The 110,000-nt window shown below is 30.5% G+C and overlaps 1 protein-coding gene across 1 annotated transcript; it reads right to left on the reverse strand.

The window, feature by feature from the left end:
• Positions 1–7,845: 7,845 nt before the first annotated feature.
• Positions 7,846–92,611, reverse strand: LOC148311325 (uncharacterized; the record flags this gene model as incomplete). The annotated part of the gene is made up of 3 exons (XM_088256795.1): positions 91,716–92,611; positions 70,077–70,112; positions 7,846–8,055 (listed from the first exon to the last, which is right to left on the reverse strand). Coding segments are annotated over exons 1-3 (1,105 nt in total), but the record flags the coding sequence as incomplete, so codon positions are not given.
• Between the last annotated feature and the right edge of the window lie 17,389 nt (positions 92,612–110,000).

Consider the following 110,000-nt stretch of genomic DNA (forward strand, 5'->3'; position numbering starts at 1 on the left):
TTAGAACACATTTAAAATGAACTCGGCAATTAAACGCCATCAAGAAATTGTAAAGCTTTTAGCGAGAGTGACTTTAAACTTTTCTTCATTATACTTTTACGGAAATTATATGACGGGGAGACAAAATCATACGGAACTCTTCAAAATAATTACTTTGACACACTTAGCGGAAAGATGGAGAAGGGAAGAAGTTTGGAGGACTTGAGAACGCGGACTGTCATGCGATGGAACGCTTAGATACTCGTACTAACATAGGCATAGCTGAGAAATTTCCTTTATTGATATATTTACGTTTTTTCGTTAAATTGAGATTTTTAAGGTACGTCATTTTAACGTGCTTACGTTTTTGGGTCAATATGACTTTTACCAGGGCAAGAACATGCTTATCGATCAAAATTCTTGACCTTTTATGTTTTTATAAAGTATTTTGAGGATTCTCAATTTTGTATACAAAAATGTTGAATTTTACCCCATAAAAACGCTGTTGTTATTAACAGAGCTGTGACATATCTTTTATTAGTTAAAATAATTATTCACTCTATAAAAAGTAGCATTAACCATTCTATCTTTGTTTGTGTACCAATATTCTCAAATTTCATACGTTAGTTATATTCGCGGTATAGTGATTTAAGACGTTAATTTTTTACTTTACTTTTAAGATAAAGAATATTACATTTTTAAATACACAAATACAAACACACTTTTCAGAATCTTAAGTTTGTATCAAAACATATATTTTCTACAATTTATTATTTATTGTTGTTAAGATAAAGTCAATGTCTCGTTGTGCAAATAATTATGAAATTATAATTTGGACATAATCACCATTTAACAAAGAAACTTAATTAATTATTAATTAAAGTAAAGTTTAATGAATTTTATTACGAATGTTGACAAATATGTTTTACTGTAATGTTTCTACACTGTTATTGACGTAAGAAAAACACATTTATTTTTAATTTGTTTTAAGCTGTATATTAAACCCACAATTAGGACAGGTTATTTTCATTAGGTTATAAAAAAGTAAACAAAAGAAATTATACAAGGAACAATGAGAAAAAAGTTATTTCATAGTTTTTTTTATATCGTAAAATAAAAATAAAATAAACTGAGGCTTAGAATACCATTTTGTTAGAATCTTCATTTAACATGTTAAATCATGTATATATAATATTATATATTTAAGAAAACAAACATTTATATTAAACTTTTTCGAAAATAAAAAACAAATCGCTCATTTTTTTAGAATACCTTTCGGTCCATTTCCTTGTAGTGTGAAGGAAGAAATCGGAAAAATACTTAAAGTTGTGCTGATTGAACAAAAGGAATATTTAAACATTAATTAAAAGATCAAAGAGTTTGCCGAAATGAGAAATCTGAATTTGCATAAAAGGTCATTGGATAATATTTCTTCGTCGAAGTTTTCCTTGAATTTATTAATTATAATTACAATCAAGACGGCTTGAATTAAGGTTGATAAAGCCTTAGTATCTTATTTCAATGACGTCAAAAATTTTACCACGAATACCGATAACTGATCGCTGAAATTTCCAAATCATCTAAAAAACAAAATATTTCATTTTTATTTGTATTATTATACCGTTTATATAAACTTAGACGTTTACAGTCTGTTAACAGTTATTTTCCATCTAGTTTTTTTAAAATGATTTATTTGCAAGCATAAATAATTTTCATTCAAACCCTTATCCGCACCCGATGGTGCATAGGGCACTGCATCATATAAACGCAGTGTTATCTTGATCCTTAACACATGAAGCAAAGGTGATCAGCCCTCCGCTTGAGGTACCAGTCCAGGATAATATTGAATAAATATTACAGTGAAAAAATCACTTATATTTATTTGGCCCCACTAGGAATCGAACCCGAGAACCCCAGTGTGGTAGCCGAGCGTGAATAATAATAAATAATAATTATAAAAAAAACTAGACGTAAAATAACTGTGAACAGACTGTAGTTGAAATATTTAATACATAGGTTCACATACTCGTATATATAAATGTGTACAAATATTTATAATTTTCCAAATAAATGTCTTCAAACATTTATTTGATAAAACACTTATTTTACCCTTATCCGCACACGTCGCATAGGGCATTGCGTTGTTTTAAAAAGTGTTATCTGAATCGTTAAATAAATTATGAAAAAGTGATTATCCCCGCGTTTCAGGTACCAGTCTGCGGTAATATTTAATAAATATTTTAATGAAATATCACTAATATTTATTTGGACCAACGTTGAAATTGAATCCGTGACCTCTAGGATGGAAGCCTAACGCGCTAAAAACTATACTTTATTAATACAAAATATTGTTAAAGAAGTAAAATAATACTCACATATTTATAATCCCATCCCTTAAATATTAGTTTAAGGTGCTACGCTTTAATACAGCCTATGTTTTCATTGTCAATAGTTTAAAGAAAATAAACAACATTTTTACATTAATACGAGAAAATAAGGTGTGTCAAAGAAAAATATATATGTCGTACACGTAAACGTATTGTATAAGTACATTATACATTCTTCAAAGGCAAAAATAAAGACTAATGTTATATATTCTATTTCATCACATAGGGGGTAAAAGTGATTATGTGACAGAGGAAAAAATATTGTGACAATAGAATACTGTCATGCTTTGAGACTCACATTCAAAACTTTCTTTGAATATGAAAAACTAGAGCAACGAGGCAAATATTTTTAGAGTGTGATTTTTAGAGCGTATTTATTTCCTTACCCTAAGTAAAAAAAAAAAACATAAAAAATATCCACTGCCTTTTTTTTCACTACTATTTGTCAAATGACTAAAAAACAAAGTTGGTTAATAAAGCTATTAATCACAATATTTTGGGTTTCTCCATAGAGGAGTTATTTTTAAATTTGGACATCTCAACATTGATGAACAAGAATAAAGATATCTGGGATTACCACATGTCATAGGCTGTTTTAAAGGATTACTTTATACATTCACCATTGTACTCATGGTTGACAACTATACTACTCGAATAAGGGATCTAAAAACTTGAGTAGGGCGATTGACAATCATATGTAGAATGGTGAGTGTTACACTTGTATAAAGTTATCATTTAAACTATGAGAGATCTCAAACCCTGTACATACCCAAATTTTTATATCCTTCTTTGTCTATTTTGAGACATCAAACTATAAATACTGAGCACTTAACAATATTTTATTGTGGATATATCGAGATCTAACTATTTTTCAATAAAAAAATGAGGTTAATACGAGTATATTCACAAAATTAGAGATTTTTTCTTTGTTCTTTTTTTCAAAGTACTCGAACAATAAATTGTGATGAAAAATGGCTAAAATAATAAAGCTGTTTTACTGATCTTATCTAAACAAATACGTAATAAATATTAATCATCCAGCTGTAGTCTCAGTAAAATTACCTTGAAACAGAAGGATTAGTACCTTGAAGCAGATGGCGAGGGATGTTGAATAAGTTTTGAAGGGTTCTCGAGGGCCTTCTTGGTGGAGCAGTAGCCCACTTCACATCGCCACTGCACCAAGTTGACCCGGGAAAGCTCAACAGACTTTCAAAGTGTAATTAAAAGCTCAGGAATAATTCTGCGAAGCTGATTATAAACTGGGGATGGTAATTTACGGATTAAAGGGCATTTCCAGTTTGCATCTTCAGAAAAAATACCATTATATTTCTGAAAATTATAATGGCAACCATTTCTCTAATCACTTTATTTCGACATCTCGTAATGAATAAAAACAATAATTTTTTAAGAAAAAATTGAGTTTATAAAAATGTTAAATTTGTTAGTGATATTGAAAAAAAAACAGTTAAAATCAATTAATAAAACTATTATGCATAATATTTAGAGTGTGTACGATTTTTTTTTCACAAATTTGGGTCTCTCTTTAATTTAGACATCTCAACATAGATGTATTAGAATGTTAAACTGATCATTTAAACAGTGTACGACAGGTCATGTCCATACTATTCTTCATTTTTGTTGAGACGCCAAAAATGTAACAAAAAAATACACTTGTCATAATGTTGTATATTCAACATATGACGGTAAAACGTTTTATTTTTATTTTTAAATACATATTTCACATATAAAATCATTAAATATTTTAATTCAACGTTGTGTCATTGTTGATTTTGGAGCTGGCAGCTGACAGAAAAACCTGGAGACAGTTTGTGGACTCTATATATGTCCACTTCGGGAGCGGATATGGTCTAATTTAATTTGATAATTGTGTTAAAATTTTAAAGTAATCATTGAATTTCCTTAGGACATTAAAGGTTTTAAACATATGGACATTTTTAATAATATCAATATACATGTATTTTGTATGTTTTCAGGATTTTTTTTTTTAAATATCAAACAGCATTTAAAATATTGGTATTATGTTTGTATATTTTTGTAAATGAATGTACCTAGTATCTCGATTGAATATTTAGTCATATCGTTAGTTTCGCATATTGAAGGTCAAACTACTTAATTATCTAAAACCGAACGTGAACATACTTAAATGAAGTTTGGTAAATTATTTTCCGAGAGGAGGTTGAATAATCTTTTTGAACTTTCACAATGCCTTCATTTCTAGAATCCTCTTAACGATTCACTCCATGTCTATTTGACATGGAACATTTTAATTGGACAATCGTAGTTTTAGGAGAAGTTGCGATTAACGAAATTGAATTTTCAGTATTTTCTTTGGAAACTTCGTTAATCTTGAGTGTAGGTCTTCAGTGACTTCTTGTTTGTGAGAGAGAATTACACGCTTCACAGAAATCTGTGTTCTTAACCCATAATTCGTAGACATATTATATTGAAACGAAATAAAAGCCAAAAATCATTTATTATTTATATTAGGTTATTAAAAAAACCATGAAATAAATTTATTTTAATTGCTTAAATACATGAAATTACCTTTATGAAATATAAGGAAGTGAATCATGGAGTTGGCGAATGCAGAATGAATTTAGATTAAATGCAGTCGAAATTGGATCTCTTTGATGAATGTGCCGCAAAACTATGCATAGCAGATGTGCGAATGGTAGTCTAATAAAAAATTAAAGGCACGAGATTAAGGTTAAGATAAACTTAGAAAAGGTGTGTTGATATGGTTTGAGTGTGAATCGAACGAGTGAAGAAAGGAAAAAAAATATGTGATGAATGAAGTTAGGAATAGAAGTAGAGGAATGTATAAAAAAAATAACTTGGCGTAATCAAGTATTTCAAATAATTGAATGTAGTCAGCTTAAGGGGCGGAATAATTGGCGGATATCTATGAGTAGATGCATAAAAGTGGAAGAACCGGAGAATGTTTGCAAATATAGATTGGTGTAGTGTTTTATTCTCTCTGCCTACCCTTGCGAGGAAGCGACGCGATGTAATGTTAGTTAGTTTAACTTTTGAAATATTTGTACTCTTATTTTGATGTTCATTATTATTTTCTGATACCAAAATGATTAAATAAAGTATCCTATTCCTAGTGAATTGGTATCCACTTAAATACTGGACCTTTTAAATTGAACAAATAATAATACAAAACAAACAAAAAAATCGTTCAACGTTAGATAAATGGTGTGGTAATTATTATAGCTGCAGTGCATGGTATTTACCGTAAATATCATGGGGCGCTGTGGCATTAGTATCGGTTCCCATATTTAATGCATGGAAAACGTTTTAGCCAAATGACATTGCGTGTAGAAGAATGAAAACTTTTCGTTGCGCTACTATCGATTTGTTATAATTAATATAAATTAAATATTCAAAAAAGGAAATGGATTGTTTTGTTTGTTGTAAAGCATTTTTTTCATTTTAAAATATTAATTTGTGATAGAATGAAAAAAAATTGAATCGTTGTTAAATTGTGTTATACGATGAGAAAAATACTGGTACTGGTGTATATTAGGAAAAAAATCTTTTCTTGATTTGGCATTTCATATATAGAACTCCATTTTTGTGTTTTCAATATTAGAAACAAAAACTGATTTCAGTTTACTAAATTGTTAATAAAAACATTATGAAAAAAATTCTCGTGACAATTGTTTCGCCATGTTAGGGTATTTTCAAACTCTCAAATCAATGATTAGGCTCAAATCAGTGTTTGATGCAATTATTTACTTTCGTCGGCAACAAATTAAAATGTTTGGAATAATATATTGAAGTATTCTACTCCCACATTCATTGTAAATTCTTGGAACTTTAAACCTTCCTTGTGGGTAAATCGTGTATCATGGTTATGTAGGATCAAATTCAATATTTTTTCTAGTTTGTTTTTCAACGATGATACTCATCCACAATATTACACGTACCGGAAGTTACTTTATATGTTTGTGTATAAAATTTGGATTATCGCTTTGATTGTATATGTGACTTGGTACATTTTTTTAAATTATTGAATTTTGCATATTTTTGATAATTTTCAAATGTGTCTTTGTCGAATGGCACCAATACTTAATTCTATATTTTAATATGAATTCTTCCAACGAACAGTAAATAATTTTTGAGGTCGGTTTAGGCAGGATAAAGGACAACTTATAAAAAGTACTCCGTAGAACACGCAGATGATCACAGAGTTTTACAATATGGGGATTAAATTAAAATAAGTATTCAATATTCAATATCTCTCCTCTTGATGACAACATATGTTGTTCTTGAGACTTGCAAACTGTGCACTAACTTCTGGTACAGTCTTGCACATGAATATTGTTAATTTATGAATTAATCATTTTATTTACGATATTCAAAGACTGGGTTTTGTCCACTTAAGAGTTGTTTATATTGATATCTCGGCCACGAGACCACAACCCAATTTATAAAAATATTTAATTTGTTAAAGTTTTTCACGAATACTGGAGATATTTAAACCAGGTTATAACCGAAATATAAGATGGTTAAAACAAGATTATTCGTTTTATTGATTGCGATATAAATTTACAGGTGTTCGTTCTAAGACAACTTCGTGTGTCTGTAAGTTGATAGAAAACAGTATTTTGTTCGAACACAGAACATGTTTACTGGACACGACAAGTTATTTAGTTCCGGGCGATATAAACCAATCTGAATTAAACTCCTTAACTCTTTGAAACATGCAATATCCGCATTGAATCAGTTGCAATTTGAACCTATGCAGGTATTGTGGTTTAACGTAGCATCTCAAGATATATGGTACACTTATGTTAATTTTGCTAAAAATACTATCTACGTTTTAGATTTACGGGTTTATCTAAATGTTGCGAGGGTAGGGTATTAATTGGAACAAGCATATTTTATTATTAATTTTGTATGAATTATCATGCCACTTAACTAACTCAATGCTTTTTTTTACATTGAAATTGCTAATTAAAACCCGAATGTTGTATATAATATCTTCCTTGTTCATTTATTGAACTTATTTATAAATGGCGCATAAAGTTGACATAAGAAGGATGAAATAGTCAAAATGCAGTAGAATGTGCAGAAAAATGATGTATGAAACCTTGTGTTACACAATATTATTATACAACACAAGGTACCATGTATTATATTTCATTTTACCACAAATAAAATAAATAAACCCTGATTTTTTACGGAGTGTGTGGAAGTTTTTGGCAAGGGAATGCAATAAATTATGGGTATTTTAATGTTTTGAATGTTTTAGAATTTAATAAACCCTGATGATGACAAGGTTCTTGTCGAAACCGGTAGTGTGGGTACTAAAAATAAAAAAGTGATTAAAACAAAGTTGTTTAATTTTATATAGTTTATAAAATGTGCCACAAATCTGTATCTGCGAAAAACATTCAAGAACTTAATAAATTACTCAAAATTATTATTATTGATGAATGATACTCACTGCATTCGCCTTCGTGCTGTTTCCTTATATTGAGCCTCCGTTCGCAGCTTTCTTTGCTAAGTTCGCATTGATTCTGGTACGTCCTCCCGTCTGTGGAGCATACGGGCTCTCGCTTAGTGGGACATCGGGCAGGACATTGACAGTGGGCGCGCATATCGGAGCCCACTACGCATGTTGCCCCGAAGCGGCAGAAAGTCTTCTCACATGGTTCTGGAAACATGAAACATGAAACATTGAAAAAAAATTATAAAAACTTACGTAACTTAAAATAAAAAAAAAGATCTAAATACAATAAAAGCTACACTATATTATTTATTGATCCGGCATTAAATTTGTGGAACGTTGATTATTAAAAAAAATAAATTTCATTAATTGATTCGGCAGTTTCTTTGTGGTAAAATCTATCCATTTAAAATTTATGTTTTACTTAGTAAATACATACTACTATTTCTTAAAATCTACTGTGACACGTGTTTCTAGGCATTCCGCATCAATGCAGTGTTTGATAAATTAAACACTTTTCCAATACCGTTTATTGGGTTTTATTTCATTACACACGACTAGTTTCAAAAACTATAGTTGATTTCGAAAGTAATCGCGTGTAATGAATTACAACTCAATAAGTAGTACATACTATGCAAGTGTTGAATTTAAAAAAAAATTAAAGCTAATCTAAGCATTCATTATTTAAAAATGCCTTAATGTTATTATTCTTTCCGTTAATATTAGCACAAGGAAATATTAAATCATTGTTTTTGTTGGATATTATGTCAAATCTGTTGAAATAAATTGGAACATTTTGGATGTCAGCAAATCGTTGTTTCCAAATCTTGGTTTATTCACTTAGGAATTATTTTAACATTTTGATACCTCAACATAGATGAAGAAGAATATGGAAGTTTGGTTTACTGGGTTTACGAGCTATCATAGGTTGGCAAACCAGTCTTTGACAGGTTATAAGCCATTTTTTACTCAGGTAAATGGTCTTACATAATAATAAATGAATAAAAATGTTTAGATTAAGATTCAACTTTTGAAAAATTTTGACTTAACAAACTACTATCAAAACTAACTAACTACTAACTAACCATCACGCCGCTTCCCCGCAGGGGTAGGCAGAGAGAATAGAGCGCCACACCACTCTGTCCTTGCAAACATTCTTCGCCTCTTCCACGTTTATGCATCTCCTCATACATACCCGCCGATTGTTACGACTCCTAACCTGACCACTTTCAAGTATTTGGCATACCTGATCGTGCCATGTTTTTCTCGGTCTTCCTCTGTGTTGACTTTACGCAAGGTATTTAAGTTGAATACAAACTTAAATTTAAAATAAAAGTTTTTAATTTTTCTTTTACATTTTAAAAGCATTATTAACTTTGTAGTACGATATTATAACACTCTATAGTCTATGGTTGACATGACAATAATGGTTACTCTGAAATCGGCAGTCTCAAGAAGAGTTTGTAATTAGTATTAAATAAATTGAACGATGAATTATAAGGATTCGTTATTAGTACTAGGTATTTTATTTTTCCATTTAGGTGAATCAATGTTTCTCTTCCGAAAGAATTTATATCTTATTACCAAGATTAACGACGGCAACTTCCGGGGTATAATTTAGAATTTCTCCCACTTTTCCGAAAATACTTAGCAGAACAAAAAATCCTTTCATTCTTGGCACGTTCCTATACCTTGTTGTGCTTAAGTGAGGGGATACGGTTATGTTGGCAATTCCCTCTGTTAAAATCTCTCAAATGGCAAAATACAATGAAACGAATGGCGCGAATTCGCCATCTTTGCGGCAAAAGCTCTGTATATACCATAATACATATTCAAATGGTAGGCACGACCATTATTCAAACGTGTAGCACAAACTCATTGTGGAGCTTTCGGATTCTACCTCTAACCCCTGCCATAAAGCTGACATTCAGTACGTCAATTGGTCGGGGTGTTGAAGAAAGTAATACCGTAAGCTTCATTTTACACAACTTTAGATATTTTACACAACTATTTTTCTACATAAAAATGCAAATATATTTCATATAACTTTTGTTTGTAAATTAACAAACGTTTTTCATAAGTATTGTATTATTTGAATATGTGAAGACCTTCCTCGGCATCTATTTTAGTAAAATATTTATTACTGGTTGTACTCGGGCATGCGTTGTTGTAGCTTAGTCTGTTTAAAATAAGGAAATAGGACACGTTTGTAATATGTTTCAATCCACAAATATGTAAAAAAATAATAAATTGAAAATCAAAATGTAAAAAATAGATAAAACAATACTAAACCAACCATCACACCGCTTATCGGCAGGAGTAGGCAGAGAGAATAGTACACCACACAACTCTGTCTTTGCAAAACAATATTTGCCTCTTCCACGTTCACGCAACTCCTCATACATATCCGCCGATCATTCAGACTCCAGACCTGACTATTTTCAAGTATTTGACAAACTTGATTATGCCAAGTTTTTTCAGGTCTTTAGCCCCATAAACTAGTTTTACCGTTTTTGTCCACCTCCGTACTGTAGTAGTCAGCGCGTTTGGCTACCATTCTGGAGGTCCCGGGTTCGATTCCCAAGGGGGTCAAAATAAATATGGGTGATTTCATCACTCTCATATTTATTTATTTTCACCCTGGACTGGTACAAGAAGCGCAGGGCTGATCACCTTGCCTTCATGCAATTAACAATTAAGATAACACTGCGTCGCTTCGATACAGTGCTCTATACACCAATGGGTGTAGACAAGGGTAAGAAGAAGATTTTATATTTTTGCTTGAATGTATATTGTAAATTGATAGAATGAGTGTAAATTTAAAGCGGTATAGGTGATTTTTATAAAGTAGGTAGTTGTTTAATCAGGTCGATGGAAATTACATAACGTACGTTTAATCAACGTAAGAGCTGCCGACGTGTTACCGATATAAGCTTACAAATGTATTTATTACTTTAGACGATCCATGTTTTATTCCTGGTCACAAGCTGGACTGGTAATTTATTTAAAGAAATCCCAGACCAGGACTATTAAGAAAGCCCTTAGCCCTTCTAAAATGCCGAAGGGTAGCGGTACTAATGTCTGTTGTTTCCACAACAAAGTAAAACAGATCGATGGGATGTGACTTTTGGGTTAATGTGACATTTTGTGGCGACCAAAAATCGTGTTTGCTTATAGTTGGCGAAATCTAATCGAAGTTTACAGTTATGGTGTCTATTCAAAGTATATGACGCTTGAAAGTAAGGCCATTCACTTTGATGGTAATGTCCGCGTTGTTTTGCCGGCAAAAGTGAAACCTAGATGTTAAATTAATTTGGGTGAGCGTTCTTGAGAATTAATGGACTGATTTCAAACCGTAGGCGTATTTTTTGACATTTTTATTGGAGTCAGAGGACATAATTCTTATTTTTTTATATATTTAAACCTTTATGTTTCTCTGAGTAAAACAGACAAATTCTAATAAAGTGATGCTTCGCATAACGCACTTAATTTGTTCCAGGAGCAAAATCTTTATGTGAAACGCGTTTTCCCATAAAACATACTTTAAAAAAATAATTCGTTGTGTAGCATAAAACATGTTACTGTTACCATTAAAAAGGTGCTCAGGTTTTTATTTTTAAGTTTAATTTTTCTACGCAATTTTTCGCTATTTTTTTTCTCTCTCTAACCCTTATTCGCATTCAATGGTGCATAGGGCACTGTTTCATATGTAAACAATATAATCATGATTAAATAAACAAAGAAAAGGTGAAGAGCCCTGCCATACATGTCCAGAAATAAGTTTTAAAAAAATAGGTTGAAAAAACACTTATATATGTATGTGCGGATAAGGATTAAAAATAAAATAAAAACATGGTATCCAAACTGTATAGGCATTCTGTAAGCAAATCGAAGTTACATGTGTCTCAAACGATACATAATCCGGTTATAGAAAAACCTTTGTTTGTAGTTTTTTTTTTACAATTCGTATCACTGTTTATTACTAACGCTTGTAATTTTCGACAAGTAGAAGAAATATAATTTTATTAATTGATTCAGCAATGACTTAACAGTAATATTTATCCATTTTTAATAAAAAAAATACATGGTAAAAAAATACCACTATTTCTTAAAATCTATTGTGACACATGTTTCGATGTATTCCAGATCATTTGCATCCGCATCATACGGTGTTTGAAAATAACATAGAATGCATCGAAACATGTTTCATAATACATTTTAAGAATAAGTGACATTAACCAAATAAAACTGGAATTAAAAATAGAAGAAATATCATTTTGCAATTTTTGTCACAACAAATTTGAAAGAAACAATGAATAAGAATATAAATTTTATGTTACATTTGCTAAATAACTTTTGAAATGGCAACAATAAATACTGTAATAGAATAAATTGTATAATTTTTTTGGGCCCAAAGCACTTTTGAAATTGCCAGCCCTCCAGTAAAACTCTACCCTTTTGATTGAAAGTGTTCGTGTGAACTGAAAATAACCCTTTCTTGCGTACACTGAACTAATATTGTGTGGACGAAGGATTTTACGCATACCTCTATATTCTTAAGGTTGGTTTCTCGAGAAAAGCGTCTGTAGCGCCAGTGAAGCGGCGGCAGTATGATGTACGATAAATATGGTCAAATGCATACGTAAGGTGATACTAACGTTTTATTTAAGCGTTAATTTTGAGATTGCGCTTTAATTTTTTGAGGTATTTTTAAGTTATTTTATAAAAATTGTTAAATTCAAATTTTTATGAAAATTTGAAAAAATTAGTTTGCAGCACCGTACATGTGATACAAGTAAAACTTCTTATGAAAAGTGTGCGAGACAGCGAGAAAGAGGATTTCGAAAGAAATACAATGATAAAAAATGTGTCTAAAACTATTCTGTTCGTTTATGCAATTTATGTAAAAAACGTAAATAATCACAAAACACAATGATATATGTTACTTAGGCAAAGCGTGATACCTCACTGTTCATACATAGCGTCTAATGTGTGTATTTACATCGCATGTATGCGCGGTACTATCTTACTGTATTGTTGTGTATATGTCGCTCTCTTTTGTTCTAATCCCGTGGACCTGAAATGTACTGTCTTTCTCCTTCTCTCTACGTTATAAACCTTTAATCTCATTAAGCAAAATGTGCCTAATAAACGTGACGCGTCCTTGAAATTTCACTATCCATTATCTTTCGATATGGAATCACCGCCTTAAAGGCGAAGAATTTACTAAAGAAGTTTTAATTACTACAAAAAATATTTCCATTTCGAATTTGGGATATCGGGTCAATCGGGGTTTCTTTCTAAACACAAGTAACATATTATAACACTGATCCAGTTGCGGCTGCAGCATTTACTCTACAGACGCAGCGTCAGCGTCAATCTTTAAGGAAGCGTACCTTCAGGGAGGATATTTTGAATTCAAGACATGTAGCGAGCAACTTAAGGGCGACTAGCGATTTGTATAAAAAGGCGAAATTCGTGAAACCGGTTAAAGTCAAGTCTTCGAATGTTAATATAAGAGCATAAACTTTTAACGCAAAATGGGAAAATAACTATTCTCTTATGAAAAAAGTTAAAAGTGAGAATAATTAAGCAAATTACAAACGAGTATAGATTATAGATTATATAATATTTTTAGAAGAATCTTGTGTTTTTTAACGCCGACATATTTTTTTTAAACTGTAGCTTGTTGTGAAAGTCAAAAAAATATGTTCATTTGAAAACATGCTTAAATTTTAATAATTAATTTTATTTTCATTGAAATCGATAGGTTTCGTTATTTAGATAAAAATATTTACTAAGTAACAAGAGATATTTAATTACAATGAAGCAAAAGAAACGATAGTGTCTACAACAGAAAATTTTTAGAGGATGATATTTGAAGAATGGGTAGCTAGTTAATTAAAGTGATTTTGTGAAAATATGTTTTAAAGAATTTAATAAAACTTTTTTACGTATTATTTAGTTCGTCTAGTAAAATACTTATCGAAAAATACATTGTATTTCTTCATTTTAAAAATACAGATGGCGTTTTTTTCTTGATTTCTTTCAGAGATTAATTTTTATATGATGAAACTTGAAGAATGGAGAACTGGTTAATTAAAGTGATTTTTCAAATATTTTTAAAGAAATTGATATAAACATTTTTTTTATGTTTAATTTGGTTTTCTTATTAAATTTTCGAGGAATGTATTATTATTTTCTTCATTTTTAAACTACAGAGGGCGATTTTATTTTTTATTTTTCGAGGTTTCTTTTACAAAAGATGTTTAAAAAGATAAATCATTTTTCAGGGAGATATTTTTGACAAATAAATCATAAGGTTTATAATGTCATCTTAGTTAAGATGTTGCGTACACACATAAGCTTTTAGGTAATAAGAAAAATGTCTCAAAAACCCTTTTTACAGCGGTAATGCATCATCCAATTACGGAAATGTCGGCAATAAATGTTAGGCAAGATAGAAAGTAATCGACACCCTTTCAGGAATTCGGCTCGTCTCCAAGTCCACAAGTACGAGTGTGCCGGGAGAATCGAGAAAGAAATAATTTCATATCTGGCAACATCATACATTCGCGGCGTCGCAGCTTCGTAGCTGAGGCCGGTCACGATCGGAGGCAGCAAGGTACCGCCATCTGTCAGGGGCGTTGTCAAATATTTTCCTGTCACGTTCGTACATATCCATAGATGGCGTATCATATAAGCATACAGGAGAAGGAGGAACCCGTACGCGAGAGCCGCGGTACAAGTCGTGTTTTGTAATATTACCCTGCACGCTTTTCCTGAAATATTATGTTGCTACATTTTTCAGCCGACATTAGTGATATTATTTGATGGCAAACATTTCATAGTGGGCCAGTTCCGGGGTTGATATTAATACTTGAGGTTTAAAATACTCAATTTTAAGCAGACAATACAATTTCCCATTCAACAATTTTCCAATCAACCCATTCAAAACCCAGTTATTCTACAATTGTTCACAAGCTTCATTTGTTCCCTAAAATCAAAATATAACCTTTAAACTCTTTTTAATTTCACAGATGCTTTTCAATTTTTATTCCTTAATCACTCAACTTATAAATACGTTAAAAATATTCATCTGCGTCAAAAAATAGAAATACATACATATATACCGTGTAAAAAAACCGCAGCCTTAAAAGTTAGAATACAGAATTTTATATTCTTATTTTACATTACAAGCAATCATTATTATTTTGGGGTATTTTTTTGTTTAGAATCCCGTTTTTGTTTTTAAGTATGATTTACTAAATTATATTTGTAAGTCTAATTGTATTTGCATATTGATTAAAAAAATTATTTATTCTTAAACATTTGGTTTTCATTATCCACAAAATATTTCGAATGGGTAAGAATAATATTGTTCTAAATCAGCGATGTCCCGTTAATGGGCAAATAAATTTAATTTTGGATTCTCAAAAAAATATCTCTCCAGTGGGCACTGGAGAGATATTCTACGGGATACTACCAGCTCTAGGACAGAATGAAGGACTGGGAATTGGCCAACATATTTGTATTCATCCCCTCTAGATGTAAAATAATATTCTGGCAAAATCGTTTCCTAAATCGACGATTATTTTGGCAGGTGGCGCTTGACTTAAACAGTTTTAGAACTTGTGCCCTAAATGGTCAAATAAGAAAAAAAAGTGTACAAAATTGTAATTTACAAAGTTTAAAAAAAGCAATAAAGTATAACCGTGTGTGTGTGTGTGTAGTGTAATACTAGTATTAACCTACACACAGGACTATGTAATATAGAAAATTGCGGATTTCCGATTAAGGATAGTAAATAGGATGAAATAAGATAAGAATAAAGTGATTTGATTTTTTTACGTGTTTGCTGACTAACTTTATATGTCCGGTACAGTTGTCATTGATTCCAATCTCAACTTTATTTCCCAGCTCAAGGAAGGGTTCAATTAGTTTGAAACGTGACTTTGGATGGAGTGTACCGAGTCAATTACTGAAATATGGTCCAATCGTCTGATTCCAGGGGATATCGAGACCGTTCTAGTGTAGCGGGAATCGGGAATCGGGAACGTGGGGGAGCTAAGGACTATTTTCAATCTTAATTCGGGAGACGGTGAATGAACATGGGAAGCGAAACCGCAATCAGTAAAATGCCGATCGAGCGGAATAGCATCGATTTTTGTTTCCATTCCTTTACGAGATTCGCATGAAATTGGAAGGAATATGTGGCACTACTCGAAAACACAGTTACATGCTACTGCTGGACTTCATTCAGCCATTTTTTGTATAAAAATTATGTAAAAGATATCTTTAAACAATTAGTGTAGAGTCTGTAAATTATCGTAAAATTAAGGTACATAAGTATGAGAAAATGTCAACTGAATGAATTGTATTCATCCATAAATATTGAAAATTAAAAATATCATAGTTGTGCAAAAATCTCAAAGCACGAAACTAAAAAGAAACATTTGAAACAAAATCAATAAACAACACATTTAATCTTTAGTAGTTTGTAGAGTAAAATAAAATCTTTATCTTTCTTCCATATTACGATGTACCTCGAGGCAACTTCTACAAGTACGAATTGCAGTTCTAAATCAGGGGTGTCTTTTCACTTCTAAAAACCACATATGTTTCTCTGCTTCAACGTAAGTCTGTGTTTTTTTTAATTTTCATTTCAATCCATCCTCTCTTTTCAAGTTTCGCGAATACAAAAATCCTATAGCTGAATTTTTACTTTACATTTAAAACTATTAAATTTATTGTTTAAAAAAATGTAATAAGTCAAAAGAGCTACCAAAGTAGAATTTGGAATAGAATACCCGTACTCGAAACAGTGAAATTTAGAAACTACTCTTAGTAATTTAATTTCATCAAATTCCTTAAAAAAAATGGAGTTCAACTTTATTTTAGTTATTTATTAATTAAACTTCTTGTACATAATAAATGTATATTCGTGGGCTTATTATAAACAAACAATATCATCTAACCAACCAAAAATAGACTAGTAATACATCAAAGTTTGAACTTTATACAGCATTTGAAATAAGAGGACGGATGAGTGAGAGTTTTTATACGTATATATATATATATATATATATATATATATATATATATATATATATATATATATATATATATATATATATATATATATATAATGACAAAAAGTACAATTCACCATTTTCGTTTTATTTATAAAAAATAATCATTGTTTAATAAGGCTTTTAAAATATCAAATGATGTTTTCTGAATTCGTTATTCGATATTTTAATCCAAGGCAAAATTATTTCTGAAAGAAAGAGAGCACGTTCAATATAAATTATTTAATTTACAACTCCGTTATTTTCTACATAATCTTCAAGAAAACACAAAAAAAGTTAATGCGATATTGAAATAACTTCGTAAAAAAATTACCCTCACACAAATCGAGTTCAGTTTCTTCCAGCATTAATTTGAAATTTAATGATATTACTCGAAAGTGGGCCGAGAAGTTATTCAAATAAATCGACAATTTTGTTTGCCAACACGTGTTTACTTCAAATAAAAAAGATTTATTTTCATTTTGATGTCGCCATTTTCACATTTCACCTGAAGATTTATAGAATGGCTGGAGAAGTACTAGTATTCCCAAAGGTTTGAATCGTTCAAATTATATTTATTTTTATATTTAAACAAAATTATTCTTTCCTCATATTTCAACTTATAGTCTGGTAGACTGATATTGGATAGAATGGTAGACTGATATTGGATAATGATAAAAATATTAAGGATGTGACAAAAAAAAGTGAGACTGGAAAATAAAGGTCTTCTAGAATTTATACGGCTTCAAAGACATACCCCTATCCCATGAAATTACCTCATTTCTTAAAGACATCTGAAATATTTTTTTTATTTTATGCATTCTTCTTCCTGACTCCATCCCAACTTATCATCATTGTAGACTTATCATCTTTGTAGACTCGGTCAGTTCTTCTCGTCCTCAGGTTTTAGGTCCTTCTAGGTCATGCCTTCAAATCATGTTATGTTTCTGAAGCATCCATGAATCTTATGTTCTCCCTCTACATGTATGTCTTTCGAAGAAGATCCATGGCGATTGCCTGGCTTAAAATAATTAAAGTTCTTTGCGTCTTATGTGGCTATACCATCCCAATTGTTTTTCCTATACCGATTGATGTCTGTTATACCCAGGCTTCCACGAGTGCATGAACTCTTTGTTTTGTCTCTAATTATTTTATATATTCACAAAAATTGTAAAATGAAACATATCACGAATGTGTGGTTTCTATTTCCTGTCTTTTCCATTTAACCAGACTGAGCTACATCGATGCATGGGTAGCTACAGCTTGTCCTACAAAAAGTTACTATCGAGTTCTAAATATCACATATGCAAAAAAGAGACTGGTCAATTTCCAAAATATTTTGGAACCATTGTTTCTGAATCTAAAATATCTCGTAGGAAGTAACGTGATGTTCCTGTATATTTTTATTGGCAGTGCAAACAGAGCTAAGTCAAGAAAACTTCGAGCAGTATATTTCCGTAGTGCAAGAGGCAATGCGAATATTTACCATTTTGAATCTGAAGTTAGTAAATAGCGTTGCAATCTTACTGCTAACATTTTTGCAAAGAATTGTCTTTTTATTTCGTATATTTAAATTAAAAATAATAAATAAGGCAAATTTTAGTTGCACCGTTTTCGTGAGAAATCTCCTCAAGGGCTCTTTACAATTTACGTATTTCAAATTTTTAAAGTTTTTCATTCTTAAAATTTTATATTCACATACAAATAGGTTCTTAATGCAATCAAATCAGGGTGATTTTTTTGAAATGCTATGAAAACTCCTTCTTTATCTTCATCTTGGTGTAAGCCTTGTGGACCGTTTTCAAGAGCGATAAGCCTCATGCGATGTCAATTTGAGCTGTCAATCCTTCTCTTTGGTGGTCTACCTATTGGCCGTACAATGCAATTGGACTACCACTCAGTCTGAAAGGTCAAACTTAACTTTTTTTATAAATCTAATTATGAAACAATTGATAAATAAATAGATACAAAAAATAAACCACCGATAGTCAGGGAACGAGTCATCAAATTGCGCTTGGTTTGTCGATTAAACTGCCTCAATTAAAGAACTTTTCAATTTTTATTATTTTACTTAAAACTCCACTAAAATTTTCGAAAAATATACCTATCCGAGATCGTTTACCTATGTGAATGCTAAACTTATAAATTTAAAGGACGAAATTTAGTTTAAAACATTACGAAATTATTTAGAAAAAAAACACTTTTTACCACTTGACTAAAAAAACAACTACTTCAAGATGTTTTACCACAAAGTAAATGCCGAAACAATAAATTGAATGTTTTATTATTTTTTTCTTGAATGTTTTCCGCAGATACTTTGGGGCGCATTTTATAAACTTTATAAAATTAAATATCTTAGTTTTAACCACTTTTTTATTAATACAATTTAACCTACCGGTTTCGAGAAGAACCTTGTCATCATCAGTGTTAATTTTAATTAAAAAAAGTGTGTGGAAGTTTTTGGTGAGAGTATTTTAATGTTTTTGAATTAAAATAAACCCTGATGATAATAAGGTTGTTGTCGAAACCGGTAGGTTAAATTGTAGTAATAAAAAAGTGGTTAAAACTAAGTTATATAATTTTATAAAGTTTAATAAGTTCAATAAATTATAATGAAAATAATATATAATAGTATTGTAGTTCAACCGACAATTGAACTTAATACCACATGTCACTGCCAATACCTCACGTTACCATGCGTAACCGCAGTGTAACGCAGGACGACCTTATAACAAACTTTTAGTTCATACTTAAATATCACATTCAGCGACCGAAACACCAAATAACAATTCCCAATAACAGTTTCCATAATATACGGAAAGGCCAATGTGGTAAACTACAATACTAAAGTTGCCTTTTATACAAGGTATTACGGGAAGATGTGGGTTCTTGACCGAGGCCCATTTCCAATACCCCGTTGGAGAAGGGGAAGTTTTTGTAAATATTTCCCTCAAGAGTTATTTACGCGGTTTGGATCATTTAATCTAAATATAACGAAAACATCCTTTTACTTTTAAGTAAAAGAAGAAAAAGAAGGATTAATTTAGATTGGGGGTAGTCGAAATACAATTTTCCAGATAAATATGCCATAAAAAATGTATGATATCGCTCACTCCTTTCAAGAACGTCATAAATCAAAAAACTTGATTTTTCAGTAGAACGTTTTTAAAGTTTAACAATATAATACAATGTATTAAAAATAAATATCAAGCCACTTGTTGAACTTTTTACTGTGTAACAGATCTTTTTAGGTAAAACTTGAATGTTTTTTCTCCATTTGAAAAATATCTAGTATATTTTTAAAAATACTTAAACGATACCTATTCTTCAAAATGCAAAAACAACACTTTCTGCCCTGTAGCGGGTAAATATTAAGTTAAAAATATGCCGCTTTTGCTGTAATATAGTACACTTTCTGGGCATTCCGAAAACATGCACAACTGAAAATTGACGATTTTTGATTTATGACGTTCTTGAAAGGAGTGAGCGATATATGTATGTTCGAAGAAATAAGGAAAGGTGCGTTAAGATGATTTAGGAATGTTTTCTTACCCTTATATATATCCAATGGTATATAAGACACTGAATCATATTTTGATACGCAATTATATGAAGGCAAAAGGTGATCAGTCCTGCTGCTGCTTCAGGTACGACTGCTGGAATCATTAATAGTAAAATCACTTATTTTGACTCCCCTAGGAATCAAAGCTGGGTATAGTAGTCAAACGCGATAGTCACTAAATTATGAAGGCGCAAAAGGTTTAGGACTCTAATAGTAAAAAAAAACACCATTTTCCACCAGTTCATTTATAATTGAAATCTGTAAAAAATGTGCTCTAGAGAAGACATAGTATTTATTACCCTCCGGTATCTAATATATTACTAACTTTCCGATATAAATAACTAAGTCAATAGTAAATCAAAAGGAAGAACACCTATTCCCTTTCAATCGGGATTTATGTTCAGTTCTTGTTGCGAAATACTTGTGAAATAAATTTTGAGAAAGGCGCTGTTTAAAACAATAGAGGTTCGTGTTATTAAGCCGCTAATGTTCACCCGAACACTGAACATACCCAGTCTCTCATTTATTTATGATTATACTTTCCACGAACAGAGCGAGTTCGCTATTATACATCTTATACAGCATGTTATACATTCTAAATTCGGTGTCGCCAGACGTAAACACATGCTTTGACTCGCAAACTTGAACATTGTGTTGTGCTTTGAGTAGAAAAGCGAATAGGTGTGTAAGAAAGCTTGTTATAATTTATAGAGGTAAACTTTGCCTTAATAAGCGAATACTTCACCCCGCTGAATGGTGCCATGTTTATAATTAACTTGTTATGAGCAAAGTTACTTTATAAGCATCGACAAATTTGTGCACTAATATAATTGCCTCGATAAAATTTGTAAAGAAAAGAATTGACTCATATTTAAACAAAAACTCACAGAGCAAATTTACGAAATCATTGATGGCTAAAATGCTTTTCTTTTTATTTATGTATTTAAACTCCATGTACATAAAATAAATACGTATATTGGTGAGCTTATTGCTACAAAGAAATATCTTCCCACCAACAAAAAATTATCTATTGGTCGGTTCAATTTGGCATCACTTTCATCTTCTTCTCCTGACCCTTATCTGCTCACAATGGTGCATAGGGCTTGTATCAAATTGATGCAAGCCTTATTTTATGGTTAATCATATAAAGGTTATATGAATAGTCCTAGAATTCAGGACATCACATCTCTAGCACATGCTCGAAATTTCAGTTTAGTAGATTTAACATTTTAAGAAGAGTTAAATTTATATAAAAATATATTTCGTTAAACATACTTTTTCCTTGAATTTTATTTGAAAACAATTATAAAAATATGTTGATAAGATTTATTCAAAACCTTAATACAAAAATAATACTTGAATGAAATAAGCATAATGGATGAAAATAAACTGAGTATAAATGTTTTAGACATGGAGAAAGAATTAGAAAAATAAATTTACCAGGTGAATATGATTGAAAGAAAAATATGAAGAAGACTCGGTATGATAAAATAAATTGAGTATTTTGATAAAAAGACGGGTAAGAAGGCGGAGTAATCGGCAAAAATGTACAAGAAGATTTATAAATTTGTCGATAGAATATTATCCCAAAATGAAATACCCAAGAACTATCTAACAATTAATGTGACGTGTATATGAAAAGTGGGCAAAAATCAATGTGAATAAAAAATTGACTTACAATCGAAAGAAATTAATAACTCTTCCATTATATATTCTCTCTACCCGACAATATACCCTAACTGACTGCTTTTATTTTAACTAAGTGAAATATTGATTGATTATCTGGGTTTTTCTTTTACATTACTCCTTCCCTCTCTCCATTGCTACAACCGAGAAGATTGGTTATTTTCTAAAAAACAAGATGAATTGATTATTTTTCTCTCTGAAAACGAGTTTTCTTTCTTTCTGATATTATTTCCAGATCCATATTATCAATTTGAGGAGAGTTTGTCTTAAAAACAAGTAACGAACGCATTTTTCATGAGTTCAGAAAGTCAAACGGAAAAAAGGTTAATGATCTTTACAACACGCGTTACTAAGCTAAACTGAAAACCTCATTAACAAATCTTCTTGCCACTAAAGAATCATTAACAAAAAGGTTTTTTTTGGAAGAAATTTTTTTCGAGAGTATTTAAAGCGCGAGATACAGTCAAACTATTTGAAAGTATTTAAGAAAGTCTAATCTTTCTTCGTTTGAAATATTTGAATGGAGATATGGAAAAATAGCACTTAGGTCGTTAGCGAAAGGGTTTGGGGCTATTTTCGCATGGCTAAGTAGTAACTCTCTCAGTATTAGGGATAATCGGTTTGGCATTAGGTCCTTAACAAGTTAAACGGAGTTTCACATTTTATTTGATCCTCGATCGCTCCTCGCGACACTTAGTATACTGCCGGATATGAAGATGGAGTATGGGATCGCTTAGGGTTGATTTATCTAGATGTTGAAAAGCGTTTTGAACAATTAAGTAGCGCAAATTGTTGACTTTATGAAAAATAAATATTTCAAAAATCTATTTAAATAATAAAAGAAAAAAAGTTAATATCTTGAAATAAATAAGTCTCTTCTTTTCACCTTTTTTTAAACCCTTATCTGCACCATATTTCGCATAGAGCACTGCATTGCACTGACGCAGTTTGAAATAGATAGTTTTTTACATGCATCCAAGGCAATCATTTATGCGTTTTAAGTAACAGGCCAGGGTAATTTATAATATTATGAAAAATATTACAGTAAAAAATCAATTATATTTATTTATTCTTCCCTGGGAATTGAACACAGGACCCTCAGCATAGTAGCACAGTATCCATATTCTTCTTCATATCATCATCTGCACTCGATTGTGCATAAGGCACAGCATCATATAAACGCAGTGTTATCTTGATCGTTAACCCATGAAGGAAAGGTGATCAGACCTCCGTTTCAGGTACCAGTCCAGAATTATATTGAATAAATAAAAGAGTGAAAAAATCACTTACATTTATTTGATTCCCCCCCTCGGTATTGAACTTGGGACCTCCAGTACGGTAGCCGAGGGTGCTGACGATTACACAACGAAGGCGGACAAAATCAACAAGCCAAAGTGTACCAAATATTAATATATAAACAGATTTTTTAAATGTTTGAAATACGTAAGAAGAAATTTGGTTAGTTATCTCGTGTTATAAAACGGCGATCTAAAGTTCGGGGAGTAAATTAGGCCTTCACCATCTCTACTCTTATTTATTACATTGTAAAGAATAATTTAGGAGCCGTTATACTGCCGCACTGAAGGATTTATTGCACTTTTATTCCAATACGGTTAACTTGGGCCGAATTAGATTACGTACAACTTCCAACAAAAAGAAACTTCAAAGATTACACTTTGAACTTTCTGTTGAGAGCATTAAACGTTTGTCTTTAGAGTAAGAATATATTATAAAATACAAACTAACTTTATTTGATAGGGTAAAAGAATAAACTTTATATTTTGCGTATTAAAAAAAAGTGGTATTACACAAAGTAAACAATGAATGATGAGGAGAGTGTTGAATATATTTTATTATTGACAAAACTTTTTTGTTATGTCAATCATCCAACTAGTTAAAAACTATGTTCATATGAAGGTTATTTTGCCGACCGGAAAGGACCGTTTCTTTGTTCATTTGATGTGCTTTAAAAAGTTTGCCAAAAGTTCAAACGAAATCGTACCCCTATATCATTGCCGGTTCATGAAAGGGTTGTTAATGTCACACAGTTTCCCACCCCTGACAGAATGGAATGACCCCAGATTAATAAGGGAGCATTACGCCTAGTTCCCGTAATGCTTTAATTCACAAAGCTCAGGGCTTCGGGGGAACAAAAAGTCCCATTGCCCATTTTGTAAAAAAGTCTACTAATGCCACCATAAACTTGCTGCTGTGAAATATTCAACCTTTACGGTCTCCACAAACAAACGTACGAAATGAAATTATCATTTCTACTTCTCTTTTGTGTTCTATAAAGTTAACGTTCCCATTTTCTCATTTGTAACTAACAAAGCGCAGAAAGGTTGTCTGAATATTAAAATACCTGGCTGGCGAACGATGCCAGATATTGAAAATTTTCCACAGTACATTATGCGTAAAATAAGAGTTATTTTGTTATTAATGTAGGTACATATATTTTAAAGATTGTTTGAATATAAATTTTTGTATCATATTTAAAAAAAAATGCGAAATCTTTTGAAATTCGTTTTAGTCCTTAACATGACACGAATACATATTCACATCATTTTGAGTGTGTCAAAATACTTGTTTATAAATTGTGAACAAGTATTTGAACACACTGAAAACGTTGTGGATAAAAATAACTAGTCAAATTATAAGCTACAAAAAATAATATCATGTTTCCAAGGTATTTTCCAGTTAATAAAATAATTTTGGTTTGGATCTTGCTAAAAAATAAAAAGGTCTCTGCTAAATTAAAGCTTTTTTCAATCCAACAAAGATAACTGTTGTGAGCTCATGTACTGTGTAATGAGATTGATCAATAAATCTAGGAGTTCCGAAAACATGAGTGGCGTTTGTAGTTGTCAATCATGGGTAGAATGGTGAATGTTGCACGTACAAAGTGATCACTTAACCAGCTTATCATAGGTCATAGGCTCTGTTAATACCCAGAATTCCATATTCTTTTCATCTATATTGTGACGTCAAAATGATTAAATACACAGTTAATGCACGATAGTGTATTGTTTATAGTAGTAAATATATAACAAAACCATAATTAACTACAATTTTTTTAACTAAACATGCAATTCTTAAAAAAAAATGTTTTTCGTATTTAATAATATGTATTGAATATTTCGTAAGCTTTTATATAACTGTTTCTACAAGGTTTTGAGTGTGTCCAAATAATTGTTCACAAAATCTGTATTATCACCAATTACAAGAGGTATTTTCATGTTCTTTTTTGATATCTCATCAAAGATAAAGAATAATATGGAAGTCAGGTCATTTGCCCCGTAAATGCTTAGACTTCCATATTCTTATTCATTTTTAATAACTGTTTTTAACACTGGAAATCTTTTCTATGGTAATTTGGTATTAATAAGTACAAACAACTATAAATGCTGAATAAAATTAACATTTTAATCATTCCCGTTTGTGTATATGTCGAAATATTAAAGGTAATTTTTTTTGTATTCACATGTAACGCATAAAACCCTTTTCAAAATTAATAAATAAATATATAAAGATTACTAAGGAATAAGTCCGGCATTAATATGTATTATGAAAGCAGTCCCAAATTGTCTTTTGACCAGCTTAAAAGTCTTGGACAGCACTATTCCTTCGGGGGTCGGTGAAGGATGAGACAGGGTGTTCAAACCGAGTGTCCTATTTGTATTGTCTAGGGGCAGTCGGTTATAGGCCACTAACTTAATGGTCTACGACATAAAATATTGTTTCCTGCTTATGTAAGATGTACACTTTTTCTCCTTTACCGCCCTTATTTCTTATAACACGTCTTAATAAAAGCATTCTATTTGTAGCGGAAAACTTTGTTCGTATTATTTCCAAGTCTGGTTCATTTCGGGGATTTTTTCCCTCTAGAAGGACTTGTTGCGTTAGTATTTTTTTCTTGGGATTATTTTCAGACTATAAATAATGGTGATCTGGGTGAACAATTTAGAGATCATTATTCATTTTCAATTTGATTTCGTTATTTGGCACATTAAAAGAACAAATGGCCAATATTCTCTAGAAAATGGGTAAAAAATATCAAACAAAAACCATTTTTTACAATATTTTGAGTATGGAAAATTTGTTCACAAATTCTGGGGTTGTATCTGTTTAGGAGTTATTCATATTGATAATCAAAAACTTCTTAAATACATTTCATAAAGAATCATGGGTAGAATGGTATATATCACGAGTGTGTAAAGTGATCTCTTAAACCAGTTTATGACAGGTCATAATTCCTGTAAATACCAAGACATCCATATTACTCTTCATTTATGTTGAGATAACAATAATAAAATGTTTGATTTAATTAAATAGTGTACTTCTATTTTATGTTTCACTTGGTTGTTACCACTTAAAATCTATTGTGAGACGTGCTTCGATGCATTCCGCATCATTTTCGAACGCTGTGAATACGTTGTAAAATGCATCGAAACACGTATCACAATAAATTTTAAGATACAGTGGTATTTATAAAATAAAACACTTGGTATTTAAAAATATTTAAAATATATAGATATTACCACAATGTGACTGCAAAATCAATTAAGGTAAACAGTATATTTATGTTTTTATTTATCATATGGAATTCATTTAGTGTTACTAATCATCTATTATTTTTCTCAAGGAAACTAATTCTAAATAAAATAAATGTAACGTCCCAAGATGCAGGCAAAAGGTTTGAATATCAATCGTGCATTTTATCCTCGTTCTGAAAGCGCATTAGACTGTTGCAGCTTTGTGCTTGGAAAATGTCCTGGAAAATGTATAAAATGAGGATAATGTCTCCTTACTCCGCGTATTCGAAAATATGTTCTCCAACGAGCTGAAAACAATTATTTCAATGATAAGATTAAGAAATAATCTGAGAGAAAGGGGGAAAAACGTCCTTCTGTCTTTTATATCCTACATTTTGAACAGAATTAAGTTTTTTTTATTAATATTTTGACTTGCATATGTTGTAAGGTGATATAAGTAAAGAAAAACTAATTTTGTACAAATAATTGTTTTGAGTACGACTACGAATATTTGTAAGAGATTGTTTATTTATTTGGTGAAAAATTCTGAAAATAGAATTCAAAAAAATATATTTAGATATTTTTATAACAATTTATAGTTATATAACTTACATATAAACATTATTTAAAAATTATTTTATTTGGAAAGGGCCCTAAAAGTGATATATAAATTACAAAAATGACGTTGTATGAATTGGTCACATTAAATAAATAATTTAAAAAAATTGGTAAAAAAAAAAAAAATATTAAGTTAAATTTGAATAAATAAATAATTTTATTTATGAAAAAAAAAGTCGAATATTTAAATGCATTTGCATTAATATTAAATTTCAGTACTTGAAATATTCTTCACAGAAAATTTTTCTTCACCTTTTATTGCTTTCCCGCAGATATACATTTTATATAAAAAAAAACTTTTATGGCACATAAAATAAAAGTATTTATCTATCTTATTTAATTTTTGAGCAGAATTAAATCTATTACCTTCGCGAGATATCCGAATTAAGGATATTTTGAAGAATGATAAGAATCCCATCGACGTCATTATAAAACAATGTTGAGTGTCAGGTAGCGAATTTCAGATCATATAAAATTATTGAAGGGCAGCATGTCTGCTCCCATGATAATGGTGAATAATATAAACTAAACATACCTTAGATGGATTGTCACAGCATCATAAAATAATTAAGCTATAATCAATATTTGAAGCACTAACTTTGTAATTATCCATTTTATAATTAAAATGTAACTGTTTTAAAATCACTATAAATATTCAATTATAATTTAATTATTATGTCTCCCGGTTTCAAAGCTAACCGCTTCTTTATCAAGACTGATAAATTCTAAAACACTATCTACTAAACAAAATTCAAAATATTTTGACGGTTATGCAAAGGAACTTGAGTAGAACTCAATTGGCTATATTTTTTGTTTATTGGCAGTCACAGTCAAAATCAGGGCTGATGAGTGATTGGAAACATATTTAATAACGGACTTTTAGAAAAAATCATTTACTTGTGTGTTTATAAGTTGTAAATTATTATTAATTGCCTTTTTAATTTCTAATATTTCTAAGTAATCTAATTTAAGTCCTCTATTGCATATGTGTAATATATTTAGACCTTTAAAAGATAAGCATCGCAGAAAGCAACTAGCCGAACTACAAATTTTTTGTTACACATTAAAAAAATGGGAATTGAAGAGATGTTCCGGTCAGCGTAAATCAGAAAAAGTCTTTGCCATAGTGATTGCCAATGTCTGAAAAACTAGGCAAGGGGACTTGAAAAAGAAGTAGAAACGTTGTTTCCCTTAATGCTCATAAAAGTTCAAACAACAAGATTAGGAAATATAGTTTGTTGTCTCATTCTTGCGCTAGGCCAGCAATAAAACATCATGTCGAGCTTTTAGCGTAAGTGACGTCTGAAAATGTGATACATTTTTTGATTAAATATGAACGCCTCAGCTGCAGGCAGAAGCTCGCGAAAATTACCTGCACTGGCCTTAGGCGGTGCTCGCCGTGTGTTTATATATGCAGGATGCAAATTACGTTGTCGGTCGCTGCGGTGCGGTGGCGGCGTATTACGTGTACTCGGGGGACACTTCCACCCTCACTAAAGTATTCTAAATAAATACCTACTTGGGAAACTGTGTCGGCAAAATATCTCCCCGAAAATAGTAAAAAAGCATTCTCAGAAGACACATATTTTATCAAATTTACCATCTTTTGTACAGTGGTGTAGTTTTTTTTCTCAATAGTAACATTTAAAACACATACAAATATTATGTTAAATTACAGTATCTGTAAGTGTTCCAGTTACTTCATAGGTGTTCTATATACAAGTATATTGAACTCTCTTAAATATGTATAACTAATGGTAAATAATCGTTTATTTAAGTTAACCTTTAGCAATAATTGGATTCAAATACATGTTTCATACTCAAATATTTAATATGTTTGTAAAAGCAAAGGCGTATAATTTAAGTTTTACTTGTACAAAGTAATTAAATACCACTTTTTCTTAAAATCTATTGTGACGCGTGTTTTTGCATTCTGCACCATTTTCAAACACCGTATGTGAAGCTAAGTGTAAATTTTATAGTTGTTTCCTTAGGACGTTGAAGGATGGAGATAAGGTAGGAGTTGTTTCTTATTTTTTATAAGTTATATTACTTACAGCTGACTCCCGAATCAATTAGTGAAAAAAATATAATAGTGTTTTCTTTAATCATTTTAATCATTAAAAAAATATAAATTAAAACATTTGGAAACTATAATGCTTTGATTTTTGAGGGAGGGAAAAATGCAAAAATCTGCATTTTTGTCAGGAAATCGGCAGAAAAAAACGATTTATAGGAAATATTGGCTGTTTGTTAAAGTATTCTGAATAGAAATTACAAGAGATTGTGAATTGAAATATTTACATGATATATTTTACGAAGAATTATTAAGAAAAATGCGAAACACGTGATTTATTAATGCAGACTTGATTAATAATACCTAATTATATAACCAGTTACGCTATTTTTCCCTTATAAAGTTAACACGTTACTCAATAAAACTTTGTCTAAAACGAAGGTGCGGGCTTTGCAATTGCTAATACGTTGTTGGCGTGAGTAAATCCAAAAATTTGTCTTCACTAAAGACCTCCTGACGAACTCGGGGGCGGATCGCCCTTCACATTTCTCCCCGTTTGTGTAATTAACTGCGTCAAACATCTGAGGCTGCTTTCAATAGAGCCCTTTGAAAGCTTCGAGGAAACAAACATACCACTCGTGGAAATACAGTAGCTTTCACCGACCATTTCTTGCGAGTTTTTCATGCATTGTGAAAAGAATATATGGAATGATGAAAAGTTTTTCGATTGATTGATTACGTCGAGGCATGCACGCAGGAAGAAAGCGCGCGTTGATAAGGCGCACCGCATACTGAGCGTATTGTACAGAACTTTCTAAAGCTTTTTGAAAAAGGCAAACATTGCAATAAAAAAAAACATAATCAACCACGTAAACATACGTGTTTTATATTTATTTCCAAATATTTGTATTATTACAAATATCATAATTGAGCGAAAAAACTTAACATTTCTTAATATCTTAAATGTTTTTCGCAGATACTTTGTGGCACATTTTATAAACTTTATAAAATCAAACAACTTTGTTCTACGAGTATTTTAATGTTTTTGAGTATTTTATTGTTTAAGAATTTATTTAACCCTGATGATGACAAGGTTCTTGTCGAAACCGGATGGTTAAAGTGTACTAATAATAAAAAAGTGGTTAAAACAAAGTAATCTTAATACATTTTATAAAAACATTTTACAAAATAATCCTAAAATTCGCATGTTTCATTCAATTTTAATGTTTAATTAATATAATAACGAATAAAATATATTACGCGGCAATGTACGACAAACGTTACAAAAGCTACCCAAAAAAAATTAAAACATTGATTTTAACGTATCGTCTTTAGATTGAAGTTTTGGATCGACATTCCTTGGTGAAATTGCATTTTATATAATAAATAACAGCAGTACAGTTTATTAACTTTTATTGTATTTGACTAGTGACCGAGTTTTGTAGATACCGACACCATCAGACTGGTGTGATGATGTCAGTAACGACGAATCTTGGTCACTGGTCAAGTTAAATAAAAATATAATGGACTATACAGTTGTTATACGAATACAAAGCACCCTTGAGGTAGTATTTTACGATTTACGAAAATGGGGCTATTTAAATTATCCAAATTTATTATTATTATGATTGTTTTTTATGCCTTTCGTCATTTTTTAATGTTTACAACAAATTAAAAAATTATTGCCAAAATTGAATTACAAAAAAAAACATCACGATGACTGTGGTTTTAATTACTAAAAAGACTACCCTTGCTAAGGGCAAGCGTGAGGTATCTATGATACATGGTTTCAATTCTTTCTTACTTCCCGGTTGTACTATATATCAGAAACTGGTAAGTAAGTAAGTAAGAGGCGAGCCGTGTATAGGGACGAGATAATAAAAAGTTTTAACGTTACGTACATTCAAAAAAGTTTCGGTAATAAAAGACGAGCGAGGCCTTGTTAACTAAAAAATACAGCCTTCGCGAGACCGTTTTAATATATAGAGCATTAAAATCGTCTCATTTAATATGTTTTTCAGAACGGCGAGAATTTAATGTATTAAAGGAAGAGAAGGATTGTAAGGTCAGTAACTAGTTTTCATCGAGGTATATTTTGTAGAATTTATTGCTTTCATAGCAAGTATCATGCATATATACATAAAAAATAAATTATAAAAAAACTGTACAACTAACCATCATACCGCTTTTCATAGGGGTAGGCAGAGAAAATAGAAATCGTTACGCCAATCGGTCTTTAAAAACAACATTCGCCTCTTCAACATTCCTGCATCTTTTCAAATATACCGGCCAATTATTCCGACTCTTACCTAACCATTTTCAAGTATTTGAAATATGTACTTGATCATGCCAACTTTCCCTCAGTCTTCCTTTGCCTCTATTTTTAACTTCATTCACCCCATATTTTCTATTCTTTCTTCACCCATTCAATCCACATGCCCATACCATCTCAACACATCTTTCTTAACATGATTTGAACATCTATCATACAACATTTTGCCTCCCATTTGTTTAAAATATCGCATTTTGACTGCATTCAGTCTGGTTTTATCCTTTTTTTGCCAAACTCATGCTTTATTTTCTTCACGGTTGGAAACCGGGACAATCGTCTTCGGTCAATGCCTCGTCTTTTTTTCCTTTTTTGCACTGAAAATCAATTTAAGTGCTTAGTTTTTCTCTGTAATTATTGCACAACCAAGATATTTTTTCATTTTGGTGTAATCAGCAATTGTTTACCAAAGCCAATTTCTGGAAATCAAGAGTGATTATTTTCATATTATTTTTTGACATCTCATCAAAGATGAAGAAGAATATGGAAGTCTGGGCGTTAACGGGGCTGACGACCGTCATAGGCTGGTTTAAGTGATCACTTTACACACGTGTAACATTCACCAACTCTACCCATTATTGACAACCACACTACTCAAATTCTTGTAAGTTCTATATATTAAATATTAACCAATTTAGAAACGTTGTTTTTGAATCATTAGAACTTCACTTTTAATATTATAAGTGATTATTTATTGAAGCCAATGTTTGGACAGTAAAAGTTATATTCCTAACCACAGAATTTGAATTTTTCTTTTAAAAATATAATTTTAAATGCTTCGAGACAATTTTGTGCGTTAATTTTAATAAAAAATTGAATTAATATACCTTTACTTATAAGCGTACAGCGGTTTTATGAAATGAAGATTACATTTTCAGATCTCGTCGCAAGTACTCAGCGGTGATATTTCACAGCAAAGCACTTCTGGGAGTTGATGTTTCAGTAACTACTAACTGGAGGTTTACTTATACATACAAGGTGTTACAAAAAATACTAACATATTTTCAAAAGATTAATTAAATTATGATGTAATATAAGTATGAACTGTCGATTTTTTTTCAGTACCTACATACTATAATTTTATCGATGTATAGTGTTAGATCAACAAATAAATAAACTATTTTTTTCATACCTTAAAATACATATCTTCCACTATTCCAAATCCGCAACCAATAGTTAAAAGCAGTATGGCAAATTGATGCGATGTTGATTTGATCGTTTATTTTTATTAATGCAAGGTGATAAATCTTCGGGGACTGATAGCACTTCGGGGACTAGTCCGGGGTAAATAAAATAAAACAATTTTGTAGTTTTTTATTCAACACTTATCAAATTGTTTATATCAGGGACCATGAAATCCGGTCAATGTGAAAGAAAAATCAAATTAGAAAAACCAACATAGTTTTGCAGTTCTACCACGAAATGTCAGTACAAAACTTAAATCTTTTAAATAAATATTAGAGTGAAAAAACACTTTTATTAATTTTGATCCTTCTGGGAATAAAACCCGGGACTTCTAGTATGGTATCCAAATTTGTGTGAAATGTAGAAAATGGACATATAAAAATTATTAAAATACAGTAATGTAAGGAAGAATTAAGTGAAATTATATGTGCAGTAAATAAAAAAATACGAATTTCTATTTTTTTATGAATCCAAAAATGTATGTTAGCAAATAGAGTTCATATAGTAAATAATTGCACGAAACGACATATTACGTCGATAAAAGAATATTATCCAATGCTTAAAATATTTGTTGACATGTAGGTATGTATGGTACATAATTAAAATAAAATATTTCAATATTTTTTCTCTTCACCATTCACAGGCAAAAAATCAGAAATACGTTGTTTTATCTCCAAAATATTGAATTTTCAATACAATTTAGCTTTTTATCACGATAATACAATAATTATATGAAAGTAAGAAAATGAGTGCAAGGCAATTTCACATGATATAATACTAAAATAAAATATACCAACCTACCGGAAATCGATCATAAGATCTTAAATATTTAAACAAAAGTTTAATATTTAGTATTAAATTTGCATTTATGAATACATTTTTGCAAATATTTAAAAGCGATTTATCCTATACCTATGATGGTATGGAAGACGAAGTGTAAAAGTACACCCTATCCCTAGTTAGATACTCTTAGTGGTATGTACGGAGACATATCGCAGACTTGAAATAGTCTTCCACTTTCATGACTCAGGGCTCCAATAAAATAATCTCCTGGCAAAAAATACTACAATAATGTACAGTGTTTATAGACGGATGTGTGTTTAAGTTTTGAGGCATCGCAAATTCAACATATTTTTATGAAAAAATATAATATCCGGTAAAAACTTTTATAACAATTATGTAAGTTTACGAGTTTAGAAACATTGGATAATAAAAAGGGCACGAGCGCTTATTTAGATAATTGAATAGGGATGATCCGTTTTTAAAACATTATCGGTTTTTGGAGCAATAAATTTTATTAGATACACATATCGCTCACTCCTTTCAAGAACGTCATGAATCAAAAATCGTCAATTTTCAGTTGTGCGTGTTTTCGAAATGCTCAGAAAATGTACTATATCCCAGAAAAAGAGGCATATTTTAATTTAATATTTACCAGCTACAGGGCAGAAAATGTTGTTTTTGCATTTTGAAGAAAAGGTATTGTTTAATTATTTTGTTGAATATATTGAATATTTTTCAAATGGAGAAAAAACCTTCAGGTTTTACCTAAAAAGATCTGTTGCACAGTAAAAAGTTCAATAAGTGGCTTGATGTTTATTTTTAATACATTTTGTTATATTTTTAAACATTAAAAACGTTCTCCTGAAAAATCGAGTTTTTTGATTTATGACGTTCTTGAAAGGAGTGAGCGATATGTGTTTTTGTTTTTTGTCCGCCTCCGTAGTGTAATGGTCAGCACGCTCGGCTACCGTTCTGGAGGTCCCGGGTTTGATTTGCAGAGGGGTCTAATAAATAGGAGTGATAATTTTCAATCTTATATTTATTAAATATTACCCTGGATTGTTACCTGAAGAGGAAGGCTGATCACCTTTACTTCACGTGTCAACGATTGAATCCATTTATATGATATAGTGCTCTATGCATAAGAAGAATGAAGATATATATTATATATGTATATATACATGTTTCTTAAAGTCATTTTATTTATTGTATCGACTTACACTTTGTGGTAAGACATGTTGAAATTATTAAAGAAAACATTTATATATATATGTATATATATATGTATATATATATATATATATATATATATATATATATATATATATATATATATATATATATATATATATATATATATATATATATATATATATATATGTATATATATATATGTATATCTATAAATATATATATATATATATATATATATATATACATATATATATATATATATATATATATATATATATATATACATATATATATACATATATATATAAATGTTTTCTTTAATAATTTCAACATGTCTTACCACAAAGTGTAAGTCGATACAATAAATAAAATGACTTTAAGAAACATGTATCGTTTATTACGCAACTTATTATTCAAGTTACGTTCACCCTTTGGCGTACCAACCCTGGCGCACCGATAGAAATGGATTCGCGTGGTTGAAGACAGTGCACAATCCGGTCTCAGCGTAACGTGGTACGTGAATTTCCACTCCAACATTATCGCGAGTTTTCTTTAAATTGAAATAGTGTTGGGAAGAGCTGATGTGTTTAAGTGCCTCGCGGATTGGCACAAGCGTACTCCAGTTTAAGAATTACGTCCCGACTTGCATTAAACTACCTCTGCAGTTTATTTAACGAATTTAACCCATTCAGTACTTTGTTTTTACAATTCAACAGTATAAACTTTATAAAGCTTACAAAAAACCTTAAACTTTAAGCTTAAGCTTAAGCTTTAAAAAAAAAACTTAAAGTTAAGTTTTAAAATAACGATCAGCAAGTATGTTAAAAAAAAGAAGAGGGCGATTATATGGTGCCATTACGGTTAAAAATAATGTTAATTTCTTAAACATATTTTTTGTTGGTGTATAACAGAAATACATGCAAAAGCATATTTTTTGTAGGATAGATAAAAAAATATTTTATGTAGTACGAAAAAAAGCGTTAAATGAATAAGAATCATATTTTATTTTTTATTATTATTTAGAGATGCTCTATAAAGATTCATCATTTTATTTTTTAATGAATTTCGAAAGAATGTTAGTGCTTTAAATTTATTCTTAAAAAATATTTCAATGATTTTTTCACTGCTTTTAACGCTTATTTTAGGGTTTGTTTTTATAATTTGCTAAAAATTTAATTAACATGTTTGATGATATATGAAGGGTGTATTCCAACAGAAATCAAAAATATACAAATAAGAACCTTATTTCATTAGAGAGAGTGATAATAATTCGTAATACGAATAAAGATCTTATTCGGGAAGCATCAAATAGCGGTTTGGCCGTAATACAAGTTGAAATTCAATCACGGCACTCGGATTACGCCCTACTACACATAGACAATAAGGCTTAATTTTCCGCACACGGATTTCACTCTCATCTTACCCCGGAGGACAACCTAATCACTGTACTAACCGTCCAGACTAATGAACTAGAGTTTTGTAAATATTTTGCGGTGAATTGCGTTCTTCATAGCGAAGGGAGCTTCACGAATATTACTCGTTATTGCTAATTACGCTGGAATGCTTATTGAGGAAGGAATTCAGGTTAGTAAATCCAATTTTATCTTCGGTAAACGGCTGCTTAAAAGGTTTAATGATGCGTTTTATATTATTTGAAATACAGATCTTTAAATGTTATGGTGAGATTATTTAAATGTACACTAAAAAGATAGAGTTTTTAGTACATTTAAATTGAACGAAATTCTTTTTGTATTTATTGTATTGAATAAAGTTTTAAATAAAGATTTGTTATGATATATAATTAAACCAGCTAAATATACCCAGCCTCAGCCACGCGTTGCTTTGTCTCAGTCTGAATAAATGGAAAAGAAAAGAAAGATAATGCACATTGATAAATTTGCAATACTTGTAGGTACACAATATTTAAGCAGCTACCAAAAACCACGCTTTTTGCAACGAGCAACAATAAATCTTACGTGGATGCAAAATAGGCGAAGTTTGTTTGCAAAGACAGAATGGTTTGGTGTTATATGTTTTCCGTGTACCTCTGCGAGAAAGCGCGTTATGGTTATAATTTTTTAAGAAAAACAGTACGATTAATAATTTTTTTAAAAGGTGATAGTGGGACATTAAATACAAAAATATGTTTTATCATTTTGTTGAACCAATTTAGAGTGTAACTACGCAAGGCTTCGAAGAGAAACACAAAAGCTAATAAAATCAGAATTAATACATTATCAGTATTTAAGTCTACATCGGCAGATACGTATGTAACGATAAGTATTAGCGATCGGACCCTGGCATTAAGATTATCAAGCTATATTTCCTCACACATTTGTAGGGGATGCTGGGAAATTAGTCCCCGAAGGACGGGCTAGGGATGAACCTAATGCTCGTCTGGTCCAGGCTTTAGGGATAATGGCGGCCATTTTTATTCCGACTCCTGCTACTTCGTTAAGCTTGTTTTTGAACACTGGGAAAAGATAATATTTAGGGTAACGAAGAATTAACGTTAAGAGGTACGAGTGTTTGATTTACAAACGTTAATTGCTTTAAAAAATTAACCTTTATTGTAAAACGAATGTTGTTAGTTGCTTACAGATTTGCATTTCGACATTTTAAATTAGAAGAAGATGAAAGTCTGGGTAAAATAAAAAATGTAGGTACTACTATTTATGTATACCTATACTATTTATGTCTAAAACAAATTCAATTTCATCACACTTGTTTTATTATTTTTTTAAATCAACGTAGATTTTTTCATATTTATATAAGGTCTGAAGGTACAATTGGTTTATTTTCAACCATTCAAATAATAAACTGTTATGATTTTAAAAACTAATTTATTGCTTTATAACTTTAATTTTATTAACGTGGCAATATTTTACTATGTAATCAAGTAGAGATGAAAACTGAAAATAAACAATGTGTTGCTCTGTAGTAAAAAAACGATAAATAAAAGTTTATTCTAAAACAATATTCTATAATACACTCTTTCACCAAACACCACCTTTTTTAATCTGACGTCTCTCGGCGCCGTGTGAACATCTAGTGGCAGCATTACGCGATATGCCGTACCTATGTAATTATATTAATGAAATATTATATGTTCTTAGATATATATATATATATATATATATATATATATATATATATATATATATATATATATATATATATATATATATATATATATATATATATATATATATATATATATATATATATATATATATATATATAATATATATATATACATATATATATATATATACATATATAAATATATATATATATATATATATATATATATATATATATATATATATATATATATATATATATATATATATATATATATATATATATATATATATATATATATATATATTCATGGCAGAATAGAATGCTTGTGAAATTAGTCTTAATTGATATGTTTAGAATACGACTGCGATTACGTAATTAAATCGTCAGTTACACCAATGAACAAAAGATATCGTTTCACGATAAAACGCTTCGCCCAGTCGTTAAGATTAATTATTATTGTACCTTAAAGCATTTCCCTAATAATGCTATGCTACGTATTCGTAGCCCAGTGCGGTTGTTATTAAGTCAGTAGGAGTGAATTGGTTTAATGATAGACTCGATCGATTCCCACGATCAGGCATTAACACGTATTAGCACTCCGAATATTCTGCCCTTAATGAACACATTAAATAAGTAAGACCCATTCATTCCACGGAATTGTGTTTAAACAAACATTTAAACGCTATTAATTTAATCGATACATACTCGTCTATTGAATATATATTTCGCCTACTTCCAAAATCTGCCAGATCCGTGAAAGTCGATTTTACGAAAAAAAATCCTTATAAAGTTTTTGTTTCAATGATTTGTCTATCATAAGATAAAATATAATAAAATAAAGAAATTTCCCATTTTTTAAAAAATTATTCAGTATTTAAAAAAAAACTCGAGACACAAACCGATAATGACGTTATCTCGATTTTGACCTTTCCCCGCACTCTGATTGGCCGATATGGGTCAAATGACTATGGCGGAATTTAAAATACAGCGCTGTTTTTAAATATTTTTTAGCAAGGTTTTCAAGTATACAAATGTTTTAAATAATAAAACCCACAGTTGGCATTCCGATAGTGTTTATTTTAAAATATTATAAAATTGGATCTCGCGGATTTTGAAAGTAGGCGACACATGTAGTAAATGTACACAGAACTAAAATCTATGTGATTCTAGCCGTGCCCGACTACGCAGTTCTGTTTTTCAGTCTGGTTCAATGGAAAATAATGAAAAAAGAAAGCGCACATTATTTAAATGTTTACTTTTACAATGTTTATGAAGCTATGAAAATAATAAAAATCTTATAAAAGTAATGACAAATAGACTGACAGCAGTTGTCATAAATCACGCCCATTGCTATAAGCAATGTTAAGTATTGTTTTTGTTGCTGTTTGATCAACAGATGGCACTGCCATTGTTGTTATGAATTGATTTTAGCCGAAAAAAATGTTTAACCTGTCACAAGTATAAACATCAGTCATAGAAAATAAAAAATACGCGCGTATTCGAATGTAACGATTTGTTATAATTTCAAAGCAATCAGATTACAGTATAAGTTTAAGATGTTTTAAAAATAAATTTACATTTTTACTTTATTTATGGACAAATGCCAATAAAGCACAAAATAACAGATTTGATAATAATGTACGCGTTAAAAAATGCTATACGCATTAATATTCTCCTTAAATAATATTTCAAATAAAAGGAATTTTTCAGATTAAAAAGAATATATATATATATATATATATATATATATATCACTGAGGGAAAGTATTTAAGTAAAAATTACTTCTTTACTTGAATATAGATATTTTAACTAATTTGCATGTTCTTTTGGTGAAGTTTATGTATTAATTTAGTGACTTAATGACAAAAAGGGTTGAAATCCATAAAATTACAATAAATTCCGTACTTAGCAACAATTCAAAAGCTTAGATTTAATTAAGCTTAATTTTTCCCGTTTAAATTCGAGTCGAAGAAGGAATGTAATAATAGCGATGAAATAAAAATAAATTATTTTCATTACGCTTCGGGCGGGAACGGGGCATGATGGGAATGAAATGAAAGTTATTTAATTATCCAAGCTGTATACATTTTCAAGCCAACATAATCTCTAAGTACCAGTAGAGGAGCTAAAGTCGGCTGTAAAACTACTAAACCCTCTGAGTACCGCGCCCTTACATTATTAACCCTAGGAATGGCCCATCAAAAGAGATTATGACCCGTGAAGGGCCTTCCTTATACTTACTTTTTACCAGGAGACCAGCGGAGAGGAGGAGAAACTAGATCTTCCCCGACGATCACCCCGTGAAGGGATATTAGACAGGGTTATTGATAATTCTCTGCTTTCTATAATAACATATCACTCACTCCTTTCAAGAACGTCATAAATCAAAAATCGTCAATTTTCAGTTGTGCATGTTTTCGGAACGCCCAAAAAATCTACTGTATCCCAGCAAAAGTAGCATATTTTTAACTTAACATTTACCCGCTACAGGGCAGAAAGTGTTGTTTTTGCATTTTGAAGAAATTGTATTGTTTAATTTAAAAAAAATTATTTAAACCCTTACCCACGCCCCAATGGTGCAAAGGGCACTGCGTTATATAAACTCAGTGTTATCTTGATCGTTTACACATGAAGGAAAGGTGATCAGCCCTCCGCTTCAGGTACCAGTCCAGGGTAATATTGAATAAGTATTACAGTGAAAAAATAACTTATATTTATTTTACCCCCCTTGGGAATCGAACCCGGGACCTCCAAAACGGTAGCCGAGCGAGCTGACCATTACACTACGGAGGCGGACAAGGCGGACAAGGCGGACAAAAAAAAATACTTCATATTTTTCAAATGGAGAAATAACCTTCTGGTTTTACCTTAAAAGATCTGTTGCACAGTTAAAAGTTCAATAAGTGGCTTGATATTTATTTTTAATACATTGTATTATATATTTTTAAACTTAAAAAACGTTCTCCGGAAAAATATAGTTTTTTTTTATTTATGACGTTCTTGAAAGGAGTGAGCGATATGTGCTATTATAGAAAGCAGAGAATAAGTTGACATTATCATTTAAAAACAGAGTATATAATAGACCTCTCAAAAATATATTTATTGTATTATAATAGTTTATGTATAAAATATGATTTTTAATTGAAAAGTATCTCGCAAACTTACTTCGTCTATTAGCGTGCATTATTAAACATTTTAAGTTATTCAATTCTTTTACGAAAAAAGTATCTTTAATATCGTGGAAAAGCTCTTGAACCAGAATTTTATTGTTGATTTTAAAAATAAAATCAATATTCAACAAGACTTGTAAGCATACGAAACCCTAAACAAAGTAATTTTTATTTTATATAATTTTTAAGTAAGTTTTTATTGAATAATTTTTGATTTGTGTTTAAAATTTAGGACAATTGAGTTGAATTATATATTATATAAAAATATTTTTCAAATTTTTTGTAACATTTTTAATAATTGATACATTATCTTGTTTTATTAATACATTTTAGCACTGTTAAAGATTATGATTAAAACACTACTCTAGATATTTGCTGAATTACTGAAAAAAAATAATTTGAAAATATTTTCACTTGTTATTAGGAATATATAATATTTCATGTTCGGTAAAATTTTCTAAATTACGAAAAAATAAATAATAAGCTTGTGCAAAATCCGGTAAAGATGATGGATGATGAAGAGTCTCCAGATGCACCTTAGGAACTTTGATGTGCGGTCGGCTAAAACCAATGTGGAAGAATGATTGATCGGTTTAGATTGTTTGATCGCGAATTCGTCCATCATTGCTATCATTTCAAGAATAAAACACATTTAGTGTAACTGTTGCGCCAGATCATATAAAAATGTGATGAAAAAGACTGACCAACTTTTCTTCGGAGGCAACGTAACTATTTGGCTTCAATGCGTTAATCCAAGCACCATGATGATTTTTTAATTTTTTTATTAAAAATTCAACACTTGTATTAAACTACTAATTGAGTTTTACTTCATTTCACATGACTAGTTTCGAAAACTTTAGATTTTATTTCAGGTCATGTTTAACCCGTTTTCAGCTTAAAATAAAAAAAAGCTGAATTGACATCAATAAAGTAATATTTTTTGATACTGGCGGCAACACCCGCTGCTAGTTCGGTAATAGTTTGGAAAGGAACAGCTTCTAATATCGCCCATATTTTGTCGTAATTAGCTTTAAGCTCTGAGTGTTCGAACGATTCAATCGTGGGTCAAAATTCTAAGAACGAAATTAATTTATCAAATAATTCACTTGAAGTTTGTTCGCAGTGTTAAGTCCATGTACAGAGTTGACATTGCGCGGCATCTGGGCAGCGGTACTTACAAGATAGAAATCATACAAATAATATATTTAAAAATAGTTTTTCAGTGTGTTAGAATTATGAAAATAATTGTAAAAAATTATGGATTTATAAATAAACATACTAACTTTTTTTCACATTGAAATTTGGCACCAAACAAAATATATTTATTGTATTAATTGATTCGGCAGTCAGTTTGTTGTCATTTTTTTTATTATTTTTTATTTAAGTTGCTACATATCACTGTTGCTTAATTTTTTTTGTGACACGTGTTTTGATTTGGTTATTGATTATGATGAAGAAGGCAACCAAACACGCGTTATATAAAATAGTGGTATTTACCAAGTGAGATTAAAAAAAAAGAGACATTGAACTCGAAAATAGCCGTAATAAAAATCCTTAATGCTTCCTTTAATCTTTAAAGTAATATACAAATGCATAAACAATTAAAAAATTCTGTTGATATTGGGGAAAATCTTTGAAATTAACCAACTATCGTCACTGCCCCACAGGGGTAGGCAAAATAATAGAACGCCACACAACTTAACCTTTCAAAAAATCTTCACCAATTCCACATTCATGTATATTCTCATGCATACCCGCCAATCATTCCGATTTTTGTTCTTACCACATTCTAGTATTTGAAACACTTGATTTAAATTTATATTTGAAGAACTAACCTTGTGATTTTCCATTTTATAGTTAAAATGTAATTTGTTTCATAAATTATAAAACAAAGTTACATTTGAATTATATGCTTAGTTTTTCCAAGTCTTCCTCTGGTACTATTTCTACGTACATTCATGCGTAGGTTTAATTTATCGTCCTTTTATTAATTATTCGTTCCACATGCCCAAACCACCTCAATACAATTTTCATTATATTTAGGAAATTATTAAACTTATCTTAGCCTTGCATTATTTTATTATTTCACCATTCAAAAATCTATCATTCATCGTTTTGCAGCACATTTTTTAATAAACCGTATTTTGTCTGCATTCGGTCTACTTAGAAAGATGTAATATTTTCTAATTTTCTACAAAATGTACGTTAATGGGAGGTATTGCCTTACATCCATATGAATTCTGACCACGTATCTTTTGGGTGATTTCCTACACCCATCTTATGATACGACTCTGGGGTTAGCTCCAGGAAGTGTCCTAGAATATGACGTGAGTGGATTTTAAACGCTAAGATATAAAGCATAGAAATTAAAACATTATTTAAAAAACTAACCACTCGTATTATACTACTTTTTGTGATTTATTTCATTACACATAACTAGTTTCGAAAATTACATTTGTTTTCATTGATAAGTGATTACTAAAACTAACGAGCAAAAAAAAATCGACAAGACACAAAAGGTGGCTTGGTGGGTCTCTGCAAAAAAAGTTAAGTGTGTTTATGAATATTTAAAAGAATGTATATAGTTCATATGTGTACACATGGTCAATTAAGAAATATTTCAATTAAAAACCGTATATATATATTTATATATATATAGAGGTTGTTGTGGTTATAAATATAGGAAGGCGGGAGGGCTGAGGGGCGGGATTTTTTTAAATGGGAACATAGATAATAATGGTTACGTATTTTGGAAAAGCATATTATTACTTAATGATTGGATACAAGTTCATAATTTTAAAAATCAATTTATCATTCCACAAAGTTAATGCCGAATCAGTAGATAATATTAAATGGGGAAATATCCATTTTTTAAAATCTCTAAATGTAAATATTTGATGGTTTCAATTACCGACTTTAAAATAAGCAAGCTTATTATTTAAATGAAAAAGTTTAAGGACTACTTGGGAAAGAAATCCACCAAACCAAATTTGACTAAATCCCATAAATCGGGCGGCGGGTCATGAATGATGCAGTGCTGTCTCCTTCTCTATCAGCGTCCTTTCATTCATCTTCTTCCTTTTAAATTTATTCCGTTCACTTCACTGCACATAAGCCACTGATATCCACTTTTCCAAAATGCTTACGTTATACCCAGCGTTTCGATAAATACTTTCTCAGAGAAACATAATCTAAGCAAAAGAGCATAATGAAAATGTTTACGAAAACCTTGAATGACAATTTACGAATGTATAATGGCTAGGAAAATAACTAGCAATCTCTTACATATTCAAACTAACTAACAAACCATCACCCGCAAGAATAACTGTAAGAATAGGCAGAGATAATAGAATATCACACCACTCTGTCTTTACAAACTTTTTTGCGGATTCTTCGCCTCTTCCATATTGCTTCAATTTCATACATTAGAGGTGGTACCAGTACTCCTTGTATGTATGCATTGTTGCAGGATTCCTGTCGTTAGTTTTTATATTGATAGATGTGAAATTTTGGCAGATGATGCTGTTATCAATCGGAAATTCGGGTAAAGCTTTCTCCAATTGGACATATGAATTTCATTCAGGACTAGTTCACATATCGGTAGTGTAATGGCAAACGGGTATATCTGTCTGTAAAAATTTTCATTTTCCAAGTTTGTTCCACAAAATGTCAAAAATAGTGTATTCCATAATCTAGCAAAAGGATATAGCAGTAGTTGCGATACTTATTTAGTTTTATAAAGGTATGTACATATTCCATCCGAACAAAATATTTAATTTCACAAGTTTGTTTTTGCTCTCCTGTAAAATTTGGTCTGAGACAGATATACCCCTTTGCCTTTACACTGCTGATTTGTGTATGTTAGAGAGAAGAAGTCTACAAAAACGACACTGATCGATATATCGCCCACTCCTTTCAAGAACGTCATAAATCAAAATACTTGATTTTTCAGGAGAACGTTTTTAATGTTTGAAAATATAATACAATGTATTAAAAATAAATATCAAGCCACTTACTGAAATTTTTACTGTGCAACATATCTTTTTAGGTAAAACCTGAATATTTTTTCTCCATTTGAAAAATATTTAGTATATTTAAAAAATAATTAAACAATACCTTTTCTTCAAAATGCAAAAACAACACTTTCTGCCCTGTAACGAGTAAATATTAAGTTTAAAATATGCCTCTTTTTCTGGGATATAGTACATTTTCTGGGCATTCCGAAAATATGCACAACTTAAAATTGACGTTTTTTGATTTATGACGTTCTTGAAAGGAGTGAGCGATATATTGATATATCATCCGAAGGGTGAAAATTCTAGTAATTTAGAGTAAATAAAAATTGAAAAAAAAGCATTAAGTTTATAAATTCCTGGAAAATATTGGAATATGTATATAATAATTTTTCGTGTGATTAAATTCGCAGAACTTGTGCAAAAATTAATTAAGCGTTTAAGAAGAGTATTGAAGTAAACATATTATTATTTTGGACAAGGTTTTTCCTTGTTTTTCCTCAAATTGTTTTCGTAGAACTAATTACGGACGTTAGAATTTCGGCAAAATTTTCTCCTGGAATTTCTTCCAGAGTTTATTAAACTTTCCAAAAATATATTCATTTGCTAGCAATATCAAGATGAACTTTTAAATTATCTCGTGGCTTTTATTTACTCATTTTCATTTGTGAACAACTTATTTTAATCATGTTTTCATTTCGTACTTAAGAGGGCTTTTGAGTGACAATCGGGATGCGGTCCCGTGGTTAATGTCGCGGATTTCGAGTCAAAGTTTCTGAGTTTTAACCCATTCCACCGCAGCTTGATAGGTACCTATTTGTAATAAAAGGTCGCTTAGACATACAAAAATGGTATTAAAACGAAATATATGTGTTTTATTTATTGTTTCGGCATTTACTTTGTTATTGACATGTTAAAATTAAGGAAACACTTGTTTTTTTACCACTTGAGTTTATTCATTTATGACAACTAGTTTCGGGAGCTTAACTTCCATCTTCAGGTCTGAATAATAACTTAAATATAAAATAAATAAAAAAACTGTTATAAAAATAAGGAGAAAGGTAAATTAGGAGGCGGGGGGTAAGTTAAGGGGGCGGAGTATGATAATAAAGGAAAAATATTTGTGTATATAAATATTTCTCTTAAAAAAAAAATGAGAAGAAGTAAATGTATATTTCTCATTATAAGGATAGAATTGTAAATAATACATCTCGTTCGATTATTTTATTTTCATACAGCAAAATAATAACAGCGAATTTAGCAAACGCATTTCCTCAAACCTTCATCCACACCCAATGGTGAATAGGGTATTGCATCATATAAACGCAGTGTTATTAATCGTTAATAGATGAAGTAAAGGTGATAAGCCCTCCGCTTCGGATTCCAGTCCAGGGTAATATTGAATAAATATTAGAGTGAAAAAATTACTTATATTTACTTGACCCCATCCTACAGGAATCGAACCCGGGGCCTCCAGTACGGTGGCCGAGCATGCTGACCATTACACTACGGAGGCGGACTGTATGAAGAGATGCATGAATGTGGCAGAGGTATCTCTTAGACACAAATATCTCTTCGATTATAAATAAATTAACCATTCATTTTTCTGTATCATTATTATTCTAATACAAAGATATTTTGATCCAACATTAAAGATCCGCTTTGTTAAACTTAATTAAGACAGAAGTATTTAAATTTGGTACCAGATTTTGCGGAAAATTACCACATGAGTGGACAAAAGAATTAAAGTATTTTACTAAATTATATTAAAAAAAATATTGCATGGACCAACGCACCCTTTAACGTGGTGTAAGTTAGCTACAGGCAAGATGATCAGTACTTCATTTCAGTTTCTTGGATCTAAGACTGCAATATATTCGGAGTAACAATCAGGTAATTGAACAAGCTCAGGATGAAGGACATCACTGGTACATTGGAAAAGAAAAGAGGGTGGAGTAATTGCTTCAATTTATCAAGATGAGAAAAATAAGAATAACAGAAACGTCAAGAGCACTCAGGATTCCATATCCGTATTCTTACATGTTAGACTTGTTACTGGTAATATGTGCGAGTCCTTTAAGGTACCTTATATCTCTTTATTTATACACTTTATGTTTGCAAATTTTAAACTGCGTATTTTAGTATTTATTACTTTTTCCAAAGTATTGTTTTTCATACAATGCAGTTCCATCAAGATGTCAGTACAAAACTTAAAATAGTGTTTTTTTCACTCAAATATTAATTGATTATTACCCTGGACTGGTATCATTGGATCAACTTGTCTTCATTATATCACCAATCAATTTAATACTGCATCAAGTAAGTGAATTGCTCTTTGCATGGGTACAAGAAAAACTGTATGAACAAATTATTAAAAAAACACACAAAATTTTACAATTTTATTACTGAGGTCCAGAGCTTTTAGCAGGGCTCGTAATTAATTGTGATTTTTTTATTTCGTTCAGGGCCAAGAGGAGATATAAAAAAGTTGTTAAAGCCGAGCGCGATAAGTGTAAAGCGGAAATTTTAATTATATCCTGAGTTTTCCCGAGAGCTCAAATAGTAGCACGTGTATGTTGTTCGCCGTGTGGCGTAGGGTGGTATATTGTTAAAAACGCTTTGTGAAGCCCCCGTCGATATTAGGTACTGTAAACACTCGCCCGACCTTGTATTTTTAAAACACTTGGCCGTATAAAACCGTAAAGGGAGACCGTTTTAGCCTCACGCTGGGGAATGTAGAATAAACGTAAGTCTTAAGAACGATCACTTTACTCCTAGGCTGGAGCGTGGCGTGCGGGCTGGTATTCAAATATTCATTGTGGGTGTGATTAGGAAAGGAAAATAAACATTGAAAAGTTTTCACTTTCCGTTACTCTGTTTCATTTCTGATTTTTTATTACTTCATCTCGCAATCTTCAAAGGGAGGAAATGCCTTGCAATTACATCCACTCTTTAAAAAAATCTTTTCTGTCCTACAGTCTTTTAGAGTAGATCTTTGGTCCCATTTTTGCGTACAAACTGTCTTCAATGGTAATTTTCCTGGTGATTTGGTTGCAGGTATAAAACAAGGCTTTCTTGCTTTTGAATCTCGTTACTTAAAATTGTGTTTTAAGTGATAAAACAAAAAGCATAATACAGTTTAAATTCAATAAAGTAACCACTTTTAAGTAGTATTACACAAAATGAGCGATAAATGGTGTTATATTACTATACCACAAAGTTAGTAATGTTTTTAAAATACAAAATATATTCCCTCAAAAATCATTCCGTCCATATCCCGAAATCATCTAAGAAAGTCTTTCTTAATTTTAAAGATAAAACACTTGCGTAATACCACTTTTTCAGTTTATTATTAAAATATTAACATTAGTTTGTATTTTCACCCACTAATGAGAACATGTGTTATTATCAAAACTAGTCGTTTTTACATGACTAAACTCAAAAAAGTGATCTTATACAAGTGTTTTTATTTATTTATTGAAGTCACCATGTCATCCCTCAAATTTAATGCAAAATTAATAAATACGTCTTAGGTTATCTAATTTTACCCGCCTCAGTCGTAAAATTCTTACTAATTTATTTTTTAAAACTTTGTTATAAGTAAAGCTTAAGATTTACCGGCCCTCTATTATCATTAATGTTGATTAATTTTTCACACCAGATATGAATTTGAACGAAAGATACTTTTAGATTATTGTGAATTTCGAATCCTTATCTTATTTTATCTCATTCTGGATCAAAAAAATTCCCACGGCAAAAAACAAGTATTTATAAATTGAGTGTCAACACTGATTTTCACGAAAACAAGCTGCTAACGCGAAACATCGCGCTTATGAATACAAATCGAGGGTGGCGATGTGCTTAATTCTGGGAACAATTTATCTTTTAGACGTCTGATTATTTTTTGCCGTCTAATGAAAATAAACGAATGTTTTGAATTAATTTATCAATCAATATCTTTGTTTAATCAACGTTCTCGAAGAAAAGCAATCCATTAAAAATTCAAACGAAGAAGATAATTATTCCTTGTTAATTACATGAAATTAATTTCAACTTGTTGAATAATTTATTGCTCTTAATTGTAAAATCTATCGTGATACTAAATATTAATAAAGTGATAAGACTATTATTTATTGATTCGGCATTAACTTTGTGGAATGACATGATTATTTTAATAAAAATTAAACACTTGAAAAATCCACTTAATTGAGTTTTATTTTTATTTACGACTAGTTTCGAAAACGACAATTGTTTTCATCTTCTGCTACACATTAAAACTAACGAATAAAAATTTATTAAGGTGTATATATTGGTTAATAAATAAAGGTAGGGGGGTTAAGGAACAACATTTTTTGTAAAAAGAAACATTGATTATAATGGTGACGTATTTTGAAACAGTATATTATTAAACAAGTAATTACACTACGGAGGCGGACAATGGTAGATAAATTTGCCACTGAAATAATGGTGGATAAATGTTATAAATTTATATATTAGTAAGCTAAGTTAAGTAACCTTTGAAAATAAAAGGATACTTTTTGATAAAGTTTAAAATAACATGTAATTTTTTTAACGTATCCTTTGAAAAATCTTATGTGATTGGTACGAATACTTACTCTTTATAAATATAAATATTTCTTTTTCTTGGATTTAAAAATATTGTTAACTTTTTGGTATGGTAATATAACACTCTAATCATCATTCACTTATATAATACCACGTAAAAAGTTGACAACTGACCAGATGATATGTTTTTTTTAAAACCGGTCGTCGTGAAGTAGAGTTTTTAAGTGCTATTACACAAATAGAATAATGAATGATAAGGCGAGTATCATAAAACAATTCTATGTTATTATTTTACCTTAATTATTTTTTACAACAACGCGCCAAGGATGGCATTAAAGCACAGGCAGTACGTTATTTTAATGATATTAAAAACAAACATTCGTTTTTTACAAAATAATTAGTGTTTGTATCAGTGAGTTGTGTTTGTTCGGAGGCTTGTTTGGCGCAGGCCTACGCGCTATCTGCGTAGGCCTGTGCACGTACTACGCACGCCGGGTACGCGGGGATGGAGCTTATCTCGGACCACCATTCATAATACGAGACACCATCTCTCTCCACACCGACACGCGCCACCTTTCCCCCGAGATAAAAACTTAAGAAGACGAAGGGAAATCTTTGAAATAATCGCCCCCAGTTCCTCGGATACCCCTGTTCAAACCCCTTAACTCGGAGGAAACTTCGTGACAAAACTGGTAATTATTTTTATTCAAAGGGATGTTTTTCTGTATTTTTAAATTAAAAAGAGTAATTTGGAAGAATTCTGTTTTATACAAACATTCTCTTGCCAGCAAAAAAATTAACAGTGGTTTAAGCAAAACACACAAATTACAATCAACACATTTTATGTTAACGTACATAGATTTTTTTCATTCAACCTGAACATGTAGTTCACCAGGCAATAGAAATGGATCTTCCTCAAAAGTTTCTAGAGAAAGATAAAAAATGCATGGGTGCTGCAGAAAGATAACATAATTCGAAGGCATAGCCTAGGTCTCGTTGTCCAGGACAGAAGGACCTACAACCTGAGGACGAGGAGAGCTGACCCCAACAGTCTAGAAAGACGATAAGCTGGGATGTAGCCAGGAAGAAGAAGTACATAGAATTATTCATATTTTTCAAACCCTTATCCCCACCCGATGGAACATAGAGCAATGCATCACATAAACGAAGTGTTTTCTTGATTTTTAACATATGAAGGAAAGGTGATCAGCCCTCGGCTTCAGTTATAAGTCCAAGGTAATATTGACTAAATATTAGAGTGAAAAATTACATTTATTTATTGTCCGCCTCTGTATTGTAATGGTCACCCCGCTCGGCTACCGTTTAATTTTCTTTCAAATAATTTAATAAATAAATACGGCATAGAAAAATTCGTATAAATTTGTAATTATTTGTATGATGAAATAAAAAGAAAAAATATTTAATAGTTTTTTTTTCCATTCATTATGTTTGATTTTTTCGCTTTATATGTAGTAGTCATGCATACTGTATTATTAAACTATTGTTAATAATATATCCTCCGTAGTGTTATGGTCAGTACGCTCGGCTACCGTTCTGGAGGTCCCGGGTTCGATTCCCAGGGGGGTCAAATAAATATAAGTGATTTTTTCACTGTAATATTTATTCAATATTACCCTAGACTGATACCTGAAGCGGAGGGCTGATTACCTTTCCTTCATGTGTAAACGATCAAGATAACACTGCGTTGATATAAAGCAGTGCCCTATGCACCATTGGGGTGCGGACAAGGGTTTTATTACTATTATTATTATATAAAGCAATATGATAAAACATACAGCGATCACTTATTGCAAATCATAAAAAAATACGCAATAACATATGTTTCGGGGTCTCAATCAGAACACTTAAGGTGGCAGTTTTTAGACAGGTGTTATATGTGGAAAAGGAATGCACAGAAAAATATTTCTTGGGTATAAATAAATCATATTCACAAATCATATGCATTAATCATAAGTAATTTAAACGAGTGTGCATAGATCTGTTTATAAAATGTCAGAAAAATATTAATTACGAATGTAGTTGGAAAAAGAAGCAGAGGACGACCGAGGAAAACTTGGCACAATCAGGTATGTCAAATACTTGAAAGCGGCTGGGTTAGGAGTCGTTATAATCGTCGGGTATGTATGAGGAGATGCATGAATGTAGAAGAGGCAAAGAATGTTTGCAAAGACAGAGTGGTGTGGCGTTAGATTCTCTCTGCCTACCCCTGCGGGGAAGAGGCGTGATGGTTAGTTAGTTAGTTTTAGAAATATATTATTTAGCCATCTATCTCAAATATGACAGTGCGAAAAATCCTTTTAAACCATCTTAAGTAAAAATTTAAACGATTTGGGCAACTAGAAAGGGGTGAAGTACTACGGCGAAAACTTGATACATTATGCTCGTTTAAGAAAATTAACTGCTTGAAAATGCACGTTCTTCGACACATACTCTTAAAAAAACCGTAGAACAAGTTTCAGAGGAAGGAAATTTATATTGCCAACTTAATGCCAAAGAGTCGAGTACAAAAACCAAGCACAGCAGAAGTTTTGACAAAGCTCCGTTCCACCAGCAATTTTCATAAAGACTTCTTTATACTTATTTTTTTCATAAAAGGGTTTCTTTGAAAGATTTTTCTCACTTTTTTCATTCACGAAAACCAATTAATCATGGACACGTAGCATATTTTCATAAATATAAACAATGGGAACGTATCATAATATTTTACAATAGTTGTACAAATTTATAAAAACACCATGAAATATAAGCCTGGAAAGACACACACACACACACACAAAAATGTTTGTGTGTATGTGTATGTTTGTATGTGTGTGCACAGTGCATATGTGTGTTTACATGTACAAAAATAAATATATAAATATACACGAGTTTCTTTGATTTCAGTTAAAATGCTGTAATTTATACGTATTTAAATATTGTAATGATTTTTTTGTTCGTTGTATTGTATTTTGAATAATGAATTTGCCATTTCAATTTCAAAGGGTCGTACACTTTAAATAAATATTAAGATTTAAGCAGAAAAAACTGATGTACTTTGGACACGTCATGAGAAATGAAAAATATCGTCTTCTCCACCTAATCATACAAGGAAAGATTGAGGGGCCAAGAACTCAAGGACGCCGAATGACATCATGGCTGAAAAACCTACGACAATGGTTTGGCAGAAGCACCAAATCTCTATTCCGAGCTGCAGCATCAAAAGTGAAGATAGCCATGATGATCGCCGATCTTCGTTAGAAGTGGCACAGAAAGAAGAAGAAAATTTAAGATATTATATAAAGAATAATATAAGGCATGATAATTTTGGTTTTAACTCTTTGGCATATTCCAATTGAAAAAAAGGGTCATTATATTTATAATAAGGAAAAATGAGGAAGAAGACAAAATTATTGATAAAGGTCCTAATTAAATAACATCATGTCAGAAAACCTCAGTGAAAAGTCTTTTCTAATCGTTAAAAATTACCATTTGAAAATTTGTGTCCAATATTTTTGAAGACGTTGATAGTAATTGATTTGGAAAAATACAAGATTATAATATCAATTTTTTTTTATATACTTTGCGTTATGTTTTGAATCGGTGAGGTTTTATTAAAAGGAGTATATTTAAATGAATTAAGAAAGCGAAGAATCTCAAGAGATTTATTCTAGAGCTAGTGAGATGACGTTCTAAATAAACACGAGAAGAAAAGAAAGTGAATGCTCTTTGTTGAAGATTGCGGAGATGAAAAAACTAACAAAAATAAGCTCAGCTTTTGAATAAGACTATTCACTACTTACAAAAGTTATTCTTACATAGATACAAGGGAGGGTCAAATTAAAAACTGTTATGGTTTATATTTTTCGAATGAATTAATCAAAATTATTAATGAAAACATTTCATATCGTATGTATTAAATAACCATTTTTTCGTGTATCGTTATTCAATATGAATTCATGAAAATTTTAGAAGTAAGCACATCTTGGCTCAACTCTTACCAGATTGTCAATATGGTAATGGTATTAATGTAAATATTTCACCTAGTTAATCATCCACCGTCTAGTACACCATAAAAGTCTGTGAATGGCTTTTATGGTATATAGTGAATCGATGCCCATGAGATGTGGTGTTGGAGACATATTCTTCAACACCATATTCCCTAGACCACGGAAAAGAAAAACATTTCCATTTAAAAGAGCTTATTATCCTGAAATTCATGACTCATTTATACTCGAAGATCATATTGACTATCAAAATGAAATTTTCTTAGATTAGATTAGACGAATTTCAAGATAAACGCATATATTTTGGAATCACAATTTCATATCCATTTTTGTTTGGTGTGTATCAACCTAGTGTTTTTTCTTTAATTTAATATACGTATATATGTATATTTATTTGAAAAAAAAATGCCTACGCCAACATATATTTTTATTTAGATTGCAATGACTCAAATAAGGAAAAAATGGAACAAAACTATAAATTGATATTCAAGTTTAAGATTCAAAAATCGCAAAACATGATACCACAAATCTTTGATATAAAAAAACCAAGACAACGCTACATTCATTTTATGACCTGATCAATATTACGTCAAGTGTGCATAAGAGGTAAAAAAGGTTCTGTATTAAAGTATTTTTACGGAAACTGCTTAATCGAAAATTATTCAAGAAATTGTTATCAATTGTAGGCTGTTGTAATACGGAAAATATCCTGGCATTAGCGAGAAGTTTACATTATTTCATGTACCTAAACTCCGTCACATCGCTGTATTCTTGAACTTATCTTGATCACGCTAAGTTACAAAATACAGTGTAAATTAAAATTCATGAGTCGTTTACTGTAATCCATCATCCCGACAGAAATATGCAAAATTCGTAAACTACAAATATTAACTTAGCTGCTTCGATACGAACATGTTTTCAAGCAGAATTTGGGAGTAATTTTAGACAAAAAAAGGTAAATTTAAAATACAAAAACTAAATAAAATCTATCATTAAATCTTTTGTTTCCTTAGGAAAAAAAAAACAGAAAGTAATAATCAATTTATAAAAGCACTTTTAAATGCACAATGAGTTATGATATATATCGAGTAAACCTATGGATGTGAAACTAATATTGTAATTAATAAAGTAATAACGCAAATATCCTTTCATACAAGAAATATTTCATTAGGTACATATTGAAGGAAAATACTTCCTGCGCTGTCGGCAGAAATAGGATAAAGCGGTCCTTTTTAATATCACTACCATCAGAGATGCGGAATACGCTAACATTTAAGATTTTCCAGAGTTCCCTACAAAAGATCCCATACTTCAATGTCGCCCGAAACCGTCCATTCAGCACAAAGGAAACACACGCACAAAAAGGCATTTATCTTACGTTCCACATAGAAAAATAGACGAAAGGACTAGTATGAATTCTGGTGTAATGTCGTAATCCGCGCGTTATACGGCGAGCGTTCTTCATACAAATTCCGACATTCCTCTCAGGTATATTTACAAAAAGTGACATTTATGCAGTATGTTTAATATGAAGAGGAGGCAAGTTTGCTTCTTTTGTTAGCAGGTATCATTCTAAGGGTTTAAGTACCGTTTTGATGGGATAATCCGTTTATTCAGACATACAAGGTAAGCTCTATTGATAGAATACTCTTATCCATAGAAATACGCTCAGGCGAAATGTTCCTAATTGCTTGAGAGAATCTGAAGAATCCACGTAAAATATGTTATACAACTTCCCTACAATCTTATTAAATACAATTCCAAAGAAACATTTGACGAAAAAAAGAGCTTGGTAGTAATACATCACGAATTTGAATGAAATATATTTTTAGGGTAATTCTTGCATTATTGTATGATAGCCTAAAATATAAAGGTGTGATTTATGAGTTTTTCTGAATTGGGATGATTCTCGTTACTTTTTCTCGGTTATTATTTCTTTTCGACTTAAGTTTTTGATACGAAAGTTGAGTTGGGATTTCGTGGTTAGTGAAATAAACTCTGAACCTCTGGGTTTGAAAAATACGTTGAAAAAAAAGGAATCTCTTAGACAAACAAAATTAGTATCTCATGGAAATAATTATGTTTGTGATAATAATACGAATATTTATTTTCTTTTTTTTTTTAAATTTACACACGCACACACATACACAAACATAATAAATATATATAAATAAATGCATATAAATTTGTTAGTAGCAAGAAATACGCCACACGCAACCAAATTTGTGAAATGATTAGCATGATTAGCTTGCTTAACGAATCGAATTTATTGTACCGGAATCTTTAAAAAAAAGATCATCTATGTTTACAAAAACATTTTTTACAATACACGTCATGGTAGTAAAAACATACACTTAAAAAAATATACAATAATAATTTGAAGTTCAATTATCAATATTTAAAAAATAGGTTCATTTCAACAAAGAGGTCAATGATACACTATTTAGATAAAATAAAGCACGTGCTAGATATTTTTGTCCCGCGTAATATCATTGAGTTTATATAGTGTTGCACACACACAGGAAAACCTTTTTAAGGTAAAAAAAACTAGGGGAAAACATTTCCAGACGGGGCAACGTAATGGCCAAAGGTAGGGGAGGAATCTACAACAGTTGTAAGGGAATATCACGAAATGATGACAAAAACTCATATGTACGACGAAGGAGATGGGTCGCGATATATTTTTACATTATGGTAATCACAGCCGGCATTTTGTTCGTAGAAATAAATGTTTTCTTCTCTGTCGTACCGAGAAAGAAGTTTAACTGTATTATACGTATAGAACAGCACAGTAGAGCATTGAATTTATGTCTGTAATATCTGTCATCACTCAGGGATACTTTTTATTTTCCCTGTGAGAACTTAACTAAATGGAATAGGGTTAGATCATTAATATTTATTATCAAAAACAAAAAGGTTTTTGTAATTGCAAGGTAAATGGGATAAATGTTCTCTCTTTTTATTCTAAAAAAACTCACCCCAGTATTTTTTTTAAACTTGAAATTATGTCAATGTTAATAAGATGTTATGATCACATGATAGTTTATACATACAGCTGCTGACCCTTATCCGCACCCAATAGTGCGTAGGGCACTGCATCAAATTTTAGCAATGTTTAGAAGATCGTTGATTATTTGGCAAGATGTTCAGTCCCTCATATCACGTACTTTTATTGTATTAAATAAATATGAAAATAATAAGAAACTCATATTTACTATGATTTGTATTTGGAGCACTAACTCAGTGATTTTCCATTTTATAATTAAAATGTAACTTTGTTTTAAAATCACTATAAATATTTAATTGTAACTTAATTTTAATGTCTACCGGTTTCGTAGCTAACCGCTTCCTTATTACATTTATTATTGACCCTGATAGAAATTGAACCCTGAACCCCCAGCATGGTAGTTTAATGTGCTAACTACTTCACTATAAAGACAGATATATATATATATATGGTAAATACATACCATATACCGGCTTATAAAAAAGGGAGGATTTGAAAATAAAATACATTTAAAAATAAAATGATGGTTCTCAAATAATTTTATTTTGAATAAAATTTCTCGTGCCATGGAATACTAACAGGTTTACTTAACAAAAATTAAATTAAGAAAATTCATAAGAATATTTATTGCATTAGATTCCATTAAAAAATGCATCGGTATAATGGTCGTGACAAAAAAATAACGAATAATAAATTTATTATTTCAATTCTATTTCACATTCTTTTCATTTGAAAAAAAAATGCACAAATAACAATGAAAACAAATATTTTTCAAGCAAAGAAAAATACATCCAACTCATAAATATCATGTCGCTTTCAATAAAAGATCTTTAAAAAATACGAAACTGGGAAAAAGGTTTAAGAGCTTTCGAGACGATTTTTTCCTGTCAAAAACATCCAATGGTTCCGCCCTGCCTCTAATAATGACAATAAATATTTTCATCCTCCCAACATACATTTGTCTGTTCCTGGCATTTTATGAGCAATTCAAAGAATTCATTTCTGAAGAATAATACCTTTTGGCTAGTAGATTTGATAAAGGAGTAACTTTAGTTTTCTTTAATATTTATTTTCCATATTAGGATTATTACTTTATATTTATTACTTTCATAAAAAAATAATCAATCTAATTATATTTTGTAAGTAAAATAATTTATTATTGTCAAATCCAAAAGTCAAGTTTTTCAGTAATTATGCTAACGTTTTACTTTAAGGTAAGAAACGGTTTTAAATGATGAATTTGGGAAGCGAATGAGTAACATTATTAAGAGTCGAATTCAGGACGGAAAATATTGGATTTTCTTTGTTTGTAAGTATGTATGTTGAATACGTAAAACGGTTTCGTAAAAAAACGCATTCTCAAAAATGTGTGAATTTTCTTGTCTTCTTGACTGTCCAATCAAAAACAGAATTGAGATAGGGAATCCGCGTCATATGAAGAAGTTATATTTCCTGAAAAACAGACCTCAAAAAAGGTTTCACCATAAACTAAGATTTCAGAATCATAAGGTTTAAAGGATTTTATTACGTTTGTTTGGAAAATATCTTAACCAAAAAAGTCTCAAATTTCTGCAAACATTGAAGAACAGATAATTGATTGATTTTGATAGATTTATGAGTCTTCGTAGTATACATATCTATATATGTGAACAATATTTTTATAATGCATGTTATTTATTATGAAAACAAGTTTTGAAATTATTTTTATTGTAAAAGGCTGATCGTAAATTATCAAGGTTTTTTGTTGCTGTTTTTTTACACGGTGTTTGTTTAAAAATAAAAGTATTGTTGATTTGGTTTCTTAATAATTTTTACACACCTATAAATTTATGTTTCAAAGAGTATAATATGATCAATAAAAAAATATTTATAACACGTGATATAAACTCTGTTTGTTACAATTTTTCATATAACTATCACTATACCTACTTCGTCTTTATTAAAGTAAAAAGAAAAATATAAACATGTTGTTCGTTAAAGAGTTTTAATGCAATACGTGAGGTTTCATCATTTTTTTTGTAAATCAAAGTTTCTTATAACGTAGTTGTATGACAAGAAAAACATCCCTCTTGGTGGGATTAAACCTGGCTATCTTAAGTCTGATCACGTAACATCCCTTTATTTTTCGGAATCTTTACACAATGAAATACTTAGCGTCCTGTGAAAACTTTGAAATTTTACGCCCTCCTCTTGTTGAACCAAGAAATTAGCTGGAAGCCTCCACGTTCATACCTCCAAGACACGGTGATTCATATCGAGCGAGCAGTGCGAGTGAAAAAACGGATCATGTTTAAATTACAAATTTCTTGCAAACAAGTATTGTAAGTTTGCTATAAATTGAAATTTAGTAAAAAAAATATCTCTCGAGACAGATTGAACGAATTTGTTGTGATCCCTAGCTACAATTACCTATATCTCATTCATTATTTTCCCATATGGTATTCATATCTTTTACTATGAAGTTTTTTTACGTATGGAACTTAGTGCCATAAAATATTAACTAAGAAATCAAAAATCTTGAGAGAAAGGCTGACAATGAGTTAATACCACGTAAATCGTATGCGGTGCTCTTAGCACTATTAAATATGGAAAGGGAAAATAACATTTTTTTATTTATATTGACGGCCTTTTTTTTCCTTTATATAATTCATATTTGTTGCTTTCATTAAGGACGTTCATTTGAATTTTTTTAAATCACATATTCTTCTTCCTCTAACTCTTAAATATAACTTATCGTCCACATACATACTACTGCATAAAATTGATATAAGGTTTAATTGATCAACAATCTTATACAGCTCGAGAGATCGATCTTCCCCTTACCGTACAGTTAAGGGTAATTAATATATAGTTTAAGATCAAACAAATATTGATTTTGACAACATTAAAAAATGAACCCGGGACTTGATAACCAAATGCACTAACCACAACACTACGGAGGCAGACTAGCTATGTATCATGAATGAAATTATGGAATTAAAAAAAAAACATTATAAAGTTATTTATTATAAAAATTATAGTATCATCTTGTACTGATAAAAAAATCAGTTCATTGACTTTTTGTTATTTTATTGAAAAAAGATATTAACGGACACATTACGTACAAATTTCAAAATTGGTTAAATCAATTATTATAAATTGTGTTAAAAAATCGTTTTTTAAATTTAAATTTTGAGTGCAACCTCACTATGAATAAAGCACAAGGGTAGGATACGACGTTTCAGAGATTTTTTAAGGGTCGTGATGGTTTGGAGGGGAGTATGAGATGGAATCTTACGTCTTACTGCGACAAGGATAAGGGATCCCAATCTCAGAGTGGAATCTTGTCAGTTTTGTAGAATAAATGTTTTTTTCTCGCTTCCCAAATTATGAATCGACTCGTTTACATCATACTAATTTAAAAGTGACAGTTAAACGTTAACGAAGTTTATTATTGAAGTTAAAGGAATGCCATTATGTACACAAAATAGTTATCACCGTTTTGTCATCGGCAATCATCCTAGATTACAGAGAATAAAAGTAATAGTTTTTTTAAATACTGGTTCCAGTGAAAATATTAAATATGATAAAAGTACGTAAATTATTATTTTTTAAATAAATTTTATTTATTTATTGAATATTTTGTATTGAATAAAAGTAAATTAGAAATGACCAAAAAAGAATTGGTAATAAAAATAGTTGCTACTCGTCAAAATTTGAACTTAATGCACTGTAGTTAGTGTTTGTGTATAAGTAAAAACCAAAAAATAAATAACAATGAATTGCAGTATTAATAAACAAACAATTTCAACATTGTGGTACTCTGTATATGATGAAAAAAAGGCATGCAAAGGAAGGAGGATTAAAATAATAGTTGATGAAAAGAGATAGAGGAATCCAAGGAAGAAATACTTGGCGTCCTGTGAAAACTGAAATGATGTGTATACAGTTGGGGTTCCAATAGTAAGTAGTAATGTTTCAGCCTTTTCTTGAAATTCATCAGAGATGGGAGAAGAGGTTATTCATTTTATAGTCTGACCGTTTAACAAAAAACGAATTACAGGAAAATTATATTCCATGACGAGGAATAGAAAGTGTTCTCTCCAAAAAAAAGTAATATTGTTAAGTAAATATATTTTTTATGTAGAATATAAAAATTCAGTTTGAAATATGTACTTATAAAATGACCATTTATTGTTTAATTGATGGATATTACTTAATTAATTTATTTCAAGATAATTTTGCAAATCAACTGTGACATTAACATTTTTCCCTATAAAATAAAATCAAATTGATATTGAGGTCAAACTTTTATCAAATGTTAAAATAATAAATTACATTTTTTACATTGAATTGATTTGACAAAGATTTTTCCGAAGGATATTGAATTACGAAAGATTAAAACTGGCGTGATTGGTCGATTGATACAAAAGTGGAACGGAGAAGGGTGGCACTGTGGACTTAGTCTTAGAAGTCAAACAATACGAATCAAAGTGCGGTTCCAGTGTAAAGAAATACAAATCACAATTTGAAGAGGCGAACATGACTTGAACAAATGATCGGGCTTTTCGGCTCTTTGCAGCCAGCGATCGGGAAATCTGGTTTTGCTGGAAATGAACCCCTAAGACGAGGGTGGCCTTCATCGAAAGCCTTCCCGCGGGGTGAGTTATGTGGCTGCCGAGTTAACAGACAGTGAAATATGCGGTGGCTAGTTCCGCAAACGTAAACCTGATATGCGACCAGGTAAAATTATTTGCGAAACATGACCTTTTCGCGTTGACCTAATTGTTTTATTTATTATTTAATTACTGGGATGAAAAGTAAAAGGGTGCATTAAGAATAACTCGTTTGGTATCATGTTTTATAGAGAAATTATAATTTGAACTTATGATGACGAGTGAGTATGAATTTTAATAATATGTTATTTATTGTTTTGGCATTCACAATATGGATGATTAATAAAAAATAAATCAAAATTAAAGGTCTTTGAAAATGACGCGGAATGCATCGAAACACGTGTTACAATAGATTTTAAGAAATAGTAATATTTACCAAGTAAAACTTAAATTAAAATAAGCTAAAACACTTGTTAAAGTGTTGAAAACTTTTAAAAGATTAAGTCCTTTAAAGGAATTCACAACATTTGATAGATATCTATTGCAACATTTATAAAATATAAAAAGCAAAAAAAAAAGTTAAGTAAATACTAATACAAATCTAGCAATTTCTGTAAGAATAAAGTTTAAAAAGCATTTGGGAAAAAGTTTATTACTTGTTAATAAATTTATAAAAGTGGTTTAAGGTTGTTTTGAAAATACAAGAGGATTTGAATAAATATTTTTTTAAACAACGTATTTGTATTATTTTGTAAATATTGTATGAAACGTAAATACTAACTAGATTTATATATGATGTAATGATATAAAAACTACTTCAAATAGTCATTTTTATACCTGAATCTCTGATTCAAAATGAATTAATTATGACCTAACTTGTATAATTTACATTGAGAAAAAAAACTATAATACCTCAAACACTATTTGTCAAATAAGCAAATTGTAATTTTTAATTTATTTAATGTGAGTACGTGTCAACAAAGCTTACTGTTTACATCAACAAAAATTAGCATTGTTTTCCCGTTTGGTGAGCGAGTCACAAAATAATGTTAATTGTAAACAAATAATGCAAGAATACACCTTATTAAGAGACATGACATTTATATAAAATATAATAAAAAAAATTAGGTTGATGCATAAGTAACATCGTATTTTTGCGTAATCTGTAGTATATTTATTTAAACAGTTGTTCTTAATAATGTTTTGTATAAGATATAGGAGGGTTTCTTCTAACATTTTATTTAGTTTACTGTTGGTAGTTGCGCTATATAGAGGCCTTGTGAACTTTTTAAATGTCAGAGAAAAGAGTGCATATTCGACACTTTTACTTTTTGAATTCAATAAAGGCCACAATGCAACTGAGGCAACTAAAAACATACGCCAGAGGTGTTCGAAGCAGTCAACGATGGTTTGCTAAATTCAGATCTGGGAATTATCAACAGCTGATGAAGAAAGATCGGTACGCCTTTCAACCACCGAAGATGATGTACTGAAAGCCATACTCGAAGCGGATCCCCGTCAAAATATCAGACATCGCATTGACGATGAATATTGATTAATCTACGGTGGTGAGGCATCTGCATCGCATTGGAATGGGTTCCAAGTACGATGTGTGGGTCCTGCACGAATGGTTACCCGCAAATCTGTTAGGCCGAGTTACAACATGTGTTTCCTTGTGTGTGAGACAATAGCATGAGCCTTTTTTGCATCGGCTAGCATAAATGGGTTGTGTATAATAATCAAACAAGGAAGCGACACTAGGTCAAGCCAGGACAAGTCCCATTAAGCACTAAACACGTTCTTTGCATCTTAACCTGAAAGTTTAAATTCAAATGGGATATATAAGTTGACAGAAAATACGTAATTAACTAAATTAGTAAAGTATATGCGAAAAGATCATTTTCGTTTTCTTGAAAAAATACTGTGTTAATTATTCATAAACTTATATATTTTTAAAAATGTACTACATGTTTTGACTCTTATCAGTAAATTTTCATCAGTAAAAAGTCCTCCTATCAGTAAAAAGTCTTTGTTTTTAAAGAATATTTTACCTCATCTAATATTTTGGGTTTTTCATAAACACAGTAAATTAGGAATACTCTATGGTAAAACTTTTTTCTAAAAACTCGTCAAAAATGATGACAGTTTCTTGCCATACGAAAACTAAACTTTTCCAAAGTTGTTGCTTTGTGAAAACATTCTGAATACCAACAAAATTTTCATAATGGAAGCTGACAACAACTTTGTACTCACACAAATTGGTGATTATTTTATATTACACATACATTTTGGTTTAAAAACAGCCCTCTTAGTGATATTTATACGACAATTTCCGAGGTTTATTTAATAAAACGAGAAACATTTACCAAAATTAATAATTGAACCAACATTATTTTGCAATTTACTTTGTAATTAGTCCAATTTTGTAAAAAAATATTTGTACGTAATCAATTTTAATTACCTATCCCGTATATACAGTTTTCAATTTAATAGAATCGAGTTTTTATTACGATTTGTTTAAAACAAAACAAACTTTGCAATATTTTGAGTGTGTCCAAATACTAAATCTCAAAATGTTGTAGATAAATTATCTCGTCAAATTATAAGCTTAAATAATAAAAATGAAAATGTTATTTTCTGGCGTTTCTCATGTGTGTGATTATAATCCAGGATTCAGACCTCACATACTAATATAAGAGTTTCTGATTAGTAAAAAGGTTCTTTACTTCTCACCAATAGATGTCTCTAGTGAAGTTCTAGTGATTTAAGAACAAAGTTTCTAAATTAATTCATATATATTGAACTTCCGAGAATATGAGTAGTGTGGTTGTCAATAATGGGTAGAATTGGTGAATGTTACACGGGTGTAAAGTGATCACATAAACCAGCCTATGACGGTCGTCAGCCCCGTAAATGCCCAGACTTCCATATTCTTCTTCACATGTGCAAACCATCTAACTCACCTTTCTTAATTTTATTGAAAAAACATTGTATCCTTTCTTTATATCACTATAGACCATCTGTCATACATAGTTTTGCTAAAAACATAAATATGATAACATTTCATTAAACGTAAATAAATTCCCTCAGAAAGAAATTAAAAGAATATGACGTTACATTGGATTTCAATAAAAGAATTATAGAAAAATAGAAAAATAATATCTGCATTTTAAAAGCACTCGTATAAATGATATATGCATACAATAATATAATATTTCACCACTGTACATGAGGTAGTTTACACGAAGCCATTTAAGCGTTAAACTTGTGTACACACCAGTAATATAATTGTAGATTAATGACCTACATTCACAAGTATCGAATACTTTTGTAAATGGTTAGACGCTGTTACTGTACTGTGAGTCTTTAGATCATACATTATTCAAAATATTCATTTATACTAGACTATTCTCATATATTCTTTTAGAACAACACTGCGCGTTTCGGGTGGTTACCTTAGCCCAAAATACAGTGCCTACTCGCTTATCCGAATATAAACCGTGCAGTGGGTAGTCCGGATTAGGAAATCATTCGGATTACCGAGATTTTTTATTTAAAAAAAAGTAAATTTCGATTTACGAAAATACTAATTATCTCACATTTTTAATATGGTGCTGAATTCCTCAATCTGCACCCCAATGGTGCATAGGGTACTGCATCATATAAACGGGGTGATATATTGATTGCTAACACATGAAGGAAAGGTGATCAGTCCTCCACATATTTAAAAATTACTTACAACAAACAAAGATTTTTACTTTAGCTTGAAAAAAATAAATTATAATGAAACAACGAACCTAACTGGTGTTCAAGGGCTAAATCACACATTCATCTCAAAACTTTTAATTCTGGACGACTTTGTCAGCGGATTTGATGGCTATGTTGAGGGCTTTCTCGGCTTAGAAGGTGAAATTTGAATGGCATCAGCTGCTCGCTGTCGTTAGAACCACGAAATAGTTAGGATTAGCGAGCTGATACTATAGGCGCAGAACAGGACATAGGGCGAATGCACCGTGAGGTATGTGACAAAAATATAAAAGTTTCGATGACACGACGCAGCTGAGATTAGTTTAACGTAACGGTATTTAAGGGTTGTTCAGTTCATCCAACTGTTTTCAAGTCGCATTAAGTTAAATGTTAATGTGTCGTTTGCCTCAGGGGAAGGGAAGAGAAAGGAGTACTACGCGAGGGGGGGGACGTCCCATGGGGGTAGTAAGTCTTGTTAGTAGCTACGAACCGTATAAGATACCTGACCCCCACTCTTGCCTGTCTGAATCTCTGGTTTGCGGTGTAATAGGCACCAAGGTGATAATAACCGAGTTATACCAACAGATAAAATGAAGCACACAGTAAACCCTAAATTTTTATATGAAATTAGATTTTTTTATTGGTAAATACTATTAAATACAATTTCTTAAAATCTATAGTATTCACCAGTTCATACAAACCGTATATTATAAAATACCTGACCCCAACTCTTGCCTGTATAAATCACTGGTTTGGTAAGTGTAATAGGCACCAAGATAATAATAACCGAGTTATACCAACAGATAACATTAAGCACACAGTAAACCCTAAATTTTTATATGAAATTAGATTTTTGTTTTATTGGTTAATACTTTTAAATACAATTTCTTAAAATCTATAGTGTTCATTGGTTCATACGAACCGTATAAAATACCTGACCCCAACTCTTGCCTGTCTAAATATCTGGTTTGGTAAGTGTAATAAGCACCAACAAGGTGATGATAATAACCGAGTAAAACAGAGATAAAATGAAACACTGAGTAAACTTTAATTTTTTGTTTAATATTTTACTTGGTAAATGCCACAATGTATAAAAATCTATTGTGACATGCGTTTCAATGCATTCCGCATCATTTTTAAACACTAAAACAACCGACAAGACACACAAGGTGGCTTGGTGGGTCTCTGCAAAAAAAAACGTTTCAAATATGTATAAATTTTGATTTAAAAAAATGTATAAAAAAACCACTTACAAGAAAATAACATGAAAAAATTGGAAATAAATAAGCTTGACCTGATATTTTAAAAATTGGGTCATATCGGTAAAGTCATAGATTTCAAGCCGCAAGCTCATGGTTCAATTAACACTTCTACAAATCTGATTTATACTAACAATACAATATTATTTTTGAAAAAATGTAGAACTAAAAAAAAACAGATAATAATTATTTGAAATATATATTGAGGTCTCACAAATTCATTTAACAAAAAAAACATGCATATGTACGTATATAAAAATGTAATAACAGCTCGAAATCCAGAAATAACAAATAACAATATTTAAGGCCTCAACGTATCTCGCTTCTCATTCCCACGACGCGACGATGCATGTTGGTTATTTATAAAATCAGATTTCTCAATGAATCACACAATACAAGGACGGTACCCAAATTTAGCAAAGTCACTGTCTGTTTAATCTCACTTAGCCTAATGTCTTGCCCCGTTCCTACTTACCTCCCAGAATTCTGTAGCCCTAGTCCTACACTCCTGACTAACGTTAATCTCTGCTACCGGGGCGGATTATAATTCAACCGAGTTTTACCAATGCATTAGGTAGGTGATTTAATACATAAAAACGTAAACAGATGGACATTACTTGGGATAATCCCTAGATTCCCAAGTACTCAAATCAATACAATTTTTTATCGTAATCAAATTGCTCGATAGTTTTCACTACAAAAATGATAAATTTTATTCAAATACAATAAATATATATACATAGGAAAGTGAATTGAATGAGTGAAAAATTATCGTAAAACAAATTTATGAGGCGAGTGTGATTTGTATAGAAGCAAAGAAAGACCAAGTAAAATTTGGTATAATCGGGTTTTTACAGATGGACATTATGTACATGAGATAATCCTTTGATTTCTAAGTATTGAAATCAACCATTTTTTAATAGTAAGCAAATTGGTCGACAGCTTTCAGTACTAAAATGAATTTCAGTACTTTCAGTACTAAAAACAGTTCTTATTCAACAAATATACATGTAAACAAAGGTAAGAGACTCAAATGAGCGAAGAAAGTATTGTAAAATAAATTTTCGAGGTGAATGTGGTTTGTATAGAAGCAGAGGAAGACCGAGGAAAACTCGGCATGATCGAGATTTCAAATTCTTGTGGTTCAAGTGGTCAGGTCATGAGTTGGCATAATCGGCGTGTATGTTTGACGAGATGCATGAATGTGGAAGAGGCGAAGATAGTTTGCAAAGACAGATTGGAGCGGCATTCTATTATCTCTGCCTGAAATAGCGTGATAGAAAGATAGTTCTTTTTTTTCAATAATTTTTTTAAATTGTTGAATGTGCTTTATTTAAAAACAAAGGGATGAAAACTCAATTTAATTTAATTGAAAATAGTACATACGTAATGATTTATTAAAACTTTCAGTATATGCATGAAAACATTTTTAATGTGTGTGTATAGTCCCTCGAATTCAATACTATCCTAATTCGATTTCGTTCTTATTCATATTTTATGTTCTTGCGAACTGATTTTAGTATGCAGAAAATTCTTACCGCAAAATAAATTAAATTTCAGTTATTTAAACCTTAATTGCCTCCACTGTATAAAATTTCCTTACTTGTAATAAGGATAGTTCTGCATTCAGGTGACGTTATTGCCTTTTACGTAGGTTTTGAAAACCATTGTGAAAAACATTAAAAAGCTTGGAAAATTCATTTCTATCTGAATAGAAATTCATCGAAAATGTCATTAAATTATAATGATAACTTATCATAGCATCTTTTTGTCAAAATCAATTGCGACCTTTACCAAACATTCATTCTTTATTCCACTCCATCTAGATTTCGAATACTTTGTGTGTAAAAGGCCAATAAACATGAAATCACAAAAGTTACACGCGATTAGAAAATAAAACTTAATAGACTGTGTTTTCAGTACAGATGTCCCATGGAAATATTACGGGCTTGGGTATTCGAACATCCCTCGGATTTTGGGCAAGGTAAAGTTATAAGATTTAAGATACAAGAGCTTATGCGTAAATCACGCATAACTTTAGAATACTGGCTGTTTATTTGACGGGTGAAATATTTTACCGCCGTCTCCGAACAATACTTAGAGTTCTACCTAAAGCTCTGTAGGGTCTCTTTGGTAATTTATAGTTTCAGCGTAAATTCATTAAATCCGATTGTTACAAAAGAAGGCGCATAGAATTGGAATTCAGCGAAGATAATCTCAGGCCTTTGGTAAATTTAAATAAGTGATTCATACGTATTTTCATTTTCCATTTTATCTTCTACTTCTTCTAAAAGCCATTATCAACATCCAACGGTGCAAAAGGGATGATATCGAATCGATGCAGTGTTTATTGGTAATTTCTACATTCAGTCACAACACCCCACTACTTCATCAACTGTACTGATTACGCTTTCCCGAAAGGGTTGAGTATAAAATCGATCTTTCATGTTTAAAATTCATACATAATATGGCTCCAGAGTATCTAAATGAGCTGTGTATTCCAGAGGAATAACGTCTCAGAGTTCGATTGGCTACAACAACTGCTACAAGTAAAATGATCTTACCAGCTCGCAACCAGCGCATTAAGTTGTTCGAGCTTGTCTTTGGTGTCGCGAAATCGATGACGTATAATGCTCTTCCACCAATAATTAGAAATAGTGAGAGAGAGAGAGAGAGAGAGATAATCTTTAGAAAAAGTAAAAATGGATTAATTTACTAAAATATTTTCATTATCTTATTTTCTTTAATTCAATCACAGTGAAGTGCCTTTGAGGTAGTATTTTACGAAAATGACTCATAAAATATCCAAATTTATTATTATTATGTGAAAGCAAATTTATAATTATTTAATGTCCGCCTCCGTAGTGTAATGGTCAGCACGCTTGGCTACCGTTCTGGAGGTGCCGGGTTCGATTCCCAGGGGGGGTCAAATAAATATAAGTGATTTTTTAACTCTAATATTTATTCAATATTACACTGGACTGGTACCTGAAGCGGAGGGCTGATCACCTTCCCTTCATGTGTTAACGATCCAGATAACACTGCGTTTATATGATGCAGTGCCCTATGCACCATTGGGGCGCGGATAAAGGGACTTTGAGTCTGATATGAAAGCATGATCTATGCTTCATACTTCAATAATAAGTAAATTTGAGTTGGAGAAATCCAACTGTAAGTAAAATTTTTGCATGTCATGCTAAGATGTAATAAACTAATACAATATTTATTAAAGGTGATCTTTAGATTACCATTCCAATTTCTTTTATCTTTCTCTTTAGTTTTGGTGACTTTATTATGTGCAAACAAAATACGTCACATTTGGTGTCCATACATAGTTAGGAAAGGTTTTTTTTCTTTAGATGTTGACAAAAGCGGGTTGAAGATGATTATGTTTTGTAGTGACGTTATTTTGATGTTAAAGTTTTTCGCATTCTGCTGTGAAAAGATTGGGCAAAATAAATTTTCAAATATAAATAATATTTTTTGGGTACACATATCCATAGTAACATGCAAAAACGTCTCTACTGAGACAAAGCATCTATTGTTTTTTTTTTTCAGGAAAAAATATGGAAGTCTGGGCATTTTCTTATCATGTACTCTCAGTTAAAAAAATTGAACTATAATTTTAATTAAATATCATCTGTTGGGTGAATAATCTAATTCTTATAAAATCAAATATATTAATACACTTTGTTACAAAACAACAATAACAAAATTACATTAATATCGATAAAACTTTTAATCTAACAATATTGGTGAAAATCTCCTACTATCTAAAATTATAATAAAATACATTATTTACCTTCTGGTAAGGGTTGACGTGGTTTGTAGGTCATATCTGAAACAAACAATAAAATGTTTATAAGAAAAACATATTGTTCAAAACAGAAAACATAATTTTATAAAGCAATGAAAAAAAAAGCTAGATACAAATACTTAATTCATTTAATTCCCACATACAAAATCATTAAAACCATCGTCGATATAGTATTGCATACTTCATAAAGTAACCTGACGCTTAGATTCAATAAAGACCTTTATAAGCATATTACCCGTTTTCATAATAATAAACATCAAGAGTGAATCAAATCAACCAAATTTGGATTTAATCTTTAGTACATTGCTTTTATACATTACCCGAGTTATCTTAAAGAGCCGATCCTTGTTAAAGTCAATCATATCAAATTATTTTCATATTTTTTAATGAATGTGATAAGTAAGGGTTCGATTTTAAAATATTGTTATGCTTGTTTCATTTTCTCTTCTTATAATTTATCTATTTATCTATTTTACCTTTTTAAATATCTTATTTTTGATATAAAATGAATATGTCTAAATATCTTTGTTTTTAAAAGGGTCTGTACATATTTATAAATGAGAAATTATGTAATTGCCCAAAATGGGTTTAGCATAAAACTCATGGAATCACTAAAGGCATGTACGTTAATATTTTTCAGATAAAAAAAGAATAGTGTTAAATCCGTAACTAAATCAAATACGGGTTATTAAATGGAGCAAAAAGTAAAATAAGTGTTTATTGAAATGAAAAAAATAAAAATAAATCAGAAAACAGAATGGGAGGCTGTAGATTACCGCTTACAAAATGATTTCAGGTTGAAAAACTCTCAGTCGTTATTTTTCCCTCCAAGTAAAAAACTACCCAAAAGCGAAATGGAATGCATCACTGCTGAAGCGCTGAAAAGTGACATTAACACCGAAAATGAATAATGACTAGCGTTTTTCCTACACCATTGTTCGACTAAAAAGATCGTCGGAGGCTTAATGTTATTTTTATCAACAGAATGGGTTTCAATGAAAAAAAAACCTAAATTTTCACTTGAACAAATTGCGCTTTTCCGCTTTTTTAATATCAATTATATCCGTTCTCTTGCGGTGGGTGGATTTGATGAGAAAAGTGATTTGTTGAAAGGGGTGTGAACAATGTTTTTACGTTAAAAAGGATGTTGAATAATTAATCAATTTCAAGAACGAGTAAACAAGATTCTGATTTTAAAATATATATACTCTAGTCAGCTCAAACACATTGTTTAATCTACACAACATCCGGAGGCTTTTGCCTGAGTGATTACAAATAATGTATCAATTAATACATTCAGGATCAGATTTATATTATCATTAAATAAAATTCTCTATTAAAATTGAAAATCTTTATATTCATTTACTTAAAAGTCCTATATTTATTTAACTATTTTATGTTTAAAAAGATATTGCAATGTGTAAAGAGTGTTATATCAAGGAAAAAAAAAATACCGGAAGAACTGGAACAAAAAGTCTGCGGCAGGGATTATCATATTTTATTAATAAAACCGCTTATTTATTTTCTCTCTATCAAAATATGAATAATGACAAAATTAATTATGTTTGATAATAATATAAAAAAAACTTTTTCTCCTAACCCATATCCGATCCAAATGGTGCATTGGGCACTGAAACCCATCGACGCAGTATAGTATTAATTGTTGATTATGAGGCAAGATGATCAGTGCTGCGCTTCAGGTACCGGGCAGGGCAATATTAAAAAAAAAAAAAATTTAAGATCACTCTAAATAAATTTATTTTATTCCCTCTAGTAATCGATCCAAAGTTCTCCAGCATACTAGTAGTACCACTCTAACTGCAGTGACAACCGAGGCGGTTAAAAAATGAAAATACACTATTTTTTCGCTACTAATTATTTAAAGGGAATATCATGAATTTATAAACTTTTTATGTCGTTGACTTACTTTCAAAAAAATAATTGTGTATGATTACAAGTTACAGTAGTCATCCGAACAAAAGTTACGGAATCTCTCTCAAAGTGTGATTACATTTTTTCCGTTAAAATGTTAATGAAGAGGTACGGAAGTAAAATGTTTTTAACGTAGTGGTCCCTGATGAATCCCCCTGCCCTGCGGAATAAATCACCGGAGAGCGGCTTATCATCCCTTCCAATGTCCAGGATTACCCCCTTTCTATGAGGCGTGGACCGTAATGAATAATTTTATTTACCTGCAACTTTATTTATCACAGTTGGTCGTGTAAGATTGTCACCTCGGGTGCCGTTATACGTGTCAAGAGTTAATTCTGCCCCCGTTTCGGGATGTGCAAGGGTGCTCGAGATACCACCCTGGAATTCGAGAGACGTTTGAAATAATATGCTTACTTAGTTTTACTTCAGTGCAAAAAATTATGCCGATTTCCATGACTTTTGTTCAGAATCGAGTCACTCAGTGAATTTTTAAGAAACACAACATCAACAAGGTTTATTTGGGATTTAAAGTTATTTTTAAAAATCACCCATTTACGCAAAATTGCATGATTTTTGCTCGGAATTCAGTCAATAGTGCACTTTTAAAAAACACTGAAGGTAATATTTGCCTTTAAAAAAAGAGAAAAATATAAAAAATAATATATTTGGTTTATTTGGAATTAAAAATTATTTTAAAAATATCATCAATTTGTTTCAGAACGTAATTGTAAGATTTAAAAGAGATGCGGGTAAGAAATCCTTCCTGAAAAGTAATTTTACATCCCTTAATAATATTTACGTAACCCTTTCCCTCCTTGTATGACAAATAAAGTATAGGGATCGCACACATGCACGGTACGACTTTAATGTAAAAATATCATAAGAAAAAATCTTAGATTCCGTGGCTATTTTTTTTTGGTTATCTTCATAAAGTTGAGTTTTTGTGGGTTATTCAGTTACTCGTACCGACGTTTCTAATTAAATTGCTGTGCCTTTCATTGCGGCTATTATTTAGATTTAATTTATATTTGTTATAAAATTAATACACAAATAGATACACCCATCGAAAAAATCGGTGGATGTGTATGAGGAGGTGCATGTTTGTGGAAGAGGCGAAGAATGCTTGCAAAAACAGAGTGGTGTGGCATTCTATTATCCCTGCCCAACCCTGCGGGGAAGCAGCGTGATGGTTAGTTAGTTACAAAATATTCTTAAATTTATTACTAAACACATTTGAATGGACTTAAAAAATGGAATAAGCAATATTACCCTGAACTGGTCCCTGAGGTGGAGGAGTGATCACCTAGCCTTTATATAAGTAACGATCAAAATAACACTGCGTCAATACGATGCAGTGCCCTATGCACCATTGGGTGGGGATAAGGGTTAGAAGAATATATATATGTGTGTATGTGGGTGTTCTTCATAATTTTATTTCTTTATAATGTTTTACATGATAATCGTTTTAAGATGAAATGAACATAATTTAGAAAGTAAGTGATTTCTCTGTTTTGATCTTTTTTATCCATTTTAAACATATTGAGTACACATTTACCGAAATTCGTCTTGAAGGACACATTTGTATGTAAATTGAACATATTCCATCTAGAATATTCCGCCCTTCGGGGTATTATCACCTCCGCCCCTTGTAGGTTTCATTACATCCCCTGCAATATACGTCCCAGGGGGTGACAGGATGACTACTTCTACTCTTAAACCCACACAAAGGTGTCCACGATGTTAAACTGATGACGCGTGTGAAGCCTACTACCCCTTGATTAAATTCAGCTACTACCTAACTTCTTGCATATTATTTAATGAAGCACTATCTTCACTAATTAAAACATTACCTTATTTGAAGCAGCTTTAATAAATCAAGCTGCTATACTTTTAAAAGACAAGAGATATGTGGAATCAGTTTTCATGTCATTTTCATTGAAATAAACGAAAAGTAAAATATTCTTAAATGAATGGAGAAAAAAATGTAGTTTAACATTTTTATTGTCACAATTTCTTATATTTATTGTTGAATAGTAACATTTATTATAGACGAACACTACGTGATAAGTAAGAACAGAATTTCATTAAAACTTTTTTGGAATTTTTTTACTGACGTAAGGTGTTGAAATTAGAGGAATTATTCATGTTTTTTCTATTCTAAAGTAAATATATAAATATAAAGATAAGTGTTTTGAAAAAAAAAACAATATTTTTGAGGAATAATATATTATTTTAAATTTTAAACTATTTTAAGAAGTAGAATTAAATATAAAAGGAATATACTTCCAACCATTTAAAATGCGAGAAAATTATTTATGCTTCAAGTTTTAGAAATGATAAAGAATGAAATTTTAAAAAAAGTATGAAATTTGTAAAAAAAGAAACATATGACAATTTAAAATCAACGAATTATAAATTTAAAATCAACGTAGATACAACAGTTACAGGTTAAAAGAACTCTTGATCTTTGATAATGAAAATGGTTTTCAACTCACATAAAATACATATATACTTGTGAATGCTTTTAGTATTTAAGACTTGCCAATTTTTTTATATCAACAATGAGCAAAAAGCGTAAATTTTATTTAGGTAAGGTGGATCCAAGCACCCACTATCTGATGGCATTATTTGGAAAATACTTGTATGAGTACAACAAATACATTGTTGGAATGCTACAAATTGCTTTCTAACACAATGTGTTTATTCCGAAAAGTCTTTGTAACGAAGTTTAAGCAGTGTTTATTTTGAAATGCAAACAAAAGAATACAATGGAAAACTAATTAATGAAATACAAATATCTTCATTCTTTACATGTCCATACATATATAAGGACTTTCAGATCACTTTTTATGTTTCAGGAGTCTGCTGAATTATTCTACAGAGGAAAGAATAGATCGGAAATGTCAAAGTCCGAGTTCATTTCGCTAATAGCACTCTACCTTTTGTTGCGGCAGAACCTACAAAATTTACTTTAATTTTGTCCCATACTATCCTTTTAACGTTGACAAAAGATTCATTTGTGGGAACTGAGGTAAATTTGGAATAGAATTTGTATCTAACCTAGTATCGTGAATCGCTGACACGAACATGTTTCAAAATAATTTCATGGAAAACATTAATTCAATGAAAACTAGTACATGACAATGCATATCACATACGAAAACTGAGTTATCATCTCCATACATATTCTACTTAAAATATTAGTAGGATTACTTTTAATTTAAATGATAATTTTTCTCTTTAAATTGAGAAATATTTGTGTTTATGTAAAATACATTTTTTTCATACAGTTTTCGTAGACCTAAGCGGTAGACCGTTCGTATACCGTTATTAAAGGTATAAACCTCTTTAGAGCACTTTGAATTAGTGGGCAGACAGTACTTGTATAAATTCAACACAGTAAAATTACAATTGTAGAGGTAATTTTGATGAGTATTAAGTAAACGCCAAATCTGTAAATAGTACAGGAGATTATTTATAGATTAAGCGTTAAGTTTGAGGAATAAATGGTTGAGTAAAATACAAAAATGGAACACTTACCACATACAATACCACTTTTTGAGTTTATTAATGTAAGCCTGACTAATTTCGAGAAATACAGATGATCAACAGATCAAAATACAAACTGATATTTGTATTCACAATATTTTGAGTATGTCCAAATACTTGTTTAATACATCTTTGTTGAGGTGTCAACAATGTAATGTTTGTATTTTGACCTGTTGATTAGAATATCTTTAGTTCTAGAAATTAGTCGTTTAAAAAATAATAAACAAAAAAAAATAGTTTTCAATAAGTTTTTGATTTATATATTTAAGTTTCAGGGTAAATTTATAATAACACTCTCCTTATCATTCGTCGTTTATTTTGTGTAATCCTACGTTTATTGGCGTGTTAGTAGTATTACACAAAGTAAATGATGAATCATAAGGAGAGTATTATTATACCATACGACAAAGTTATCATTGCATTTAATATACAAAATATAAATTTATAATATTTCTTAAATGATCATTTTAAGGTTATAAAAGAATTTAATACATCCTTTATATTTCATTATATTCAAGGCATAAGCCGGATCAAATTTTCTACCTTCGTCCTTTGCTTGAATACCCATAGATTCGTTTGAAGTCAACGAGATTTTACAAAGTTTCAAGTACATAGAAACGAAAAATACAAAAGAACCACTTGTATTATCCTTACACATACACACAATTCTTACATTTCTTTGTGCTTGGACAAAAGTTCAGATTGAATCGAATGCATGCCTGAATATATTGCTAGAACCAAAAACGTCGAACAATATAAAAGGGGTCACTACAAACTGAAAGAAAATGCAAATGATCCATTTTATTCTTGAGGAACTGAAAAATTGTGCCGAGTTCTTTAATTGGTTGTGAATAATAATTATAACGTACTGAATTGAAAAATTCAAGTCGTGGCAAACGCTCTAAAGTAAAAATTTAGATACTTGTAAAACATTGTTTTTAAATACATGTGTCCATTTGACTAGAGATGTGTTCAATAGATAACTGTAATTTTATTTTTTATTTTTACATCTTAACAGAGATAAAGAAGGAAATGGAAATTTGAATATTTACAGAGCACACTCCCTCGCATAGACTGTTTTAATTGATCAAAAAATAACTGCTTTATTTCCTCACTCTTCTTCTTCTATTGCCAACCATATTTGTCTCATAAATTTGTTTTATTATTCATTCTTCGCTCATCTGTTTCAAACCCTTTACCTATACCATCATATACCTATACCTTTCTTAATTTCAATATGCTTATCCCAGACATACATTCATTCTTGATATCACCATTCAAACATTTATCATACATAATTTAACCGAATATAATTAAAGAGATCGCATTTTGACTGCATTTAGTCTACGTACTTTCATCCCTCTTTTTTCAACTCTTTTGCTTCCATAGATTAAGGTTGTACTAGGACTCCGTTGTGCACTGCCAGTTTAACTTTCGCTGATAGCTTTTTATTTGCTTTAAATTATTTCAGTTCACCATTTACTTACTCTGTTCTCTGTTTGGTATTTACTCTCCTTTCTATATCGTTATAAATATTTCCATATCTGAAACGGGAATCTGGAATATCCCAAATATATAAAATTATCTACTTGTTCCAAACTCCGCGCTTCATTTCCATACATTTGGGTATACACCAGAATTTCATTGTTCACTGTCAGTTGAGCTTTCGCTGAAAGGTTTATATTTGCAAAATCTGATTTCAATTATGTCAAATAAAAATAAACAGTGTTATGACTACGATATATTGGATAATTAGGTTTGTCAACGTATAATCAAATATCATTTCATTTGAATATGGAGTCACTTTGGAGTAATCCCCAAACCATGGAAATGCCGACGAAGAAGCGTAACAAATTAAATTAAACGCCATATAGCGGCACATACGTTATGGAATCACGATTCTACAGATAAGCGAGTTTGTGCCCGTGCTCCCATTATGCAAAATGACAGGCGACTCTCGACTATCAATACCGCTCACGATACAGCCATAAGCCTTTATACGTCTATGTGTTAGCTATTATGCTGCCTGTATGGGGGATGTATGATCGTAATACAATCAACCCCATACGATTGCCGGAGTTCCCATGGCGTAGATCGCTGAAGCTTTTGGCACCATCAAACAAGGATTATAGGTGAATTGGACTACTGCGATCGTCGTACCGGGAGATGTACGTGCACACGTGATGGAGACAGACGTGCTAACCTCAAATCGTTAGCAAGATAATTGGATATTGGGATAACGAGTTTCTAGTTGCCAGGACTAAAACCGCACTGGCATCATTTTAAAACAAATATTTTTTAAAATAACACAATTTAGATATTTTCAAGTAATATTAGGTAATATTATTTTTTGACATCTCATAAAAGATGAAGAAGAATATGGAAGCCTGGGCATTTACAGAACTGACGACCAGACTTCCATATTCTTCTTCATCTTTGATGAGATGTCAAAAAATAATAGAAAAATAACTACTGTAATCGGAGATAATCCAGATTTTGTGAACAAGTATTTGGATACACTCAAAATGTTGTAAATATAAGGGAAGTTTAGACAAGGTTTTAGATTATGGATTAATATCCCTGTTTGTTGGATGATTTATGTTGACATGGAATAGGTACTACACACACACACACACACACACACACACTCACCCCAACCAACATAACTTTCATAAGAATAGCATCGAAGGATTTGTTTAATTGGCCATGGTTTTGTTAATTAATGTTGTATAATATATTGTTTTGGCTGTAAAAATCCCAAATAAAATAAAAAAAAATAAAAATAAATAAATAAATAAATAAAATAAAATATGATTGAGTTAATTTAATCTACTTCCATCCAAAGATATTGACTTTTACATAATCGAAAAACTATTATTCATAATACACTAACCTTATATAAGTATTACAAGAACGTGTATTTTAAATGTGATGCATTAAAAATGTAAGTCCTATCTACGAAATGATTTTTTTAATAAGAAATATATGTAACTATAGAATTTGTCAATAAAATCTCAATGTATTCAGTGTTATGACACAAACTCTGGCATATAAAAGGATGTGAGGGATAATTGGGTTTGAAGAATTTTACCTTTAAGGTAAACAAATATTTTTTTTACAAATATGATGTCAAATATCGAGTGACATGTTTCTCCTGTTCGTTAAAAAATGACGTTTGCTTAAGCAAACTAGTGCCAGGTCATATACGTAAGCACAGGGGTTCACAGAATTCCAATTTTCATTCGAATAAAAGCACAGATGCTTCGTTTCTGTTGAGAAACGCTAAATGTAAATTTTGAAATATCATAAAGTATTTCAATAATAAACAATAAAATATTTACAACATTTTGAGTGTGTCCAAATACTTGTTCACAAAATCTGGATTATCTCCAATTACAGGAGTTATTTTCATATTGTTTTTTGACATCTCATCAAAGATGAAGATGCATATGGAAGAATTGGTGAATGTTACACGTGTGTAAAGTGATCACTTAAACCAGCTTATGACGGTCGTCAGCCCTGTAAATGCCCAGACTTCCATGTTCATCTTCATCTTTGATGAAGTGTTAAAAAACAGTATGATAAAATATTTATTTATTATTAGAAGAAAAGTTTATTTTTTCACTGAAATATTCATTACTAAGAAAAATTAAGGCAGTCTTTGTTATTTTAGCTGTTAAAATGCAGTGTTCGATAGAATTAATAAAAAAATGGGAAACGTAATGCAGAGAGAATAATATGCAAGAAAAAGATAAGACGTTAGTGCATGTAGGGTTGCATATATGGTACATACTTGTTCTTATAATATTACTCAATTAATGTTTAAAATAAAGGCAGTATGGTGCTCAAAATTCTAAAATAGAACAAGATAAATTTATATCTAAATTAAATATGAAGTCAACGTATATTAAAAGTATACCGAATACGAGACAGTCAGAATATGATAAATGGTAATCCTAGTAAGATATTCACAAAGCCACGTGTTACATGCTCTGTTTCCTGTTGTATAATATCGCATACCTACATCAGAAACACATATTACAAATTCATATGTGAGTATTGTTCGGCCAGAGAACGGAAGCATTTCCCAAAAGACAATTCAAGCACGATTTACGAGATATTAATTTATTACAATAGATAGCCTTCAGGGGAAATTAACAATAACAAATATGAAGTTAAAAGAAAATTGTGTATAAAAATCAACGCGTATAATTTTCAGCTTAAACGAATTTAGTCGAATACCAAAGTAAACAACACACACACACACACACTTATAATAGATGTGTAAGCAATCTATAGTTGGATTGAGAAAACTTTTATTTATCAGAGGAAAAAAGTGTCTCTGTTAAATAAGAGCTTTTTCAACCCCACTTAAGATAGTATAGTGAACTTATTATTATTTAAAAAAAATTAAACACTTGTTAAAAACCACTTAATGAATTTTATATTTATACACGACTAGTTTCGAAAACTTGCAGATGTTTTCATCTACAAGTAAAAATTAAAACAAATGAAAGTTAATGCCAAATCAATATATAATATACTAGTACAGCGTCATTTGATAAATGATGTACATTTGAAAGAGTTGGATTTTTTTAGTTGTGTGGTTGTCAATCATGGGCGAATGGGTAAACGTAGCATGCGTGTAAAGTGATCACTTAACCAACCCATGTCAGGTCGGAAGCTATTTTAATACCCATCTTCCATATTTTTTTTTCGTTTATGTTAAGATGTCAAAAATGTACAAATTAATTAATACATTATTTGAAAATATTAGCATTTCACTTGAGAATATTTTGCAATAAATATGTTGATAAAACGTATTTTAATATTATACAAATTTTGATATTTGTGTTACTTGAATAATCTTTCTTAAAAATGTAGAATAGGGACGTAAAAGTATTCTACACTTTGTACTTTATACACAAGTTCTCTCCAAGAAACATATTTGTATTTAATTACGTTTTTAATGATGTACGAGTAAACGATATGATTATTTTATGCTTTGAATAGCTTTGATAAGTTATGTTAGCTTACATACTTCCTGTTCCACTAATTTCCGATACATTAAAATGTGTACTTTAGCAATTATCTAAGATATCTAAAAAGCATTATGAACACAATAAGTAAGTAAAATAACATGAATTATAATTTGATTATCGTGCTAAGATGTTGTATTCCTAAGTCAGTTTACTAACTTGATTTGGAAGTTAATTAAGCGAAAATTACATCCAACCTCTCTCTCTGCTAGCGCTCTCCTAATATTATCACTCAAAATCAAGCTAATTCGTTTGTACTCGAATCTTACTGAGGCTGATTTAATTATAAACATAAACAGTAATCTGTGATTACAGTTCCTTAGTCAAAGATGGATTTGGACGACCATTTGTCCTGCAGACGCTGGCCGATGGTTCGATACCCACTAATTTTAATGTTGATATTGTTATGTACAGGTTTTTCACTTCAAATTAGACGTTGAAAAACCTGTATAGTAAATAACGTTTATGGATAACTCCGAATGATAATGGTGTTTGAAAATAACGTTGAATGCATCGAAATTCAGTAGATTTTCATAAATATCATGTACCTACCAGTATGGTATTTATTTAGTAAAATTTTAATTCAAACATATTATTAATAATTTAATTATTATTTAATGGGGTACTCGCAATCATCCAATGTAGATAGTGATCGGCTACGCGAGGGTCGAGACGTGTCTCCGCATAATTTTTTTTTAGAATTTACGTTAGATTTTTTTTTATTATGAATAAATAATAAAATAAAATAAATAATTTTTACCTTTCAATAACTATTTTTTTTAAGCCATATATTTGTTTAAAAAAAACATGTTTTTTTTTTCAATATAACAACGGAAAAAAATCAATAACGTTTAATGTTCTGGTCTTTTTGAATATCCCGCCCTAAGTCTAAAATGAGTATATTACATAAGATGTTCCGTTTCTGAGCATTTACTGAAAAAAAGTATCCATCAAACATTTTACATTAAGACATTACCATGATAGTAAAACACCGTTTTACGATAGTTGAGATTTAGTACTGGTTTTATTCGATGTTTAAAACTCAACGCAATTGTATGACCGTTAAAAGCAATTAGCAAAATCTTATGTAACTTTTCATTATAGGTAAACGTAATAACAGTTCATGATAACGCCTTGTTAAAACTAAGCATTGTAGATTTTATGGTTGTGCGTGTATTTCGGAACGGCACGGTGGAAAATTTTCGAAAATTTATGCGTTGTATGGCCGCAAAAACATTTATAAAAATATTGCCAGCACAGTGTTTACGACTAAACACAATTTTACGGCTTAATTAAAATTACGAACACCTACTCGCTTACAGCATAAAAAATAATTATTGCTAGTAAACTTATAATAGCGCTTAAAGGATATGAAAAAGGAATCATTTACTCGGTGTTTTTTTCTGGATAATTATTAATAATAATTGTAAAAAGTAAACGATAACGAGATAATGACTGAGAAAATATATGTGGCGAATGCGAGAGGGAAAACAGAACGTGGACGACCGAAAAAGACTTGGCACGATCAGATTAATCAGAACCTAAAATCTGGCGGTGTCAAAAGTCTGCGTAATCGGAGGGCATGTATGACTAGATGTATGGATGTGAAGGAGGCGAGGAGTGTATGTTAGGACAGAAGAGTGTGGCATTCCATCCTCTCTCCCTACCCCTGCGGGGAAATGGCGTGATGGTAGTAGTAGTAACAAGTAAAAAAAAAAACAATTTTTTTTTCAATTATTTGTTTGTTTCAATGCATCGTATGTATGTAATTGAAATAATTCAGAAAGAACATTGCATATATTTAAATAAAGGTCTCTAGATAAAAAAAGGTTACCCATCTCAACCACGTATGTTGCCGAGAACTCACGTATGTAAGAACGTGTCAATGATTATATATGTATGATTCCTAAAAAATAAAGAAGTGTGGTTGTCAACCATGTGTAGAATAATGAATGTTAAACGTCTATAAAGTGATCACTTCAACTAGCCTATGATCGTAAGTACTGTAATTACTCAGAATTATTTATTCTTCATCGTTGTTGAAATGTCGAAATGTAATTAATTTATTTTCAAATGATATATTACAAGCCATTTTTTTACCGTATAGAAATCTCACTGACGATCAATTTATATTATTTATTATTTACCTCCTTTACACTATAGTATTTTAACTTACTTCAGTGTAGTGAACATCTCAATGCAGCATGGCTGTCCAAACTCAAAACACAGTAAGGGACATTTTTGTAGTAGGTAGGTTTTTTTTTGGGTTTTCGGATTAAGTAGATTCTACTTGTCCAAAAATGCTAAAAAAACGTACTACAAAAAAGTCTCTTAATCTGTTTTAAGTTTGGACAGCCGAGTACTTGTTACTAAAAAAAATAAAACAAAAAAATTACATTATTTTTAGTAACTTATGAAATAAAGTTTTGATTTTCAAAATACTGTGAATCTATCATTTCTAAGAAAATATGTTTATTATACATCGAGTAAAAAATCGATTGACATTTTTTTACTGGCCGAACGAATTGATTCTTAGAAGGCATATGAAGAAAAATGCCAAACATTTTCACGGAGAATTCTGTACGAAACGCCAACTAGAACTAAAGTAGTATTGTATAGCAGGAGACACAGTGAAGGAGTCACATGTACCGAGACGGATAAATCCTAAAGAGCAAAAATAAACTGAATAAAGGGGGATTTAGCCAAGCAGGAACAAGGATTCTCTCTTCTGAGCTTAAGCGTCGTATCGACATGGCATATGAATTTTTTGATACCTCCCCTAGCGCCCCAACACGAGCCATGATTTCCTCTTGAAGTTTTGTATATTCAAGATAAAACAAAGTACATGTTGTAAAGAATGTCATTTGAACAAAGTGGTCGCAGTCGAGTGCTCAGCAAGCGGCTTACTATGGAAATCTCTTAATATTTTTGTTCGAAGAGTGTAAGAAATAAATACCACTTATTTTATGAAAGCTCGTATAACATTTTTTCGAACCCTAATCCACACCTAATAATGTTTCGTATCTAAGAAGTGTTTTTTTGATCTTTAAATACTCTTATATGACGGAAAGGTAATCAGCCCTGCGTTTCATGTTAGCATTTTTTGCAACAGTCCAGAGTAACATTATTTGCGACATTTTGTGTGTGACAACATCCTTGCTCACAAATCTAAGTATCTCAACTTTGGAGTTATTTTTACATTTCGACATCTCAACATAGATAAAGAAGAACAACGATCTCAACGTATATGAAGAAAAAGCATCTCCCAGTGTGTAAAATAATCTGGGAAATGTATTGCATACATCGTAATGAAAGGGTTTCTGCTACATAAAATTTTTCTCAAAACAACCATAGATACTGTTGAGATTGATCATATACATATGTTTAACTCCCAAAAAAATGAGAAATGTGGTTTTCAATCATGGATAGAATGGTATTTCGACATGTGTGTAAATTGATTACTTAAACCTAATGTAAAAGTCTGGGTATTTACAAGACTTGTGACAGGTCATAAGCCTTGCAAATACCCAGACTTTTATATTCTTCTCACCTTAGTTGCGATGTAAATAACAATATTATATAATATATTCACTATTATTTCAACTATTTGTTCCCCTCTATAGCACAGTAGTCAGCGCGCTTGGCTACCGTTCTAGAGGTGTCGGGCTCGATATATACGTGTCTGTGTATACGTATATATACACACACAAATATGTATTAAAATAAATATAAAGGATAATATTCCTACGTTGTAATAATAATAAGGTTTTTTTCCTGAAATAAATTGTCGGAGGTTGTTAATGTTTCTATATATTTTTGACACTAATACTAAATTTTTGCCATCTCTATTATAGATGAAAGTGGTTGTATGTTAGTTCCACCCTTCTGTTATGTCATTATTCAGGATCAAAACGTCACGAGAAATGATCAGTGACCGTATCTAAATTTCTATTTACCCAGCCTCCAAGTATCCCAAGTATCCCTCCACCATTCATATAAATATTATCTTCACTCTACACCCATAACTTCCTATGACTAACTATGGTATCCATAATGTAGTGGATATGACATTATCATAATCTTTCATATTTCGTAAGGCCTCGAAAAATACGCCCTCACAATTTAAGAGGAACACAGTTTCTGAATTCCAAAACGTTATTTAGGTTCAAACACTGTTTAAATTTTCGTTAATGAAACGTTTAAATTGACTATTTTCACGGGTGAGTTTCGCTGAGTAATAATAATTAGGGTTGATGAAAAAGATATCAGTTTTTGTAACTGACATTGATTAGTACAATTTAAAATTATTAGCAGTTTCGCTGTGAATATAACGTTCTTTGGTTTTTGATGCGTATTTATTTGAAAAAACATCTTTCATTCGTATTTAAATTTAAATTGAAACAGAAAAGTAGTTTTTTTATCAAATGAAATAAAAATGAACGAACGTGCCTGAATTTTGAATACAGGGATAACTAATATTTATTTAAACATAGGTAGTGAAATTTGAATTGAACATTTTTTAATTCTTCTATTTAACCGTTTTGTAAGCAAAATATCATAAAATTGGTGTGTAGAATTTTGTTAATATTTATTAAAAGGAATAAAAATTCTCAGATTTTTTTGTATCATCTGCTTCTGTGGTGCGGTGGTAAGCGCGTTTGGCTGCCATGATGGCTGGGTTCAGATTAAACTGTCGAATTCGTTAAATTTTACCTTGGGGGATCAAATTACTATTTAAAAAAATCGTTTTATGTTCTAAATATTAAAATCAAGCACTGATTCTTATGGTCTTATGAGTTGTATTTATTTTACTTAAGAATAATATTAAAAAATAAAGGTTACAATTGTTTCAACTTGTTAGGGCATTATTGAACTATTGTAGACCCTAAAAACTCCATGTGAATTTGTTAAATTTTACCCAGGTGGATCAAATTACTATTAAAAAAAAAATCGTGTTGTATTTTAAATATTTAAATCAAGTACTGATTCTTAAGGTCTTGTGAGTTGTTTATTTTTATTTTTAGAAACATATAAAAAAAAAACAAAATACGTTATAATTGTTTCAATTTTTAGGGCATTATCGAACTATTGTGGACCCGAAAAATCAGTGATTGATTTTAATATTTATAATATAAATTATGGAGTTCTACAAATTAAACGCCAAACCAATAAAATTAATCACGACGAATTTTCGACAAGTCGAATTTTCAAACCCAGTCATCAAGACTGTTCCAATGGATTTAAATGGTCTAGAAAATACCCTCCGCATCCCTATGTACTCGGAATATCAACTACCCTATCTAAAGAGAGCACACAAATCCACCTACTATGCAAATTTTATCAGTGCACCTGAAAGCGTGGAATCTTGGGGACACGCTAGACGAAATGGAAGAACTTCGATCAATATTTGATCAGGCTACCATGTCGGGAGAAAATTAAGCAAAGAGTATTTCCAAAGTACGTTCTGAGAAGAGTCCATCAGATAAGGTCTCGACTCCATATAACGATGAAGAAACTTTCCTTATTCGATACACGAAAGCGATGTTTGTTTTTCTTTCGGTAACTCGAGCATATCGTCTGCTCGGGACAGATTTTTGCCTTAAAACTTAAAAGAGAATCCGATCGTACGTTCGCTTATTACGAGAAATGACAGTTTGAGACACTCTGTATTGAGTGCAGTAGTTTTGAACTTATCTACGATATTATTTGTGTATTACAACTTATTAAAGAAGCTTAACTAGCAGTAGGTACACAACGTCAAAAGTCCTAGTTCTAATCCTTTTTTATAGGGTTGTCAAAAGAAGGATGAAAGTAGATTGATTGCAGTCGAAATGCGATTTCTCAGATAAAAGTGCAGCAAATGATGTATGATAGACGTTAGAATGATGTTGTAAGGAAATAATGCAAGGCTGAGATAAGCATTATCGATAAAATTAAGAAAGGTGTGTTGAGATGGTTTGGGGATGTGAATCGAATGAGTGAAGAAATAGTTATAACAAATTCACGAGACGAGTGTAGTTGAAAATAGAAGAAGAGTAAAAGTGGGCATGATCAAGGATCCAAGTAATTGAAAGTGATCAGGCCAGAAGTTGAAATAATCGGCGAGTATGTATGACGAGATGTACACCTAGAGAGTGAACACAAAAGAAGAAAAAGAAGAAGACGAAGAGGACGATGAAGAAAAAGAAGCAGAATAATAAAATCAATATTTTTCAAATTATGAATACACATCCAATAGGGAATAATTATGCCATGTTAGGATGAATTCCTTAAAATTCGTTGTTTAATTTTCTATCGGTTCTATAGTATATTCGGCAGGACGAATAAAAAAAAAATAAGCCCAGTCTCGATTCCCGATCTCATTTATATAGGTAAAACATCCTTACTATTAGACCACGGAGGCGAACAACGACACATTAAAAAAAGTCCGTTGAAATTTATTATGTGACATTTAAATATAGTTAATTTTTAAATTTAAAAATATTTTAAAAAACCCTGATTTTAAAATACTCGTACTGATCTTTTTTTGCAGAGCAGAAAAGAAGGTGCTGTAAATTGCATACAAAACTAGCGATGATATTATTGGATGCATCTGGGAAATACACGTTTTCAATTTGCAATAAATACTCCTGCGACCGTTTCCAGCGTAGTAATAACTCCAAATCTCCATGCAGGGTGTGAAAACAAATTTAAATATAACATAGCGAGAACTCTCGTCTCTTGCAGCCGTTATTGTGAATATTTTTCTTTGTGCGAGTGGACTGGAACACAGCAAATTGAGCGATTAAACGATTGGCTGTGAAAAAAAACGTTTTTCATTTGAAATAACGTACATACACACGAGTATAGCGGACTTTGTACCATATGCGTCTCTTTTAAGCCATTTTATCAATACGATGCGATTGTATGCGTTAGAACCAGTATTTAAAACGTGAAAAGATTTTTTCGTACTGATCCATACGGTATTTGTTTCATATATTTAAAAAAAAAACATATTTTTGACACTACTTTAATGAAGAAAAAATTTAATCCAAATCAAAGTTCACGAATCATATCAATCAGCATTATTCAAATTTAAACATAGACGCAGTTGAATATGGAGGCCTAGGTATTTACAAGGTTTAAAACCTGTCACAGGCTAATTAAAGTGATCACTTTATATACGTGCAACATTATTGTATAATACATAAATATCAATAACCCACGACGTCAGTTTTCAAGTGAAGTGTATATCACATCATCAACTCTAAATTTACTTCATTTTTTAATGTTCTCTCAAATTAAATATTTTCTCTTTGGATCTATGAAACATACGTACTACCGAGCTACGCCTCTTTAAACGTCGCGTGCGAGCCAGTGAAAATTTCGATCTCAGTGAAATATAAACGTGTTGATGTGTTTCTTTTTCTGCTCATTTGCACTCGTATATATCAATGTTAGGCGCTTCAATAGTAAGGTTTCAACAATTAATTATATTTGTCTTCTCTTCTTCATTCTTCTTCGTCCACCTCCGTAGTGTAATGGTCAGCAAGCTCGCCTACCGTTCTGGAGGTCCCAGGTTCGATTCCCAGGGGGGTCAAATACATATAAGTGATTTTTTTCACTGTAATATTTTTTCAATATTACCCTGGACTGGTACCTGAAGCGGAGGGCTGATCACCTTTGCTTCATGTTAACGATCAAGATAACACTGCATTTATATGATGCAGTACCCTATGCACCATTGAGGTGCGGATAAGGGTTCAAAGTGAAGAATTATATTTGTATAACATATTTTTATAGCAAAAAAAATATGTCATGTTGGTTACGATGTTATGTTACTTAGTGCTCATAGACCTTCAGCAGTAAGAAAAATGCATTTTATGTATCCTCACTGCAGTTGCATCCTAGACAGTCTACCCGATGTGTTTTAAATCCTTAATATGGTAAGTATTAAATTGAAAAAAAGTGAGTGATTACCTTTTCAGTCATTCCTAAATCATTTGATATTTAACATCTACTATAGTGCTAAAATGAGCAAAAAAGTACTTACTAAAACTTTATATTCATATGTGCATGCAAACAAATGATAACGATGCAGTGCAAGTGCAAGCACCTGATCATTTGTGAAATGTTTAATCAGCTATTAGTGGAATTAGTCATGTAAATTGTGTTAATTAGGTGCGGTTACCAATGCAACGTAGGGATTATTAGAACCGAACCTTGAGTTGTTCATCAGAATATTCAATGTTGAAATACGCTCTCCCTAATACGGATAATTGGCGTCATAGTATACAGTTCAGTGCCGAAATTGTCATTTATTAATGTAAAAAAAATGCTATTAGTTTTTTTGAACAGGGATTTGTACACACCCATAATGTTGTAAATAAAAAACTTGAAAATCACATTTTAAGTCGTCTCCCAGTATGCAAAATAACTCTTGTTTACATTCAAAAGTAAAAGGTCTCTGCAAAAAAATCTTACTCAAATCAACCATAGATACTGCCGCAAGCTCACACATGAAGCGACTTGAGATTTATATGATATATTAATGAGTTCCAAAATTTTGAGTAGTGTGCTTGTGTGCATGTATAAAGTGATCACATAACCAGTCCATGAATGGTCATAAGTTTTTTAAATATCCAGACTTCCATATGCTGCATCATCTGAGATGACAAAATGTATAATGTTTTATTTTCTTTTACAATATATGTATGTACAAAACCAATAACGCAATTGCGATGCCTATTGTAACAGCTACCACCATTCGAATATTTAACAACATTCTCATAATACTCTCTTTATCATTCATCTTTTACTTTTTGTAATATCACTTATAATAAAACTCATAAGTGGCATTCCACAAAGTGAACAATGAATGATAAGGAGACGTTTATATTATCATACCACAAAGTTACTTTTTCAAATTCATTTATTATACAAAGTAGATTCTATGGTTTCATATTTATATTTTTTTTGTACCCATATTCTTTTTTTTCTAATTTAAATAAACTGAAAATTTAAAAAAAATTGTTTGGTTTATCGAACAATAACTTATACTCGGAAAATTGAACCAGATTAATTGCCTAAGTGCCGATGTCATAATGCATCAAGCTCATCCAATCAATTCTGAAAACCTTCATTGCCGCCAGCGATTGTGTGCATGAATATCGCTTCCGTACAATGAAGGGTTGCGACATAGGGGAGACCACAAGGGTGGTTTCATTTGTACAAATTGCCTATTCAGTGAAAAAGTGAGGTTGTGCTTTCATTGCGATGAATTGAATCCATACAAGTGGGATGCACCCACGGATGTGATGCATCTCATTAAACGGAACAAATTTCAATAAAATTGTAATCGAACGGAAAGTAATTGGAAATTTAGATAAGAAAATCACAGTTATGAAAAATGGCGATGACGCTCTCATTTTTTGTGCTTGAATCTTTTTTTCTTTTTCTTTTGTTTGTTCTTTAGGGATACTAGCAAAACCTTGTTTTTTGCCTTGTCTGCAGGTAGGATGGTAAGGATAGGGAAAATACTCGTAAATGGGGGGAAAAAAAATAAACGCTTGTTTAATACCACTTGAGTTTTATTTCATTACACGCGACTACTTTCAAAAACTACAGATGGTGGTGGAATACGATGTTTAATTTTTAATAGTCAAAACGTATGCTTAAAAACTAATGAAACCCGAAACAAACACAAAAGGTTTTTGTGATCACCTATCTGAAGTTTTCGAAACTAGTGTGGAATAAAATAAACTCCAATCAGTGTTCTAAAACATGTGTTAAATTTTAAATAATAAAATATTATGCGTAAAAACTAATTAAAACCGATACATTGTAGAATGATTGCATGAATAATGTAATAATATCTTGTAGGTAACACAATTTTTTTAGTGAAAAGAATGAAAACTCAATAATTGGTCTAATGCGAATGTTTGATTTAAAAAAAAAGGATGCTAAAAAACTAATTAAACCCGATGCATTGTGGAATGATTGCGTGAATAGTACATTGTAGCTTGAACCGGTGCATCGCCGCTAGTCAGCAGTCTAGTGCGAAATGTACGGCGTAGCAGTTTTACAGCTGGCAATACATTATACGGGGACCACACAGCGGGGGGGTGCCGTGCCTTACGGAATAAATTTTAATACACCATTTCGTAAAGATAGCGCGGGTGTTGCCATCAGATATTACTTTACTGCGCGGGGTGGATCCGCCGACTCATCCCTGCCAGCTGAAAGGGTTTTACGATTTTGGAAAGTAAACTGCTACAGCGGTACTTGTGGCGTTTTGGGAACATAAAGATCCCCCTTATATTTTAGATAAAACACAATACGTCACACATTTTTCTACAATATCAAAATGTAAGCATGCAGTACGTCAGTGCTCCGCAACCTTTTTTCAACTACGACACACTGAAATTCTTCCTAGAAATCCCCGGCACACCAGAAGGTAAAGTATATAAGTATTAAAATGATACAAAATTTTTCAATTTTTGTTGTTGTTTTTAATTTGAATTTTTTTCCCAATTTAAAACCTTTATCCGCAACCAATGGTACATATGGCACTGCATCATATAAACGCAATATTAAATCGATTGTTAACACATGAAGGAAAGGTCATCAGCCCTCCTCTTCGGGTACCAGTCCTGGGTAGTATTGAATAAATATTAAAGTGGAAAAATCGCTTATATTTATTTTACCCCCCCCTCTGGGAATCAAACCCGGGACCTCCAGTACGGTAGCCAAGCGTGCTGATAATTACACTACGGAGGCGGACAACTAACCACATACATAAAACAATAGCACATTTATGTTTACGCAATCGTTAGTTATTATTAAATAATAATTGATTAATGAGATGCCTGCGTTTGTTTCAATGAGGACCAAAGTTTCAAATTTAGCTTGATTTTTGACAAAACCATAATTTTGAAAAAAAAATATTAGAAAAATAATTTGTGAATGTGCAAAATGAAAATTTGTGAAATGTTAAATACATTGAATGTGACCGCGGCACACCTGTGTTTACGACATACCGGTTGCGGAGCACTGATATTTAAAAGGCAGTCAATCAAACAAGAGGTAATCACATTATGTGAAAATAGAATGCGTATATACTTACAGTTGTAGTACACCAATAGTCCTGACACCAGCGCGAAGACAACGACCATCAGGATCAAGAGAAAAAGGAAAATAGCCGGCTTGCAGCATGTGACCCAACAATCCACCTCTTGGGCACTTGCCGCGGGGACATTGCTTCCTCCACTGAGTAAACCACAACACTTGTCGAGAGAATTCCTCTCATCACGATTGTCCACCACTTCCGTTCCCCGGGGAACTACGGAACTGTCACCCGCTTCATTGACCACGACCCCTTGCTGTTGGTTTTGGTAAGGATATCCCCTGTTAGTGATCCTGACAAATCCCGACTGATCATCGTCATCGTGGGGGTTTTGATAAACCCCGTAGGAAGCTACCATATCGACGGCTGATTGATTGACTGACTTGTTGTTTTGTTGTAAATCTTCAATGGTTGGTACTTCCGGGGTGATTGTTGGCCAACACTCGCAAGAGCATCTGTCTTCCTTTCGCCTGATTCTCCCGTTGGCTCCGATTCTGCGCGTAACGCCAGTATCCACATCACATTCCTGTTTTTTGTCATCTTCCTTTTGTTGGTCCTTGGAAGTTCTCGGCAGAGTCTCGTGGTTTCGTATATAGTAGTTGTCGGTATTCTTGTGGTTTTCTATGTACCAATTCCTCTCTTCCGCTCTTAAGGTATTGTCATTACTTCCTTCATATAGGTCTGGTCTGTGGATTATCTGAGCAGCAGAATTATTATACGCTGATGGACTGTAATGTGGGTCTTGTGGAAAAGTATCTTGCACTACTTGGCCATAGTGGCGGTTTAATTCTGGTCCACGATGATTTGTGTTATAGTAATTGTTCAACGGAGAAGTATATTCATATGCACTTCTGTGCATTTTATTTGATTGTTTTTTACTTTGAGTTCATAATTAATCATCATTCACAAACGACTGTCTTATCCGAAATAATAATTAAAAAATAAAAAAAATATCCGAGATAATACTGCAAATGCATTTGAAACGTTAGTAAATAAATGTATACAATGTATTCAGTCCGTGACATAAATATTTCTACATGTCGGAGAAGAGTTAGGGGGAAGGGGTGGCAAAGCGAATAACGAGAGCGAAATAATGTCTCCGCCGTGCTAAGCTGTCAATTAGAGAAACATCCCTGTCTACCTGTCTACGTTCCGGACCCGGCAGTGCGCTACTCCTGCATTTTTACGTGATCAATGAACTTGCACGTTTATTGCAGAGTTTACCGTTTCGAATGCCAAGTCATTTTTCAGATTGCACTAATCCTAATTTAAGCTTCCTACATCAACGGCGTGCGACATTTTTACCATTTGTTGAAATCTATATAAAAACAAATTTCTTAAATAATTTTGCTTGTGAAACATTTCGTACGTTACTGCGAATTTTTTTTTTCAGGGCAAAAAAAACGTTTTGTTTGCTGAAGATGCTTTTTTTTTCAAATTTGTTTGTCTTCCATAAATAAAATATAGCTTCAAATGATGTTTTATTCCTTTTAACTGCAATGATTTTCCAACAGACCCATATTATCGTTAGAAATTATGAAATCGGTATGACTATTGGATTCCCGAAAAGTTATGACTTGCTTTTTTTTATTAATTTTTAAGATAATTTATCCATATTTCTCATAATTTATATTTTCTAAGAAAACTGAGAGCAACTAGTCTCATTCAAAATGATTTGTTTTTTTTTTGTTTTTTCAAAGAGTATTTCTTATTTTCAAATTACACATAAAAATACCATTTTGTTAATGAAATTCTTCTTCAATTATGAAAATTTCGTTTAAAATTCATGAAAATGTAAAAAAGGTTTTTTTTTTGTTTTCTTAAAATTTCACCAAACAAATGGAAAATGATTAATAAATAATGTTTTCATCTGAACTCCAGGAAGTCGCACAAACAAGATAATAGAAACTAAACATTATTTCAGAACTGCAAGTGTTAACTATAAAAATGAATTAATTAACCAAGAAAGTGAAAAAACGTTAACTTTAATTCCAGGAAGATCAATTGCATTAGTATACACCAGTTTAATACCTATCTATGTGGCGAATTATTAATGGCTTTTTACTTAGGGAGGAAATATTTGTACTTTAATAATTTACACAACCTCGATTCATCTCAAGTCGAGGGATGTGATACATTCTCCAAAATGATGCATCCATCTTCATTTGAATTTTAATGTTAAGGTACTCTACCTCAGCAGACTGAAAAGTACTCACGTGAAAAGTTCGGAATGAATATTTCATGAATTGGAATAAATAAGAGATGGATGATATAAAGATTGAGATGCAATATGCGAGGGCACGTGTGCATGTAAGGGACAAAGCTATTTGCAGAGATGACGCGAAATACACAGGGGGTATGTGAAATACAGTATAAATATACAGTGGAGGTAAATAGAAGCTGACCGGCGTTCACAGGAGACGTACTGAAGGTAAAGCTCAAAAGAACTTTCAACTACAACTTTTGCATTTGTGAGAAGCAACTTTTCGGAATTTCTGAAATTCACATTCTATTGAATGATCGACAACAAAAGTAAATTACATATTGTTGTGAGCTATATTTTAAGCAATAATATAAATAAATAAAAAAAATCAATTGAGAAAAACAGAAACATATTATGTTTTTGAAATGAATTAAACGGTTATCGATATACATTTTTTAATTTGTTAATCTCAACGATTTTATTTCAGAGTTTCATGTTTTTTTCTTCAATTATTAATATAAATAATTAATTAATAATGACACGATTTTTCAACACCAATAATAACCGATAAAACCACAATTTAAAAAACGTTAATAATATAAATAAACGTTTAAAAGACTATTTTTGAAATACAAATATGAAAAATAATAATATGAGTATTAAATGAAAACAAAAAACGATACTTTTATTGAATAATAATGTAATAATTCATCTTTTTTTCAGTTCCACCATTTTGTACCACCATTTGAAGGTGTCTATTAATAAGCGAAAGCGCTGGTTGGTCAAATAAACCAATAATTACAAAAAAATAAATATTCTAGCAAAAAAGCCTTTTTGTGAAGAAATTTGTGAAAAATATGGGTTTAAATAATATCCTTGATAGTTTAGCTATATTGAAAAACTTTGAGCAAACATTGAAAACATTTTTGTTGAAAAATATTTTCATGCAATAAAAATTGTAAATACGAGTAAAAGCAGTATTTAAGGATTACAGGTATTATTACAAGAAAATTAGGAATTTGTTACGAGATTTGTAGGAAAAAAAATTAAAAGATTTAATTTAGCAGCTCAGTGAACCGTGATTTGAAAATAAAGTGTGTCCTTATGTTATTTTATTTGATCTTAGGACGAATAAGCAGAGAAAAATAATTATTTAATATCTTAATAAAACAGATAACGTGGGTTATGTTTTTAATTCAGTTATAAAATATAATGAAATAGCAACTCAATATTTTTTTCAAATTTATTTTATTCAACCGTTGACCGGGTTTTGTCGTTATCGACATCATCAGACTGGTTTTCACCGTTGATAAATTTACATATTTGTTATACTTACATCGTTGTTACCGAGATCATCGGAGCAGTCTGATGTCGTTAACGACGAAACCCAGTCACTGGTAAAATGAATAGGGAAAAAACTTTAAATACCATTGCAAAACTGGTGTCACGGGTTCGATTCCCGCCAATTGCAAAATGAAATCTTGAAAGATTTATTTTAAAGCGATCTGAGTGTTTGTGAGGTATTTTAAAAAAATATTTACCTTTTCTATCCTTACTATTCTAGCTGAAGATAAGCTTCTTAAAGCAGAAGTTTGGTTTTTATTCCCATTAAAAAATTATATTAATTTTGAGAAAAAATCATAAACCCTACCTTCGTTAAAAATCAATTACACTTATTTTTTATTTATAATAATATTAAATGCAAAATTATTCTCAAATTCACTTAGTGTTTCCATTCTTTTACATGAATGAAATATCAAATAAGTATTTATCAACAGAATGATGTCGAAATAAATAAATAGCCGTGTGTGGGGTACATTCTTTATACAAAAGTAAAAAGAAACATTTACATCTTAATTTATCGAAAAAAAAATATTCAACCATTTATATTATATACACGATTATATTTTTACTAATGACAATGGATTTAAAAAAATATATTAAGAATTACATATAATCGTATAGGTACAAAAAATTTCAAAAATAAATTGTAATTGATGAGTTATAACTACAAAAATATTACATGGATAATATAAACAACCCTTTCCTTTAAAATCAGCAAATTAAATCATGTTTAAAATAAATAAAATATAAAATATAACACTACTAGAAAAAATAATAAATTATCTCACATTCTTGTATTTAATAAACACGGGTAAATAAAAACACGAAGAAACACTCCCGAAGTTTTTACTGGCTTATAGTTCCGACCGGCGTCGTAGTCAGCAGGCGTCGCGACGTCGTAGCGAGCCGACCACTTGGTATCAACTGGCGTAGCGGCGCTCGCCCCGACCACCCCGCGGCACTTTGTGGGGAGGCTTCGGCGCGCGCGCGACAGCCTTTAATAAGTGCCACCGTGCAGATTTATAAAGAATGTCACGCGAGAAGTTGAACGCTTTCGAAATGAGTGTGAAATATGACTTTCGGTCGTTTGGCGTGGAAATCACTCGGGACGCGCCGATCCTGGTAAACTTTAGAGTGGAAACTTTAAGGTTTTTTCCTGATGGATTTATTTCCGATGGAATATTAAAAAATCCACCACCCCCGAGAAAATGAAAAGAAAGCAGCCTGTTAAAAAACTGTTAGTGGGCAAACAAGGGAGGTACAACGACATTGAAGAAATCAAGAACAAATTTACATCCAATATTATTTAAAAATCATAAAGAAATAACATGCACATACAAAACCTCATTTCATTACAATTATCGATTTGAATTAAAAACAAATAACTATCCATCAACGTTTATAATTTTTTTATTTCAATTTTAAAAAAGAGAAATATTTGTGTTTGTATCATTTACAAAAATACTTTCATACTATTTATGTAAGCCTAAGCAGCTCATTTTTAGAAATAGGTATCAAAATGAGGAAGAGTGGGTTCGAATCGAGAAACCCTGATTCAAGAGTTCGCGACACTAACTAAGGGACCTACAACCCAACACTTTTCGAGAGTGTTCTAACTTTTGAACCCATATTGCTTGAGTTGTTAATATAAACTGTGGTTAATGTGATCACTTAAGCCAGTGTATAACAAGTCGTATACCATATTGATAATGATAAGTTTTCGTTCAAAATCAACAACAATCTATAACAAATTGCAATAAATAACAATGTATAAAAAATACAATTATCCTTAGCTTAAAAATATTGAAAATAATTTTGTTATAATAAATCTAAAAAACACTGACCATCACGCCGCTTTCCTTGTATTTTTTTGGTTCATTCTAAACTTATCAATTCCACTGGCTTACCCATTTCAATACACTTTTCTCAATTTTATCAATAATGCTAAAATCAACCTAGCATTATTCCCTTATATCATCATTTGAACATCTATCATGCATCAGAGAGATTGCATTTTGACTGGATTCAGTCTACTTCCATCTTCCTTGTAACAATTCTTTGCCTCAATTCCATAGATTGTATATTGAAGCATAGTAAAACCATGTACCTACATAGATTATAATATTGTAATTATAACGTCCACCGGTATCAAATAAAAAAAAAAATCCATCTTTAAATAAGACTAATAAATTAATCTAATAACTTTATATGTACTTAAAAATAAATAAATAAAAAAAGCATTAGCAAGAATTTTGGTAGAGACCTCAAGAGGCTATATTTTTGTATTGATGGGCAGTTGAACAGTTAAAATAATTATATTCACGTTTGCATATTATTCACACTAATAAACATTTGATGACGTCGTGTTAAATATTACGCACAAAACAAGGATTATTACGTATTATTTTTTGAATTCTCAGGTGTGTTAATAAATTTTGATTATTTTTTCCTGCTTTTCGCCATGTTTTCACGAATTATGTTTACAATGTATTTTTGTACACTCTAACCGTAAGATATAAATATTCTGATACGGCAAAATGAACCAATAAATTTAATTACGAAAATACGCAAAGCAAAAATAAAACCATTATTCGCGTTACACAAAAATGCTTTTAGGGAATATATATGTTACATGAAAGTGGACTGTTTAATGCTTGTACATATGACAATCTCTACCAATTGATTGGAAATTACATTGATTTTTATTTTGGTAGAATTTATGGGATATTCAAACGAATTTTATATGATAAAACTAACTCTGCACTTAATTTACAGGACTCAAATAAGGCAATGTTTTAAAACCAACCCACTCATGCTGCTTCTTTACAAACCTAGGCAGAGAGAATAGAACGCCACACTACTCTATCTTTGCAAAAAATCTTCATCTCATCCACGTTCATGTATCTCCTCATAGTCAGGGTTATGTTTTATAAGTAGTGATTATAATACAGAAATCATTTTTTAATACACCGACAATTTGAGTGAGGGTGTGGTTCAGTAGTTGTTGTCCCGTACAAGAGTCAAGAGTCTTGAGGTTCGAGTCCACTTTGCAAAGATTTATTTCAAATTACATATTTGTACCCAGATTTGTGAAAAAAAGTTCTGGACACACTCAAATTATTGTTAACTCTATTCGTTACTATGTACGCCATATTATTTTTAATACATGTATGATTATATTATAAAGTAACAACTATATATTTTAGTGTAAAGTTTTAACCATTTAAAACGATAGACCTAAATATTGTATTTAAGCCCTATTTCTACAAATGGTTATAATGAATTGGCAATAAGCATCTTTTAGGCTAGCTTTCTGCAACCGCTAGAAACATTCATAAGCACAGCTTGGTACGAAATAAGGGAAAACAGAAAGCTAAGGATTGGCTGTAAGCTCCCAAGTGACAAACAGTCCGGCTCCGGTTAAATTACAACTTCCACAAGAGGCAATCCGACACAAAGCTAACAAACGATCCCTCTCCAAACTCAAAGTTGCTAGGCCATACATTTGGAATGAAACTTTTAGCGGAAAAACAAGGAATCATTTGAAATGTTTATAACCCAATTTGTACTTCGTGTAGACAGTTGCAGAGTGAACTCTAAGATAAATTTGAATACTAATACTTTATAGATATTGCAATTTCTCGCAAGCTCGTTAGTACCTTACCGGGATGAATATTCAGTTCAGTATTGCTGAATAGCTTTAACTAAATTTTATTATCATACAAATGTATATAATGACCTATTAGCGACTTTTCAGTGAGTCGCAAAGTTTGAGAACAAGCAATGTTATTTGCAGCGTTCTAGTGTTTTTACCCAGCTGCGTACTGGATTTACATTGTATCTGCTCATACTACACTTTTTCATTTCAAACCAATTTTTTATATTCCTTCATGCATGTTTAATTATTTTTATTTGATGTTGAAGTGAGAATTGATGGAAACGAAAATTTAAACTTAAAGGACTTTTTTCTAACCCATATCCGCATCCAATAGCGCACTAGGCACTGCATCATATAAAAGCTGTGTTCCTTTGAACGTTGAAATGCACAAGGGAAAAGTAATCAGCCCTGTTCTTCAGGTACTAAGTCCAGGGTCACAGGAGAAGATATGAGGTCTTACGGAGAACCGACAGATCTGATCATCACAACGAGGAGTGAAACATCGCCCTCATTATTACATCTGTTGACGAGCCATCTCAAAACAGATCATAACGAATACAACTTCGAAAGGCGAGATAGTACTTATCATTGCGGATAACTAACAAAAGCTGTATAGTTTCATGACTACACCAGTTTCAAGTATTTGAATTCTACAAATTACGTCGCCGGGCGTAGTACTAGGATGTTGGAGGCTATGAAAATAGACTCGAGAATATTATCCCGCTACAAATAGAGATATCCTAGGTGAATTTCTGTTACTAGATAGTTGTATGTACAAAGAATTACAGCGTTTTTAATAAACAGGCCTCGTAATTAGTACTCGTAAAATGACGCTTCGATGGGGAATGCGTATTGTGTGTGACTCATACCGCGGATGGAACAAAATTGAGCTGGGCTTCGGCCCTGCGAGCCAAATTAGACATATTTCAAGATTTATCGTACTTGACAATATGAATAGGAAGTTTTTACTAACAGATTAACTGTATGAAGTCATTTATATATAAAAACGACATATATTACCTTCTTAAAAATAAAGAATTAGAGACAGAACCATAACAATGGACTCTTCATTACAAATACAAATTCATTACCAATTAAATTCAAAATATCTCATCGATAACATCAGTGATTTTACACATGTGGTATAACAAAGGCATAAATTGTTTATTTTGTTTAAAACACCAATAATTAAATGTTTAATTCATCTATCAGTTTTGGAACAACGATAACTTTTCAATAATTAGTTTACTTTTAAAAATTTTGAATTTGCTCATTGAGGACTTATTTATGAATATTTTTCACACACATCTCAGTTTTTTTCTTCAAAACTACATTTTTGATATTTCAACAAAGATGATGATATATATGGAAGTCTGGGCATTTATCGAGCTTACAATCTGTCATTGGCTAGTTTAAGTGATTACTTTACACACGTGTAACTTTTACTATTTTACCTATCGTTTATTAACACACTACTCAAATTTCAAAGCCATATTTATGCTTCAATTGAAAAGATACTCCTTGTGTTACTTCTTTGGCGGTATTTATGTGTAAAATAAGTTTTTTTTTATACCAGAAACATTCATGTTGAAAATCAAATTATATAACATATTTGAAAACCCCTGAAAATATCATAAGTAATATTGATTAAACTCGTTTTTTAACCAATTATTTTCCAATTAAGTCCCAATTTCTTGACTGTTGAATTTGAGAACAAAAGTGTAAATCTAATATATTTTGCCAAAGGCTAAGAATTTATTGAAACTAGAAAATGTTTGCTTTTTCTCGAGGCGTGTTTTATGATCTTCGAGGAAATTTGGTTAAATTTTCCAGACAGACAGGAGCAGATTTCTCGACACGTGTGCGTGCGATGTAAAGAGTATTCACGAGGGAGTCGGAAGACATAACGGGTAGATTCTCAGGATTGTTTTGTCTTCTGGATACAACAGGAATCCAAAAAACGATTCTGTTCGATCTTTGCTAGACGTGGGTTCTAAATAATTCAAAGGGCTACCAATTTCTCTGGATATTGTTTTCGTCTCTTGTTGTCACTTCAGAGATTGATGAAACAATTTTACGAACAATGAGAAGCGCGTATATTTACCAATCCATGAAAATCCTTTTGTGTCGCAAAGTGTATATTAACTTGGTAAATCCTCCAATTGTTTTGATTGTCGGGTCTCTGTTTGTTTGGGGGATGAAAGGTGAGCAGTGACTCGGCAATGGGTTGCTTTATTTAACACGTACGGAAGCTCTATATATATATTAATAATGGTTTGTTTCTGGCGATAAGTCTTTGGGGAACATGAAGTAGATGTTATATCAATTCATTCCATTTAAACGACAGTAACAGTTATTAAGTTATTTTGTGGCTTTTGGAAGTTATCCTTGACGAAATCCAGGTATTCATTTGATTTGATTCTAGCAATACAAAACAAGAAAAATTTCAATTATTTTTTTCAAATTAAGTAAAATTGTTTTCATAATTAATAATAATAAACAATTATGTGCTTTTTTAGACAATTATTTTAATTACAATTCAACCACTTCGATTGGGTGGAATAATAAAATCGTCAATAAATACAAAGAGAGCAATACGTAAAATCAACTGTTTCTAACACCTAAGAAATCATCACTATAGTCACATCTAACGCGCGAGACTCTCAGGTATAATTATAAAATACAATAAAATATAACACTTAAAATACATGTGATGTAAATCAAAATTTTATTCAAAGCAAGTAAAACAATTTGACATTGAAGAAATGAGATGAAAAAAAAATCTTGCAGTGTTAGAGAATGGTCCTCATGCATATTTTTTTCAAAGTACGATAAAACATTAAACATCGAAATAAATATGATAAAAATCAGAATTTTATTCAACGCAAGTCAAATAATTTTATTATATTTTTTGACATCTCATCTAAGATGAAGAAAAATATGGAAGTCTAGGCATTTACGGGGCTGACGACCATCGTAGGCTGGTTTAAGTGATTACTTTACACACGCGTAACATTCACCAATTCTACCCATTATTGACAACCACGCCACTCAAATTCATTCAAACCAATTTAAACCAATTTAGAAACCTTGTCCTTGAATCACGGTCTTCAGCCCCGTAAATCCCCAGACTTCCATATTCTTCTTCATCTTTGATGTCAAAAAAAATATGAAAATAACTCCTGTAATTGGAGATAGTCCAAATTTTGTGAACAAGTATTTGGACACACTCAAAATTTTGCAAATAATTTTAGTTTGAAGGAATAATATGAAAAGAAGAAATACTTGCAGTGTTAGAGAATTGGTTTCATTCATATTTTTTTCAAAGTACAATATTTTTTAATTTATTTTATTTTATTTTATTATTTTATTTATAATACATAGATACATTCAAATATACATAATAATTTCATATATACATTTATTATATGTATTACGGCTCTTTAGGCATGGCCTGTGTTGAGCCGAATACTAACATGTTAATACAATTTTTATATTATTTTTTAAATTTTTTAAAAATATATATTTTTTTAATTATTAGATTAAAAACATAACATACTGGAGGTACAAAAATAATTTACAGTATAAAGGTTTTTCAATAAGATAATTACACCTGGACTTGAATTTATTCACTTTAATAAGACTACACAATAACATATAAAACTTTAAAATAAATATTACGTAAATAAAAATTTATTCAAAGTTATATTAAAAATTATAATATCGTTCAAAGCAAGTAAAACAATTTTAACTTTGAAGGAATGAGATGAAAAGAAGAAATCCTCACAGCGTTAGAGAATGTGTAAGTGTAAGTGTGAAATTTGTTATTCGTAGGAATATCTTAGCACGTTTCTCTTGCATTTGTTTAAACGCTAGTGGCTCTGTGAATGTTGATTGCCGACTGACTTCTCTACCAAGAAATGGAAGAGAAATATCCGCCGCCACTTGCATGGCTCCGCTAGAAGAATGATAAATTAAACGAAATTTCTGTTTACGTGCCTGGATATCTCCAACTAGAAATTTATTACGAGTACCTACTTGAATTTCACATCAAGGAGGAGAATTTTCAAGTCACTTAATTTATACATTTTTATACCAAAAGAGTTTTCCTAAATGATAAAAAATAAGATGCACGACAGTTAGCATATTTTTGTGATAATATATGGATGCAGTTCCGCTAAAAATACATAAACTGTCAAACTACATATATACATATATCTTAATATATATATATATATATATATATATATATATATATATATATATATATATATATATATATATATATATATATATATATATATATATATATATATATGTATATATATATATATATATATATATATATATATATATATATAAATATATATATATATATATATATATATATATATATATATATATATATATATATATATATATACATATATATATATATGTATATATATATATATATATATATATATATATATATATATATATATATATATATATATATATATATAAATATATATATATATATATATATATATATATATATATATATATATATATATATATATATATATATATATATATATATATATATATATATATTTATATATATATATATATATATATATATATATATATATATATATATATATATATATATATATATATATATATATATATATATATATATATATATATATATATATATATATATATATATATATATATATATATATATATATATATATATATATATATATATATATATATTTTATATATATATATATATATTCATATATTTATATATTTATATATATATATATATATATATATATATATATATATATACATATATATATATATATATATATATATATATATATAAATATATATATATACTTGCATATATATATATATATATATATATATAAACTTACATATAAATTTAATAAACTTATAGGAAACTCTTTGCAATGACTCAGTGAGATAAGAATTTTAGTTATAAAAAAAAACTAAAAATGGTTTATTTATAATAATAGATATAATTTCATAATTTAAAATAAATTTAATATAAAATAACAAAAATCTTTTAATATTAAATGTAATTTTTAGAATAGATGTTTTTATACATTGAAGAGAAAATAAATAAATATGAAAAAAAAAAAACATTGAGTTGTAGGGCATTCTATTCTCCCTATTTGCCTCCTTTTATTGCCTGGAGTTTCTTAACTTAATTTATTAACATTATCCGCAGCCTATGGTGTAAAGAGCACTTCATCGCATCGAAGCAGTGTTATCTTGATTGTCAATTTCATGAAAGTAAGGTTATTAGTCCTGCGTTTCGGGTACCAGTCCAGTAATTTAGTTTTTTACGTTTATTTATTATTTGTTCCGAAGTGCACGTTGTACAAATTTGAAATTTTTTAAATATGATTTCTTCGAAAATACGTATATATTTATGATCTCAAGATACTAAATAATAATTTTCACATGCCTTTCTGTTTAAAGAATATATAGTTCAAATACTTAGAACGTCATATTGAGTACGAAAAAATGTTGATAAACGAATAAATGCCTAACGAAATATTAAGAAGATTCATGAAATCCATATTAACACATTTGGGATATAATATGCGGGACATGAAGGGTATCAAAGGAACGGGAGGCAATCAATGGGCATGTGTGATGGGGAATGTGATGGGGGTGGCGATGGTGTAATGAACAGGTACGAGGGTTCATTACCTGACGCAAGTCAAAGGGATGAATATCGGAGCATACTACCTACTTAATGTTATAAAGGCTCCCCTCAGACGTGCTTGGAAAAGAAAAGTTCCGTGTATTGTTGATTGGTTCTTACAATAAGGATATTTTCAAAACTTGCTTGTGTTTTTTTTTAATTGAAAATTGAAATATTTTTTATACACTCAAAACCATCTTATATACATAGATACAAATGTAAAGGTTCGCTCGTAAAAAATCTTCAATCTACAAATATATTTATCAATTGTTTGATATTGTCTGAACTTTTCTCACCACATTACATTCAAATACACGCGTGTATTTACTTTATATTCTGTATTCTTGTTTAATTAAATTAAACTGAGCCAAAGCATTAAAAAAACACAAATGTTCATAGATTTTTTGTTCTTAAACACAGATTTCTTTTGTGGTTATATCTTATGTCAATTTGAAAATAATAATTTTGAATTTAAGCTTTACATACCAATATTTCTTCAAATCTCTTGTGACACGAATTTCGATGAATTACACATCGTGATGGGGAATGTATCGAAACACGTGTCACAATAGATTTTCAGAATTAATAGTATTTACTTAGCAAAAATTAATTTTAAAAAGGGATAGATATTACAACAAAGCGACTGTCGAATCAATTAACAAAAATAAAAACGCTATATCTGCACTAGTTAAAATAAAACCAAAAAAACAGTATTAGTGGACTTGCAATGATTTTTATATATACGTTTAAATACTATTTTTTTTTCAAATTAATTAATATAAAATAAAAGCCATTACATCATCTTGATAAAATTATAGGTGCGGATTTTTGAAAAAAAAATGTAAGATAATTATTTCCTCTGTTTGAATCTGCTCAATGTATGTAAAATATATGTAATGAAAAGGTTTCGTTGTTTAAAGATACTGATTACAGTTGTTATGTTGTAGAAGTTCTTGTACTTAACCAAACCATTATAAAATATACATATCTGTCCGTTATTCTGACAGAAAAATCCCCGAGTTTGGTTAGTTAGGGCCATCTACAGCGCTGAGTCAAATAATAAGTCCATAACGCGCTCGCAAACGAGAAAATATGAAACATCGTCAGCCATTATTCCCTTTTGGAGCGAAAGGGGATGAAAAAAAAATCACTCGGAAATTCGTTCATCACTAGAAATGAAACAGACGATGCGTGAGAGAGAGAAAGGCCTTCGAGTCTCGTTTGGAGAATTCTCTTCTATTTACAAATCGACGGTATTGACGCCGTGTGCGTTACACCCGAACGCTTTCCAGGCGTCGGCGTCGTTCAGAAATAAAGCTTTCATCCTAATTGTTATTCCCTTTGAATATTTTCTCCAGATTTTTAATTATTTTTTATATTTTACGACAGAAAGGTTCCCTTGAGTGTAATTGATTTTTTTCAAATTAAATTTTTAACAAAGGTACGCATTCAATCATCACTAAAAAGTAAACCCATTTACATATTATGAGTAAAAAATAATAACAGTTATTTATGGTTTTCTTTAAAGGTGATACCTGAGGAATATGAGCTTTATTAATTTTCTTACCTTAATATTGTAAATATAAGAAATCAAATTTTAAAAAACACACACACATAAACACATGACTCATACCATTCATCTTGATTGAAGAGATATGTTTATAAACGTAGAGTGAAGTAAAAATTTTCAGATATTTATATTAAATAGGAAGAAACATTCGTTTCGTATTTTTCCAAAACAAGCACCCTTTTCTTAAAATTAAATCTAAATATTGCCATGGAAAGTAAATTACGTGAACATAAAAATAAATCTGAGAAAAATAACCGTTAAGATTTGAAGATTTCACGCGAATAACACTCACCTTTTTATGATTTTTCAGGCAATAGTCCTGAAATTTAATTCCTCTTGAAATTTAATTCCTCTCCTATCCAACATTAAGACTGAAGTTTCCACGTTTAAAAATGTAAAGCTTCTTATAAAGATTTGTTTTTATTCTCACGAATTTCAAAGGACGAAAGGTGGGTGAGTCCTCGGGAGGTCCATACTGTACATTAAAGGGGCTTCAGGGAGTATTTTGTAATTACCTTAATATTCTTTTGATGATAATTAGCCGTTCAGTTCTCTTCAAGGTAATCCTTTTCGAGTATTCTTTTCCCAGGGATACTCAAAAAAGGAAGATTTCCCGTTGAGTTTCCAGAATAAAGATGGAGTACGCCACCATCAAAATTAATTATTTATTTTCATTCAAAATATAGACAGGTGCTACAATTTTACTATAAAATTGTTGACTTTACTCAACACTACGTAGAGCAATTTATAAAATGGGTGCCATGTTATCCTCGATATGTGCCATTGCATGAAGTCATCATCACCATGTCTGTGTGGCATACCATTACTCAATTACCATATGGTTTAACTCAGTAAGACTAGACGGAGAGAATGGATTGTGAAACTGATTTTATATGATCAATTCGATCTGCATATTTTCAAAAATAGTGTGAACTCAATCATGCCATGTCTTCTTTGATCTTCCTCGGTTTCTACTTTCTGCCATATTTTCATTATTAATCTGTTTCAAAGGTCGTTCAAAATTCGCTTTACACGTTCAAATAATTTGAACACTTATTTCTTTGCTTTATCGATAATGTTTACCTATTTTCTTGCATGATTGTTTGAATTTTTATGTTTTATTAATTTATTTTTTTTAAATAGTAAATACATAAATCGACCCAAAAATTTATATTTGGTTCGATCTTATACATAAAGTCACAGCATTATACCATATATAATTAAGAAAAAAATTGTCCAATTTTGTTTCCATTGTGTTTAAAAGTAATTTTATGTTGTTTAGTTACCCACGTTAACTCCTAATCGGTAAAAAGGGTGTGTAATTAGTAACAGGAAATTACGGTTTTATCATACTTTCAACTGTCTGATGAAGGCTGAAGTTCAACGCAGATAAGCAATCAATTAAACCTTGTTACGTTTTTTTCTGTTATTTTTCAACCCTTCGTTAGCATAAATGGGAAAGTTTGAAGGATAAAATTTTACTCGAATTTGAGTGAAAATTGTATTGACAAAACTAATAAATCTAAGCCAGCTTTGATATAAAATAAATCGTAGGTATCAATCTCATTTAAGAAAAATATTTAAAAAAGAATTAACTAAAAAATTATTTGTCTACTGTGTGCATTTAAAAAAATCATATATATATATATGTATATATATATATATATATATATATACATATATATATATATATATATATATATATATATATATATATATATATATATATATATATATATATATATATATATATATATATATATATATATATATTTATATATATATATATATATATATATATATATATATATATATATATATATATATATATAAATATATATATATATATATATATAAATATATATATATATATATATATATATATATATATATATATATATATATATATATATATATATATATATATATATATATATAATATATATATATATATATATATATATATATATATATATATATATATATATATATATATATATATATATATATATATATATATATTTATATATATAAAAATAAATATATATATATATATATATATATATATATATATATATATATATATATATATATATATATATATATATATATATATATCTATATATATATATATATATATATATATATATATATATATATATATATATATATATATATATATATATATATATATTTATATGTATATATATATATATATATATATATATATATATATATATATATATATATATATATATATATATATATATTATATATATATATATATATATATATATATATATATATATATATATATATATATATATATATATATATATATATATATATATATATATATATATATATATATATATATATATATATATATATATATATAAATATAAATATATATATATATATATATATATATATATATATATATATATATTTATATGTTTGACTGTAAGTTAACGCTCTAGCCATTTTCCACATGTATTACATGTTTATTGTTTTGTAACCTAAAGACCAAATAAATTTATAAAATCATCAAAGTGTTCAAATCTTTTGACAGAATAACCTACTTATAGAGGATCGAAACTACATGTTTTAATTCATATTTTATTACCATAAACTCTTAATGTACGAATGATGTATTTATGACAGTAGGTTTTTTTAAATATAAAATAATTGAATAACCTTAATGAAATTTCATTAACGTACAATTATATAAAAAAAAACAACAAAAAAATGAGTACATAATAAAATTTATTGATTCAAAATTTGATCTAAATATTTAATACATCATTCGTATGTAAAAAGATTGTGTGAAAATGATCATCTTCTAAAATAAAAATTTACAGGTCTTACGACCGTCATACGCTGATTCAAGTGATCACTTTACACACGTGTTACATTCAATTCAATTCAACATCCAATTCTACACGTGATTGACAACCACAATATTAAATTCTTGAAATTTCTAGATGTATTTATTAAACTTGATTAACAGTTCTTGAACTCGATAGACTTCACGAGAGACATCTATGGTGGGATGATGCAAGCTTTTTATTAAGCGGAAAGTCTTTCATTTGTATGCGAGGTCCAAATCCTGTATTATATTCACATACTTGAGAAACGCCAGAAAACCGAAAATTTTCAATTTTTATTTAAGCTTATAATTTGACCAGTTATTTGGACACTCAAAATATTGTAAAAAACAGATCTAAACACCTTCTTCTTTTAAACGTATAAATCATAAAGTACATATTTGCTTATCATTTTTTCATTTTCATCATTTTGATTTTTCGTTTTCTGTTAAAATTAAATAAATTAAATAAATTTGTTGTTTATATTAGCACTTTTAATCTAATTTAATTTCTGATAATATCTATTGTTTTCTCACCAGTGTTCTTTAAGAAAAAATTATAAACCTTAAAGAAATGTAATAACACACAAGACATGCCTTTGTAGGATTTTTTTTGTATTGATTTTTAACATTTTTTTGTACTTGTAATACAAAACTAACTAACTAACCATCACGCCGCTTCCCCGCAGGGGAAGGCAGAGAGAATAGAACGCCACACCACTCTGTCTTTGCAAATGTCTTTGCAAACATTCTTCGCCTCTTCCACGTTCATGCATCTCCTCATACATACCCGCCGATTGTTACGACTCCTAACCTGACCACTGACCATAATTGAAATGTATTGTGAAATGCAAAATAATAGGAAATAAAGAAAAAAATATGTTAGTCTGGGTATTTGCAAAGTTTTTGACTT

This window comes from Brachycentrus maculatus, unplaced genomic scaffold (assembly GCF_059751285.1).
Source record: "Brachycentrus maculatus isolate JH-2025_06_01 unplaced genomic scaffold, ASM5975128v1 h1tg000067l, whole genome shotgun sequence".
Lineage (NCBI taxonomy): Eukaryota > Metazoa > Arthropoda > Insecta > Trichoptera > Brachycentridae > Brachycentrus > Brachycentrus maculatus.